The sequence below is a fragment of the Drosophila miranda genome (assembly GCF_003369915.1).
Source record: "Drosophila miranda strain MSH22 chromosome Y unlocalized genomic scaffold, D.miranda_PacBio2.1 Contig_Y2_pilon, whole genome shotgun sequence".
Taxonomy (NCBI): Eukaryota; Metazoa; Arthropoda; class Insecta; order Diptera; family Drosophilidae; genus Drosophila; species Drosophila miranda.
Genome location: NW_022881614.1, coordinates 14,608,452 through 14,709,935, shown reverse-complemented (window position 1 = coordinate 14,709,935; position 101,484 = coordinate 14,608,452). Strand labels below are relative to the sequence as shown.

At 47.3% G+C, this 101,484-nt stretch overlaps 5 protein-coding genes across 35 annotated transcripts; 3 read left to right on the top strand and 2 right to left on the bottom strand.

Annotated features, from left to right (window-relative positions):
* Window positions 1-342: 342 nt before the first annotated feature.
* On the bottom strand, window positions 343-5,550 carry LOC108160602 (dehydrogenase/reductase SDR family member on chromosome X). 3 transcript variants are annotated; one of them, XM_033398729.1, is made up of 5 exons: window positions 5,263-5,341; window positions 2,289-2,491; window positions 2,110-2,217; window positions 878-1,259; window positions 343-813 (listed from the first exon to the last, which is right to left on the bottom strand). In XM_033398729.1, exons 2-5 carry the CDS (start codon window positions 2,467-2,469, stop codon window positions 417-419), a joined length of 1,068 nt encoding a protein of 355 aa, XP_033254620.1. In that variant the 5' UTR covers window positions 2,470-2,491; window positions 5,263-5,341; the 3' UTR covers window positions 343-416. The 3 variants fall into 3 exon arrangements, with proteins under 3 accessions (XP_033254620.1, XP_033254621.1, XP_033254619.1); XM_033398730.1 differs by lacking the exon at window positions 5,263-5,341 and adding an exon at window positions 5,536-5,550 and having other exon boundaries at window positions 344-813; window positions 2,289-2,474; XM_033398728.1 differs by having other exon boundaries at window positions 344-813; window positions 2,289-2,474; window positions 5,191-5,352.
* Window positions 5,551-15,754: 10,204 nt separating this feature from the next.
* On the bottom strand, window positions 15,755-17,865 carry LOC117193079 (the record flags this gene model as incomplete). The annotated part of the gene is made up of 3 exons (XM_033397807.1): window positions 15,755-16,075; window positions 16,138-16,416; window positions 16,798-17,865. Coding segments are annotated over 3 exons (1,521 nt in total), but the record flags the coding sequence as incomplete, so codon positions are not given.
* Window positions 17,866-24,679: 6,814 nt separating this feature from the next.
* LOC117194159 lies at window positions 24,680-26,289 on the top strand. The gene has a single exon (XM_033398815.1). It carries the CDS (start codon window positions 24,748-24,750, stop codon window positions 26,248-26,250), a length of 1,503 nt encoding a protein of 500 aa, XP_033254706.1. The 5' UTR covers window positions 24,680-24,747; the 3' UTR covers window positions 26,251-26,289.
* A 2,727-nt stretch (window positions 26,290-29,016) lies between these two features.
* LOC117192633 (protein enabled-like) lies at window positions 29,017-85,220 on the top strand. 4 transcript variants are annotated; one of them, XM_033397360.1, is made up of 10 exons: window positions 38,325-38,398; window positions 80,143-80,464; window positions 80,529-80,761; window positions 80,923-81,064; window positions 81,103-81,207; window positions 81,395-82,105; window positions 82,196-82,354; window positions 82,414-82,626; window positions 82,695-82,812; window positions 82,878-85,220. In XM_033397360.1, exons 1-10 carry the CDS (start codon window positions 38,340-38,342, stop codon window positions 82,904-82,906), a joined length of 2,091 nt encoding a protein of 696 aa, XP_033253251.1. In that variant the 5' UTR covers window positions 38,325-38,339; the 3' UTR covers window positions 82,907-85,220. The 4 variants fall into 4 exon arrangements, with proteins under 4 accessions (XP_033253250.1, XP_033253248.1, XP_033253249.1 ...); XM_033397359.1 differs by lacking the exons at window positions 38,325-38,398; window positions 82,196-82,354; window positions 82,414-82,626; window positions 82,695-82,812; window positions 82,878-85,220 and adding exons at window positions 29,017-29,110; window positions 29,530-29,712; window positions 37,396-37,591 and having other exon boundaries at window positions 80,911-81,207; window positions 81,395-81,857; XM_033397357.1 differs by lacking the exons at window positions 38,325-38,398; window positions 82,196-82,354; window positions 82,414-82,626; window positions 82,695-82,812; window positions 82,878-85,220 and adding exons at window positions 29,017-29,110; window positions 29,530-29,712 and having other exon boundaries at window positions 80,911-81,207; window positions 81,395-81,857.
* Window positions 85,221-88,392: 3,172 nt separating this feature from the next.
* LOC117185790 lies at window positions 88,393-101,206 on the top strand. Of its 26 annotated transcripts, XR_004474473.1 has the most exons (16): window positions 94,007-94,817; window positions 94,886-95,008; window positions 95,422-95,523; window positions 95,574-95,753; window positions 95,814-96,023; window positions 96,543-96,754; window positions 96,831-97,248; window positions 97,381-97,407; window positions 97,643-97,891; window positions 98,019-98,490; window positions 99,247-99,406; window positions 99,466-99,573; window positions 99,632-99,787; window positions 99,955-99,967; window positions 100,400-100,612; window positions 100,868-101,206. XR_004474473.1 is itself a non-coding variant. In XM_033397755.1 (14 exons), exons 1-14 carry the CDS (start codon window positions 94,332-94,334, stop codon window positions 100,914-100,916), a joined length of 2,832 nt encoding a protein of 943 aa, XP_033253646.1. In that variant the 5' UTR covers window positions 94,005-94,331; the 3' UTR covers window positions 100,917-101,206. The 26 variants fall into 26 exon arrangements, 22 of the variants coding, with proteins under 22 accessions (XP_033253654.1, XP_033253655.1, XP_033253646.1 ...); XR_004474475.1 differs by lacking the exon at window positions 99,955-99,967 and having other exon boundaries at window positions 94,006-94,817; window positions 95,814-95,990; window positions 98,019-98,430; XR_004474474.1 differs by lacking the exon at window positions 99,955-99,967.
* Window positions 101,207-101,484: the final 278 nt, after the last annotated feature.

Below are 101,484 nucleotides of genomic sequence, written 5' to 3'. Positions count from 1 at the left end.
CGATTAAAATTCCTCAAAAATGTTGAATGTTAATCGCTCATTGTTTAAGGGGGCGCACAAAATTAAATTGTTTGCTTTTTCCGAATTTGACATATAGCAGATGTTGCTGTTGTCGCTGTCGCCTTTCAAGTGCCGCCGCCGCCGCCGCCAAGAACTGAGTGCATTTTGAATGTACTCGTAGTTTCTGCTGTGGTTGCTGCATTTTTTGTTGCATTCCCCGCCCGCCGATGCCGATAGCAATCAAACAAAGACAAGTTAATTAAAACCTCGCCTAGAGCGGGGGAGATATTACAGCTCCTAGGATACAGTCCCAAAGATAGAGAACACTGCCTGCTCTTCCATATAAAATTGTTTTATACAAGAACTAATTGAACCTATTGTGGAAGGAATGTTAAAGATTGAGTGGTTTGGAGGTGTCAGTATTCGCCGTTTCCATACTGTTTGATCTTGAGCAGGTCGCAGGAGAACTGGAAGAACTGCTCGCACTTGGCTGGTTTCTTGGCGTCGGGATGGAAGGGACCCTTGCCACCGTTGCTCAGATAGGTGCCCCCCTGGCCCTCGATCGAGGGATCTATGGCCGCAAACACGACCGTGCGGGAACCCCGCTCCGGCGTCTTGAAGAAGAGCTTCTTGAACATTGGCACCGATGTGGTGGCCGAGTGCTCGAACAGATCCGTGTCCACAATGCCCGGATGCACCACATTCACCTGTACGTGCGACTTCTCTGCATCGAGCAGTGTCTGCAGGTGGCGGGTGTACAGGATCTGAGCCAGTTTTGACTGGCTGTAGGCAGCTCCCGGATAGTATTGCTTGCTGTGGAGGACAAAAAAAACACCATGTGAGTGGACATCCATCAAGTTTGGGATGATTCACTCACTTTCCGTTGATGTCCTTGTAGTTGATGCTTCCAATGAGGTTTACGCAGGAGCTCACATTTACGATCCTCGCATTCTTTCCCTCCTTGCCCGCCGCCTTCAGTCGGGGCAGTAGCAGGTGACTGAGCAGGAAGTGGCCCAAGTAGTTCGTGGCAAAGTGCGACTCGTAGCCATCGGCGGTGAGCCTGAAGGGGGCGAACATAATGCCGGCATTGTTCAGCAGCAGATCGACCTTAGTGTACCGTTCCTTGATGCGCTGGGCGAAGGCCTGCACTGATTTCAGATCGCCAACGTCGAGCTGCTCGCAGATCAGCTTGCCCTTGGTCGCTTTCAGATCGACTATCGCTCCGACGGCGGCTTCAGCGCTTTTGGGATCGCGAACACCTATATATGATATAAATTAATACAATTATTGAGGATAGAGATGGAGTCCAGAGTCTTTCTAAGGCGTTATTTAAAGAAATGATTTTTCTGGTCCTTGGTGACCCTCCTTGGCCACCACCCCCTTGCATTGTAAGCAGATTGCCTGCCGATATTTTCCATTCGCAATTTTCCGCCTTTAGTTTTTCTCATTATCGGCATTAAGAGAAGAAGGCCACCTTTGAATCTGTTGCAACCAAACTCTTCTAGTCTGCCATGATAGAACTCCATCTCTTTCTTTCGAGCTAAATTCGACCAATATATTCTTCTACCCGAAGTTGGACATGTAAAAAAGATCTAAGATTCGACAAAGTAATTCTACACGGTAATTACACAGGGGAGACACCTAGCGACGAAACATGTAGTGTAGATTTCATGTATCATGTAAAAAGTAAATTTACCGACCAACACCAACGATCAGCTGTCGCGATTTATCGAAGCACTGCCATCTCAATTGGATTTGTGGGGCAGATTTCCGCCCTGCCTCAGCCCCCAGACCAATCACAAGGGGCTTGTACTTTGTATTCCATCAACGGCGATCTGGGATCCGATCGTGATCGCAGTTGGGAGTTGATAAGGTAGATAAAGAACTCATGAGCATGTGTCACGTTTTGCCGAGCGGATGGACAAGGCTGGGGACAGTCTTTCGATTCATTTTCTCCTTTGGAATTGTCGATTCCACGCACGTGCATTGTTGTCGCATTAAATGTTTTCAGAATATATAATTATCCACTCGAAACCATCTGATTAATGGTCATGTCTAGCACCAGTTCCCATCCTACTGGGCACAAAGATCGAATTGGTCAACACTTACCCATGACGACAGTCATGTCGGAGGCCAGCAGCTTCTCCACAATCCGCAGTCCGATGCCGCGGTTGCCTCCGGTGATGACAGCGATGCGGTCCGGCTGCTTATAAAGTGCTTAAATGGATAATGTTCACAATTAATTTCAGTTTGATAAGCATCTAAATATTAAGATTATCACTGCTTACCCACACGATCTCGCGCCGCATACTGAGCGTCGTGGATGAGGCCCACAATGCCCAAATACTGATACCGGAACTCCGTCTTCCACTCGAACCATGACTTGGGGAACTCCTTGGTCGTCTTCGAGAAGAGGAAGCCACACAGCAGCAGGCCCACGAATAAGAGCCAAAACAACGCGATCAGCATGTTTCCTAAGGGAAAGAATTTCCTGATAACGATTAGAAGAGCTACGTCTGCGAGCAAAGGTCGTGGTGGCGATGATAAGTAGAGCCATGTCGGCTTGACACACGGCCGATTTCCCATTAGCCAGTGCCATTACTAGGGCAATTATCAATATTGACGAGTCAATTCGACTCGAGTGCACTTTGCGAAACTCTTAACCTGAGTCAGCAACAATTTCACGAGCCATACGGTAAGGTAAGGGTATATCTATATGCTATGAGAGTGGGTTTTCTTGTGAGGCATATTTTTGTCTTTATCTTCATTCTTTGCGATCCACAAATTGTGTTTGGAACTTAATACTTAATCGATTGATGGTCCGACTCATTGCATCTTTACATCTTTACAGGTATAGGTACGAGTATATATGTTTGTGTCTTAATATTTACGATGCAAGTTGCACTTTGACTGCAGTTAGGCGACAGGCTTAATTGTTAAGCCAGGTGGGAGCGCAATTAAATTAATTAGTGATAGCTAGAGAGATACTATAGTATTTACTCGTAATGCCAGGGACTTTGCCGCAGGTAGAAGGTAGAGCATCGGTGAGAGAACCGAACTGTCTTTGTCTGTGATTGTGTGTGAATGCTCGTAAAATGCAAATTAAAAGAGGGGGAACGTTGTGATACTAAGTCAGTATGGCTCTCCTCCGGCAGTCTTAAAGATATGGTCATTCTCTACAATTCTACGTTTTTGGTTTTCTCATATCTTTAAAATTGTGGATGCCACAGATTTTCGTCCTTTGTGGGGGCGGAAGTGGGAGGGGCGAAATTTTGAAACAAACTCGTCTCGGTCCGATATATTAGGAGTGTGGATACCAAATTTGGTTGCTCTAGCTTTTGTAGTCTCTGAGATCTAGGCGCTAATGTTTTACTCTAAGCAAAGCCGGCTATGCTACGTGTGTGTTAGAGAGAGACAGGGCGAGAAAAAATTAAATTGTTTTCTTGATGCTGGCTTTTCCTGATAACGATTAGAAGAGCTACGTCTGCGAGCAAAGGTCGTGGTGGCGATGATAAGTAGAGCCATGTCGGCTTGACACACGGCCGATTTCCCATTAGCCAGTGCCATTACTAGGGCAATTATCAATATTGACGAGTCAATTCGACTCGAGTGCACTTTGCGAAACTCTTAACCTGAGTCAGCAACAATTTCACGAGCCATACGGTAAGGTAAGGGTATATCTATATGCTATGAGAGTGGGTTTTCTTGTGAGGCATATTTTTGTCTTTATCTTCATTCTTTGCGATCCACAAATTGTGTTTGGAACTTAATACTTAATCGATTGATGGTCCGACTCATTGCATCTTTACATCTTTACAGGTATAGGTACGAGTATATATGTTTGTGTCTTAATATTTACGATGCAAGTTGCACTTTGACTGCAGTTAGGCGACAGGCTTAATTGTTAAGCCAGGTGGGAGCGCAATTAAATTAATTAGTGATAGCTAGAGAGATACTATAGTATTTACTCGTAATGCCAGGGACTTTGCCGCAGGTAGAAGGTAGAGCATCGGTGAGAGAACCGAACTGTCTTTGTTTGTGATTGTGTAGATTTGTGGTAAAAGTGGATGTGTGTAACGTCCAAAAGGAATCGTTTCCGACCCCATTAAGTATATATATTCTTGATCAGCATCAATAGCCGAGTCGATTGAGCCATGTCTGTCTGTCCGTCTGTCCGTCTGTCCATTCCCTTCAGCGCCTAGTGCTCAAAGACTATAAGAGCGAGAGCAACGATGTTTTGGATCCAGACTTCTGTGATATGTCACTGCTACAAGAATATTTCAAAACTTTGCCCCGCCCACTTCCGCCACCACAAAGGGCGAAAATCTGTGGCATCCACAATTTCGACGATACGAGAAAACTAAAAACGCAGAATCGTAGAAGATGACTATATCTTCTAGAGTGCAAAATCTGAACCAGATCGTATAATTATTATAGCCAGAATCAAGAAAACAATTTCATTTTTTCTCGCCCTGTCTCTCTCTAACACACACGTAGCATAGCCGGCTTTGCTTAGAGTAAAACATTAGCGCCTAGATCTCAGAGACTATAAAAGCTAGAGCAACCAAATTTGGTATCCACACTTGTAATACATCGGACCGAGACGAGTTTGTTTCAAAATTTCGCCACACCCCCTTCCGCCCCGCAAAGGATGAAAATCTGGGGATATTCACAAATCTCAGAGACTATTAAGGCTAGAGTAACCAAATTTGGTATCCGCACTCCTGTTAGATCTCACTATAAAACGTATGTCTCAAAATTTCGCCCCACCCCCTTCCGCCCACACAAAGGACGAAAATCTGTTGCATCCACAATATTGCACATTCGCAGAATCATAGATAATGACCATATCTATCAGATTGCTGAATCTGGATCAGATCAGATTTTTATAGCCAATAGGAACAAATCAATTTGCAGTGGCTACGCAGCGCCCGACGTCACGCTCAGACTGATTTTCTGTCTCTCTCGCACGCACTCTTTGTCGTGTCGTTTAATATTAGCGGCGTCTGCCGGAGGAGAGCCATACTGACTTAGTATCGGGTATAACTGTAGAGTTGCGGTGTCCGCAGCAACTCACAACGTTCCCCCTCGTTATTTCTATTTTCTTGGTTGCTAATGCCGTGGCCGTTGCCGTTCCCTCTGCGGTTCACGTAGTGTCTTCTCTGTCGAAACTAAAGGAAGTGCACTTGCCTAGTAAATAGCGAAACGTGTCTATGCTAATATTGACACCCTTTTATTCAATTAAAGGTTGGGTTTGGCTGCCTTGAAGATTTCAATTTCTATCAACTGATTTCGAGAACCGGTTTCCGCACTGGCCCTTGGAGTCACAACCGTTCCGCGAGAAATTCAAAAGCGAACTGTGAGCTTTAAATGCGCGCCTTTTCGTATAGAACTTGATTCGTCTGTCACTTTATATTTTTGTGGTCCGCCAACAGGTGTATATGTAGGTGCCGGCTGCTGGGGCCGCAAAACAGCTGATGACAGGTCTTAATCCGGGTCCCCACTGACCCCTGGTTGAAGCCCCGATGTACTTACCCTAATAAATACTCAGCAAAACACTTTAAACAACAGTTTAATTGAAAAACGTAAAAAAACAACGAACAAAATTCCGCAAACTTCAGTTTTGATCAGTAGATTTATCGATAAGATATACGTCAGAAATATACCAAAATATACCGTCTTATTTTAAAAACAACGTAAATATACTTACGAATTCAAGTTCTGATATACATATTCCTCGTTTTTGATATTCCGCTAAATATTACAAGCTAGATAGATCTCTCAGCCCTGGCCACATAATTTTATCCGATTAGTGAATCTGTTTTCTGTTTTATTGGCTTATTTTAAATACTTGACTTTGACTGTTTTTGCCTCAATTTTTGCTCCTAAAAAACAATTTAGCGTCTCGTATGATGAAAAAACCGAACTTAGCCCACTTAAGCCCTCTATTTAAATAGTTCAACTACTTGAGGTAAATGGCGGAAAATATTAATGATTTTATATTTTTCTTGTCGATCCGTGCTATCTTTCCTCTGAATTTACAAAAAAAAACGATATCTTTCACCTGAACTGCGCTAAAATTATTACATTTTCATTATTTTCGGTGGAATATTAAAATACCCCCTTGGTCAACAATGGGTTAATCGCCCTCCGTCGGGGATTGGAAACCATAATCCTCGATTTTGATATTCGATTTGATATTACTTGCTGGATAGAACATTTAGCCATGCCCAGATAATTTTATACGATTGATGAACCTATTTTCTACTTGACTGGTTTATTTTAAATACTTGCTTTTATTGGATTTCGAATAAAAAAAGGTTTTAGCGAAAATGATCAAACAAAAAAAACGAAAGAGGATAGTCGTTCCTATTGTTAAATTTTGATTTCTGTCGAATATTAAAAGCTAGATAGAACCATTAGCCATGCCCACATAGTTTTACACGGTTGATATTGGTCCTTCAAAAAAGTCGTTTTTTTGCTAGCTGATTTGAATTTATTTATTGAACGGAAATTTTTTACGGTGCATTTAAAGTGTAACGAAAAAGATATTATTACAATTTAAGTTATACATATCGATACCAGCTATTAACTAATTTTTGTCTTTATATATGTAAGTATTTTTGTTTACGTTTAGTAAGAACGAAACGGAAGCTGAAGCTAGGCAAAAATCGAAATCTAAATGTAATTTTCATACAAGTGTTTTTTTTTTTCATTTGATTAAGTTTTGGTTAACTCATACGATTGGCGTTTTTATACCCGATACTCAAAATGAGTATTGGGGTATATTAGATTTGTGGTGCAAATGGATGTGTGTAACGTCCAGAAGGAATCGTTTCCGACCCCATAAAGTATATATATTCTTGATCAGCATCAATAGCCGAGTCGATTGAGACATGTCTGTCTGTCCGTCCGTCCGTCTGTCCGTCCCCTTCATCGCCTAGTGCTCAAAGACTATAAGAGCTAGAGCAACGATGTTTTGGATCCAGACTTCTGTGATATGTCACTGCTACCAAAATATTTCAAAACTTCGCCCCGCCCACTTCCGCCCCCACAAAAGACGAAAATCTGTGGCATCCACAATTTTAAAGATATGAGAAAACCAAAAACGCAGAATCGTAGATAATGACCATATCTTTTAGACTGCAGAATCTGAATTCGATCGTATTATTATTATAACCAGCATCAAGAAAACAATTTCATTTTTTCTCGCCCTGTCTCTCTCTAACACACACGTAGCATAGGCGGCTTTGCTTAGAGTAAAACATTAGCGCCTAGATCTCAGAGACTACAAAAGCTAGAGCAACCAAACTTGGTATCCACACTCCTAATATATCGGACCGAGACGAGTTTGTTTCAAAATTTCGCCACACCCCCTTCCGCCCCCGCAAAGGATGAAAATCTGGGGATATTCACAAATCTCAGAGACTATTAAGGCTAGAGTAACCAAATTTTGTATCCGCACTCCTGTTAGATCTCACTATAAAACGTATGTCTCAAAATTTCGCCCCACCCCCTTCCGCCCACACGAAGGACGAAAATCTGTTGCATCCACAATATTGCACATTCGAGAAAACTAAAAACGCAGAATTATAGATAATGACCATATCTATCAGATTGCTGAATCTGGACCAGATCAGATAATTTTTATAGCCAAAAGGAACAAATCAATTTGCACTGGCTTCGCAGCGCCCGACGTCACGCTCAGACTGATTTTCTGTCTCTCTCGCACGCACTCTTTGTCGTGTCGTTTAACATTAGCTGCGTCTGCCGGAGGAGAGCCATACTGACTTAGTATCGGGTATAACTGTAGAGTTGCGGTGTCCGCAGCAACTCACAACGTTCCCCCTCGTTATTTCTATTTCCTTGGTTGCTAATGCCGTGGCCGTTGCCGTTCCCTCTGCGGTTCACGTAGTGTCTTCTCTGTCGAAACTAAAGGAAGTGCACTTGCCTAGTAAATAGCGAAACGTGTCTATGCTAATATTGACACCCTTTTATTCAATTAAAGGTTGGGTTTGGCTGCTTGAAGATTTCAATTTCTATCAACTGATTTCGAGAACCGGTTTCCGCACTGGCCCTTGGAGTCACAACCGTTCCGCGAGAAATTCAAAAGCGAACTGTGAGCTTTAAATGCGCGCCTTTTCGTATAGAACTTGATTCGTCTGTCACTTTATATTTTTGTGGTCCGCCAACAGGTGTATATGTAGGTGCCGGCTGCTGGGGCCGCAAAACAGCTGATGACAGGTCCTAGTCCGGGTCCCCACTGACCCCTGGTTGAAGCCCCGATGTACTTACCCTAATAAATACTCAGCAAAACACTTTAAACAACAGTTTAATTGAAAAACGTGTTATGGGCGGTTTTGGAGAGAGCCGATAGGTATCAGGGCTGGAGAAGAAAGAGACAGCGGCATCTACAGTGGATCCTGGGAAGCAGTGGCAGAGTTGCGTGGGAGAAAAGGAAACGGGGCGAGGAAGAACAAAAAGAGAGTTTCCGGTGGAGAATAGTGGAGGCCGCACGTGCCCTAAAAGAAAAAAAGGAAACAAAATTGGTGATCGTGGAGACTACGATCCCACCAAGACATCAGCGGCAGGCATCAACATCAGCAGAAGCGGCGGACATCGGCAGCAGCATCCCGGTACTGGCTAGGCCGGAAACTGATGCGAGAACCGTCAGCGGAGCACCGGCACCAAGGGACCGTCAGCGGAGCACCGACTGGAGACACGTTTCTGTCCCCACACACCAGCCCCCCGGGGAAAGAATCCGGACTTCAAAGCAGCAATACACACACACGATTCACACACACCCACCTTCATCCACCCACATCACACACAACCCACGCATGTACATATACCCTCATTCATAACACATCACATAACATCACCACATTGCACACATCTACACCAGTCCGACCCACAATTAAACAAAATATCACGATCATACAAAAAACACCACGATTAAACGTAAACATCAGCAAGCATCAGGAAGCAACAACCTCTATCAAAGGGCGCTGCCAACTCGGCCGAAATAGTGTTTATTTTTTTTTTAGTATTTTTGTGTTAGTATTTGTTTCCTTTATATAAACCTAGATTATTAATTATTATTAATTAATAATGTACAAGATAAATAAGAAAATATAATGGATATAAAAGGAATATTTGAAAAGAGTCATGAGTGAATAGAAAACGGTAGTTGGGTGGGACGAGAGCGAGAAGAAGAGCGGGACCCCGAATATGAAAAGGGAGCGAATTCAAAAGGTGGCGCTCATGGAAGGGTGGGACCCTGCTAGGGATAACGCACCCAACTATCCCCGCTGACGAAAGTGCCAACGAGGACAAGTCTGTCCTATAAATTAGATTTGTTTTTTTTGTATGTTTTTTTGTTTTGTTCAATCCGTCCCCTGGCTTATCGGGTCGGAAACACCCCTGACTTCCCCGTGAGCTAGCTGGGAACGATAGGCCAGGGTGGCAAAGAGGCGGATCATAACAAATGGCGCCCAATGGTAATAGAAGGGATCGATTTTAAACGCGAGTCTTAAAGACCCGGTGTAAAATGGAACCCTGGTAGAACGAAACTCAGCCGGTCCGCGAGCCGGGAATAAATCCTAGCCGTCGTAGCCGCTGAGATGAGTAGAAGAGAGGAAAATGGACATGGTAGTTATGTATCGGAGGTAGAAGGGAAGGAAGTGTGTGTCCCGAGTTGTGGTCCAGGTATTACCAGGTGGTAGTAGCCTCGTTGTCCGACTCGTGGAGCTCGCTGTCTGGATCTGAAAAGAGGAAGAGGTGCCGGAGGATCTGTCGAGTCGTGGTCCGGGTTATGTCCAGAGGCATTAACGTCGTTGTCCGATTCTGGGGGATCCACGGTGATCTGAGGGAGGAAACAGCAAAGGGAGTTGGCACTTAGAAAAAGTAAGCGAAGGTAAATAGCAAGGGGAAAAGAAGGGAGTCCGCTCACCTGCAAAACAATGACGTCGTGGAATGACGATTCTCGCTAGCATTGTTTAAAAGCAATTTTAGAAGTAGGCATTAGGCAAGTCATCGGAAAAAGAGTTTTTGTTTGGGAGAGGAAGTATTTAGTTATTTAGTGTTGCATTTAATTAGGCGATTAATTGTAGATGTAGGTGTTTATTTATTTGATTGAATCAATTTAGATATTTAGATTTATCAATTTATTGATTTTAATTAACCGATTTATGTATTTAAATATATTTATTTGGTTATCTAAACATGGAATTAATTATTCGCTTATTTATTTATTGCACTATTTATTTATTTGTTTTCTCCTTACGATTGAAGGTATTGAGGATTAATTAGCCAGGAACTAGGTGTTTAGTGGAGTAGGGTAGTCAGATAATAAACAATCCAATTTATTTATCACCAAGATAGTTAAGTAAATAGGGAATAGACGAAGGAAAGGAGTACGTTAGGAAAATTGGTTGATGAGTGACCCGGAGATTTTTAAAGGGTCGGGGAAGACAAGGCGTAGCCCAGAGGCACAGCGCAGGTACCAGCCGTACAACATGCCGACGACTCGGTCCCAGGACGGTAAAGCCGGCAGTAGGCTGGAAGGGCCGTCGCAAGTGGCGGAAAACGTACATGCGGGGTTGTACCAGGAGGACCCAGAAGCCGGAGCGGTAGGAGGTCAACAGCGAACCCGTAAGGACCTGGTGTTACCGTCCGAGTTAAGCTCAGCCGTGAACGCAGCCTTAGCCCAAGCACAGGAGACCTACAGAGCGTCGCTCGGGCAGCAAATGGAAGCGCTGAGATCGTCAATGCAAGCAGACATGCTAGAGTTCATGCGAGAGATCAACGCTGTGGTGGGTTCGTTAAAAGCGGAGCGAACGGCGAGTGATGCGAATGGAAGGAATCGGGGATCAAATGCAACCAGTCTGGGAGGAGGTCAACAGGAAGCACCCGGGAACCAGCAAGCACATCCAACGCACTTGTTCGTGGACAACCGAACATTGGAGGCCGATCAGAGACCCGTGGAGGAGTGGCTGTTCAACGGGATGGGCGCAGGAGCAAACCCTAACAGGAATCGACCGAGTTTCGGAGAGGCTAGGCAGGAGCAAGTGCAGATACGAAGATGGGGACTTAGCTTCGACGGCGATCCAAAGGGTATGCCCGTGGCGGAATTCATATTCCGGGTGGAGCATCTACAGACGTCGTATCAGGTACCGTGGGCGGAGGTGTTGAAAGCCTTTCACACATTGGTCAGTGGCCACGCAAGGGATTGGTACTGGATGCATGTGCGGACGGTAGGAATGCCGGACTGGCCGAATCTGAGATATGGTCTCCAGCAGCAGTTTCAAGTTCGTCGGACAGAGTTCGAGCGAGAGCAAGAGCTCAGGGAACGCCGACAACGCCACGGGGAGTCGGCGGACCAGTACATCCAGGAGATGTTGGTGTTGAGGTCGAGATTGCTGAATCCGTTCTCGGATTATGATCTAATAAAGATCATAAAGATCAATATTAGGGATGCAATTTCGAGGGTGATTTATCCAATGCAGATACCAAATCTCCAGAAGCTGCGAGAAGAGTGTGCGGACGCCGAGAAACTGCTGGCGACGCGATGGACAAGGAGCGGTCCAGACCATGGGGGTAGTAGGCGCAGGGAAGATCACAAAGTACATGAATTGGATGCGAACACTCACGACCCGGAGGAACAGACCGAGGCATTGGATGCTGTCCATAGGACGAGGGAATCCGGAGGCGACCGCACCCAGCTGAAGTGCTGGAATTGCGCTCAGCCGGGTCACACCTATTTTGAGTGTGAGTCGGCCGTGCGTAACCTGTTCTGCTCCAGGTGGGGGCTGGCCGGGGTCATTCTCCCTAAATGCCCTAAATGTCGGCCGGGAAACGCGAAAAGGAGCACGACGCAATTGGAGGAGTCGAGTTCCACGTCGCCGCGAAGCAGCCAATAGATAGGTCCTCCAACATGAAATTAGATACCCCTGAGGAAAGAAGTTACAATAAGGATGTTTACACTACTATATATAAAGTTAACCAAGCGGTATTACCCGAAGCTAAATGGTCCGAGCGCAAGCCGATAAAGGAAAGGCAGCGTCAGTACGAGCTGGAGACGTTGCAAGGCTCACGTATTGGGGTGTTGCACGCAAAGGATCTGAAGCAGTAGCCCAGGCATCTCAGTCGATGGAGCCAGAGACTCTCAATCTCAGGGTGTGGGCGATGGCCTACGTTTGGGGCCCCTTAATTGAAAAAGCCCACCTGCTTGGCACTCTCGTTTCGGCGGAGTAATCCTGGAAACGGTAGTGTGGTGTTATGGGCGGTTTTGGAGAGAGCCGATAGGTATCAGGGCTGGAGAAGAAAGAGACAGCGGCATCTACAGTGGATCCTGGGAAGCAGTGGCAGAGTTGCGTGGGAGAAAAGGAAACGGGGCGAGGAAGAACAAAAAGAGAGTTTCCGGTGGAGAATAGTGGAGGCCGCACGTGCCCTAAAAGAAAAAAAGGAAACAAAATTGGTGATCGTGGAGACGACGATCCCACCAAGACATCAGCGGCAGGCATCAACATCAGCAGAAGCGGCGGACATCTGCAGCAGCATGCCGGTACTGGCCAGGCCGGGAAACTGATGCGAGAACCGTCAGCGGAGCACCGGCACCAAGGGACCGTCAGCGGAGCACCGACTGGAGACACGTTTCTGTCCCCACACACCAGCCCCCCCGGGGAAAGAATCCGGACTTCAAAGCAGCAATACACACACACGATTCACACACACCCACCTTCATCCACCCACATCACACACAACCCACGCATGTATACCCTCATTCATAACACATCACATAACATCACCACATTGCACACATCTACACCCGTCCGACCCACAATTAAACAAAATATCACGATCATACAAAAAACACCACGATTAAACGTAAACATCAGCAAGCATCAGGAAGCAACAACCTCTATCAAAGGGGGCTGCCAACTCGGCCGAAATAGGGTTTATTTTTTTTGTTAGTATTTTTGTGTTAGTATTTGTTTCCTTTATATAAACCTAGATTATTAATTATTATTAATTAATAATGTACAAGATAAATAAGAAAATATAATGGATATAAAAGGAATATTTGAAAAGAGTCATGAGTGAATAGAAAACGGTAGTTGGGTGGGACGAGAGCGGGAAGAAGAGCGGGACCCCGAATATGAAAAGGGAGCGAATTCAAAAGGTGGCGCTCATGGAAGGGTGGGACCCTGCTAGGGATAACGAAACCAACTATCCCCGCTGACGAAAGTGCCAACGAGGACAAGTCTGTCCTATAAATTAGATTTGTTTTTTTTTGTATGTTTTTTTGGTTTGTTCAATCCGTCCCCTGGCTTATCGGGTCGGAAACACCCCTGACTTCCCCGTGAGCTAGCTGGGAACGATAGGCCAGGGTGGCAAAGAGGCGGATCATAACAAACGTAAAAAAACAACGAACAAAATTCCGCAAACTTCAGTTTTGATCAGTAGATTTATCGATAAGATATACGTCAGAAATATACCAAAATATACCGTCTTATTTTAAAAACAACGTAAATATACTTACGAATTCAAGTTCTGATATACATATTCCTCGTTTTTGATATTCCGCTAAATATTACAAGCTAGATAGATCTCTCAGCCCTGCCCACATAATTTTATCCAATTAGTGAATCTGTTTTCTGTTTTATTGGCTTATTTTAAATACTTGACTTTGACTGTTTTTGCCTCAATTTTTGCTCCTAAAAAACAATTTAGCGTCTCGTATGATGAAAAAACCGAACTTAGCCCACTTAAGCCCCTCTATTTAAATAGTTCAACTACTTCAGGTAAATGGCGGAAAATATTAATGATTTTATATTTTTCTTGTCGATCCGTGCTATCTTTCCTCTGAATTTACAAAAAACAACGATATCTTTCACTGAACTGCGCTAAAATTATTACATTTTCATTATTTTCGGTGGAATATTAAAATACCCCCTTGGTCAACAATGGGTTAATCGCCCTCCGTCGGGGATTGGAAACCATAATCCTCGATTTTGATATTCGATTTGATATTACTTGCTGGATAGAACATTTAGCCATGCCCAGATAATTTTATACGATTGATGAACCTATTTTCTACTTGACTGGTTTATTTTAAATACTTGCTTTTATTGGATTTCGACTAAAAAAAGGTTTTAGCGAAAATGATCAAACAAAAAAAACGAAAGAGGATAGTCGTTCCTATTGTTAAATTTTGATTTCTGTCGAATATTAAAAGCTAGATAGAACCATTAGCCATGCCCACATAGTTTTACACGGTTGATATTGGTCCTTCAAAAAAGTCGTTTTTTTGCTAGCTGATTTGAATTTATTTATTGAACGGAAATTTTTTACGGTGCATTTAAAGTGTAACGAAAAAGATATTATTACAATTTAAGTTATACATATCGATACCAGCTATTAACTAATTTTTGTCTTTATATATGTAAGTATTTTTGTTTACGTTTAGTAAGAACGAAACGGAAGCTGAAGCTAGGCAAAAATCGAAATCTAAATGTAATTTTCATACAAGTGTTTTTTTTTTTCATTTGATTAAGTTTTGGTTAACTCATACGATTGGCGTTTTTATACCCGATACTCAAAATGAGTATTGGGGGATATTAGATTTGTGGTGCAAATGGATGTGTGTAACGTCCAGAAGGAATCGTTTCCGACCCCATAAAGTATATATATTCTTGATCAGCATCAATAGCCGAGTCGATTGAGACATGTCTGTCTGTCCGTCCGTCCGTCTGTCCGTCCCCTTCATCGCCTAGTGCTCAAAGACTATAAGAGCTAGAGCAACGATGTTTTGGATCCAGACTTCTGTGATATGTCACTGCTACCAAAATATTTCAAAACTTCGCCCCGCCCACTTCCGCCCCCACAAAAGACGAAAATCTGTGGCATCCACAATTTCGACGATACGAGAAAACTAAAAACGCAGAATCGTAGAAGATGACTATATCTTCTAGAGTGCAAAATCTGAACCAGATCGTATTATTATTATAACCAGCATCAAGAAAACAATTTCATTTTTTCTCGCCCTGTCTCTCTCTAACACACACGTAGCATAGGCGGCTTTGCTTAGAGTAAAACATTAGCGCCTAGATCTCAGAGACTACAAAAGCTAGAGCAACCAAACTTGGTATCCACACTCCTAATATATCGGACCGAGACGAGTTTGATTCAAAATTTCGCCACACCCCCTTCCGCCCCCGCAAAGGACGAAAATCTGGGGATATTCACAAATCTCAAAGACTATTAACGCTAGAGTAACCAAATTTACTATCCGCACTCCTGTTAGATCTCACTATAAAATGAATATCTCAAAATTTCGCCCCACCCCCTTCCGCCCCCACAAAGGACGAAAATCTGTTGCATCCACAATATTGAGGATACGAGTAAACTAAAAACGCAGAATCATAGATAATGAGCATATATATCAGATTGCTGAATCTGGATCAGATCAGATCATTTTTATAGCCAAAAGGAACAAATCAATTTGCACTGGCTACGCAGCACCCGACGTCACGCTCAGACTGATTTTCTGTCTCTCTCGCACGCACTCCTTGTCGTGTCGTTTAATATTAGCGGCGTCTGCCGGAGGGGAGCCATACTGACTTACATAGTATCGGGTATAACTGTAGAGTTGCGGTGTCCGCAGCAACTCACAACGTTCCCCCCTCGTTAGATATATGTAGTGTTTTTGTGTGTGCAAGTGGGTGTTCAGGGTGTATACATTGACATATGTGGGGTGTGTTTAGGTGCTACTAAAAGAATATTACTGTGTGGAAAGGATAAAGTATTTAGATTTGGAACTCTAAGTTGCAGCTGCTGTGTCAAGGTCTTTCTCCATCTCTTCGGGACTTGCAGCGACATCCTTAGGCTCCTTTAACCGTCAATTCTCCACGGACATGTTGCCGATGTCGTCGTTGATGGACAGCACCTGGCCGATAAAGTTCTGATCGGTGACCACCTCGGCCAGGGCTTTGCACAGCTCCGTGAGCTCCTGCAACGGCATCTTCAGCTGCGGTGCCAGCTTCCCCAAATGGTGGCTTATGGAGTCTGGTAGCTGTAGGAGGATGGCCATTAGAATGAGGGTTTCCCTAATGCATTCGGTCAGACAGTACGTACCTTACCTTTGCCCACTTTGAAGCCGCTGAACATCAGCTTCGTCCGCACCCTCTGCTCGTTGGGTCCGTCGTAGAAGATGGTCAGATACGACTCCTGCACGTTGGCCACCAGCGGGAAGTAGATACCCGCATACACCTGGCCCTTGGCATCGCGCAAGAGCAGCGACCGGAAGTTGTACACCAGATTCCGGCGCACGGTCACATCGATGGCCGTGATGTACTCCTGGGCCACGTAGACCAGCGAGGTCTGATAGATATGGTCATTATCTATGATTCTGCGTTTTTAGTTTTCTCGAATGTGAAATATTGTGGATGCCACAGATTTTCGTCGTTTGTGGGGGCGGAAGTGGGCGGGGCGAAGTTTTGAATTATTTTTGTGGCAGTGACATATCACAGAAGTCTGGATCCAAAACATCGTTGCTCTAGCTCTTATAGTCTTTGAGCACTAGGCGCTGAATGGGACGGACAGACGGACGGACGGACGGACGGACGGACGGACGGACGGACGGACGGACGGACGGACGGACAGACACACAGGGCTCAATCGACTCGGCTATTGATGCTGATCAAGCATATATATACTTTATGGGGTCGGAAACGATTCCTTCTGGACGTTACACACATCCACTTTTACCACAAATCTAATATACCCCAATACTCATTTTGAGTATCGGGTATAATAATCTGCGATACACTTCTGTAAAGCAGACTTACCAGTGTGTGGATAGCTCTTATCCTTCATTACAGTCACCTCACGACTCACGTGGTACCCTGGATCGAGAATCATGACGCCACGACGCTCTCCTATGGCTATACGCATGGCCACCATTACGTGCTCCTTCTCAACGGCCGCGTTGGCCGAGTTTAGGCCGTACTCTTCGTCCAGCTGAACGTAGTCATTGCAGTCCATCACCTGCTCCTCGCAGGAGACCACATACAAGTACTGCGCCAGCACCGGGAACATCTGCACCATCCTGGCCATGATCTCAAAGGCCAGCGAGACGCGCATGTGGTGGCGACGGTTGATGGGCACGTCGTAGAACTGGAAAAAGCTGCGCAGATCCGAGCGGCGAGTGCGCTTGAAGCTACGGTAGAAGTCCACAAACAGATTGACCGTGTTGTAGTGGGTCTCCTCCAGCATGCGCTGCAGCGTGCTCTCCACAATCCCGTTCAGCTCCTCGTACTGCCACACGTTGTCGAAGATCAGGTTTCCCTTGCCGGCCTCGCCCTCGCCGCTGGTCCAGTCAGGCAGGGGCAGCGGATGACCCAAAGGCCACACACCGTTGATCTGGTTGTAGGCGCTCAGATCGTAGCCATCGCCGACTGCCCAATCCGAGCCGCCGAGCGAGTGCTGGTCCTCCGAGAGGAACGGCTGCTGTCTGGCCAGCAGCTGCCGGATGTCGGAGTAGCGCTCCGATCCATCCACCGATGTCAGGTCGGCGGTTGGCAGCCACTGTAGCACCTCGTCATCCTCGTAATCGTCCTCACTCGAAGTGGAGGGCGTTCGCCGGATCGTGCCAGTGCTTCTTGCCTTCCCGGATTGATCATGTGCGAAGGGCGACTTCGTAGTCAGTCCCAATCCACGCACCGCATCCGCCAGATGCTGGTCTTCCTCCTGCTGGGAGTCAGAATCCGAGCCAGTGACGGCGGCGGCCCCCTCCTCGGCAGCATCGACATCCCCATCAACGGGGATCGATGCTGCTCCATCCTGGCCGTGGGCAGCGGCGAGTCAACTTGGCCACTCGGAGCACCAGCGGCCCACGGAGGGCACGTAGCCACTTTCGCAGTCATTGATTATAGCTTCTAGTTGAATGTTGGCGACTTGTTGCGTTGCGTTGGAGCTCGGATTCAAAGGATCGGTCGCCTGGAGAGACTCCAAGACTGTACAGACTAATCCGGCCCTGCGCTCGGTTGAACAGGAGGTCCGGCTCGTCTCCAAATTTCGTTGTTGGTTTAGACTGATCTGTGGGTAAAAAAAAACGTGGTCGAAACGGAATGTGAGAAAAGCTGAGCCTGAACCCTTGCCCTAGACCCCTACTTATCGATCGTCCGATCGTTCAGTGTCTCAAGGGTAACCAATTATCGGCGCCCTTTCCCTCAAATGGGTTATTGATGACTCCCGTAGGTAAAGGGATCGTAATCTCTTTGTATCCCGCTCTATGCTGTTGCCATTGACGTACAGTCCCGCCTCCCGTCTTCAGTGTGCAATAAACAATTGCCAGACACATAAATGGAGTGGAGTGTAATAATTGTGATAATTCACCAAAGTTAGTGGGAGCTAGCAAAAAAAGACGAATAAAACACTCAGAACTCATAGGGCGGTGCCGGATGGGGCACGTGCCTTGGTCACATTTGCATGCATGTGAATTTGTGAATTTCGCACCATCTTCGTCATGCGCTAGAGAACATTTTTTGCGTAGTTGATTCTGTGAATTTCTTTGTGTGTAATATGATTCAGTGCGGACACGAAGTTCTGGGTATGTTTATTATATCACGCGAAATTGTTGCTAATTTACAGGTGAATCATGGTCGGGCAAATGTGCGAAGGTCTGGGCTGCAGCTTCTCTGGCAGCCTCACGAGATCTGAGAATTATATTTATACCCGATACTCAAAATGAGTATTGGGGTATATTAGATTTGTGGTAAAAGTGGATGTGTGTAACGTCCAAAAGGAATCGTTTCCGACCCCATAAAGTATATATATTCTTGATCAGCATCAATAGCCGAGTCGATTGAGCCATGTCTGTCTGTCCGTCTGTCCGTCCGTCCGTCTGTCCGTCTGTCCGTCCCCTTCAGCGCCTAGTGCTCAAAGACTATAAGAGCCAGAGCAACGATGTTTTGGATCCAGACTTCTGTGATTTGTCACTGCTACAAGAATATTTCAAAACTTTGCCCCGCCCACTTCCGCCCCCACAAAGGGCGAAAATCTGTGGCATCCACAATTTCGACGATACGAGAAAACTAAAAACGCAGAATCGTAGAAGATGACTATATCTTCTAGAGTGCAAAATCTGAACCAGATCGTATAATTATTATAGCCAGAATCAGGAAAACAATTTCATTTTTTCTCGCCCTGTCTCTCTCTAACACACACGTAGCATAGGCGGCTTTGCTTAGAGTAAAACATTAGCGCCTAGATCTCAGAGACTATAAAAGCTAGAGCAACCAAATTTGGTATCCACACTCCTAATATATCGGACCGAGACGAGTTTGTTTCAAAATTTCGCCACACCCCCTTCCGCCCCCGCAAAGGATGAAAATCTGGGGATATTCACAAATCTCAGAGACTATTAAGGCTAGAGTAACCAAATTTGGTATCCGCACTCCTGTTAGATCTCACTATAAAACGTATATCTCAAAATTTCGCCCCGCCCCCTTCCGCCCCCACAAAGGACGAAAATCTGTTGCATCCACAATATTGAGGATATAAGAAAACTAAAAACGCAGAATCATAGATAATGATCATATATATCAGATTGCTGAATCTGGATCAGATCAGATCATTTTTATAGCCAAAAGGAACAAATCAATTTGCACTGGCTACGCAGCACCCGACGTCACGCTCAGACTGATTTTCTGTCTCTCTCGCACGCACTCCTTGTCGTGTCGTTTAATATTAGCGGCGTCTGCCGGAGGAGAGCCATACTGACTTAGTATCGGGTATAACTGTAGAGTTGCGGTCTCCGCAGCAACTCACAACGTTCCCCCTCGTTTATATTCGTGTACTGCAGAGACACTTGATAGCTGCTGATTCGAATGCCCATGCCCATGATTTAGATCAATTTACTTACCCATACAATGGCCTAAAGCCCAATAAACAAGATTGTATTGTGGTTTTCCTTTGTTAGACGTTCCCTCGAACAATCTGTGGTATCACGCGCTGCTTCAGTGGAGTGCCGTTCGCGGCTGGTACTGAGATTCCGCTTAATTTAACACAGCTCAACTGTTGCTCACTAACGGGGGTCTGGGGCAGGCCCCAAACGTTGGCAAATGTAACGAAATAAGGGGTAACGTAACGCGAACTAAAGGCAAACAACTTGTTGAGGTGCTTGGGTTGTTTGCTGTCTTTGAGTTTCTCTGCTTGTTTGTTTGCTTTTTGTTTGGGTTTGCTCTGGTTTTGATTTGATAGATTTGATTTGCTTTTGCTTTTGTCTGTTCAATGCAGGTCCGAGTTTTTTAACGATATTGGCGAATTAATCGACATCGAAGTGAATTTTTTTCAACACGTTTTATGCTTAACCTGGTCCACAGATACAGACACTATGTATAATCCCTCTGTATAGTATGCACTTGCACTTGGCTATTTTCGTAGCGTAGAGATGCCTTCTTTACGACGACTGGTGGCTGTTCCGTTGGCTATGGAAAACGAAGACCGAATGAGAGTCGAGTGCGGCCCTGCTTCTATATACATATGTATGTATACAAAAATCCGTTCGCATTTGTATTGTTTCCCCCGATTCGACTACGAACTGTGGCCGTAGCTGGCCCAGTTGTTGTTGTTGTTGTTGCTGTAGTTGCTGCCACGGTATTTGTTTGTTATACCCGATACTCAAAATGAGTATTGGGGTATATTAGATTTGTGGTGAAAATGGATGTGTGTAACGTCCAGAAGGAATCGTTTCCAACCCCATAAAGTATATATATTCTTGATCAGCATCAATAGCCGAGTCGATTGAGCCCTGTCTGTCTGTCCGTCCGTCTGTCCGTCCCTATTAGCGCCTAGTGCTCAAAGACTATAAGAGCTAGAGCAACGATGTTTTGGATCCAGACTTCTGTGATATGTCACTGCTACAAGAATATTTCAAAACTTTGCCCCGCCCACTTCCGCCCCCACAAAGGGCGAAAATCTGTGGCATCCACAATTTTAAAGATATGAGAATGACCATATCTTTTAGACTGCAGAATCTGAATTGGATCGTATTATTAATATAGCCAGCATCAAGAAAACAATTTCATTTTTTCTCGCCCTATCTCTCTCTAACACACACGTAGCATAGGTGGCTTTGCTTAGAGTAAAACATTAGCGCCTAGATATCAGAGACTATAAAAGCTAGAGCAACCAAATTTGGTATCCAGACTCCTAACATATCGGACCGAGACGAGTTTGTTTCAAAATTTCGCCACACCCCCTTCCGCCCCCGCAAAGGATGAAAATCTGGGGATATTCACAAATCTCAGAGACTATTAAGGCTAGAGTAACCAAATTTGGTATCCGCACTCCTGTTAGATCTCACTTTAAAACGTATATCTCAAAATTTCGCCCCGCCCCCTTCCGCCCCCACAAAGAACGAAAATCTGTTGCATCCACAATATTGAGGATACGAGAAAACGAAAAACGCAGAATCATAGATAATGATCATATCTATCAGATTGCTGAATCTGGATCAGATCAGATCATTTTTATAGCCAAAAGGAACAAATCAATTTGCACTGGCTACGCAGCCCCCGACGTCACGCTCAGACTGATTTTCTGTCTCTCTCGCACGCACTCTTTGTCGTGTCGTTCAATATTAGCGGCGTCTGCCGGAGGAGAGCCATACTGACTAAGCATCGGGTATAAATGTAGAGTTGCGGTGTACGCAGCAACTCACAACGTTCCCCCTCGTTTCCTTTGTACGCGCGCACCAAACCAAACGAACAAAATATTTCAATTTATGACGCATAAAAGTTTGAAAAATTCCACAAAGCCCTTGGTCCGATAACGAGGGAACGGAACGCGACTTTTGTTTTGCTCAGTAACTTCGTGTCCGAGTGGCTGTGGGGGCGATTGTTATTGTTTTTACACGATAGTTGGGGGCTAGAATCGTGTTGGGATAGGATCGGGACCACGCCTTTCTTCTGCAAAGAGAAAGGTGAAAGAAGAAGGATAATTTATGGAAAAAAACATCGTAAAATTATCGAATAATTAATCAACTGTTGAAACTGTTTACTGCGATTATAGCAGCTCTTATCTATTGTTTATCCCCAGTCAGCACTTGTTTATGCTCCAGTTTATTTATATAGTTTACGATGGGTACGGCCACCGTGCCCCTCCTCCTGTTTTATAACTAGTTGAGTGGAAAATTTGCCATTCCATGGGTTGTGTCGCGTGGGTAACCATTGGCAATGGTAAATCTGATTGGACGCCCTACTCAGGCACAGAAGATGCATTCGATTGATTATGATACGGCAGCATCAGAGGGCGGCTCTATGGGGGCTGCTGCCGATTGTAATGCGCATTAGCAACGCCCGCTGATCCCATTTTTTCGAGGCCAGGGCCCCACCAGATAGAACAATGCCACAGCCTTTACACTCTTGTTTACAGAGTGGTGGCATGCCCCTCACCCCCTCCCACTCCCATCATTTTTATATAGCTACCATATAGTTGAGATTTAAATTTTTGCGCCGTAATGAAATTGTTCTCTTCTGGTGTTTGCCGAGATGCACATTGTACAAATGTAAACAAACATTTTGTGATGGTGCAATTTGATGAGAGAATTTTGCACTACCCAAGGTCGTCCTTGGTGTGGGGTAACTATTTGCACAAACTGTACTCGAAACAGGATAGAATGCTCGCTTAGTCGGTGCGACCCCTCTCCGTTTGGAAAAAAATAACAAATAGATAAATTCAGAAAAGTGACATCCATTTAGAGGGAAGCTTATGCATAGACAAACCGATTAAATATGTTTTTATTAATTAACTACCAAATGTGACGCGTAAGCTGTGTCAGGGCTGTGGTGGGGTGACATTTATGAGCCACACAGAAGTTTCTGTTGGACAAAACGGAAGCCAAAGATGGAAAGGTCGCGCAACCAGTGGCGGGCAAATTGGCTACGACAGTTACTTCACGCTTTCTGCATTGACGTCATAGGCAAATGGAAGAAACGAAACGGAAACTTTATCCCAGTTTCCCAACGGCGACTTTTCTATCGAAACTAGTTCAATGTCGCTAAACGTTGCCTGATGTCATTGTACATATGTGGCCCACTTCGCTGCCACAGCATCAAGCCGGCCGGCATTTGGAATAGGTATCAGGTGAGGTTTCCCCTCCCCATTGACCTAGCCCATTCCAGGGGTTGCCTCAGTCCACGTGTCACAAGTAGACTGTCTCGCGTCTGTAAATTTGTAAACAAATTCGCATCCGGGGGCACCTACTGTGATGGGCCTTTTACAATCAAAACAACAGCAGACCGACCCAAGCGCAGACGCTGGAATTCTTCCAGATGGACGTGGAAAACGTATGGACTCATTGCCATAGAAACAATGTCCAAATGGGGAACCATAACTCATCAATTATAAACTTTACCTTAGAACAGATGCAAGCTTCCTACTTTTTCTATGTACAACCCGTTCAATTCATGCTTGCACACTATTCTAGAACAGCACTGTAAGCATCGCCCGCAGACAAAAAGTGCATCGCAACGGTTTTTTACACTGAAGGTCAACTAAATGGGCACGCTGCAAACTAAAGGTATACTTTTGGGGATGAAATAAGTTTTAATGAGAAATGTAATAGTTTAGTATTAGGCGCTATAGTGGGACGGCACTGTATTTGGTATCCTGCTTTTGCGCACTTATGTATATCGAATTGCATATTTCTTTGTTGTCTGTTCCTTGGCAACACCCCACTGTTATGGAAAGAAGCCCAAATTGGCCCAGTAGTAAAATCGATAGAGTAACTCCACACACAGTGGTTTGTAGGGGGTGGAAGGGATTTCTTACCCTTTCAATTGGTTCTCTAAGGGAACACAAACACTCGCACTAGAACTGGAATCACACTCGTACGAACACACGCAAAATCAGTCGCCGCCTGCCGGAGGTCGGAGGTCAGGGGGAAAGGTCGAGTCGAGTCCACAGCCTTACAGCTTTTTAGTCCAATTGTAGGAACCGTTGTAGAAAAATAAAATCAATATTATCATTTTAGTGTGCATATTGAGGACAGTCATTGCGCAACGGTTAAGGCACGATTGCACTTGTCGCAAAGGATTGGATGCAAGTCTTTCAACTAAACTGATGACGAAACTCGGGTCGATTAGTTTTTATGCCTCCTCTTGCGTTTGTGTGGCATTTAAGGTGCGACGGTCGAGAGAATGCAAACTACGCGAAAAGAAGACTCTAGAAACTCGGGGGTATCCTTCGATTATTTCAATTGAGATGGCAGTGCTTCGTTAAACCGCGACAGCTGATCGCTGTGGTGGCAGCGATAGCGATATCGATGGTATTATTGATTATAAAATTAAAATTAACATCGATGCTGATAGTGATTATAAAATTAATATCGATGCTGTTATTGATTCTAAAACTAAAATTAATATCGATGTTTTTATCGATTATAAAATTAATATCGATGTTTTGATTGATTATAAAATTAAAATTAATATCGATTCTGTTATAGATTATAAAATTAAAATTAATATCGATGCTGTTATCGATTGCGGCTTGTTACTATCGATTGGATACAAGTGTACGCGCCAACGAAAAATTGTTTGAAATGAATTTTCATTCATTCATTTCAAACAATTTTTCGAGAGATCGAAAATGAAAAACCTGTTTGATCAGCTTTACTTTGTTCAAGTTGTCATTTGAACTTGATTAAATTCTGAAATCCGAAGAGATGTGGTGCGTACAAACATGGTAATGCGGAGTCGGGGCCACATCAACGTCAGAGTTCCACTAATGGTAATGGTAATGATTGTGGCAAATCTGCGACAAGTGTCTGCCAGTTACGGACGCAATGTTGAAAATGGAGCTTCAGGGATATGGCAAAAACGACGGCCAGATAAAGACGAATGGCTTGATCCTTTGCCATTGGATTTCAAAAAACCAGTAGCGGACCCCGAGCTCTTGGAAGAATTCGATCAATTCGGTGATGCAAAAGTACTGGACAAGGGATACATCTGGGGCCTCAAGCCGAACCCAGCCCAACAGCTGCAGAAGGAACAGAAAAATAACAAGCTGAAAGACTGGCTAAACCGTTTCCACGAAAATGAAGTGTTAGATGGAGCACGAGGGAACCAGGAAATCGACGACTTGATTACGGGGCCGGTGATGAAGAATTTCAATGAGAAGGACGAGAGCTCGCAGCAGCTCGAGCAGCGTCACCGCCAAATGGAGGCTTTCCAGAATGCTGCTGCCGATCTAGCTTTTGACCGAATGATAAATATCCAGAAAGAACAGGGCAAGGGCGCTAAGACTGTGTTCCTCCCCCTATATCCCTCTGCAAAACCTTCTTTGGTAAAAATTGCTCCTGCAAAACCCTTAAATGGAAAAATCCATTTACCCTCTAAAACCAAGTGCCAGAAGCCACTGCCATCTTCCCTAGTAGCGCCTCGGCCAAGCACCTGTCCGGCAACAACTTTTCGGCCACCCACAACCCGCCACACCAAGATGTCCTCTCCCAAACCGTTGGCGCCGCCGTCCAGGCTGAAGTGCAAGCACAGGAAGGGCAAGAAGAAGCCAAAGAAGCTTAGTACTTCCTCAGCCACGAGCATCGAGAAAAGGATCCTGGCCTTGAAGCAGCATGCCCTTTCCATCCTCAAGAACTTGAACTACCTGGAAATGGAGGTGCTCAGCCAATCGCCAGACATCTGCCCCCGTCACCAGTCCCAGCGGAAAGGCAAAGGCCCCATTCCGAAGAAGAAAACAAAGACCGGCGAGCGACTGGACAGACCTACCCAGCCGTCCTTGACCCAGTCGAAGCTGCATCGTGGCTTCTTCTTTGGCATTCGACCGGCGAGCACCAAGGAGAGATTGGCAGACTTGGCTGCCTCTCGTGAGGAGGAGCTCAGACTGCAGGAAAAGGTGTGGCGTGAGCACCTCCAGCATCTGATGGCCAGAAAGCGGCCCTTTCCAAAGGCAAAGTGGTTCGAGGCAGCCCCAGCAGCAGCCGCTCGCCTAGAGCCCGTCGCCGATACGCAGCTCAATCTGAAGTCGCAGCCAACGCCATCTTCAGCAGCTCAGTCCGATGATAGTCCTACCGTTCGCATGCCAGTAGCATCTGACAAAAAGTTTGCCGTTCGAAATTATGAGCTGAATAGCAACAACCGCAATCCTGCCAGAAGGAAAAAGAAGAAGAGAAAGAAGAAGAGAAAGATGGTAGCTCTACTGGCGGGTGATAACCCAATGCGAAGTTGAAGTAGCTTTAATTGCATTTTGTTAGTTAATTATTATATATTTCTCAATATTTTATTTTAAATTGGCGCCTTTTTTTCTTGGAAAAGGGTCACGCTATGAGTACTGCGACTAGTATTTTCACAAGATTAGTGCTGGGTAAGGTTCGTTTTTCATCGGTGTATGTATAGTATATTTTGAATATAATGGGGTATATTTTGGTATATTCCTAAGGGTATATTTTATCGAAAAGTCCGCGGTCACACTGCACAACTCTTCGGGCCGCAAACCAGGGTGACTTTTTCTGGTATTTTTAATACTTTTCGGTATTTTTTTAGGTCAAAATTGAACCGACGGTATATTTTTGGTATATCGGTATACAATGGTATATTTTGTCGATTTCATCAACCCATTAAATTTCATTTTCAACGTTACATAGAAATCCAATAAAAGCATGTATTTCGAATAGGCCAATCATGTATAGAATTGATTCATCAATCGTACAAAATTGAGTGGGCATGGCTAAATGTTCCATATAGATAGTATTATTCAACGGAACAAAGAATTGGTCGTTTTTTAAATCTAATTTGATTTCTCCTCAGTTCGCCTCAGGTCGCCGCAGTTCGACGCAGTTCGCTTTAGCAACAATGAGTCCCATTCCATACACAATGTTGCGCATTCCATACACACTGTTGCGGCAACATTTACTTGAAAACCGTATTTTAGTATTTAGTATTTAAAAGAAGCAATCTTGTAGAAAATGCATTTATCTATGATAAAGCTAAGTGGGCAAATCTATATAGCTTGAAATATAGGCAATACCCGATTCGCCGCAGTTTCGCTATTGCAACAATGAGTCTCATTCCATACACAAATGTTGCTAATTCCATGCACACATACCCTTGGGGAAATGGATGTTATAGAATTGAGAATATGTTTATCTTCACAGGCAAAAACATTTATTTTCAATATATTTTAATATAATTCAATATTATTTAATTGTAAACTTTTAATAGCACGGTTTTATTATATGTTCTTCTTTCTTGATCGTCGTATTCGAATGAATGTGTGTTGGCATATCGATACTTATCGAGTACATTGGTATTTCTTATAATACTATCGATGAGTAAATCTTAAACTAATATTCAAATCTTATAAACTAATATTCATATCTTACATTCGGGCAACCTGACTACAGATCGCCCACGATCTACACACTAAGACATACAGTTGGTTAAACATTTCTTATTCGGTATTGTCTTACTTAACATACTATTTCATCGATTAACAACATGAGACCATGGTTTTATCCTTACACTCTACCCAGGGTTTAAGCCTTGCTGGTTCTAGTATACTTCGGGATGGCATTTGCGTCAACTGACAGTCCTCAATGTCGACAACCTCATAACGATCATTATCCAATACTCTATTGATCCTGTACGGTCCTCGATACTTTGGTGCGAACTTCTTATTGATCCCCGGTGTTGTGTCCACATGCCGGACTGCTACATAGTCACCAGGTTCATACTCTATGTTTATGGGCATACATCTTCTCATTTCTTTTCTGCTACAACCGTATGTTCTCACTTGCTATTTCTCTTATAGTTTCCAACTCTCTAAGTTCTGACGCTAACTTCTCCTCTAGGTATTCGGTTAATTCATCCACAACGGCTCCTTTCTGGGGTATTCCAAATAACAATGTGCTAGGTGTCTTTTTCGTACTGCTGTACGTAATTGGTGTATGTTGGCATCTTGATCAAAATATACGTTTTGCCCACGGAATATGTCGCTAAGTTCACTTTTGGTTTTCGCTCTTATGTCTGCATAGTTCATCACAGAGTTTTTTTTTGGGCAAACCCCACCCCTGATATGTAAACTTTTAATAGCACGGTTTTATTATATGTTCTTCTTTCTTGATCGTCGTATTCGAATGAATGTGTGTTGGCATATCGATACTTGTCGAGGACAAGTATCGATATATCGAGTTCATTGGTATTTCTTATAATACTATCGATGAGTAAATCTTAAACTAATATTCAAATCTTATAAACTAATATTCATATCTTACATAATATTATTTTCATTATTTCAACGATATTTTAAAGCTTATTGTCTTCTTGTAGGGACCAAGAATAGGTATCAGGTATCATTAATATGTCTAAGAAATGTCAATTTGAGAAAAGGTCTTTATTAGTTACGTTTTATCTTCATATCAATATTTATACTTTCATATAAAATTAACAAAATAGGGTATACAAATTCCTATATACTGCTTACACTCAATATATCGACTCTTTTTCTGTTTAACTTTTTCTTTTTTACCTTTTTTTTACAATAAATACATTAAAATCAATTATTAAAAACTATCCAATCTTCTAGAAAATTTATTCATCAATTGGATAAAATTATGTGGGCATTGCTGAGAGATTTAGTTAGTCAGCGTTATTCAATGGAATATCAAAATTTAGCAATTTCCTTTTTCGTTTGTTCTGATTGACCTATTTCGCTACTTGTTTTTTGTTTGACTTATTTCGCTAAAACCTCTTTTTACGCAAAATCCAATAAATGCAACTATTTCGAATAGGCCAGTTAAGTAGAAAATTGATTAATCAATCGTATAAAATTATGATGGCATGGTTAAATGTTCTATATAGCTAATAATATTCCACGGAATATCAAAAACGAGGAATATGTAAAATATAACTTTAATTTGTCAGTATATTTACGGTATATTTTTCAAATGAGACGGTATATTCCTGAGGGTATATTTCATCGAAAAGCCCGCGGTCACACCAACAATACGTCGATTTTTTCCGAATTGAAAATTGAAAAGGCCGCCTTAACTGCCATCGCGGAAAAATGTCTTTGCAACAATTGAATAGCTGTGAGTGTGGAGTGTGAGGAAAGGAGAAGAGTGTGTCGCGTGGGGGATAACATAATGTGGATGCGTTTTCAGTGAATATTAGAGTTAGATTTTAGTGCTAAACTCCGAGGCGTCGTTCCACCAAAACATCCTCCTCTCGCAAAAAGGCGCATACAACCAACGACAGTGGTGTATTAGTGTATGAGTGTTTTGTGTGTGGTGTTGGTGCCGCTCTCCAGCAGAGTTAGTATTATTAACCTGAATTAAAACTCTCCGTGCTAAAAAGATCTAAATATACCCAAAACGAAACTCCCTTTCGCTTTCTGCCCAGCGTTCGGGTAAAAGAGAGGGCAGAACAAAATTTCGTGTCTCTACTCCTTGAAAAGGAGAAAACGTAATTTAATTAAAATTAAAATTAAACATTTTCTTAATTACCGCAGAGAGTGTAAGAATCAAGTTTCCCTCTGCCAAGCAGAGACGCATTTCTCTTTCTTGTGGGTGGAGAGCGAGCGAGCCAGCGAGTTATAGAGTGAGAGGGTGAGACGAAGAGGCCGAGCAGACGCCGCCACGCACCAATACCAACGCATTTTCGCTGTGGAAACGGAATTAACCAAAATGCTGTGGTAAGTTTTCTTTTTGCAACATTTATTTATAACTCTGCAGTTCTGTTCCTGCTCTCCACTTCTCTCCTCTCCTATCAGCCAATCCAATCAAAAACTCCACTCTACTTTCTGCGCATGTTTTGTTTTACTATTTTTTCCCTTCCTCTTTGCGCCTATGACTTCCGCTTTTTGCTCCGGCGGCGACAGCGGTGGCGGCGGCTGCTGCTGCTGCTGGTTCATCTTCCCTGGCCATACCCTGCTCCCTTTTCTGCTTCTTCCTCTCCTCTTCTGCTTCTTCTTTCCATACAAACACGCCCTTTTTTGCGCACCTCGCATGCGTCTGTGTGTGTGTGTGTGGATAGAGTGCAGTTTCTAGCCTAATAATTTATGCTTTTTCTTATGCTTAGAGTTTTGCAAATTAGTGAAATGTTTGCTCTTCGGTTCGGTCCAGTTTCGGTTCCCTCTGCTGGCAGCTTGGCTTCGAACAGCTGTCGCTCTGCTGCCTGCCGCAAAACCTGTTTCCCTGCACATTTTGTTTGTGGGGGGGGGGGGGGGGGGCGACGGCAGAGGAGGCTGTGCTTTAATTGTTACTCTCATGTTACTCTTCCTTCTAGCCTGCTCTCTCTTCCTTTTTCGGTGTTGTTATTCTTCCCCTGCTTGTTGTGTCTAGCTTTACAGAGCATCTGCATTCACTCTTGCGTCTGATGGCTACTGGTTCTTCCCCTTCTTAATTCTGTGTGTGTGTGTGCCAGAGGGTGGGACGGGGGGGCAGAGAGCGAAAGATGCGCAGCATGTGCGGGTGGGGCAGCCTCATTTTCTTCCTCTTTTATGTTTGTTTGAACTTTAATTTATGCCCAGGCCCCAGACCCCAGACCCAGCTTCAGCTCCAAACTGCGGCTTCTTTTTGCCGCTGCCATAGCACAGCCACAGCCGATGGTGCATTGACATTTAAATGTTGCAACAGCAACGATTCCAGCCAAGGCCTGAGCCCATGAAATGGCAGCCAATTTCCATGACTCATTTCTTGTTTTATTTTTTGTTCGCTTTTTGCTGCCAAATGAAGCGGGCCAAAGACCCGCCACTGATATACACACACACACACACACACACAGACAATATATAGGGCCAAAACAAAAACCCGTTCAGAAATAGACGAAAAATCCGAGTTACAATTGAAACGGACAATGGCCCGAACGATGGACGCTACAAAATTTGCATTCGCCATGTCTCTTCTTCGCGTACCCTACTGTGGCTACCTACTTGCCCTCCATCCATCTTCTGGTCGGCAGCCTACGTCTGGCGTTTCCGCGGGCCAAACCAGAAGCACAGAATCTGCCACATGGTTGCATGCAACGAGCATTTCGTAATTGTTCCATTAGAACAGGGGAAAACAGAGAGAGAGAGAGACAGAGAGAGAGAACAGACCGAAAGAGAGCCAGCCGGCGAATGTCGGTAGCCATTTCTTGGGTGTGACGACACAGTTATTTGAACACCGTTAGCCCAGTTCCAGTTCTAGTTCCAGCTACAGCTCCCCCTGCCATCACCATCAGCCTCTCCCTCTCGCTCCCATCAACAGCTGCAATTGGGGACGTCTCAAGATAAGATAAAACCCAAACCAAAGCAAATCAAAACCAAAAACACACATGTCCCTCTCCCACCACCACCACCTTCTCCCCCCTTCAGTCGCTGTATGATTCGCTTTCGTTAATAGCAAACACACAAATTTGTTGCTCCATTTCCATTCCATTTCATTTTATCAGCATAGCATACGGATATGTGTGCCAGAGAGAGAGACAGACAGTAGATAGGACACCCTACGCCCTGCCTGCCCCCCTCGCTTTTGTTGTTTACATTACGCTTTTGGCAGTTTTACGATGACTACATTTCGTAGGAGGTGATGGGGTACGCAGGAATCGGTGTTTTATTCAGAAATTCCAGGTATTTCTCGTTGATGCACCACACAAAAACTACGCGTGGAAAAAGAGTCGAAAATCTGAATCATAAACCTGCTCCGTCACTCCGTCTGTGACTACCGTGAGCGGAGTGTCGCAGCAGACAGCTTTGGCGCGCATGGATGTGGATTCAGTGTGATATATGGCGATGCGGGACCATCATGAGGGGGGGGAAGGAGAATCTTGAGACATCATGCACTCTCTGTCGCTCCGTTACCGCTAGCTTCCTTCCTACTTGAGAAAGCGAGGAAATGGCTCCCCTGCTGATGGCACACTTCTGCGGCCTAATGGTTCCATTACTGGGCCCCAACTGGAGCAACTGCAACAACAACAACAACAACAACAACAACAGCATTCAGCATTGCCATTTTTCGATAAACAATTCTATTACAGCACAGAACCCCCCTCCCTCTCCACCCATTCACACAATCTCCTTCCCCCTATCCCAACTAATTAATATCTTTTCTTTCAATCTCCGCTTGTTGATTCAATAATTTGTTATTGTTTATATTTCTGTTTGGGATCTTCCTCTCTGCCTCTGCTGGGTTCTTCCTCAATTGAGAAAATGATTTGATTTGATTCTATTCGGACTGAAAATTGGCGAAAAGTGAGTCACATGGAGCGTGTGCCGACCGGCAGAGGGAGGATGGATCTACCCTGTAATAGTGGGGACTGCTCTGGGCATCGTCTGCTGCACTCAGAAATCGCAACGAGGAAAAGCCGCCACCGACTCAGATTAAACATGAACATTCAATAGTTCTTTGTGTGTGTGTTTGTGATAATACATACACACATACATATAAACAGCATAAATTGTAGATACAACTGAAACGCAAAGAACTGCACAGATAAGCAGAACTGGTGGCGGCAGAAATGAAATTTCGCTTAAGTGGGCAACATTTGAGGCGTTTCGGTGGCATTGTCTTGACGCCCCTCCACAACGGGGGAGCAGGGAAGCAGGGAACCATGTGGAAGAGGAAGCCAGAATGCAGGCCAAGAAATGTGAGAGAAGAGCAGCCCAGGGGATGCCTTTGCCTGCAGCTGCTCGATGCAACATCCTTCGGATTCAGTTGTCTCTCAAGCTTCTCTCAACCACGGTCTTCCCAAGTTGTTGGCCTGGTAATTGCTCTGGCGTTTAACCATTTTTTACGGCCTAGATATTCCCTGCCACAAACAATCACAGAAAACCGAAGCAGAAACGTTGAAAACACGAACCTAGCCCCCACCATCACCCCTGCGCCGCCTCTTCCTCCCACCTCGCCTGCTTTTACGAGTGGTGTGTGCTTCTTACCACTTCACGGTCTAACGCTTGTCTTGGCTTGGTCCCATACCCGTCCCGCCGCCTCCCGCTCTGTCCTCGAACCACCGGCAGATGCAGTGCCTCAGATATCCGGAGCCATATAATTCCCCAGAGTTGAAGATTAAAAGATTAAAACGAAATTATGATGTCTGCAGCTAATTTGGGATTATCCTAAGAGAGTCTTCGGAGAGAACGGGAAAGCTCTGCCGCCCTGCCATTTCCCCGTAAGTCATATATTTGGCCAAAAGCATTTCCATTTAAACCATAAACATATGGGTATTGTAGTATTTTTAGCCTCTATTCTGGGAACGAATAAAACATTGAAAACAAGAAGTTCTGGCTGCTCTTTTTTGGGCTTTCCAGGCAAATTGCGACGTGAAAATTGATCGTGAAAATGTGCAGAGTGGATGAACGTTGAATCGTTGGATCGAAGTGCGCAGCAATCAAAATTCGTGGAAGGGTTGTTGGGACGTGTGGCAAGATCAGACTCCGATTCGGTGCAGCATTGACACCGAAAACCCCCGAAGCGGGTCTCGCTCTATCGTCCGGGGACCTCGCTGCGAAGGCTTTCCCCCCTTGACCGAGATTAGGCCCACACTTGGCCCTGGGAATGGCGTGCGATCTACGCGACCCGACTGGCAGCTACCCTGGAGATACGAAATCCGTATCCGAATTGCGACAGCCAGCCGCAAAGCTGATTCCAAAGTCAATCCAGCGACCCTCTCTCTGTCTCGCTCTCTCTCTCTTTACAGCCTTCGCACTTTGCCCAATGGAATTGAAAGCACTTGAAGTGCTTCCTGTCTGTGGGGAGGGGGTGCTCGCCGGTCTGAAGTTTCCAGCACCAGAAACAGAAACAACTAAATGGAATGGAATTTATTTTTCTATTCAGCCAAAAGCTTCCACAAAAGAAACTTTTTGTTTCTTCCTTCAGTTTCAAGCTTCGTTTTCCTGGAAACGGAACGGTAGAGAGGGAGAGGGAGCGGGAGAGGGAGCGAGATGTGAGGTCCCCACAGGTGGCGCTCCCTCTCTCTATCTTCCCTTTTTCTCTCCTGCACTGCCTCCAAGGTGTATTACGTGGCAGGTGAGTGGCCCTCGCTCTGTTTGGCTGCTCTCCTGCACTGGCCCTACCTTCCGGTGGAATGTGCCTTGCATTGGACCTGTACTTTTTGTAACTTGAACTCTTTTTTGTGCCCCCCCGCTCTCCTCTCTCCACCTCCCTTCTATTGTTATTTCTCGCTCAATTGCTGTGACTTGCAACTGCATTTCTCCCCCTCTCTATTTCGGCCCCCACCCCCTCCCTCCCATTAGATTATCTTATGATTATGATATTTTTATGACGCTCCTCACTTGAACTTTGTGTCGCCCGCCGCATCGGATTGTGGCGGATGGAAGGCGGGAGGGAGGGGCCGTTGCATTGTCACAGGGATCCCCGCTGTCTGCCCCCCTTCCCCTGGTACAGCAGTGTAATAATTTAATAGAGCTCTTCGCCTTTTGTAGTGAGAAATGTTTCACATTCTGTTCTGCTGGTTCTGTCTGGTCTGGTCTGGCTCTATTTTTTATCAGTCCGTAGAGGAATCTACAATACAAATACAAATACAATACCATTCTCCGCCACTCCGCACTAACAATTGACACATTATTCAATAATTATCGGAGTTTCTTCCACTCCGAAAAGCCAAGAAACACGAAAGATACGATACGATGGAGGAGCAGAAAAGAAACACAGCCACGCCCACAATCAAAAGTCAGTGACCCACAAAATGTTGAAAGAGCCAAAGAGCTTTGGCAAATTATAATCTTGTAGATACATTTACTAATTTGCAGCTAAAGGCAAAGGCAAAGACAGAGAAGCCAAAACCATGAGAAGATCATCATAATGGCTTGCCGCTTGGTCAGCTCTTTTCTCCGATATGCCTGGGAGTTTCATTCGCCTCGCAGTGGCATTCAGGTCAACGGGTACAGCTTCCCATCTATGCCACACATCTCCACATCCATCCACCCAACCATTCAGTCGTTCAGTCGTTCATCCCATCGATCGATTATCGCATCTTCTCTTGCCAAATCGATCAATTAGATCTTTTTCCAGTCGCAGTCGGGAGACTTCTGACGCGCCGCGGAGTACTTGTTCGACCCAAATACGCAGCCAAATTGAGGCACATTTCGAAGGGGGCCAACAAGTGCACCCGTCCGAGTACCAGTTCCAAGCGAGAGACAAGAGCCTGGCCCCAAAACCAGTTACCAGCACCTCCATTGGGCCTCGCCTGGGGCGCCAGCAGAACAGAGCTGGCGTGCCGGGTGGAGCAGGGGAGGCACACAACAGAAATTACCGCATAAAGCGAGTGGCAAGAAGACAAATGGAAAGGGAGCCGGACTTAATGAGGATTTGTTTGGAATTTTATGAGGTGCAACTGAGGCTGGCTGTAGGTGGAGCTGTGGCTGGGACTGACTTGACTCACCGGAAAGGCCCTTCGCCATCCCGTGACTAGGAAAAAGCGGTTGTTTTTTCCCCTGACAAATCGTTGGTATCACGCAAATGAGGGGAGTGGTGTGGAGGCGGGGGATGGCCGGGTCGGGGGCTGAGTCAACTCCTAACCCCCACTGTCTGACATCATCGCGAGCCCAGGGAAATTCCAGGGAAAGACTTGCGTACCGCAAGGAATCCCGCAGTACGGATCCCATGGTCGTCCGTTCCCGGAACTGCCTGTCGCCACCCTTGCGGCGAATTCGCTGGTGCCCTTCGGTTCTGGGCTAAATGTCGAAATTTGAACTTGCATTTTGTCATTTTTGCACCACAGTAGATCCCTGATCCCGGACAGAGTGTACACACTCGTAGCCTCTTCCCCACCGCGACTTTGATAGAGAGAGAGCGAGAGCGAGTCCTTTCCAGCGGGGTAGTTGTCCCAAATCCACCCCTCTGTGCCGTGCCTCTCTCGTTGGTCTTTCCGTCCTCCCCTTTTTGGGAGAGTGCGAAATATTTCACTTGTTTTTAATTTTCTCTCTCTGCCGCTCTGCTGGTCTGTTGCTCAGTGTTTTTGTTTTTTCAAGTGTATTTTTTGGGTAATTGGCTAACCCTGTAGCTGCAGGACGACAAGGAGGAGGAGGAGGAGGAGGAAGCGGTACATGTGGGTCCCTCCCCCGCCCAGCGGGTGCATGTCCTTCAATGGCTTTTGCTTGCACAACAGACAACACAAGGAATATCCGAAATTAACTCGCCAAATGTTATCCCACTAACAGGACACCCCTCCCCCCCCCCCCACGCTAGTCCCTCGCAATGGTAGGACCATTTCCCATTTCCAATTAACGAGCAACCCTCGCAGTGCCACTCCATCCCCCTGCCGTTGCTCAAACCAAGACGTTGCAATGTTGCACCAAGACTACTTCCGGCTCCAAAAAAAATAGTTGAGCAAGTGCGTGCCACCAGCGAAGGTTCTATGAAACTGACGCAAGCAGAGTGGGGGTGGGGGCAGGGGGCAGGGAGTGGGTCAAACTAGGTCAACATTCTTAGGAGAAAAGCAGAAGCAGAAGCTGCTGCCGCGGGGCGTGGCCGCTGGGTGGGCTGCAAAGGAGGCTGCTTCGAGGCTCACCTAGATCTTCTCTAGAGAGCTCTGACCTGATTCCCGCCCTCTTCCCGTCTTCCCCACTTCTCCCATTTGGCCACCACATTTGTCATGTAAATTTTCTACCTTTTGGCGCCCCACCCCCTTCCCTCTGTTCTTCCATTCTGTGGTCTTCTATTATGGAACCATCTTTTGTCACTGTCCCGAAAGAAAGAAAAATTAAAAAGCTCCCCCTCCAGTCACCAGTCCCAGAGGGTGGTGGAACTGGGGATTCTCGTTCTGGTTCTATTCCACAGTTTGATTGTTCCGCGCCTCGGGCTTTCTGCTTTCGTTTCGCGAATGATTAATTCAGAGTCGAAGCTTTCACTGCCGCCCAGCACGTCGATGGTTAATTGATGATCCATCCTGCTGGCGGCTAGCAGTATTTTCCAAGGTTCCAATCCATCGATTTATCGATGCAGCCAGAGGCAGAGCCAGAGCCAGAACCAAAGGGGATTGAAGTTTATTAGATTCTCAGAGAATTTGTTGACCTCCATCGACCTCTCTCCACAGAAGTTGGTTTGTTCATTACGCAAAATGCCTCATCAAAAATGTATCTATGTAGATGTATGTGTGTGTGTGTGCGACGTGTGGCCAAAACGATTTGGCCAATATCAATTCATATTAATCCAAACAGAAAAAACCAGCAAAAAAAGAGTGTGGGCTTCTATGCTCCTTTGATGTCACCTCTAGCGGAAATTGGACAACATTTTGCAGACTGTGTGCGTGTGTGTGGATAAACTATCTGCTGGATACTCACACGTGCGCGCCTGCCTGCAGTTGATTTATGAGACGACACTCGACTGTGCCAGACTGCCACTGTATCCTCTCCGACACTTGCTCCTCTCTTCCGCAGATCTCAGTGTTCCAGAGTAGAAGGCAGCCGCACGAGGAACCGACACTCCAGCCCAGCCCAGCGAGAGGAACGGTACAGAGCTACGTGGAACGGGATCTGGGATCCCCTACCTTTAGAGAGAGAGAGAGAGAGCAAGGGAGAGAAGCAACTACTAAAACGATAGCCTCAGCCACAGAAGAAACCAAATTGAAATGACGTAAGTTTACATTCCCCGACTTTGGCAATCAATAGATACTTTTTCTACCCCCCGTCCATCCCACTCCCCATTCATTTAGAGATTCATTCACGTCAATCGCTCGTGAAGGACATTTCAATTATGAATCCCATTCAAATTGAATTCAATTCACAGATTCCTCCTCCTCCGTCTCCATCACTTTCCCACCTTAACGGGTCTTGGCTCCATTTTTCACGAAATTTATGGGTCAACTTTCAACCTTTTTGTGGCTCATTTGCCCCAGAATTTATGCGAAAGCCCGCACCCAGGGGAGCGTGATGGATGGTGGGCGACGGCGACTCCTTCCTTCCTTCCTTCCGTCCGATTTTTTTATATTTTATTAATCCCCATAATTTGTTTGTTTGGTCTAAAGCGGGGTGCGGCCTTCCATTTGGGGAGCTCTCCCATCCGATCCGATGTCTTTTTGCTTAGTCAGGGCTAAAACAGTGCCCCCCCAGACCACCCCAGACCACCCCATCCACCCCTCCCCACTGGTGGTAACTGAATTGTGAATAAGCAAAAACGCAGCCAGCTTTTTCTTTGTGCGTGTCATTATTTTGATGTCTCCAAGGAAATCCGGCCCGCGCTATAAACTTAATTTCAGCGTTTCAGCAGCGTCCAGGGGCTGGCTTCCTCGTATTCCGTGGTCTGTTCTATCGTATTTCGCGGCCCGTAATGTGCATGCGGTGCCCAGTGCCAGTTACAGTGCCAGTTCCAATTGCGCCGCTCGATGGGTAACATTTGTCCCACGGACCACGGATCGGAGCTGCTCGGAGAGGGACCATCAAGGTACTCGTTAGAACGGATAGGGGGCTGTGGAAAGTGCTTTGTTTGGATGGGAGAGAGATTCCCTCTCTAATTGCTTCAAACCATTAATTGGAGGCTCTTATCGAGTGCATTAATCGATTCGGTTTTGAGTGCGGCAAAGAACTTTGTCTGGGAGTCTAAGGGGGGAATCAAAAACAGAACCCAAATAGAGTGTCGGAGTATGTTATTTGTGTGTTGGACAGACTCAGAGATTAGCTGCAGCTTTAAGCTTGAGAGTGCCAGAGTGCCATGATTCAAGTCGATTCCAATTAGCTGACTGCACCACAGCACCACTCATCCATTCATCCTGCCATTCATCCACTCATCACCTGTGTGTGAGTGTGGCGAGAGGGTGACCCAAATCGCAATCTCTTGTCGTCGAAGGGATATGATGGAGCTGCCAGCGGCAGCAGGAAGCGCTCCTTCGTGCAGTGATATTAGATATTGATTCCGTTCCGTTACCCCCTTCTGGCTGTTTGCCTGGAGTAAACTGTTTCCATCTCCTGGCTGACTCCGCGCCTTGCCCCGCCCTGCCCCTCCGCCTGGCAACCTACTTTCTGTGCGGTGATTGCTCACATGTGGGGCCTTTTGTTTGCTTTGTCGCTTGTCTGCCTGCGGGTCTACACCCCGCCCTCCCAGACACACAACCAATGGAAATGGTATTACCAAAATATCAGACAAGAGATTTGCCAAATTTAGTTGCCAAATCATTTAAGCCGCGGCACACGCTTAGGCCCAGACCCTAGACCGAAGGCGGAGCGGGGCTGAGGGGCAACCATTCTGACAAAGCCATTAAAGCAATACGATAATCGGGGCAACAACAACAATGTTAATTGGAAATTACATTCAAGAACTGAGACGAGAAGTTGAGGGGCAAAAAGCCGAAAGCCTCAACGCTGGAGCTCTGAAACTCTGAAACAGATCTGAAGCTCAAGACCTCTCCAGACCGGAGCACACAGTCGCGGGATTTACAGTTTTATATGAATTTTTCATAGCATGCCACAAGCTGTGCACCGCCTCTACCCCTACACCCCTCTACCCCTCTGCGCCTCTCTGCGCTTTCCGCCGCCAAAGAACAGTTGAGAGAGGCAGCGAAGAGCAAGAGAGGGAGGAGGAAGGAATAAAAAATACTTGTAATAGTCACTCGAGGGAGAAATATAAATTATTGAGCTCGTTTCTTAAGTAATTATCGCACTGGCGGACAAACGAATGAATCCACCAGCTGACTAACTGAACGAATGACCAAGTGACTAACAGATTGACGGACTGACGGTCATGAGAAGTTGTCGCTGTCTAAACAAAAGATTGCCCGCCAGCTTCGCTCTGGGACGCTTTTCGTATACCCTTTCGAAGAGACTATGGAACTGTTCGTAGCCTGATCTGGTAGAAACCCAAGGATAAACCTCAAAGATAGTCTTTCTATCTCTCGAATGTGCTTGTACTTTGCCTCTAGATCTGTTTGGGAGATCTTCTGGGATAATACTTGCCTTGCCAGACACTGCCTCTGGTATGAAGCCCGTGAGGCATGTTGCAGCCTCTGTTGACTAAGCGATCTGCTCCACTACCTGGCCATCTCTCTGGGTCGCTCATCACTCATCCGCCATTATCTCATCATTTCTCATTATTTTATTGACTTTGAAGAGTAATTATTTGCCTTTTAGACGGATTCAAAGTGCTCAAACAGAGCGACTACCGCCTCGCTCTCCAATCATCCATCCATCCATTCTCTCTCTTCTGCTCGCATACGCTCTCGCTCTCTTGCTCTCTCTGTTGGCCATTGGCTGGGCGGGACAGTGAGCGTGAGACTCGTCGTCGGGGCCAGAGAGTTGTCTTGGCCTCCGACTGGTGCGAGTCGAATGCCAGAGCCGTTTAGTTTCGTTTCGAGCCGCAGTCTCAATCTCAATCTCAATCGCGGTTTCAGTTGGATCGGACGTGGCACGAGAGCAGAGACACCGACCGCAGACACCAACAGATCCAAGACCCGAGTGGGAAGAGGCAGCGGAGCCTAGACAAACATAAATTGGATATATCTGAGATCTTTGATAGCTGATCGTTGATCGTCGGTCGGCGGTTTCCGAGTGTTTTTCTGTGTCTGTGTGTGTGCGCGCGTGTGTGTGTGGGATCGTGGGATCCCAGCTTTGTGCGTGTCTGTCGCCTCTGCAAATATTAGCCAACAGTTAATGGCCATGAAGAAACTCTATGCCAAGACCTCGTTCAGCAGCAAGAAACCCAATGCCGTGGTGGCCTCCTCGGGCCCCATCCTGGCCTACCACCAGTCCTCCGGCCCCGCCGGCGGCATGTGTGAGTTCCAGACCCCGAAGGGTGCCCCCGTGCCGGCACCCGGGGCTGCCACACAGCCCGCCGGGGAGTTGATTCGTCGCAGCCAGAGCCTGCACCGCGTCAAGGGCCTGTCCGAGTACTACAGCATCGAGGAGCTGCAGGAGCTGGATCTGCTCGACTACCGCCACCCCATGTACCACCACTACCAGCAGCAGCAGCAGCAGCAGCAGGAGCAGGAGCAGGAGCAGGAGCTGCTCTTGCGCCAGCGGTCGGCCTACCACGAGCACGAGCAGCTCGTCCTGCAGCTGCCGAAGGCCGACAGGGGCGCCGCACCCATCTACGAAGCGCCCTACCAACAACACCAGCGATCCGTCCAGGATCAGACGTTGTATGTACAGCCACCATCAGCCACATCTGCCCCAGTTGCAGCACACACGATAGCCACTCCATCCACATCCACATCAGCATCAACATCCCATTCCAGTGCTTCGTCCTCCTCCTCGTCGTCGGTTTTATTTTCCACTCTACGCAAATGCGTTTCCCCTCCAATTCAACGAACTCTAACCCGCCGGCTGCTTCTACCTTCTGCCCCACTTCTTCCTCGAGTTGCGCCACTTCATCCGCCTCCTCCTCCACTTCCACTTCCTGCTCCTACCCTTCTAAGGCTGGCCCATCGAGACTAGCCTGTTCCATGTCGTTATCAATTAGAACAATCCCATCATCATCATCAGCAGCAGCAACATCCACATAAACAGCATCTCTACAGCAACATACATCATTACCTGCAGCAACAACAGCAACACAACAGCAACAACAACATGCAACACAACATAATACAGAAACAACAACAACAACAACAGAATCAGCAACGGTCAAAGATAAATCCATTGGGGGCATGACAACTGTGGAGATAATGTTTTTTATCCCCAATCGGCCGACTAATTATTTCGAATTAAATAAAACTCGGCGCAGAAATAAAATTAAGATATGTTCTTTAATGCGTGACATCCAAATTGCAAGTGTGGCTTGCCTGCCCTTTACATTGCCGCTCCGATCGCTAAGCGCAGCTTCGCTCGGCCGACGTCGGTAGGCAGACGCAAAGCGGAGATAGCGAAGAGCGAGCTGGCAGAGAGCGTTTAGCAGGGCAAGCAAGCGCAAAGCTTTAACAAACAAATGAGTGACATAGACATAAGTAACAAACAAAATAAGCGGCTGAGGGCCAAGAATAAGGTGCTATTTGGCAAGCAGCTAATCGGCTGGGTTCTGCTCCGAACATTCACCCCCCGTTGGAAGGCAAAGGCTTTCAACAGATCCATCCTGAAGGGGCAGAACCGCTATTTTTCCAACGGCCCTCTTGAAGATGCTTGCTTGGGCGCAGCTGGCGGCTACGCTGGGATGATCGTCGAACGCAGCAATCGGCGCTTCTTTACGAAGGCGGCTTGTCGTGATTACGTCTTGATCATCGGGAACCTCTGTAATTGCATAGAATGGTAGGAAATTTGGCAATGTAGAAATTGTTGAAAGTTGAATTTCATTTAGCGTGGATATGTAGGTTTTTAATATATGGAAAAGTTCTAGCCCTCCCCCCTCGATCCAGAAATCTCAGCCTAGCCAGAACGTGTTGCTACCTACTGCCCTCGTCCATGTAACAGATCGTTATGGAGCACTTATCCCATGTCGTGCCATTTTGGATTCTGCATCACAGGCAAACTTTGTAACATCTAGACTTGCTGATCAGTTGCAGTTGGATCATCGCTCGTCTTATGTTCACATCTCTGGAATCGGAGATTCCATTCTACCTTCGAGCAAGTCTGTACATATAGTTGTACACTCCCAGGACGCAAGCTATCTAGCTTCTTTCTCTGCAATTGTCACCAACTCAATTACGGAAATGCAGCCTAACTTCGGCGTAGACGCAAAGGATTGGCCAATGCCGAATAATCTAAAACTACCTGAACCTAATTACTCCAAGCCCCAACGTATCGATCTGTTGATAGGTTCTGGTTTGTTCTTCGATTTAATGTGCGTCGGACAGATTCGACTATCAGCACAATTGCCAACATTGCAGGAGACTAAACTTGGTTGGATAGTATCAGGAAGCATTGATAGCTCGGAGAATAAGCGTGCAGCTTTAGTTCGCGCTGCAGTTCCTGATTCTCCGATCGCAGTTTTTCCACTTGCACCTGGCACTCGAGCAGCTGCTTCCTGCATTGCTGCTCTAAGTTTTGGTACTCCAGCGTTGTGGGTCGAAAATCGTCAATAGAGATGCACGAGGAATTTTCAAAAGCGGTTAAAGCTGCACGCTTATTCTCCGAGCTATCAATGCTTCCTGATACTATCCAACCAAGTTTAGTCTCCTGCAATGTTGGCAATTGTGCTGATAGTCGAATCTGTCCGACGCACATTAAATCGAAGAACAAACCAGAACCTATCAACAGATCGATACGGTGGGGCTTGGAGAAATTAGGATCAGCTAGTTTTAGATTATTCGGCATTGGCCAATCCTTTGCGTCTACGCCGAAGTTAGGCTGCATTTCCGTAATTGAGTTGGTGACAATTGCAGCGAAGGAAGCTCGATAGCTTGCGTCCTGGGATTGTACAACTATATGTACAGACTTGCTCGAAGGTAGAATGGAATCTCCGATTCCAGAGATGTGAACATAAGACGAGCGATGATCCAACTGCAACTGATCAGCAAGTCTAGATGTTACAAAGTTTGCCTGTGATGCAGAATCCAAAATGGCACGACATGGGATAAGTGCTCCATAACGATCTGTTACATGGACGATTGCAGTAGCTAGCAGCACGTTTTGGCTAGGCAGAGATTTTTGACTCGAGGGGGGAGGGCTAATATATTTGCTTGCTACTAGGGCACTTGCAGGATCATGCTGGGTCGATTCCGTGCTCGGCGACGGCAACTCAGCGTCAGCGCCCGACTGCATGTGGAGCAGTGTGTGATGCTTGGCTTGGCAATTTCTACATGCCCCTGACTTGCAGCGTTGCAATGAATGGCCTTTGTTGAGGCAGTTTAGACATAAATGGCGCTTCTTCACCTCCTTGTATCGAGAAAAAACAGGGAGATCTATAAATGCCTGGCATCGGGATATGTAGTGATCGGAGGATTTGCAATACTTGCATGTTGAGCTATTATGATCGTTAATGGAGGTGATTAGGGTGCTAGGTTTACTTTCTCCCACCTGCTGGCTAGGAATTGTTACCATAGCCGATCCCAAATTTTCCAGCATCCGACATCTTGCTTCCAAGAATGAGGCCATGCTTGACCACCGAGGCAATCCTGACGTCGGCAAGTTCTCTTCCCATTTCTCCTTGGTCTTGTGGTCCAATTTCGTGCCTATGATGAAGATCAGCAACCCATCGGAAATCTCCTGCGGGGTCGCCAAGGTCTGAAGTGCACGCAAGTGCGAATTGATTTTATCGCTGAGCGCGCGCAAGCCGATAGCCGAGCCCTTCTGCACCCCTTGCAGCCCGAAAATAGCCTTGACGTGTGCCTGAAAATGTAACAGTTTATTATCGAATCGCAACATTAGTAAATTCAACGCCTTGTCGTAATTCTCCTCAGAAAGTTCCAAGGAACGAATCGTATCCAGCGCAGCACCATCTAGATCCACGAAGATATTGGAATTTTTCGATGATTGGTATACGATGGTGTTTGTGCACCATTGTCGAGAACATCGAGTCGAATTCTGGCCAATCCATGTAGTTCCCCCGAATCGCGGAAGCTGCAACTCGGGCATTCGAGAACGGCCTATACTATTATAGGCGAACAACGACGAATTCCCCTCGAGAGTATGCCGAGCCGTTGAATTGGCAACATTTACCGTGCGAGCAGCCATCAACTCCCGCGACAGCCTGGACCTAACCTTGACATAAACATTCGAAAAGTCCAGCCGGGCATCATGGGCTAACTGCAGGAAATCCAGCCTTTCAAGGCTCGTTTGAGCGGCATCGAAATCCGCATTCATTCGCTCGATTTGCTCTAAGCGAGCTTGAAGTTCTGCCTCATCTAACTCGGCAAGCTCTTCCTTGGTGAGAAAGCGATCCATGGCCTTTAGTTGGCGCGCGATGGACTCGGCCTTGTGCTTGTAGAAATCTACATCACTCGGCATTGCTGCGTTCGCGACATTGGTAGGCTCAGGTGCTGCCATGTTGAGGTTTTAAAAGAGTCACTCAGCACGACCGAAAAAGACACCCTGTATACGTATAAACGTGGGAACCGAAAGCAAAGGGATTACAGCTAATGCCTTTAGCTGTGCGGCTGTGCGAGCTGTCCGATTCCGCTTTGTACTCCGCTTGTGTGTATTAGTGAGTTCGCTGCACTGCCTACCGCACTGCACTGACCGAATTGTCGCGACAGAGAAATTATTAGCCAGCAATGCGTGTATGTAGGTGTATGTAAGTGTGTTTTAGCACCGAATTGTGCTTAACCGCCGAAAATTTGCTAGGGCTAACGAATGTCGATCGCGAATGATTATTAATTGACACTGCAACTCAGAGATCACGTCGGGGTCACCAAATTTTATGTGGAGATAATGTTTTTTATCCCCAATCGGCCGACTAATTATTTCGAATTAAATAAAACTCGGCGCAGAAATAAAATTACGAAATGGTCTTTAATGCGTGACATCCAAATTGCAAGTGTGGCTTGCCTGCCCTTTACATTGCCGCTCCAATCGATAGGCGCAGCTTCGCTCGGCCGACGTCGGTAGGCAGACGCAAAGCGGAGATAGCGAAGAGCGAGCTGGCAGAGAGCGTTTAGCAGGGCAAGCAAGCGCAAAGCTTTAACAAACAAATGAGTGACATAGACATAAGTAACAAACAAAATAAGCGGCTGAGGGCCAAGAATTAGGTGCTATTTGGCAAGCAGCTAATCGGCTGGGCTCTGCTCCGAACAACAACAACAAACATACGCAGTTTTGAGCCCCCCACAACACTTTCCCCACTGCCTCCCTTTCCCCCTCTTTGGCCTTTTGGCCAACGTCTTTGGGGGGGGCTTGGGTGTTGCAGGGGTGGGGTGGAGTCTCTCCGGCACGTAGCAGCATAGCTTGGCATATGGCAATGGATGAAAGAATTCGTCATCTCAGCTTCGTTCTTCATTTCAGCGAGAAATCAAAGAATTCGCTTTTACTGCTACACGTAGACGTCGCCCTGCCCCCTCACCCACCCCACTGGCCCCCACTTAATCATAATTATAATTTAACGCCAATTAAGTTGGAAACCACTTTCGTGTGTGCTGCACCACAGAAGCACACAACACAACGAATCTGCATGCAGCTTAACGCACGACTAACTAAAGTGCCCCGCCGTGCCCAATTTCACCTGCCTCCCATTACACGACACCGTGCCCAACCCCACCCCCTGCACCACCCGAAAGAGAGCAGCAGTTCAGTGCTCAGTGCTCAGCAGCGCCTTCCCCGATCTCCAGAGCTACAGAGCTCCAGAGCTGCCACATGCTCATTTGTTTGCCAATTTTCGTTTTCTAGGATTACTCACATGTGGCCAAGTGGGGGGAGGGGCGGGTGTCAGGGGAAACACAGGCTTCACTTCACTTTCGTTCGAAGCAAATCGAAGCCCCAACCACAGAGCACAGAGCCCCCTCTGGCCACCCCGCGAGTAGTTATATAAGGAGATCTACGGCACAGCTGTGGCCAGAGCTCGGGTTCGCACAGAGATTTCTGCCTGCCGTCTGTCTGCCCCGTCCGCCCCGGGTCCAGGTCTCGCGAGTCTCCGAGCTAGAGTCTGGCTAAGGCGAGAATTCTGCAGACTCGACTCGTTTTGTGGTCGGTTTCTGTTGCTGCTTTTGCTGCTGCTGTCATTATCTCTTTCCCCCACTAACACACAACTCGGGGCAAGTCAACAACTCGTCATCGCCTTTGCATTTTTCCAATGAAGGCGTTCGTTCGTTCGTTCATTTGCTGTTAGCCTGCCTGCCTGCCACATGTTTGCTCAAGTACCCGATCCAAACCGACCCCCTTTCCGCTTTAATTGTCAACGGAAGAGAAGACGCAAAAATGCTAAAGGTTGAGCATCAGAGCAGCAGCATATTAGAACTTTCATTAGAATCATTTAATCGTTCCGTGAGACTCGAGAGACGAAAGACTGTAGACTGGCTGCATGACAGGTGTGTGAGCAATTCCCTTCGCCGCAAGGCAAAGAAATGCATTGCACTTCCTGTGTTCTCCAGCTCTCCAGGTGCGGGGAGGGACTGGTGGGATAGATACATATGTAGATCAAAGCACTCTCGGGACGTGGAGTCGTGTGAAAAGTGTGTGGATCGGAGCGAAGCGGATCCACAGAAGTGTTAAGACCTTAAAAGAAAAGTCTAGACATTTGCGAGTTGAGTTGTAAATTCAAACTAAATTTTATTCTTAAAATCAGAGCCTTATATGTGATTTGACAATGAGGTAGGAGGTACAATTTGGTAGTCTATGATTATCGTTAGACCTACGCAGAAGATACACTTTACTGAGGGTGTCTATTTGAGTACATGCTTACATTAGTTTTATTTTAGGACCGCATTTGTTAAGTTTTTGCTCCACTTGTGTTTTGTTGTCGTATTAATGGGTTACAGATCTCTGTTTACACCCGTGCAGCCATAACTTGTCTACTTTATGTGATTTCTTTAGAGATCGGTGTTGTTACATGAGTGAATGTGTACAATAATCTATTTATGTTTAAACATTCTGCAAGGGGCCGAAAGTGGCATTGTATTGACGATAATATGTTCATGTTTGAACATTCTGCAAAGGGCCGAAAGTGGCATTGTTTTGTATTTTGATTCTTGTGAACCTTTTTGTGTACATTTTCTTTATAGCTATAATTACAAGTACAGATAATCATTTACAGTCAATTATAGTGGGTAGGGAAGTGCTATCGTTTGCAGTCTTCGTGCTACTTTAATTCTTCTTATGGCATAGATTATTAATATTATCATTATTATGATTCCGATAATCAAGGCCGCATGTCCAGAAACCTGATGGAACTTAAGTCCTTTTAAGTCATGATGACCTTCTTTCAACAATTTTATTTCGTTTCTTAACTTATCCATTTCTTTTGTATGGTTAATTAATGGTACTGTTAATGGGTTCCAAACAATTTTTGGTATTTTACTTATATTACTTATATAAAAGGATGAAATTGGCTCGTAGCTTTCTGTTTGAATACTGTGATGAGGTACTAGTATTTTATCATCGGTTCGCACAGTACAACCATGTATTATTGTTAAAATTTCTTGTTGCGGAAGATCAATTAGTTCTTGATTTGAGTTACTACATTGAATTCTAGCATTAGTGTTTACTGGATCTTTGAAGATCCAACTACCCTGTCTTTCTAATTCGACCCAAAATGACCTTGTCTCTGCTATCTTCCTATAAACGGAATTTGAATTACCCTTTGGTTTGAAAGGAGCTATCACAAACATTATCATTGGCATTGCTCCAAGGCCAATTACCTTCGCATACTCTTCTATTCGTTTGCCATTTTTGGCATTTGTTCAAGGTAGCTTCAGTCATCGGATGATAGGAATCAATTTCGAAATTATATACTAAATACCTGGAGCTCAAATCTACCTTGACTAATTCTTGTTCATGCTCAACCGGCATTGGAATTATCCTAAACAAATGGGATGCGTGTCTACCAAACAGGGGAACTTCACGTTCAGAATTAATTTGTTGTCAACAAAAATTCCTTTCGCTGTTAATAGGCTGTAAATTTCCTTCAATTCTGTTCCTGTTCTTTTTCCTGGAGGCACTTTTTATCATCTGAAGTTATCTTTTATTTTTGCTATTTCTCCCTTTAATTGTATAGGTTTTAAAATATTTGGATTTAGTCTACCATGATTAATATCTATCAGTAGATTAATAACTGCTGATTGATTTTTATCGCACTCTTCAATCAAGGAGCTTAGTTGCTTTGTTACCATAAAGAAATTTATAGATTCTTTGTACACATAGAAACTTTCCTTTAATGCTTCCGTTATGTTTTCTACTCTAGCGCTCATACTTCTAAAGTTCAAATTTATTTCCTCGGTAGTTCTTTTGAGAATATTTACCGTTGACTCTACCACCGATGTTTGTTTTTTAATTAAATCATCTAGGTTTTGTTGGTTTTCTAATAAATTTTTCATATTTCCTTCCAACGTTTCCCTATCTTCGGCGTCCCTTATCCCAAATAATATATGATAAAGTGAGCCCATAAACTCAAATGGTGCTCGCTTCTTTCTTTTATTATCCTGAGTCATAAAAAGTTTATTATTTTCCTCCAGATCTGCAATTTGTCTATCCGTATTATCTAAGACATTATTGCATTGATCTTCAAAAGTATAAAGTTTACCACACACAACTCTCATTTTCCCAATCAATCCTTTCCCCTTTTTTATCATTTGGAAATACGGGTCCATGCTATAATAAACAATTAAATCCCAGGATGAGGCGACTATTTCAACGTCCCCCATCGGGTCCAAATATAACGAAGTGGAACTGTTCATTTTTTTCAATTGACCACTTCGCCGTTCCTCTAGTAGCAATGTTTGCATTTGACACTTGGCAACATAACACAAGCATTAACAATGCTGCCATCAGTCCTAGCTTGGACATTCGAGGTCTACTACGCGTACTTCTGGTCTCTTTTGGAGTCATTCCTGAGTCTTGCTCTTCTGACTCAATTCCAGCTAATGGACAAATTTTAGTTATAGGTCGTTTTATCAACCCGTCTTGATGTTTTATAGTTACTTCTCTGACTCTATCGTCCCTTTATGTATTTCTTCTATTTTTCCCAAGAGCCATCTAGCTGGGTGACAGGTTTCATCTTTTATTAATACAATCTGTCCTGTTTTAATATTCTGCATTCCTATTTTCGATTTATTTCTTTTTTGCAGTGTGTGCAAATAATCTTCTTTCCATTTAATCCAAAATTCTCTTTTCATTTTCTGAATTAATCTCCATCTATCCAGATTCCCGATTTTTTCCTCTGAAATTGTCTCAATCGGGCCAAATATTGGCCTTCCAATTATAAAATGACCTGGTGTTAATACATCCAGATCGTCAATATCATTTGTAGCTGTATACAAAGGGCGTGAATTTAGTACCGCTTCAATTTGACATAATAGAGCTGCATTTTCCTCATAGGTTAAATTATTGTCCCCAATTACCCTTTTTAAGTGATATTTCACTGATTTTACCCCAGCTTCCCAAATACCTCCGAAGTGAGGTCCTGTCGGGGGAATAAAATGCCACTCGATCTGTTCTCTTTCTAATATTGGAACCACTTTTATGTTGTCTTTGAGGGCTTTTTGGTATTCCTCGTTTAATTTGCGCGAAGCTCCCACAAAGTTGGTTCCATTATCGGAAAAATTTTTTGCACATTTTCCTCTTCTTGAAAAAAATCTTCTAAGTGCAGCTAGAAATGCATCTGAAGTAAGATCGATGACTACTTCCAAATGAATAGCTTTTGCCGCCATGCATACGAATACGGCAATATATCCCTTATAGGATTTCTGCCCCCGGTTTTTAGAGCATCGGATATGGTAAGGCCCGGCGAAGTCTACACCTGTATTTGTAAACGGGTGCGACATTGTAGCTCTGTGTTTCGGCAGATTTCACATAATTTGTTCTGCAGTATTCTGTCGATACCTAGCACAGCAATTTCTTAGCCCATATATCCAAAACTTTCGCTGGATATAGTTTCGCATCCACCGTGCAATGTTTCTTTATGTGCATTCTTGATAATTAAAGACGTCAAGTGACACTTATCTAAAATCAAGGGATGTTTAACCTCAAATTCCGCGTTGGAGTTTTGCAATCTACCTCCAACTCGTAACAATCCGTCTTTATCTAAGAACGGATTTAAGCTTAATAGTAAATTTTTTTTTTCTATTTCCTTTTTATTAATTAGGCTAGCTATTTCTGAACCGAATTGGATAGCTTGTTGTTGTTTTACTATTAATACTTTGGCGCTCTTAATCCCCTTCACTGTCAAAAATGAAGGAAATTCTTTCTTTTTGGTTTTGATTTGAATAAACCTCAATACATATTGTGAGGAGCCGTGGTTCCCACAGGCCGAATTCGACCAAAGCATAGCCGGATAAAGGCGGTGGGACGGTCGGATAAAGGCTGTTGGCTGGCTGGATAAGGCGAAGGTCAGCCCAGATACCCACGGATAGCCGGATGCGGCGAAGAGGCCAAGGGCCCCGAGAGGAGAAGTGTCCCGCTCTCGGAGCAAGAGAAACGCGAGAGGCAGAGGAGACGGCGGGATCGGGCCGGCAGCGATCCGACGCATGACCAAATAGGGGCATGGGATCACGCCCCCGGCCAGGCCCCGTTACGAAGGCCGTGGAAACCAGGAGACGGCGATGGAAAACTACCAACGCCGAGCCGGGGCCCGTCAAGGGGCTATAAAAGGAGGCTGCGGCAACGAAGCGGGTCTCTTTTTCCGTGGAGAAGTGATCGCGCGCGCACGTTGAAACCCCGCCGAAACGTGAGAGTAATACCCGGTATGGTTCGAAGAAGTGCAGTGAAGTGAATAACAACAGGAAGACAGGCCCCGCCTGCCCCCAGAGTGAGTCTAAGTTAAGAGGTGATCCACAGTTGCCGGCGGAAGCTAAGAGGGGAGCGCGAGACGTAGAGTGCGGATTTGCGTGGCGGGCCAAAGCAATAGCGGAGGTCAAACTGCCCCAATCAACAGCCTCAACGCTGCCACACCCGACGAGAGCCCACGCGTGGTGGAGATCCATAGATAAGCTGAATTGTAGCATCTAGCCCTAAGTCCTAATATAAGTACGAATAAAGAGAGATTCGATTAAAGAAAAGGAAGGTCTAATCATTTGTCGTTGGGGGCAACAATAAAAATACGTTGCGACGAATCGGCCGACCGCTGAGCGAGCCCAGCAAACTCAAGCGAACCAAGAAGCAGGTCCGTTACAACTGGCGCCCAACGTGGGGCCTACAACGACAAATAGTAGGACAAAGGGAGGAGAAATATAGATGAGAGAATGGGGAAGGGACAATGGATCCACCGGTTGAGAAAGGAGGAGCTTGTCCAATGCGGCCACGCCTTCGGCGTGCGGCTGGAGGGCACAGTGGACGAAATGAGAAGAACATTTAAGGAGTGGATGAGGGAACACGAAGATGAGTCGGAGTGGGCCGATCTGATTGAGGTATGGGAGTGTCGGGCGGACAGGTCCTCGCCGACACCCCGGGCGGACGACAAACAAGCCGCGTACGAGCACCTGGCACCCCCACCCGGCGCAACCGCGGCGACGCTGTGGAGGTCCCCAGTCGACATACAGAGAGAATTGATAGCGAGTCTCTCAGTGCCAATACCGGAACGCTCGCACACGGGGACGCCTAGCAGGCCCCGCCACCAAGGAAGGGATCGAAGCCGAGAGACCGAAAGAGGGAGAACCGAACCAGCCACGATACGGCCAGCACACCTGGACTACGCTAGAGTGGCGAAACAGGTGAGAGAGTGGTCGTTCCGGTTCGACGGGACGACGAAGCCTCTCGAGTTCTTGGAGCAGGTCGAGTGGTCCGCCGAGACGTACGGTCTGGATCCGGATCTGGTCCCAAGGGCGATGCCGGAGCTGCTAAAAGGGCGGGCGCTGATGTGGTTCGTGGCGAACAATCGACAGTGGAGAACGTGGAAAGAATTCTCGTCGAGCTTCCAGGCTTACTTTCTGCCGCGGGGATACTTTGAGAAGTTGCTGCAGGAAGTGAGGATGCGGAAACAGAAATGGGGCGAGCCATTCAAAGAGTATATGGTAGAGATGCAGACACTTATGCGACCCCTGAAATGTCCCCAAGAGGAGCAGACGGAGCTGATTCGTGAGAATAGCATGCCCGATCTGAGAGCGTATATGAGGCCGCACCGGTGCAAGGACCTCGACACCATGATGGAACTGGCAGACGAGTTCGAGGCGTTGGAGAGGGACCGCCTAGAATTCCAACGGGAGAATCCAACCGTGAAATCCCGGGCAGCGAATCCCTTCCACAAGCCAGCCGAGACGACGGCCTGTCGGCGATGCAAGGACGGCCCGCTGGACGGAGCATCACTTGAGGAGAGGGGAGAGCGTGTCATTAGGCCGACACCGACCAACGGCAATATCGAGAACGGATATGTCAAGAATCCGGCCCAGGCGTGCCGAAGGTGTGGGAGCGCGGATCATTGGAGCCGGGAGTGCAATGGCCGACCTCTCACCTACTGCTGGAGATGCGGAAAAATGGGCATCTCGGCATGGCAATGCTGCAGGAAGACGGGAAACGCCCCGCGACCCACGCCGCGGAGGGCCGTGCCAGGGTCGCAAGAAACGGTCCCTCAAGCCTAGTCGGCAGGCTGACCAGCGAGGAGGAACAGTTATCCGCAGTAGTGGAGGTCGCGGGCATGGAGCTGCAAGCCACGGTGGATACAGGAGCTACCAGCAGTTTCGTGAGCCGCGAGCTGGCGGACCGACTAAAGGGTGAAGCCCGGGAGGCGGCGGCAAGGAAAAGGGTGAGGTTGGCGGATGGCCATAGCCAGGAGGTCACGTGCCAGATTGAAACGAAGGTATGCTTTGGGAACAAGGAGATCCCAATGGTGCTACTCGTATTGCCGGGTGTGATTGATGAGTTAGTGTTGGGATGGGATTTTCTCCGCGCGGTCGGGGCAGTGGTGACCTGTGCAGGGCACAGGGTGGTGATCCCTGCCCAAGATCGGGAACGAGGAGACCAGGAGGAAAGACTGTCCGTGGCGAAGGCCGAAGCTGGAGACACGGCTCCGGAGTCCGACAACGAAACGGACACGACCCTAAGAATGGCCGCCAGAGGGGTGTCAGCGGGCATGAGGCAGAATAAGGGGGCGAGGGAAGAGCCAGTGGAGGAATTCTTAGCCCGAGAGTTAGAGGCATTTTCCAGGATCAAGGGGGTGTCTAATGTCGCGGTGCACACAATCACCATGAGTGACCCGCAACCGATTAAGCAAAGATATTACCCGAAGAACCCCAAAATGCAGGCCGAGATTAACCAGAAAGTGGACGAACTAGTAGAAATGGGATGCATAGAGCCGTCAAAGAGCCCCTACAGTTCGCCTATAGTGATGGTAAAGAAGAAAAATGGCAAATGGAGATTGTGCGTGGACTTTCGTCAAGTTAACGCGAGATCAGTAAAGGACGCGTACCCAATGCCCAGGATCGATTACATCCTCGATCAACTGCGGGAAGCGAAATTCATAAGTAGCCTAGATCTGAAGGATGGATATTGGCAGATCCCCCTGGCCGAGAGCAGCCGGCCGATCACGGCGTTCACGGTGCCCGGAAAGGGGCTATACCAATGGAAGGTGATGCCGTTTGGGTTACACTCCGCGTCGGCCACCTTCCAACGGGCGTTAGACCAGGTGATTGGGCCAGAAATGATGCCGCACGCGTTCGCATACCAGGATGACATAGTGGTCATCGGGCGAACAGAGGAAGAACACCGAAGAAACCTGAAAGAGGTGTTTCGACGGCTGCGCTGGGCGAACCTGCGGCTGAACGCAGACAAGTGCGAGTTCTTTAGGAAAGAGCTGCGGTATCTAGGCCACAAGGTGACCGGTGAGGGGATATGTACAGACCCCGAGAAAGTCGCAGCCATAGCCGAATTGAAACCGCCGACAAATGTCAAGGAGCTGAGACAGTACTTGGGAGTGGCCTCATGGTACCGGAGGTTCGTGCCCGACTTCGCCACCCTCGTGCAGCCCCTGTCCGGGCTCCTCAAGAAGAAGACGGAATGGGTCTGGACACAAGAACGGCAAGAAGCGTTCGAGGAGGTGAAAAGACGACTAGTGGCGGACCCCGTGCTGGCGTGCCCCGACTTCTCGAAGAAGTTCATTCTGCAGACAGACGCCAGTGATTACGGGCTGGGTGCGATTCTCACGCAGGAGACGGAAAGGGGCGGACGGGTAATATCATATGCTAGCAGGACGCTAAATGGACCCGAAAGGAACTATTCGGCGACCGAGAAAGAATGTCTGGCCATTGTGTGGGCCATCCGCCGGTTGAGGCCATACTTGGAAGGATATCGCTTCAAGGTGGTCACGGACCACATGGCTCTGAAATGGCTAAATAGCATAGAAAGTCCGTCGGGAAGAGTGGCGAGATGGGCATTAGAGCTACAGCAGTACGACTTTGAAGTCGCGTACAGGAAAGGACAGCTCAACGTGGTAGCCGACGCACTCTCCCGACAACCGGTGGAGGAGCGAGGCCGTCGGATAAGAAGTGAGGAGGGAACACAACCAGTAGGCGAGCCGCCCTGCAAGTGGTTAGAGGGCATGGTAGAAAAGATCAGAAAAGAATCCCCGAAATACCCCGACTATGTGGAGAAGGGGGGAAACTTGTACCGGCACATTCCTCACCGGGCAGGGAGCGAAGAAGTCGCCTCGTGGAAGTTATGTGTGCCGAAATATGCCCGAGAAAGGGTCTTAAAGGAAAGCCACGATAGTCCGGAAGCAGGCCACGCCGGCGGAAGGAGAACCGCGGCACGGGTGGCGGCAAGATATTACTGGCCAGGGATGTACAGGGACGTGAGGGCCTACGTGCGGAAGTGCGAACTATGTCTTCGCTATAAGCCAAGTCAGCTACAAGCGGCAGGAGAAATGTTGACACAGGTGCCGGAAGAACCATGGGCAACGGTATGCGCGGACTTTGTGGGTCCTCTGCCGAGGTCGAAACATGGGAACTCGATGTTGTTGGTGCTGGTGGATCGATTCTCCAAGTGGACCGAGTTGGTGCCGCTGAGGAAGGCCACAGCAGAGGCACTAATAAAGGCCTGTCGGGAGCGCATAATAGCCCGTTTTGGCACGCCCAAAGTCTTCATTACGGACAATGGGGTGCAGTTTGCAAGCAGGGCATTTACAAGATTCCTGGAGCAGCTAGGAGTTCGTCACCAGTTTACGGCGCCATACACGCCGCAAGAGAATCCGACAGAGCGAACGAACAGAACGGTAAAGACCATGATAGCTCAGTTTACCGAGGGTGATCAAAGGTGTTGGGATGAAAAATGGCCGGAGCTGATGCTGGCCATGAATTCGGGAGTGTCGGATACAACGGGATATTCACCGGCGTTCGTGGTGCAAGGAAGGGAACCCCGGCTGCCAAAGGCCCTATATGACGAGGAGACGGTAGGCACGGGACAAGGCACAGAGACGCCGGATGAAAATGCGAAGAAATTAAAGGAGCTGTTTCAGTTGGTTCGACGCAACTTGGAAAGGGCAGCCCAGGATCAGGCCAGGCATTACAACCTGAGAAGAAGACCGTGGAGACCCAAAGTGGGAGAGGTCGTGTGGGCCAAACAGCACCACCTTTCCAATGCAGCGGAGGGATTCGCCGCGAAGCTGGCACCAAGGTACGATGGGCCATACCAGATAGAGGACTTTATATCCCCGGTTATCTGCAACCTAAGAAAGGAGGGCGACAGGAAGAAGAGAACGGCACACATACGAGATCTGAAACCCCAACCCGAGGAGCGAGAGACACAGGGGTGAAGGAGAATGGCTGTAATAGGTCGCCCTAAAGGGTCACGCAGGACCAGGAACGGTAGAGTGCCACGCAGGACACTGGGGAAGGGTGCCGCGCAGGACACGCACGAGACTCGTCAGCACGCAGGGTGATGGACTTGTGCACTTAGATTAAAAAAAAAAAAAAGGCGAACAGGAAGACTGTGTTTGGAGAAATCTGAAAAAAGCGAAGATTAGTAAAAAGAAAGGAAAATAAAACGAGAAGAGGAAAAGCGCAGCAAACCTGAACAGGAAACGCGTCACCCAAAGCTGGGAGGCGAATCCAGGGTCGGGGAGTGTAATCTCAGACAGCGGATGACCAGGAAAAACCCAGGGGCCAGGTTCACGCCTCAACGCGGACTCACGGGGCAACTACGAGCGTCGGGCCGGAACGACGGGTGCCGCTCATGCGTGGACTACCGGGCGAGGAGTCGGATGATCCTCGGGTCCGAGCCACTGTGTGAGGGAGACACCCGTCAAAAGAGTCCGGCCGGTGGCGCAAAGGAGTTGCCCTGGGATGTGAGCCCAAGATTCCAGCCCGGGCGGAGGGTCGGATGACCCATTGTTCACGAGCGGAATCGCGGCAAGCGGCCCGCATTGAGGGCAGAGGGCGAGCTGGAAAGGGAGAAAGGATGGAGTAAAAGTCATCCGGGTCGGGAGAACTCACCCAGGCCAAGGAGGGTCCGAGCAGCACGGGATGAAGAAGACAGGTCGGCGGTAGCATGTAAGAATAAATAGCAATTTTTTTATAACAATTAAAAGTAAATAATTAGCAATCCATCAATCCATTAAATAGCAATTAAAATAAACAAGAATAAAGGGCTGAATAAAAGTTGTGAATAAGCAAAAATAAAATGGGGGAATAAAAAGCAAAATAATCATGAACGGGAAGGGGGTGGGTCCATCAAAGATGGAAAAGTTTTATCCATGAGCCAACAGAGAAACGCGGCGAGAACACAACAGTATCCAAAAAAGAAGGGATAAGGCGAAATCGGCTAGAGAGCGGAGAGCGCGCCGGCACTCGCACAACCAGGGGAAAGATGCCGTTAGAGAGCGCGGCCGGCAGAGAGACGAGGCTGAGGGCCATGAGTACAGACGCAACAACCGTTAGAACCAGGCGGGAGAGACCGAGACACGGAGCACCGGCACCGGTAGAGGGAACGATTGGCAATGCAACGCGTGTATATAGACGGGTGGAAAACGGAACAGCGAACACTTGAAGGTAGTTATCACCAGAAAGAACGCAAGAAAGGCAGCAAAAAAAAAATGGAGATGAAACGCGGGCTCAACCACGAGGATGGCAGGAAAAAGATGGATGATATGAGGGCCTTCCTGGAGGAGCAACAGGCGATCGTGGGAGGAGGGGGCTATCGCGCCGGTACTTCTCGTCAGCGACGGGCGGCTCTGCTCTCGCGTAGCGACGAGGAGGATTGGTGCGATGGCTCCCAGTTCCTTCAACTGCTGGCCTCGCCGTTGGTGTCACCGGCGCCATCGGGGCACGACTCGGTGTCGCCGACGGTGTCATCGGATGAGGAGGAGGAGGAAGACGACGAGGTCATATGCACCGACGGCCCGCGCGCACCAACCGCTCATGAGAAGGCCAGATGGAGACGGCAGCAAAGGGCGGAGCCGGAGACGAGGAATGGAAGGCCGTTGACCCTGCGCGACAAAATTGAGGCGGTGAGGCGGAGGTTTCAGGAGGCGACGCCGGAGGAGAAGCGCCGGATGCACCAAGTGCTGGAGAGGGCGCGGGCGATCAGGCGGCGGAGGGACGAGCGGATGGAGGCGCGGCGGCGACAGGCGGAAAGAGCCGCCAGTACGGAGGAGCACGGCCAAGAGAGCGACGAGGCGCCGCCACCCCCACCATTCCGGGTGGTGCTGCCGCCGATGCAGCCCCGGACCGACGAGGCGGAGACCGAGGGAACGCCGCCCCAGGCCACGGGCAAGCGGGCTACGAACCCAGAGGCCGAGTGGCAGCGGCGGCTGCAGCAGGCCGAGGAGGAGGAAGGCGAGCTGTGGCAACCTACGCCACCGGCCGAGGATGACGAGGGCTCCGAGAGGCGGCAGCCGCAGGCCGAGGAGGAGCAGCACCAGCAGCACCAGCACCAGCAGCAGCACCAGCAGCAGCAGCACCAGCAGCACCAGCAGCAGCAGCACCAGCAGCAGCAGCAACGGCAGCACCAGCAGCAGCAGCACCAGCAGCAGCAGCACCAGCAGCAGCAACAGCAGCAGCAGCACCAGCAGCCGCATCACCAGCAGCAGGGGCAGGAGCAGTGGCAGCAGCAACCACAGTGGAGGGGACCGGAGGCGGCCGTAATGGGTCCGTATGTATCGCAGGAGGTGCGGACCGCCGTGCGCCAGGGGATGGTGTGGCACCACCAGACCCTGCACATCACGTGGGCCTCGGGGCCCGCCCCGAGCGAAGCCCAGCCAGAGGCCGGCGCCCGGGTGTGGGAGGAGAGTCCACGCGGCAGCAACAGCAGGGACCCGCGGAGGAGGGACCCCGGACCCGCCCCCACGGCCTCAGCGGCAGCAATGGCGACGGCGGAGGCAGCGATGCGGACTGCAGAAGCGGCGAAGGTGACAGCAGAGACGCAGGCCGCGGAAATGGCGACGGCGGCCCAGCCGGCGACGGCGGTCCAGACAGCGACGGCCGAGACAGCGGCAGAGGCGGCGACGGCGGCAGCAGACCGCGGAAAAGGCGACGGCCGAGGCAGCGGCAGAAGCCGAGACGCGGGCCGCGGAAACGGCGACGGCGGTCCAGACAGCGACGGCCGAGACAGCGGCAGAGGCGGCGACGGCGGCAGCAGAGACGCAGACCGCGGAAACGGCGACGGCGGCCCAGACGGCGACGGCCGAGGCAGCGGCAGAAGCAGAGACGCGGGCCGCGGAAACGGCGACGGCGGCGACAGCACCGACGGAGGTGGAACTCGAGGCGTGGGAGCGCGGACCGTGGGTGTGGCCCGCACCGGAGAGGTCGACGGCGGCCGAGCGCCCGGCTCTGAAGCGGCAGGCCTCCTGCCCGGAGCCCTGTGCAGGACCGAAGCGACCGGCCCTGCAACGGCAGAGCTCGGCACCAGCAGCCACGGTCCACTAAAGGGCGATCCCGCGGGAGGAGTGGCCGGCGGCGGTGGTCCGCGCGCAGGCCCAGATTCGCCTCGTGGGTAGGAGGGTGAAGAAGCTGGTGAGCGAGCGGGGTACCCGGTACCGCATTGCGATGTCGGCCACGCGCACGGAGGTGTTCCGCGAGCACAAGTAAGGAAAAAAAAGGGGGAAAGAAAAAAAAAGAGAAAATGAATAAAGAGAGAAGAAAAAGAGAAAAGTGGAATACGTACGGGGGAGAGATATCGAGTGGATCGCCTAAGCGCCCCCACACCTTATCGATAGGTGGGGATTCGGCCCCAGCCAGAAAATTGCAAGGGCTGGCAGCGCCGCCCGAGCAAAGGCGCCAGAGGGCGCCAGGGCGCCCGTGATCCCAGATGCCGTAAGGAGCGCGCGAAAATTGGGCCGTTTGAATGAGGAAAGAACACTCCGTCGCAAGGGGGCGGGAAACGGGAGTATTCCGCTGCGGGAAGAAAGAGGGGGGTGTGAGGAACCGTGGTTCCCACAGGCCGAATTCGACCAAAGCATAGCCGGATAAAGGCGGTGGGACGGTCGGATAAAGGCTGATGGCTGGCTGGATAAGGCGAAGGTCAGCCCAGATACCCACGGATAGCCGGATGCGGCGTAGAGGCCAAGGGCCCCGAGAGGAGAAGTGTCCCGCTCTCGGAGCAAGAGAAACGCGAGAGGCAGAGGAGACGGCGGGATCGGGCCGGCAGCGATCCGACGCATGACCAAATAGGGGCATGGGATCACGCCACCGGCCAGGCCCCGTTACGAAGGCCGTGGAAACCAGGAGACGGCGATGGAAAACTACCAACGCCGAGCCGGGGCCCGTCAAGGGGCTATAAAAGGAGGCTGCGGCAACGAAGCGGGTCTCTTTTTCCGTGGAGAAGTGATCGCGCGCGCACGTTGAAACCCCGCCGAAACGTGAGAGTAATACCCGGTACGGTTCGAAGAAGTGCAGTGAAGTGAATAACAACAGGAAGACAGGCCCCGCCTGCCCCCAGAGTGAGTCTAAGTTAAGAGGTGATCCACAGTTGCCGGCGGAAGCTAAGAGGGGAGTGCGAGACGTAGAGTGCGGATTTGCGTGGCGGGCCAAAGCAATAGCGGAGGTCAAACTGCCCCAATCAACAGCCTCAACGCTGCCACACCCGACGAGAGCCCACGCGTGGTGGAGATCCATAGATAAGCTGAATTGTAGCATCTAGCCCTAAGTCCTAATATAAGTACGAATAAAGAGAGATTCGATTAAAGAAAAGGAAGGTCTAATCATTTGTCGTTGGGGGCAACAATAAAAATACGTTGCGACGAATCGGCCGACCGCTGAGCGAGCCCAGCAAACTCAAGCGAACCAAGAAGCAGGTCCGTTACAATATGCAATGACTCTTTCTAGTTTATGCATACACGAATATTTTTGTAATAATTCACAAAAAATGTTATTTTTTGCTATTACCATTGTTGTGCCAACAACTAATTTTTCTTCAATTTCCTCTTTTGGCCAATGTTCCTTAGATTTCGCCAACCATTGAGGCCCTTTCCACCAAATCTTAAAATCTTTTAGCTTATCTGCACTAATGCACCTTGATGCTACATCTGCTGGATTGTCTTCAGTTCTAACGTGTCCCCATTTAATTTCCTTAATCTTTCTTATTCCGTCAGTTCGACTCCTGATAAACTTGTCTTTATTGTCTCCATTCTTTATCCAGGCTAGAGTAATAGTAGAATCACTCCAGGCATAACACTCTACATTACTTCCAACCGCTACTTTCACCCGTTGAATTAATTTTGCCAGAAGATGTGCTGCACAAAGTTCTAATTTTGGAATAGTTTTCCGATTCTTCTTTGGATTAACTTTGCTTTTGCTGGCTATTTTAATTGTAGAACTATCTACCTTGGCATACACTACGGCAGCATAAGACTTTTCGGATGCATCGGCAAACCCATGAATATCTTTTTGGACCCTTGGTCCAACCCACATGATATCATTTAAACTTTTATTGTTTGTGGTTTTTGCTGAAGCATCGAAAACCACCCTCAGCTTTGTCGTTAGACTGGAATCTCTTATGACTCCTTGATGGGGTAAATAATATTTCCCATCTTCTTTGGACTCTACCATATGTCCTAAGTTTTTATATTCATGCATGAACTTTACATAATTTTCTTTTAGTGTTTTATTATTGCTGAGCTTTCTTTCTAAACTATAAAATTGCGCTATAGCTTGGGGTTTTGAATCTCCTAGATCCTTTTCTTTTTTAAATGGTATTTTAACCACATACAGTGGTGCTCATACACTTAAGCCACAAGAACTACACCAAGAATTTAAGCGAATATCAAGAAAAGTTTTTATTTTACAGCTCCCATTTTTTGTCTCAAATTAGTTCTATATGTCAGTGTTTTAATACAACAACAACCAAGTTATGAAAATATATAGTCAGCGAAATAATTAAAAAATCTGAAATCATCTCCAAAATATCCTGCTCATATACTTAAGCCACCTCAAAAAAAATGGTTAAAAAAGTTAAAATTTGCCCAGTATTCCTAGTATTTTTAATAAAACTACTTTAATATTTAGTAGGATGACCTTTCTGCTTAAGAAAAGTGGACCAACGCCTTGGTATTGAATCTACAGGACGTGCGCACTGTTGAGGGGTGATTTTCCTCAATTCTTCCTGTAAAATTCGACACAAATCCTTTTAATTGCTGGTTTTTTTTGGGCAACGACTTGGTTTAGAATTCCCCACAAGTTCTCTATAGGGTTCTGGTCGGAACTCTGCGGAGGCCATTACAAAACATTGATTCCCTCTTGGTTAACCCACGACTTGACTATCCTGCAGCAATGTATCGGGTCGTTGTCCTGTTAAAATATCCAGGCAAGTGGCAAATTATCGGCATGTTCTCCAGATAATGTGTTACTCAGAATGTCTATCTACATTTCGGCATTCATAATTGGACCTAAGCCCAATGCGGTGAAACAGCCCCAGACCATGATCCAAGCGCCACAATGTTTAACGGTCTTCTTTGTGTATTCTGGAGTTAATTATTTGTTGGGAGGACGTCGTACATATAGTTTACCATCACTTCTAAAGACATTAAACTTGGATTTTTCGATCCAAACAATCATATTTCAAAAATTGTGACTTTGGTGAGTATGCACTGTGGCGAATTGAAGGCGCTTTTTAACATTCATGATGGATAGCAATGGGCTTAGGTCCCCTGGTGAAGATTCAAAGTATTATGAATGCCGAAATGTAGATAGACATTCTGAGTAACACATTATCTGGAGAACATGCTGATAATTTGCCACTTGCCTGGATATTTTAACAGGACAACGACCCGATACATTGCTGCAGGATAGTCAAGTCGTTGGTTAACCAAGAGGGAATCAATGTTTTGTAATGGCCTCCGCAGAGTTCCGACCAGAACCCTATAGAGAACTTGTGGGGAATTCTAAACCAAGTCGTTGCCCAAAAAAAACCAGCAATTAAAAGGATTTGTGTCGAATTTTACAGGAAGAATTGAGGAAAATCACCCCTCAACAGTGCGCACGTCCTGTAGACTCAATACCAAGGCGTTGGTCCACTTTTCTTAAGCAGAAAGGTCATCCTACTAAATATTAAAGTAGTTTTATTAAAAATACTAGGAATACTGGGCAAATTTTAACTTTTTTAACCATTTTTTTTGAGGTGGCTTAAGTATATGAGCAGGATATTTTGGAGATGATTTCAGATTTTTTAATTATTTCGCTGACTATATATTTTCATAACTTGGTTGTTGTTGTATTAAAACACTGACATATAGAACTAATTTGAGACAAAAAATGGGAGCTGTAAAATAAAAACTTTTCTTGATATTCGCTTAAATTCTTGGTGTAGTTCTTGTGGCTTAAGTGTATGAGCACCACTGTACCTACCATTCTCATCTCTTCTTGTTGTTTCCAAGAAATGCTCCTCGCACATATCTTCTTCTACGTCATTCTTTTCACTTTCCAATTCCCAGAACCGCTCTAAGTCCCCAACTTCAACTGTTGTCGCCACAATAAATTTATCACCTTTTGATTTGGTGCAACCGGATATAATCCATCCGAATTCTGTATTTTGTCCAAGTAGTCCGTCTATTTTTACTACTCCGTCTTTTAAAATATGGGTATACAAATCTATCCCAATTATTACATCTACCCTACCTGGTTTGTTAAAGTTAGGGTCTGCCAACTCATAATCTTGCCACTTAGTTTTATCAATATTGAAAGACTTTAATGGTAAAGCTTTCATCAGTTTCGGAAGAATAATTGCTTCAATATTTAGAGGACCTTTATTATAATCACGAGTTTTTACCGATAAAGTAATTTTGTACTTTGAAGTGCAAGAGTCTGTAGATGACACTCCACTTACCTCGGTGTTCGCTCTTTTTATACCCGATACTCAAAATGAGTATTGGGGTATATTAGATTTGTGGTGAAAATAGATGTGTGTAACGTCCAGAAGGAATCGTTTCCGACCCCATAAAGTATATATATTCTTGATCAGCATCAATAGCCGAGTCGATTGAGCCATGTCTGTCTGTCCGTCCGACCGTCCGTCCGTCTGTCCGTCCCCTTCATCGCCTAGTGCTCAAAGACTATAAGAGCTAGGGCAACGATGTTTTGGATCCAGACTTCTGTGATATGTCACTGCTACAAAAATATTTCAAAACTTCGCCCCGCCCTCTTCCGCCCCCACAAAGGACGAAAATCTGTGGCATCCACAATTTTAAAGATATAAGAAAACCCAAAACGCAGAATCGTAGAGAATGACCATATCTTTTAGACTGCAGAATCTGAATTGGATCGTATTATTATTATAGTCAGCATCAAGAAAACAATTTCATTTTTTCTCGCCCTGTCTCTCTCTAACACACACGTAGCATAGGCGGCTTTGCTTAGAGTAAAACATTAGCGCCTAGATCTCAGAGACTATAAAAGCTAGAGCAACCAAATTTGGTATCCACACTCCTTATATATCGGACCGAGACGAGTTTGTTTCAAAATTTCGCCACACCCCCTTCCGCCCCCGCAAAGGACGAAAATCTGGGGATCTCACAAATCTCAAAGACTATTAACGCTAGAGTAACCAAATTTAGTATCCGCACTCCTGTTAGATCTCACTATAAAACGTATATCTCAAAATTTCGCCCCACCCCCTTCCGCCCCCACAAAGAACGAAAATCTGTTGCATCCACAATATTGCACATTCGAGAAAACTAAAAACGCAGAATCATAGATAACGACCATATCTATCAGGTTGCTGAATGTGGATCAGATCGGATCATTTTTGTAGCCAAAAGCAAGAAATCAATTTGCAGTGGCCGCGCAGCGCCCGACGTCACGCTCAGACTGATTTTCTGTCTCTCTCGCACGCACTCTTTGTCGTGTCGTTTAATATTAGCGGCGTCTGCCGGAGGGGAGCCATACTGACCTAGTATTGGGTATAACTGTAGAGTTGCGGAGTCCGCAGCAACTCACAACGTTCCCCCTCGTTCGTACTAAGTTTAATATTTGCGCAGCTTCTTCTGAAATTATGGTACATTGCGACCCACAATCAATGAGATCTCTAAGGTTTTGATAGCCACCATTCCTTGCCCTTACTTTTATAAGTGCTGTGGCTAAGAACGCTTGTTCTTTTGTCAAGCAAGTGTTAACATTTTCCCTCTTTTCGTAGGGAATATGGAGAGCATCGTATGATGAGGTTTTTTACAAATCCCACATAAAGTTTCAGAAAAGCATTTCTTATACATATCATGCCTACAGCATTTTGTGCAAAGGCGCTGTTTTTTAATAAACTGGCCTCTATCTATCGGACTCATTCCCTTAAACTTATAGCAGTGAATTATGGTATGTCCTGCCATTTTACATAACGGACAATTTTCTTTTATTTTACCATATTGCACTACTTTTTTTCAACGGTTTCCACTCTTTATCCTGCGACGTGTAAAGAGAAGTGTACCGTTGTTCTAAAAATTTCATTACATCTGGCAATGCTGTGAGGAACCGCGGTTCCCACAGGCCGAATTCGACCAAAGCATAGCCGGATAAAGGCGGTGGGACGGTCGGATAAAGGCTGATGGCTGGCTGGATAAGGCCAGCCCAGATACCCACGGATATCCGGATGCTGCGAAGAGGCCAAGGGCCCCGAGAGGAGAAGTGTCCCGCTCTCGGAGCGAGAGAAACGTGAGAGGCAGAGGAGACGGCGGGATCGGGCCGGCAGCGATCCGACGCATGACCAAATATGGGCATGGAATCACGCCACCGGCCAGGCCCCGTTACGAAGGCCGTGGAAACCAGGAGACGGCGATGGAAAACTACCAACGCCGAGCCGGGGCCCGTCAAGGGGCTATAAAAGGAGGCTGCGGCAACGAAGCGGGGCTCTTTTTCCGTGGAGAAGTGATCGCGCGCGCACGTTGAAACCCCGCCGAAACGTAAGAGTGATACCCGGTACGGTTCGAAGAAGTGCAGTGAAGTGAATAGCAACAGGAAGACAGGCCCCGCCTGCCCCCAGAGTGAGTCTAAGTTAAGAGGTGATCCACAGTTGCCGGCGGAAGCTAAGAGGGGAGTGCGAGACGTAGAGTGCGGATTCGCGTGGCGGGCCAAAGCAATAGCGGAGGTCAAACTGCCCCAAACTGCGTGGTGGAGATCCATAGATAAGCTGAATTGTAGCATCTAGCCCTAAGTCCTAATATAAGTACGAATAAAGAGAGATTCGATTAAAGAAAAGGAAGGTCTTATCATTAGTCGTTTGGGGCAACAATAAACATACGTTGCGACGAATCGGCCGACCGCTGAGCGAGCCCAGCAAACTCAAGCGAACCAAGAAGCAGGTGCGTTACAATGCTTGGATCTCTTTTGTCCTTTTTATATGACTTTCATATAATTGTAAGGTATCTTTGTTGAATTTTTTCAACACAACGTGCGCGAAAATCACATCAACTTCTTCTGTTAAATGTGACTTTAATTTAATTAAATGTATTGACTCATTTATAGAATCAGAAAACCATTTAATATGTTTCGCTTAATCGTGATCTAGCATTGGTAAGTCTAGTAAACGATTCAGCTGACCAAAAAAAATTTTCGCTTATTTTCATACCGCTTGGTCAGCAATTCCCAAGCGGCATTATAATTCTCCAGCGGCCCAGTTAAAAGGTGAGCTACCATACTCCGTGCCTCACCCTTTATCGCGATTTTCAAATAATTAAATTTTAGAGATGTACTCAGACTATCTCTGTTATGAATTAATTCACAAAATATTTGTGAAAAGCCGTCCCACTCTTTTTCTTTGCCCGAGAATGTGGGTACTTCCACTTTTCGGAAGATCAGGCAAATCGATATCTTCTTTTTTTACCGTTGCCCCTTTAGTATCCATGCTGTTTTCTTCAGCTATGGTTTGCATCCTAACTTCTAGGTTGCTCAACATGCTTTGAATATCAAAGTCCAACTCGACGATCTGCTCGTTGAAGCTGTCGTTTGTTTCATAGCTATGATTAAACTCCTCAATTTTTGAGCTCAGTTTTTTACTGAGGAACTCAATTTTTTCCTTTCTTATTCTACACTCTCCTATTTTAGCCTGATCAAACCTCTGCATGGTTTGCTCTAAATATGTCCTTAGGTTTTCCACTATTCTGTCGATTTCCTCAGATACTTTTTCTATGCTATTGTCAATTTTGGGCTCTATGTTTTCCTTCAAAGTTCCAGTCTCCACTGGTTGTAAGTTTGTTTTTTCTACCTTCCCTTTCGTTAATGTTTCATTATTTTTTGACTCTACATACTTTTTATGTATGTCCTCTATATTTTTAATCAATTTTTCGTACTGCTGTCTCTTATAGTAGTCATGATCGACTACTCCATATGTTAACAGTGCAGAATTATTGCCTGTAACTTTGTTTTTAAGGTCTCCTAACCTTTCGATTACATCGCTGGTCAAATGACCAGCTTCAATCTTTTTAATCTCCCTTGCTATCGCTGCTTGAGCCTCTAATAGCTTAATTATTTGTTCCGACAACATCTTAGTTTAATTTTTTTTTTTTTACTTAATTAGGCTTAAAACCAATTTGAAATATGAGACTTAGCTGATGAATTCTGCTTCTACTGTTGTTGTTACTGCTGCCGCTGAAGTCGCTGCTGCTGATACCGCTGTTGCTGCTGCTGGTGTTGCCTCTGCTTACGTCGCTGCTGCTGATATCGCTGTCGCTGCTGCTGGTGTTGCCTCTGCTTACGTCGCTGCTGCTGATATCGATGTCGCTGCTGCTGGTTTTGCCTCTGCTTACGTCGCTGCTGCTAATATCGCTGTCGCTGCTGCTGGTGTTGCCTCTGCTTAAGTCGCTGTCGCTGATCTTCCTGTCGCTGCAGTTATTGTCGCTGTCGCAGTGGGCACACACAAACGCATTTATATATTTATTTTTCACAGTCACAGTTATTTGCCACTTTTTATACCCGATACTCAAAATGAGTATTGGGGTATATTAGATTTGTGGTAAAAGTGGATGTGTGTAACGTCCAAAAGGAATCGTTTCCGACCCAATAACGTATATATATTCTTGATTAGCATCAATAGCCGAGTCGATTGAGCCATGTCTGTCTGTCCGTCTGTCCGTCCCCTTCAGCGCCTAGTGCTCAAAGACTATAAGAGCGAGAGCAACGATGTTTTGGATCCAGACTTCTGTGATATGTCACTGCTACAAGAATATTTCAAAACTTTGCCCCGCCCACTTCCGCCCCCACAAAGGACGAAAATCTGTGGCATCCACAATTTCGACGATACGAGAAAACTAAAAACGCAGAATCGTAGAAGATGACTATATCTTCTAGAGTGCAAAATCTGAACCAGATCGTATAATTATTATAGCCAGAATCAAGAAAACAATTTAATTTTTTCTCGCCCTGTCTCTCTCTAACACACACGTAGCATAGCCGGCTTTGCTTAGAGTAAAACATTAGCGCCTAGATCTCAGAGACTATAAAAGCTAGAGCAACCAAATTTGGTATCCACACTCCTAATACATCGGACCGAGACGAGTTTGTTTCAAAATTTCGCCACACCCCCTTCCGCCCCCGCAAAGGATGAAAATCTGGAGATATTCACAAATCTCAGAGACTATTAAGGCTAGAGTAACCAAATTTGGTATCCGCTCTCCTGTTAGATCTCACTATAAAACGTATATCTCAAAATTTCGCCCCACCCCCTTCCGCCCCCACAAAGGACGAAAATCTGTTGCATCCACAATATTGAGGATGCGAGAAAACTAAAAACGCAGAATCATAGATAATGATCATATATATCAGATTGCTGAATCTGGATCAGATCAGATCATTTTTATAGCCAAAAGGAACAAATCAATTTGCACTGGCTACGCAGCCCCCGACGTCACGCTCAGACTGATTTTCTGTCTCTCTCGCACGAACTCCTTGTCGTGTCGTTTAATATTAGCGGCGTCTGCCGGAGGAGAGCCATACTGACTTAGTATCGGGTATAACTGTAGAGTTGCGGTCTCCGCAGCAACTCACAACGTTCCCCCTCGTTTTTTTTATACCCGATACTCAAAATGAGTATTGGGGTATATTAGATTTGTGGTAAAAGTGGATGTGTGTAACGTCCAGAAGGAATCGTTTCCGACCCCATAAAGTATATATATTCTTGATCAGCATCAATAGCCGAGTCGATTGAGCCCTGTCTGTCTGTCCGTCCGTCCGTCTGTCCGTCCCCTTCAGCGCCTAGTGCTCAAAGACTATAAGAGCTAGAGCAACGATGTTTTGGATCCAGACTTCTGTGATATGTCACTGCTACAAAAATATTTCAAAACTTCGCCCCGCCCACTCCGCCCCCACAAAGGACGAAAATCTGTGGCATCCCCAATTTTAAAGATATGAGAAAACCAAAAACGTAGAATTGTAGAGAATGACCATATCTTTAAGACTGCGGAATCTGAATTGGATCGTATCATTATTATAGCCAGCATCAAGAAAACAATTTCATTTTTTCTCGCCCTGTCTCTCTCTAACACACACGTAGCATAGGCGGCTTTGCTTAGAGTAAAACATTAGCGCCTAGATCTCAGAGACTATAAAAGCTAGAGCAACCAAATTTGGTATCCACACTCCTAATATATCGGACCGAGACGAGTTTGTTTCAAAATTTCGCCACACCCCCTTCCGCCCCCGTAAAGGACGAAAATCTGGGGATATTCAAAAATCTCAGAGACTATTAAGGCTAGAGTAACCAAATTTGGTATCCGCACTCCTGTTAGATCTTACTATAAAACGTGTATCTCAAAATTTCGCCCCACCCCCTTCCGCCCACACAAAAGACGAAAATCTGTTGCATCCATAATATTGCACATTCGAGAAAACTAAAAACGCAGAATCATAGATAATGACCATATCTATCAGATTGCTGAATCTGGATCAGATCAGATCATTTTTATAGCCAATAGGAACAAATCAATTTGCAGTGGCTACGCAGCGCCCGACGTCACGCTCAGACTGATTTTCTGTCTCTCTCGCACGAACTCCTTGTCGTGTCGTTTAATATTAGCGGCGTCTGCCGGAGGAGAGCCATACTGACTTAATATCGGGTATAACCGTAGAGTTGCGGTGTCCGCAGCAACTCACAACGTTCCCCCTCGTTTCAATTATAGCTATTAAGCATGTTGACGCCCCTAATAGAATATAGGATTAAATTACTTTATAAAGGTTAACATTTTGAATATTTGAATTAATATGTAAATATTACTAAAATTGTGAATTAATTTGAAGTTGGCGCGTTACATTATGTACATATAAAGAAGCGCAATCGATAGTATCAATAGTATCGAGCCAAAACGATCTGAATTATGATCACTAGATTTAAGAGACATACGAAATAAAACGAGCGAGCAAGGAACTACATCGAGCGGATTAAGGAAGGTCTTAATTGCGTAGACGGATTCCACTGGAAAACTTTTGGAGGGACTTAGCTTGTACATTTGGCGCCCGAGCAGGGACCTTTGGAGAAGGTTCTATTACCGGATGGAGTTCACGACTGGAACTCAATAAATATTTCACCCTGAGTCTGGCTGACGGCGAGTGCGACAGCGGCTTCGGTATCGAATTGTGAGTGTGAACTGCTTTGAGCATCTAATATTTCTTGCAGGCATGTTTATTTCCAATTCGAGTTCCAATCTTAAAACAATACAATTGTTTTAGTGTCAAGTGGTCGCGGCTTTGAGACTTCTGCGCTTTAATTGTTCTGTAAGCGGGGTCTCGCGTAGAAAGCAGATTACAATTACAGCTAGCTTGAGCGCTTAGGTATCTGCATACACACATACAGCCTATTGCGTGCACTGCTATACGTTGAAGCAAGGCACATACATACTTGCATATATATGCAGTTACAAGCCGGCACCTAAAGAACAGTAACTGCTATTTGACATTGATTTAACTTTGTAGTCGTTTCTTCTTTGCCTGCCGGTTCGTTGGGGCGCAAGTACACATTTTGGTACAGTGGCGCACAGTGGTCAATTGTTGATCAATTATTGAATTGGGCAGTGTAGTGAGAATTTAAAGTTAGCCGATTATTGAATAGAGTGGCTAAACTTGGTACCGTGTTACTTACTCATGCCAATATTGAGTATTTTTATTGTTAAATTGTCAAGGGTAACACCGGTGTAAATAGTCAGTGCAAATGGCACCTAGAAAGGGTAAAGATGCGGAGGTGCTCACTTCAAGAACGGCGTTAATGAATTCCTTTGTCCGTAACAAGGTCTATATCGAAAAAAATAGCGACCCCATGACGGCTGCGGAGCTGGAAGCCAGGTTAAGTCTAATTGAGACAAACTTTAATCAGTTCTGCAACATTCAGGCTAAAATTGAACACGATAGCGAGGACGCCAGCGAATATGAAAGCCGCTATGAAGCTGAGGAGGTTTATTGCGAATTAAAGGCCAAGTTACTAAGCTGTCTTGGAAATAGGGGACGGCGGCAGTCCAATGTAGGTGATCTTCTAAATAGCACACAGGTGTCTCGTTCATCGAGACTTCCCAAGCTAAAGCTGCCTGAGTTCGCTGGAAAGTTTACGGAATGGCCCAGCTGGTACAACACCTTTGCTACTCTAATAGAATCAGACTCTGAATTGGATGAGTTGTCTAAATTTATTCATTTGAAATCATCGTTAGGAGCTGGACCGTTAAGTGCGATTGAGGGTTTGGAATTAACAGGGCCTAATTATCGCAAGGCACTACGATTATTGAAATATCGCTATGAAAATAAGGCAATTATTCTGCAATCACATGTACAGGAGCTATTCAACTTAAGGCGGCTAAAAAGACCCGACTCAGAGGGACTGAGAGTGCTGGTAGACAATGTAAATGCCCAATTAGTAGCACTCAAGTCGTTAAGCGACGATAAGGAGATTCTGGATGCAGTAATTTTCCATCTGATTCGCACAAAGCTTGATGAAGATACAATGGATAGGTGGGAAGTTGAGTGGGATTGCCAAAAGTTACCGTCGTGGTCATTGTTATCGCAGTTTCTGATAAACAGAGGAGTCAATATGGCAAATAGGGAAGTTCGGCGAGGCAATGGAGCCCGACCCAGTGGTAAAGGTGAGATGAAAAATGCGACCTTAGCTGCAACAATAGGCAGCAATGGCTGCTACGTTTGTCCTGGGACCCATGGATTGAAAGGGTGTCAAAGGTTTAACGAACTATCACCAGTACAACGTTACCATGAGGCGAAGAAGGATTCGCTGTGCCTGATTTGTTTTAGCAAGCGACATACAACTAGAAACTGTAATGGTCCGCGATGTAGGATTTGCAGCAAGCCACTTCATGAACTTCTGCATCGAGAGATACCTATTGTTGCCCATGAGCCGGGGCTCAAAGGGCAGGAGTTGCAAGAGCCAAAGTCACTGCATAGCTCCCTATTGTCTAGATCATCCAACAACTTTCTTGCGACCGCTGTAGTTCAAATCAAAGCTATAGACGGAGCATATCGCAATTGCAGGTGCGTGTTAGATTCCGGTAGTCAATTAAATTTTCTGACGGCTAGGATAGTCTCGGCCCTGGGCCTAGAAATGCGCGACTCAGTCATACAACTCAGTGGTATTGGAAATGCAACATCTCAAGTTATGGGAGAGGTGCAAGCGACTTTTAAATCTAGAGTCACCAGATATATGACTACCGAGGACTTCTGTGTGCTGAAGGAAATAACTCAGTATAACCCAACAAGCTCAGGAATTTGTTCGGAGTGGGTTCCACCCAAGGGAGTTACGCTGGCCGACCCTACATTTCAGTCCGGGGAAGATATTGACATGCTAGTTGGAGTCACATTGTTTTTCAAGCTAATTGTAGCAGGGCAAATAAAACTAGGAGCACACCTTCCAAGGCTTCAAAAGTCTCTGTTAGGCTGGGTCGTCGTAGGTGAATTCACGAAATCTTCTGAAGTTGCACTGTTAGCAACTGACATTGAACGAAAGGTGTCGAAAAATGATCAGCTGCAAGAGCTCGTACAAAGGTTTTGGAAGTGTGAAGAAGTCCCTGAAACAGTAGATAAGTTCACTGAGGAAGAAAAACAGTGCGAAGATTGTTTTGTGACGCATGTTAAGCAGGAGGCCTCCGGATATTTAGTGGTAGCTCTGCCCTTTAAGAATCCTAAAGTTGAGTTAGGCGAAACTTATCAAATCGCGCTTACCAGGTTCTTGAATTTAGAGAAGAGGTTAAATCGTAGCCAAGCGCTGAAGGAACAATATGTTCAATTTATTGAAGAATATCGCCAGTTAGTGCATTTAAAGTCAATAGAGCCCGCCTGACAAGAAAAGGTCGAATACTTCATGCCACATCATCCGGTTATGCGCCCAGGGAGTTTTACGACCAAGTTACGAGTCGTATTTGATGCCTCATGTAGATCTAGCAACGGCAGGTCACTGAACGACGCAACCTTGGTTTGTCCAACGTCGCAGCCTGATCTGTTCGAGACTTTGACCAGGTTCCGTTTCTATAGATACGCCCTTACGGCCGACATAAAGAAAATGTACCGTCAAATATTGGTTGCGGAACCACATAGAAACTATCAATCCATTCTATTGCGATTCAGCGTTTCGGATCCTATCCAGGTGCTACGCCTAAACACGGTCACTTATGTAGCCCCCCCCCCCCCCCCCCCCCCCCCCCCCCTTAAAGGACAAAAATCTGTTGCATCCACAATATTGCACATTCGAGAAAACTAAAAACGTAGAATCATAGATAATGACCATATCTATCAGATTGCTGAATCTGGAAGAGATCGGATCATTTTTGTAGCCAAAAGCAAGAAATCAATTTGCAGTGGCCACGCAGCGGCGATGTCACGCTCAGACTGATTTTCTGTCTCTCTCGCACGCACTCTTTGTCGTGTCGTTTAATATTAGCGGCGTCTGCCGGAGGAGAGCCGTACTGACTAAGTATCGGGTATAAATGTAGAGTTGCGGTCTCCGCAGCAACTCACAACTTTCCCCCTCGTTTATTTTGCTACCTTTAGCTGTCAGTGAACTAGACACTTGTTCAGTCTCAAGAAAGCTGGTTTAACTCCGTGCTCTTACCACAGGGGGGAAACAACGGAGAGTCTCGAAGGACCAAAATGTTAAGACCTTAAAAGAAAAGTCTAGACATTTGCGAGTTGAGTTGTAGGTTAGATTAGGTTAAGGCGCCCCCAAGCTCACTTGGACCTATAAAAGGTCCGTTGTGTTGCCGCATGGGCATGTGCCCCTTCGCGTTGCCCGAACCGTGAGAGCATACTACTGCAGGTTAAGGGCAGTCCCATCCGGTGGCTTGGATGTATTTGGACAAGGTCCCTGGTTTGATTACGGACAGGTCCGAAATGTCCGTGAGGAAAGCCGCCCCGAGAATTCGAAGACGACGATTTCCAAGGGCTGGGCAGTGGCAGAAGAAGTGGGGGACCGATTCCTCCTCCTCCTCGTCGCGACAACTCCTGCAGAAGTCGTTATGAGGGATTGACAGTCTAGAGGCGTGAGTGCCGATCTGCCAGTGTCCCGTAATGGCTCTAGTAACTGCAGAGCACTGTGCTCTGCTGAGTTTATACAGCTCTGCTGAGCGCTTCTTCGATCGATATGGCCATATCAATCTTGAGACTTTACAGGAAACGGTTTGCTGCCATCTCCTATTGGCATTTTGCTCGAACAATTCGTGCGTTAGGAGCCTGCACGTAGCCAAGGGCATCGCTACTTGCTCCCTCTCCGGTAGGAGAGGAATCGTAGTACCCTGCCTGGCTAGCTCGTCGGCGGCGTCATTCCCCTCGATGTCCCTGTGGCCGGGGACCCATATAAGGAAGAGATCTAACTGCTCTGCGATCTCGTGCAGAGACCTGCGGCAGTCATTTACAGTCGCTGAGTTCGACGATATTGAGCCTAGAGCTTTGATAGCTGCTTGGCTGTCCGAGAAGACGCACACTAAGTGCGTATCTAGAAGTAATTTGGAGACGATCGAAATGGCCTCCTTGATGGCTTCAACCTCCGCTTGGAACACACTACAGTGATCCGGGAGCCTGAAGCAATGACTGATGTTCAGCTCGCTGCAGTAGACTCCGCCTCCCACGCGGCCGTCTAGCTTTGAGCCATCAGTGTAGAAGTGGACCGCATTTGCAGGTCCTGGTTCGCCCATCTCCCAGTCCTCCCTAGATGGGATTGATACCTGGAAGGGCGTCGAGAGGTGATCACTGGGGATACAGTAATCTGTCCTCTCTGGTAATTGCGGGAGTCTCATCAGGATTCCCGAGTGCCCAACCGCGGATGCTTTCCACAGTCTGGCTTCTCTCATTCTGAGGGCGGAAAGTGTTGCCACCTTCTTTCCCATGAGATCCACAGGGAGGAGGTCCAGCACAGTATCCAGGGCTTCCCCTGGAGTAGTGCGTAGCCCGCCAGTTATGCATAGCTCTGCCATGCGTTGAACTCTGCTGAGTTTATTGAGGCATGCCCTTCTGTCCAAGGCTGGCCACCATACCACCACTCCATAGAGCATGATTGGTCGTATGATGGCGGTGTAGAGCCACCGAACTATATAGGGGGTCATTCCCCATTTTAGTCCGATGGCTTTCCTGCAAGTATAGAGGGCCACTGTGGCCTTCTTTACTCTATCCTCTATGCTCAATTTCCAATCGAGCTTTCTATCGAGGATTAGGCCAAGATACTTGGCGTTGTTGCTGAAGACTAGCGTTTCCCCACATAGTCTTGGGGGAATCAGTACCGGAACTTTGTACTTCCTAGTGAAAAGCACCAGTTCCGTTTTAGACGGGTTGACGCCTAACCCGCATTTGTCTGCCCATTTCGACATTTTCGTGAGAGTACTTGTCATGCACTCACACAATGTCTGCGGAAATTTTCCGGAGAATGCTATGGCAACGTCGTCCGCGTACGCCACCACACGGCAGCCACCCCCCTCTATCTCCCGCAGCAGTGTGTTCACTGCCACGTTCCATAGGAGGGGCGAGAGGACTCCGCCCTGCGGTGTGCCTCTGCTGACAAATCTGGTACACGTTGACGTCCCCAGTGATGCCTCAACCGTCCTGCATTGTAGCATCTTATCGATCAGGCTCACCGTCCTGGAGTCAACGCCCAGATCCGTCAGTGCGCCCGTGATGGCGGTCGGAAGGATGTTGTTAAAGGCGCCTTCTATGTCGAGGAAGGCTACTAGGGTGTACTCCTTAAAATTAAGGGATGCTTCGATGATCGATGTGATCGAGTGTAGGGCCGTTTCGGTGGATCTTCCCTTCCGATAGGCATGCTGGGAGTCTGAGATCAGACTGGACGGAATGCACGCCGTTAGATGCAGCCCCAGGAGCCGCTCCATCGCCTTTAGAAGAAAAGACGATAGACTTATGGGTCTGAAATCCTTTGGGGCAGTGTGCGAGGGCTTGCCTGCCTTGGGTATGAATACGACTTTGGTCTGAAGCCAGGTGTCAGGAATGCACCCGTGGGAGAAGATTCCCTCGTAAATTATTTTGAGCCAGTTTATGGCTTTATGTCCCGCGTGAATCAGTTGGGCAGGGAAAATGCCGTCTGGCCCCGCGGACTTGTAGGGTTTAAAGCTTCTGATCGCCCAGGAAATGTTCTCCTGGCTTAGCAGTCCCAAGATGGCATTTGAGGCGACAGAAGGAGGCGCGAGGTAGTTGGGTCTGTTTTCATCGCAGCCAGGGAAGTGGGTATTTAGGAGAAGATTTAGCGACTCCTCGCTGGACGTAGTCCACGACTGGTCGGTGTTCTTCAAGTAGCCCAGGGTGGGTGTTGTCCTCGAGAGAACTCTGCGCAAGCGTGAGGCTTCTGAGTTACTCTCGATTTCGCTGCAGAACTTACGCCAGGAGGCGCGTTTGGCTTTTCTAAGTTCTTTGTTGTAGGTTGACAGACTGACCTTGTATTCGGCCCAGTTTTGCTCAACGTTTTCAGCCTTAGCTTTATTGAAGAGTCTCCGGGAGGCTTTCCGGAGTTCACCCAGTTTCGGATTCCACCATTCAGGTTTCTTCCGGCCTCTGTTCTTGCCAGAGGGGCATGCTTTGTCGAGCGCCTTATTGCAGGCGTCGGTAAAGATCTTAAGAAGACGAGTCGTGGCCTCCGTGGAGAACTCCTCCTCAGATGGGGGCTCAGGGAGAACACGACAGAGGTAATCAGAGTACCGAGTCCAGTTTGTCCGCCTGATGTTTCGGAATCGGACTGGCTTCGGTACTGAGAAGGAGAAGACAGTTTCCACGTACCTGTGGTCCGAGAAGGAGTGCTCTTCCAGGACCCTCCAGGATACAATGTTACGCTGTATCTCATGAGAGGCAAGCGTGAGGTCCAGGACCTCCTTGCGGTTTTTAATGATAAAGGTGGGATCACTACCCCGGCTTAGTAAGACCATCTGAGTGGTCAGTAAGTAACTGAAAAGGTACTCACCCCTTTCGTTTGTGTCAGTGCTTCCCCACTGACAGTGATGTGCATTGGCATCGCACCCCACAATTAGGCCGATGTCCTTGGCCGAGCAGTCTGCGATTAGAGCCCGGAGAGGCGCGTGTGGAGGGGGGTCTGGTTGTTCATGCCCCATGTATGCGGAGCAGATCCTCAGTGAGCGCTCCTGGCCTTCGAGGCTCACTGCGGTGTGGTCTTCATTGCTGAAATTTGGGAGCAAAAATAGGTGCAACTCTCTTTTTGCAAGAATGCAGGTACGAATTTTACCTGCGGTTTCAGCTACATATAGCTTGTAGTCAGAAGTCCTCAGACCGGAGACCCTGTTTCCGAGGATCCAGGGCTCCTGAATGAGGACTATGTCGGCTCCACCCTTGGCCAGGGGGAGCAGTAGAGCAGCGCATGCTGCCTTACAATGGTGGAGGTTTATCTGCAGGAGCGTCAACGACATTCCTGAGGCTCGCCTCCACCATTGTTACTTCTAGACCGCTGTCAGGGGACTCCGGCTCCTCCCCGACAACGATGTGGCTGAGACCTCTGGCTAGGTCGCTCTCGTCGAACGCGTAGTCGTCCAAGATATCGTCCGACATCATGGACGCCGCATCCGACGCCGGGTTGTCTTCCTCGCACGAGGCCCCCTCTTTTGGGATCTCCGGCAGCTCCGGGTCTGGCTCGACCTCCGCTTGCCTGCCCTTGCGATCGGACTTGTAAGTGGATATGGTGACCTTCTTGTAGCCATAATCCACTACACCGTCCGACTTTGCGAGGAGATCAATGGATTCCTCATTTAGGACGAGGATAATCTGGCGCCTCTGCCCTTGGATATCCTCCACCTTTGCCACCTTCCAATCGGCTGTAGGAAGGTGGGGGTTGCAGACCTGCAGTAACCTGAGGATCTTCTCAGGCTCTGCAGGCTTAGCCGAGACCCACGCTCTGGCTCTCGGGCGACTAGGGACATCTTCCCACTTCACGGCCTCCAGTTTCGCCCCTGGATAGACCTCTTTTAGGGTCGCCACCGCCTTCATGTAAAGAGCCGCAGAGCGAGCGTCTTGGCAGGCGATGGCTTTCACCTTGCCTTGATGCCACCCTGCGTCCTCACACTTTGGCGGTGGTCCGCCGTTCTCCTCCAGTTCCAGTAGGAACCGGTCCTGGAGCTCGTTCTCCACCAGGTGCCACTTATCGCGAGGGACATGGCCGTCCTCGGCGCCCCTGTCTGCCCCTGTCTGGACACCGATCAGGGTCCTGCCCCTCGCCACCTCAGCGAACGACCGGTTCGTGAGGTGGGTCTTCACCCGCTTGGCTTGCTGGGCTTGGCCTGGCTGATTTGCGGGGTCCTCCGCTGAGCGTTGCCGCTTGTTGGCGGCCTTGGCTGCGCCCTTTCCGGCTTTGGCTGGCTGGAACAGTGGAAGGATTGAGCAGGCCCACAGCCTCTGCTCCTTTCCTTCGGCTGACGCCTTGAAGTTCGGGTCTTCGTTGGACAGGATGAAAGCCGCTCGTCTCCTGTCCTGGTACGACGGCTTTCCACCCCGTGGTGCAGAGACGCGGCCCGCCGGGGCTCCCATGGGTTCTTCGGTCCCGGTGCGCTTACCAGCCGCGATTACGCTCTGCTTGGCAGCCGCCCCGGTATCCGCTTCGCCCTTGGAGCCACCCGACTTGGAAGGACCCGATTGGCTTTTCGGGCCCCCCCTCGCTGCGGCTGCTGCCTGAAGACGGTGGACCGACTCAGTCTCCTTCCCCGTCTTCTTTGGACCCGGTTTCCCAGGCGCTGGTGCAGAGGGATTGGCTTGTCCCTCCGGTACTTTAAGAGGAGTACCGAGCTCCTTTGCGGTATTTTTATTTGGTATTTTTGATATGTTTGGCATTTTTGTTCCCACGAGTAGGCGGGAAGGGGTTGGTCACCCGAGGCATAGCCCGCTTGCCCCGGGAAGCCTGATTTAAACTGGAGGTCGGCATGTATCCAGAGTCCGCATATTAGCGACCGGGCACCCCCCGGCCATGCATCCCTCGGCATATAACAGTGTCACCTTGGATTGGGGTAATTTCACTGAGAGTTTTCTTCTCTCCGCCCGACTACCATTCGCCAGCATCCTAGCAGAGACATGACCGTGCTAGGACCTGTTTCCAGCCGCCCTCACGGGGAGAGTATAGTCGCACTTCCACCGGTGTGCACAGTTACGGCGGGTGACGGTTCGCTCGCAACCCTCTGTGTCCTAGGGGGGGTGTGAGACGCAGACCGCACCGGGTATTACTAACCGGAGCGGCTGCGCCTCAGTTCCGAGTTCACAGTTGTGCGAGCCGACCCGTCATCCGTTTGTCCCCCTGTAGCACCCGATGGCTGAAAAACTAAATTTTATTCTTAAAATCAGAGCCTTATATGTGATTTGACAATGAGGTAGGAGGTACAATTTGGTAGTCTATAATTATCGTTAGACCTACGCAGAGGATACACTTTACTGAGGGTGTCTATTTAAGTACATGCTTACATTAGTATTATTTTAGGACCGCATTTGTTAAGTGTTTTCTCCACTTGTGTTTTGTTGTCGTATTAATGGGTTACACATCTCTGTTTACACCCGTGCAGTCATAACTTGTCTACTTTATGTGATTTCTTTAGAGATCGGTGTTGTTATATGAGTGAATGTGTACAATAATCTGTTTATGTTTAAACATTCTGCAAGGGGCCGAAAGTGGCATTGTATTGACGATAATATGTTCATGTTTGAACAGAAGAAAAAGAAGAAGAAGCTCTAATGACATTCCGTTTCTCGGAACAGACTCTGGGAAATCCATTTAGTAATTGTTATTAATCTCCTCCTTTGAACTCATTATATCATCATTCTCTTCTGTTCACTCAACACCACTCCACTGTCTAATCCTCTCTTCTGTCTCTTGCGATTCCAGTGAGCAGAGCATTATCGGGGCACGCGCCTCTGTTATGGTCTACGACGACAACCAGAAGAAGTGGGTGCCCTCGGGGAGCTCGTCGGGACTGAGCAAGGTGCAGACCTCCCCCCCCCAGCAGAACAACACGTTCCGGGTGGTGGGACGGAAGCTGCACGACCTCGAGGTGGTGATCAACTGCTCGATCCTGAAGGGGCTGAAGTACAACCAGGCCACGGCCACGTTCCACCAGTGGCGCGACTCCAAGTTCGTCTACGGGCTGAACTTCTCCAGCCAGAACGATGCGGAGAACTTCGCCCGGGCCATGATGCACGCGCTGGAGGTAAGTGCCGCTTGCTCGGGCCGCTTCCCCACCCCATCTATAGTCCGTCTCTCAATCGCTGCAGGTGCTCAGCGGCCGGGTGGCCAACAACCCGGGCGGACAGCCGACCAATGGCAACGGGTACGAGGAGGACATGGGCTACCGCACCATGACCAGCGAGGATGCGGCCATTCTCCGGCAGAATAACGGCATTGCCGGCCACATCACGCCCTCGGCCCAGACGCCCACTTCGCAGACCAACCAGAACAACATACCCCAGAGTCCGCCGACGCCCCAGGGCCACCATCGCACCAGCAGGTGGGTACCGCTACCATCACTCATCCACCGCCTCAGGGATCGGTTCCCCACTCGATCGCGCACTCATTAATCCATGCTCTCACTCTTTCATCCTCTCGCTCTTGCCTCATCCTTGCATGCGATCCTCCGCTGAAATTTGCTCACTAAAGGAATTCCCTTAGCGCACCGCCGGCCCCCCAGCCGCAGCAACAGCAGCAGCAGCAGATGGCCCCGCCGGGACCCCATTACAGACCGCCCGCCGGCAACGGACCCACGCCCAACGGCCTACCGCCGCAGGTGAACCCACAAATCCCCCGGCCCCGGGCCAGGCCCTGCAGCAGCCACAGCAGCCCCAACAACAGCCGCAGCAGCCGTACCAGCAGCAGCAGCAGCAGCAGCAACCCGTCTACGCCGCCCAGCAGCAGCAGCAGCAGATGGTCCAGGCGGGCTATCCGGGTCCCTCTCAGGTACGTCCAGAACATACATATGTCCAGATCCTGGTAGATCCCAGATTCAGATTCCTCATTTCGCTGCCCCGTGTTTGTCTTTCTGTTTCATTTCATCCGCAAATTGGCTTGATCCACCCCTCTTGATCCACCCGAACCGCCCGTACCACCTGAACCCACCACCAATGCTCCAATGAAACACCATCAGTACCAGCAGCCGCACTACGTGCTCTCCAATTCTAATCCCAATCTCAATATGCATCAATACCCGACACAGCCCCCACAGCAGTCTCTGCCGCAGCAGCAGCAGCCCCAGCCGCCGCATCAGAACGGGGGCGGACCCATTTACGTGGTCTCGCAGCCCGGCCACGGACACGGCCACATCCCGAGCTCGGCCAGCGCCAACAGCGTCGTGTACGCCAGCCAGCAACAGATGGTCCAGCAGCAACAGCAGCCGCCACAGGCGCCGGCCATGCCCGCTCCCGGCTACGGTCCGCCCCAGGCACACCCACAGCCGCCGCCGCAGCAACAGGCGGAGAATCCGTATGGCCAGGTGCCGATGCCGCCGCCCATGAATCCGTCGCAAGGCCAGATCCCTCTGAACCGCATGAGCAGCCAGGGCGGGGGCCAGCCCGCTGCTCCAGCCCCGCCCCCGCCGCCGCCCACCTTTGGCGGAGCTCCGCCAGCGCCGCCACAGATGTTCAACGGAGCCCCGCCTCCGCCAAAGCCGCCGGCTCCACCGGCGCCGCCAGCCATGGGTGGACCGCCAGCTCCGGGTGGTCCCGGGGGGCCTGGCGCCCCTCCTCCACCGCCTCCGCCCCCGGGAATGGGCGGAGCGCCCAAAAAAGATGACCCCCAAGCTGATCTCATGGGCTCGCTGGCCTCCCAACTGCAACAGTTCAAGCTCAAGAAGAACAAGGTGAGTGGGGGACCCATCCTCCGGCATTGGAAGATCCTAGTACATTATATAATCCCTTATGGCTTATCCCTTATCCGTTCGCCGTCACAGTCCACGACCTCCGCTCCGGAGAACAGTGGCAGCAGCACCTCGAGTGGAGGCAGCGGAAACTATGGCACAATCGGACGCAGCTCCAATGGCATGGCCTCCATGATGGACGAGATGGCCAAGACGCTGGCGCGGCGTCGTGCCCAGGCCGAGAAGAAAGAGGTGAGTGCACTGAAGTGGGCGTTTCCATTTAGCTAATTCCTTGCTCTTTCCGTTTTTAGCCCGATCCTGAGCCCGAGGTGAAGCAGCGTCCGTGGGAGAAGTCCAACACGCTGCCCCACAAGCTGGGCGGCGGTGCCGGAAACGGTTCTGGGACGAACGGGCCCAACGGCAGCTCTGGCGGAGCTGGCAGCAACACAACGAACAGCGGCGGGGAATCGCCACGACCCATGCGAAAGCGCTTCGGCAGTGCCAGCGAGGAGACCATTCTGAAGGTGAGAGATCTCTTGGAGTTTTCCCTTGAATTCGTCACAAGAGGCTAATTCTTTCTGTTGTCTGACAGGTGAACGGCGATGGCCTGTCCCTGGCACTGTCCAACGGAGACTTGGACACACTGAAGGCTGAGATAGTGCGCGAGATGCGCCTGGAGATCCAGAAGGTCAAGAACGAGATCATAGATGGTGGGTGGATCAATTCCTTCTCTGATCTGCCGATTGTTTCTAATAAAACTTGTGTGTTCTTGCAGCTATCAAATCGGAGTTCAATCGCAGATAGATCAACATATTATCAAGATATGCGTGGGCCCCGCACTCCCGAAGGTCCAAGTCGAAGGAGCAGCAGCAGTAGGAGCAAGCTTGAATGCACTCGGGGACCGAAGGTGTGGGGCGTGAAGGCATGGGCATAAATACGTACACAGAAAAGATACATACGAGTAAATATGTATAAAGCATATGCTCTAGGTTATATGTAGGGTTACATAAACACAAAAACAAACACAAAACACACACACAAACGCAGAATAGGCGTATGAGGTGGAACTTTAGTCAAAGTAATTATATTTTTAGTGGGAACTGCTTACCGACTTTTAAGTGACGTCTACGTATACGTCTATATATTCGGCGACCCTCAGTATGTAATTAACTCTACAATTGTACATTATTTTGCATAAGTCTACACCAATTTTAGTGTGAGAACCAGAATTCTTTCGTTTATCCTCTCCTCTCCCAATCCCTCGCTCCCACCAGGCGGATTCCTTTTAGTTTGTTCTCTGTCAACAGTCCCCTGTCCCCTCCCCCCTCTCCTACCTGCCGAATGTTTTTGAACCACTTTTGTAATACATACCATTTTGATGTATCTCTCTGGATCGGTGCACGAATACACAGACACACTCAAACACACGAATACCCCATATGTATACGTACATATAAAAGGACACCCTTTCATATATACATAACTTTATATAGTACCTATATATGGGCATGGCATACTCATTAACCAAACCTAAAAGAAATTAAGTATTACGATTGGAGGCGAGGCGAAACAAAACTATTCCACAAATGTCATCCATCAACGCTCTCTCTCTCTATCTGTCGATCTATCTATCCATCTCTCATACTCCCCCAGTCGTCTGGTCTGTGGAGGAGCAACGCGAGAAAGGTCACTTCACTGCATTTCCCCCCGGACAAGAAAACGGAAACCAATTTCCTAAGCACACGATCTCATACGAACTCAATTTAAGCAACATCGGAACAAGAACCAGCAAGTCTTCAGCAAAAACAGAAACAGAAACCGAAACATCAACAGTTCAAAGCGGAATTAAGTGCGGTGTTCAGGACTCTTACTCTCGAGCAACTTAGCGTTAGATATACAAGTAAACATGAATTACCCCTGCGATCTAAGCGATCTATACAGCGAAATTAGAAAGCTAAATTAACAATTGACTGCTGCGTATTATATATACATAAATATATATATACATACTGATATATATATAAAGGAAAGCCACTAAATATTGTACACTCCTCCCCAGATTCGGCGGTGGGCGAGCGCCTTCCCGTCCGATCTTGAACATATGAGTACCGATTTCAACTTCCATATACATACGACTAAGACTAAATAGTGAAATTATTGAATGAACGAAGAAGCGCGGAGGGTCTGGCCTGGCACTAGGGCAGAGGAGGAGGATGCGGAGTAGGAGCAGCAGGAGAGTTTAGTTCTTAAGGCATACAAAAGTGAAATTGTTTATTAAGTGGACAAGAAATTTATTTATACTGCGGATCGGATCGGATCCGATTGGATCGATCGGAGTAGTTGTGTATAATTCGAATGCATATAAATACGTTTAGTTTTCTGTAATTTAACGATCATTTGATGTAGTACATATATATTGACTGTACTGTGCAAGGTGGCGTCGATATGCAGACGTACGTACGAGTACTAGTATGAGTATATAGATTATATGGAATACCTAGTTATATGGCGGCCAGACGCGTCAGTCGGAGGCGTATATAAATGTATGCAGACGTACGTACGAGTACGAGTATGAGTATATAGATTATATGGAATACCTAGTTATATGGCCGCCAGACGCGTCAGTCAGAGGCGTATATAAATGTTATGATTTTTGTATTTTTGTATATGATCTTTGCTGCAGCGTTGCGGCAACAATGGCAGGCAACAATTTAATATTAAACACACACGTAAACTATTTTAAACAAGAGAGAATGAGATCGAGGATACCCGTGCGCGGAGCGAGCGCATACTTTTTATGTATTAAATTAAATATATATATTATACACTTATATACAACAACAAGAATATTCAATATACATACGTGGCGAGGCATATGCAGATGCAGGAAGGGACATTGAGCAAACATTGACTTGAGATCAATAAAGTAAAGTAAAGTATAAAGTAAATCAGCAACGGATTCACTTAGAACTGTAAGAGCTGCATAAGTTATAGCGGCGGAGGAGTCGAGTCGTGGCGAGGCGAGGCGAAAGGAATAGAGGCGCAAACATTATATGCATATTCAACAAAAAGAGCGTACAGTGAAATAAACAACCAACGTTTGTATGTGAAAACCAAATGAAAGTGTGTTTTTATTTCTAGTTTCTTTACGGTCTATGCCCATCTCTACTGTAGACTACATGGTATGTTGGAGAAATTACTTTTTACTCATTAAACATTTACTTAATTAACTTAACTTGTGGCAGGTGCAAGCCCTGTGGCACATGGCAGCTGTTCCGAGAATCGACAGCTCCCATATTTATAATTAAAAGTCCCAATGCCACCAATAAACACATTCCTGCTTGCGTCCACAAAACTTGCATTCATAGAGAATTTGAATTTTTAACGGAAGTAGTTTGTAAGAAAATGTACGGAGCACTAATAGATGCAATGCAAGTCTAATTCAAAGTCACTGTAAGAAGGAGGTGATCAAGACTTCTTCGTCATGATCTTTGCCTATCTTGCCTGGGCGTACGATCTGAAGAGCGTCTTCATGGGTATGCTCCTGGGTGTGGCTGGGGCGACAAGGAACAGCAAAAATTACCCTTAAGCGTTTCGTACGAATACAAAAATTTTAATTCTTTCATTTCAACATTGAACCAAGTTAAAATTCTCCCGCGCTGGAGCTGTGATCTAAAAGCTTTCTCTAACAGACCTCGTTGAGCGAGGGAGGAACTCAAAAGCTTACAGTCCATTACATTCAGGATGACCGTTTACGGCATTTTTAATACTTTTCGGTATTTTTTTGGGTAAAATTAAACCGAAACCAATCAACCATACATTAAATTAATAAATATAGGAATATTTAAGAAAATATGCCATTTGTAAGAACAAAGGGTATACAAACTTCCATATGTAGGTTTTTTTTTATTGTATTCCAATGAACTACATTTAAATCCGCTCTTTCACTTTCAAAAAATGAATATTTGGCGCGGACCACTCGTTTCCAGTCGATAGTCGATAACAGAACTTGAATCGGGTAAGGACCTCTTTCACCCGGTTCACAACAATGAGTCTCATTCCATACAAAAACATGTTGTCATGTGTGTCATTTCAGGCTCTAATTAATGCAGAAACTAGATAGTCTCTGTTTTAAACGATATTTTGCAGCTCATCGTCTGTCTACAGAGACCAAGAACTGGTACTGGGATCAGGATTTATTTACAAACACCTAATCATATGCATGATTAGACCAAAAAAATGCAATCTAAGACAAGGTCTTTACTTATTTCGTTTGAAAGCAGGTTGGAAATCAGTATCTTTATATAATATTCACGAAATAAGGTATAACGAGGGGGAACGTTGTGAGTTGCTGCGGACACCGCAACTCTACATTTATACCCGATACTATGTCAGTATGGCTCTGCTCCGGCAGACGCCGCTAAAATTGAACGACACGACAAAGAGTGCGTGCGAGAGAGACAGAAAATCAGTCTGAGCGTGACGTCGGGCGCTGCGTAGCCAGTGCAAATTGATTTGTTCCTTTTGGCTATAAAAATTATCTGATCTGATCCAGATTCAACAGTCTGATAGATATGGTCATTATCTATGATTCTGTTTTCTCGTATCTTCAAAATTGTGGATGCCACAAATTTTCGTCCTTTGGTGGGCGGAAGGGGGTGGGGCGAAATTTTGAAATATTTTTGTAGCAGTGACATATCACAGAAGTCTGGATCCAAAACATCGTTGCTCTAGCTCTTATAGTCTTTGAGCACTAGGCGCTGAAGGGGACGGACAGACGGACGGACGGACAGACGGACAGACAGACAGACAGACAGACAGACATGGCTCAATCGACTCGGCTATTGATGCTGATCAAGAATATATATACTTTATGGGGTCGGAAACGATTCCTTCTGGACGTTACACACATCCACTTTTACCACAAATCTAATATACCCCAATACTCATTTTGAGTATCGGGTATAAAAACGCCCATACCCTGGTTAACAACAAATGAGTCTGCAAATACCAGCAACATTGACGTCACAACCTGCGACTATTGAAGACTTTTGTTGAAACCGTGTTTTTGTCAAAACAAAAAACATGCAAGTACTTAAAAGTAGTTAATCCTGTTTAAAATTGATTCAGCAATCATATAAAATTATCTGGGCAAAACTGAGAGATCTATATAGCTGGGAATATTCGACGGTAGAAAGAATAACCAGGAATTAGTTGTCATAACCGGTTGACAACAATGAGTCCCATTCCATGCACACATACCCTGGGGGAAATGGATGTTATAGAATTGTGAATATGTTTGTCATCCCAGGCAAAAACAATTTATTTTCAATACATTTTAATATTATTAAAGCTTATTGTCTTCTTGTAGGGACCAAGAATAGGTATCAGGATCGAGATATACAAATATACATAACACTCATCATATACATGAATATGTCTAAAAAATGTCAATTTGAGAAAAGGTCTTTATTAGTTACGTTTTATCTTCATATCAATATTTATACTTTCATATAAAATTAACAAAATAGGGTATACAAAGGAATATACTACGGCTAACACGCAATATAGCGATTCTTTTTTTTGTTGAACTTTTTCGTTTAAACCTTTTTTTTACAATAAATACAATAAAAGCAAGGATTAAAAACTATCCAATCTTGTAGAAAGTTTATTCATCAATGAGATAAAACTATGTGGGCATTGCTGAGAGATTTAGCTAGTCAGCATTATTCAATGGAATATCAAAATTGAGCAATTTCCTTTTTCGTTTGTTTTGATTGACCTATTTCGCTACTTGATTTTTGTTTGACTTATTTCGCTAAAACCTCTTTTTACGCAAAATGCAATAAAAGCAGGTATTAAGAATGCACCAGTTAAATAGGAAATTGATTCATTAATCGGATAAAATTAGGTGGGCATGACTAAATGTTCTATCTAGCTAGTAATATTTGACGGAACATCAAAATTGAGCAATATGCTTTCCAATACTCGACTGAGAACGATTAGCCCATTGCAAGCCAAGGGGGTATTTCAATTTCCCACCGAAAATAATGAAAATTTAATAATGTTAGCGTAGTTGAGGTGAAAGTTAGCGTGGTTATTTTTAAGTTCAGAGGAAAGATGGCATGCATCCACAAAACGAGTTTACAATCAGTAATATTTTCCGCCGCTTGCCGCGGGGGGTTTAAGTGGGCTAATCTCGATTTCTTATCGCTAAGTCAAAGTTTAACGAGTAAGGTTGGTTGTTTTTTGGTCTCCGGGAAAATAAATGAAATAGCGGCGGCAAAAGTTGTACGGTACCGTTCTGAAAACACACAAAAATAAAGAAACAAAAACAACACAAAAGTCATCAAGTCAAGTGTATTCGTGTGTGAGTGTGTGTACGTGTGCCTGGGAGTGCATTGGTAGTGGAATTTTGGCAAGAACCGCAAATATTTAAAAAGCGTTGCAAAAATAAAATACAATTTACATATAAGTGTGAGCGCGTGTGTATGTGTCTTAACATAAAACAATTTGTAGAAATGTCGAACTCGAAATAAGCAAAAATCAAACGGTATTAGGGCTGCTGCAACAACAACAACCGCAGCATCTGCATTGAAGCTGCAAACAGCTGATCCGCTCTCATTGATACTTGTGTGGTTGTTGTTGCCGCTGTGGCTGAACATTCAAATGTTGGCCAAGTATTTGTTGGCCTCTGCTGGCCTGGCCTAAACTGGCTACAATATGTGGTGGCTAGTGGCCCAGTAACGAGGCAGTGAAATCTAGATAAATCTAAATAACTAAATCTATATATTCGGGTGTGTGTGTCTGTGTGTGTCAATGTAACGGCAAACAGCAGCCAGCAATACAGTGGTACTCCAAACATTACGATTTCTTATCGCAAGACATTGAGAATTTGAATAACAATATAAACGAGTTTCAACAAAGCGGAAGCAACCCTCAAATACACACAATTATTTATGTCTTATGTGAAAAGAAGATGTGACAAAAGATCCGTTTGTGTCTATCTCTCTTTTAGTTCATCGCCTCCCCGACGCCTATAACCCTCGGGCATCCAAAGGAGCAACGATATAAAGTGATAAAAGCATCCAAAGATCTGTCCCGCTTTGCCGTCACGCAAAGAGTGCCTTAAATAAGAACGAAAGATATTACAAAACGGCGTTATTAATAAACGAAAATAATCGTCAACGTTTTGGTTAATTTGTCCCATTTATGGGAAATTGGCAGTGCAAAGGTTCTGGCTAGGAATACTTACGCCACCCTCCGCCGGAGTGCTAACGTGGCCTTTGGCATTAGCTGATTGGTGGTGGCCCGTGTGAGTAGAGAGAGCGAGAGAGTGGACGATTTGCTTACCATGTGTTCCAAGCTTTTCCAACCCACTCCACTATTCCCCTATTGATTTGCATTACATTACCCCCACCCACCGTAACCTGTCCCACCACACAAGCAGAGAAATTTGTGGCCCAAAAGTTTCTTTCATTGGAATTTATCGGAATTTTTCGGAACCCCCTTCATTCAGGTGGCACGTGGATTGGGTCATTTCACACAAACACAAACACACACACACACATGCAATACATATTGTTGTCACTAATCAATCACAGAGCATTTTCCAAGCTGTTTTCCCCCACCAACCATCTCCCCACCCCGCGAACACATGAGGAAATTTGGCTAAACGAAGAAAAAGAATAACATGAACAGATGATGTTAACATTCCTCCTCCTTGTTTCTCCTTAATAATGCAATCTATTTTTACTTCCACGAAACATTACAACGCACATCCTGCGGACAAACCAACAACAACAACAACAACAACATCAAAACTTATTACACCGCGCTGCATGGTAAGTAGACCAACCAACCCCCTGGCCCCTGCCATATTCGCGCCATCCATCCCCTAATTTGCGCACATACTTAAATGGGGAGTTCTCCTGGCGGATGGGATGGGCTGGCTGGGTGGACTCTCTTTGGGTGTGTTTGGTGCGCGGTAGGAAGATGTGCCAGCGATCGCCCATGCGATAACGAGAGGGGGGATGGGGTGGGGTAGTGCGTGCGCTGCCAGTCCAACCCCCATTCATTAGGTGTAAAAGCCACCCCCAGATGTCGAAAAACCGGGCCGACGGTTTTGACGGCTGCTGCAGTTTTCCGGCCTCACTCCACAGCCTGCACCCTGCACGAGCCTGTGCCGTGCCGTGCCTCTCTTATACCGCCTGCCTGTGTGTGTGTGTGCCGGCAGCAAAAGCTCCGCTTCTGAGGCAAAGCTTTTGGAGGATACAAGTAAATAAACAATGGAAATGGACCCATGAAACTTTGATGAATTCTCCTCTGGGGCTCCGCCTGGGAGCGCGGGAACGTTGACAAATCAATTCGAAATTTCGCTCTGTTCACACGAATCCTCAATTATTGATGGTTGTCCTGGCAACCCCGGTTGGCCGCGGGTCCTGGACTGGTCAAAAGACTTGGTGGCGGGGTTAAAGTGCCTCTCACATAGGCCGAACAAATTGCTCCGCACAAAAGCGTGGCATTCATTTGCCGACCAATCGGGAGACACAAAATCAATCGAGGACATATGTTCCCTTGCAGCCATGCGTAGTCCGTTCGCTTCTCTGGTCCAATTTTCACACTCAAATCGATTGGTTCCTTGCCACTTTTGCGAGCTTTAATCGATAATTGGTGTATGGGAACGGAACGAGTTTTCACAGAGAACAGAGCACAGAGCCCAGAGTCGAAAGTCGAAAGGTTCTCCAGCTCTCGCTTGTCTGAGAGTTGTGCAAAATATTCGTAGCTGTAGCTGTAGCTGTAGATGTTGTTGTGTCTTCTGAACTTTGTCTTTTGCCTCGAACTCTGGCTGTTGTGTTGTATAAGCACGCAACTCTGCCTCCCGCCACCCCTTGGGGGTGGTCATCAGGCTGCATTGGGGAGTAGAGTACTTGCGTGTTGATGTTGGCCCCTCAGCTCAGCCGTGCCACCGTGCCCCCATGAATCCTCATTCGCATATTACGCATACGCCCTGTTTTGGCAGAGCTTCCAAAAATAGACCCAGCCTTGACACGCTCGAATGGCAAGACAGCCAAAGGTCAACCGATATCGGGGAATCGAACGAGCCAGAAATTGAAGTGCAATTTGGTTTATGCCAGGCACTGCACGGCAGCTCGATTAGATCTCGATCCCCATGCCCCCCTCAGAAGCATAGAAGTCGTAGAGAATCTAGCCCGATGCCTTATTAATTCGAATGGAATACTCGCATAGAACACTCTGAATGTTCGATGGGATGACATCATCGAGTGTCTTTTCCACGGTCTACGGTGTCGTAATTTGGCACATTTTATTGACCCATTAATAGGTGAATAGGAGACAGCCTGTTGCTGTTGCTGTTGCTGTTGCTGGTGCTGTCACTGCCATGGCCAACTCCCGAGATCCCTATCGAGCGGCACTTCACATTCATTAACAACAATTAAACGCGATAAAAGGTGGGAAGAAGAAGGCGAAAAGGCGCCTTCCCTGCGATAAGATTAGAAGGCCAGAGTCAACAAAGGTGGAACCCCGTCTGCAGTGAGTCAAGTGGCAGACAGATAAACAAAGACCCATCCCTCCCGACAATTTTGATTCATCTGCGCGGCATGACATTCGCCGGCGCTGGCCGATTGCCGTCTTCTGATCGCCGTACCCCATCATCATCTCTATTTATAGGCTTTTGCCGCTTGGCTACGCAATCAATATTCAATATTTATTCGCATTTTGAATGTGATTAGCTATTCGGAGGTGCACTCCAAGTGTTTGCATTGCGAATACTTTGAATGCCTCAGCCGCAATCCCCTTAGAATTTCCCCATTTGCGGCATTCTGTGGACACGCAGGTGAGGTAGCTGCTCACCCGAAGCGGGCATTCAACACGAACCCTTTGACCTTTCGGAACCAGCAATTAAAACGGAAGTGCCGGAAACCTGTTGCTGTTGCAAGCTCCGAGCGGTGCGGCTCTGGTGGCTTATTAAATACAAGAGTAAGAGTGGCTTCTAGGTTGCCCAACAAAGAGTGTTGTTTGCATGTATTCCCACATGAAGTGGCAGTGGCAGTGGCAGCGAAGAGGTTTGCTTTAGAGATGTGGACACTCCATACCCGTTAGAGGATGGCTGATCGTAGATCGTACACTGCTGTGGCACTGCTGGAGCTGTGGGGCGTGACAGACCGCCGCCCCTTTGGGCAACAGACGGATTTCTCTGGTGCCCCGATGCTTTTCTTGGGTTAAAAATACCCCAGAGAAGAGTACTAGTTGCTCTCGTAATCGCCCTCTCGACGCCCCATTCAGACCAGGGCGAGTGCCCCCGCCGAAAGGGGTCAATAGACGCGCCAGTGGCTGCGAGTCTCTACTTGGAAAACCCAGAGCCAAAGCAAGAGAATGCCCAAAAGTCAGCAGCGCAGAAAGCCCAAGAAGACAAGGAATATTCTTCCGAGCCACAAGAGAATGACGAAAAGATATATAAATAGAGAGAGGGAGAGAGAGAGAGAGAGAGTAAGAGACAGAGACGGAATGGTTTCTATTGATATAAAACAGATTATCGCATGCAAAGTGGCGTTTTGTTATTGTTTTTTTCGCGGTTGAGCGATGGACAAATGGGTGGTGGTGGCACAAGTATTTTCTTTTCTTTAGCCGTTTAGTTGAATGCAAATTCTCTCAAATGGTTTCTAATAAATCCGTGTATAGGGGTCGCATTCGGCAGTAAGAGAGAGAGAGAGAGAGAGAGAGAGAGAGAGAGAGAGAGAGAGAAAGAGAGGCAAACAGAGAGTATGGTGGGCGGGAGGGGTGGTGCGGTGGTACAGAAATATCTAAAAACGAGGGGGAACGTTGTGAGTTGCTGCGGACACCGCAACTCTACAGTTATACCCGATACTAAGTCAGTATGGCTCTCCTCCGGCAGACGCCGCTAATATTCAACGACACGACAAGGAGTGCGTGCGAGAGAGACAGAAAATCAGTCTGAGCGTGACGTCGGGTGCTGCGTAGCCAGTGCAAATTGATTTGTTCCTTTTGGCTATAAAAATGATCTGATCTGATCCAGATTCAGCAATCTGATATATATGCTCATTATCTATGATTCTGCGTTTTTAGTTTTCTCGTATCCTCAATATTGTGGATGCAACAGATTTTCGTTCTTTGTGGGGGCGGAAGGGGGTGGGGCGAAATTTTGAGATATACGTTTTATAGTGAGATCTAACAGGAGTGCGGATACCAAATTTGGTTACTCTAGCCTTAATAGTCTCTGAGATTTGTGAATATCCCCAGATTTTCATCCTTTGCGGGGGCGGAAGGGGGTGTGGCGAAATTTTGAAACAAACTCGTCTCGGTCCGATATATTAGGAGTGTGGATACCAAATTTGGTTGCTCTAGCTTTTATAGTCTCTGAGATCTAGGCGCTAATGTTTTACTCTAAGCAAAGCCGGCTATGCTACGTGTGTGTTAGAGAGAGACAGGGCGAGAAAAAATTAAATTGTTTTCTTGATTCTGGCTATAATAATTATACGATCTGGTTCAGATGTAGCTCTCTAGAAGATATAGTCATCTTCTACGATTCTGCGTTTTTAGTTTTCTCGTATCGTCGAAATTGTGGATGCCACAGATTTTCGCCCTTTGTGGGGGCGGAAGTGGGCGGGGCAAAGTTTTGAAATATTCTTGTAGCAGTGACATATCACAGAAGTCTGGATCCAAAACATCGTTGCTCTAGCTCTTATAGTCTTTGAGCACCAGGCGCTGAAGGGGACGGACAGACGGACGGACGGACAGACGGACAGACGGACAGACAGACAGACAGACATGGCTCAATCGACTCGGCTATTGATGCTGATCAAGAATATATATACTTTATGGGGTCGGAAACGATTCCTTCTGGACGTTACACACATCCACTTTCACCACAAATCTAATATACCCCAATACTCATTTTGAGTATCGGGTATAAAAACGCCCATACCCTGGTTAACAACAAATGAGTCTGCAAATACCAGCAACATTGACGTCACAACCTGCGACTATTGAAGACTTTTGTTGAAACCTTGTTTTTGTCAAAACAAAAAACATGCAAGTACTTAAAAGTAGTTAATCCTGCTTAAAATTGATTCAGCAATCATATAAAATTATCTGGGCAAAACTGAGAGATCTATATAGCTGGGAATATTCGACGGAAGAAAGAATAACCAGGAATTAGTTGTCATAACCGTCTGTCTGCTGCTAAACGATGGATCTGGCAGACCAAATCGATGACTATATCTGTTCGTTCGAGGGACTTGGTGACTTAACAATGGACTCCCTAGCCATCTTCATCTTTCTGTGGGCCGTGCTGGCCCTCTTCTCCGTCTGGCTGTGCAAGCTGCTCTACCGCAAGTATCTCAACAAGGAGAAGACGCCCAGTGCCGCCAACAGTCGCCAGAGCAGTGTGGCCCCCCGGGCGGCCGCCCTGGCCCTCGGCGGCTCCTCCAAGCCGGAGAAGCTACTCTCCGAGCCCAGGGACATGCTGGCCACCAAGAGCAAAGTCGAGGATCTCTCCAAGCCTCTGACTGGCGCCTCGGCTGGCCGTGGTCGCTCTTCGGCCTCGCCCCTAAGCGGTGGTGCCGCTGGCGCCGCCGGACCGCGTCGCCGCGTGGTACGCCAAAGCTCCACAGGCCCGGAGAATCGCAAGAAGCGCTATGTTCCACCGCCCTCCAATGTGGTGGGACCCGAAACGGTAAGAAAACACACACATTTCTCGAAAGGGAGCCCTCTATAATCTGTTTGCCTTTTGTGTCTCTTCAGAGCTCTGTCACGTGGACCAGCCAAGTGTTCCGCTGGCTGTACTGCGATCTAGTCATTGTCAACGAGCTGCTCATGTCCTGCGTGATAGCCATCAACGACTCGCTCCGCAAGTCTGTGGAGGAGGTGAGTGCCCATCCGCCAGACATCATTGACATCATTCACGCCACCTTCCTGGGGTCTGATGTCATGGCCGAGCTCCAGCTTGGTCTACAGCGTCCATTGACCTTTGTTCTTCAACTTGAGAACTTGAGAACTCGCTCAGCCGTAACCGATGTCGAAACGTGTTTTTCTGTTTGTTGTTTTTTGCCTCTTACATTTTTGTATCGCCTTTTACGCGCTCGCCAGCCCCGATTCGGAGCCGGCCGTAGGCCAAGGTCAGCGCGGAATCGTTAGTCACTCTCGACTGAGCCTCTGACTCGCGCCCCAAATGCGCTCACTTCTGAGCCCCAGTCCCCAATCGCGTCGGGTTACGTAATGCGCAAGCAATCCCCAAAACCAGATCTCTGATTCTCTCTCTCTCTGTCTGTCGCTTGCAGCATGGAGTGGCCGTGGAAGTGGTCCGAGTGCTGCCCGATAGCCCTGCTCCGGGCCTGAACAACATCTTCTGCAACTGCGATGCGAACAATCCTGCGGACATGGTAAGTCGTGAGGTGAGACCCCAGACTGGACTAATTTCGAGTTTCCACAGCTCATCACTTTCGACTGCGACGCCATGCCGGTGCTGCAGGTGAAGACCTTCCGCCAGAAGTCGGGCAAGGTGGAGACCTCCCACTACAAGGTGACCGTGTCGCGATTCCGCGCCCGCATGGCCATCCCCATGAACTACAACAGTCTCAAGGGCGAGATGCGTGTCGAGGGCTATCCTGATGTGAGTGTGTGCTGTGGCCCTCCGTCCATGGATAACCTTTCGTCTTTCGTCTCGCCACAGGTGCTCATTGCGATGAACAGTGTGAGGGCCATCAAGGCCATGGACCAGGACGAACTGCAGCTCCAGACGGTCATCAGCGACATCCTGACGACGGCCCTGCGCGACACCGTCTACCCCGTTGACTTCTCCATCTACTCCACCTGCCCGCGGGCCGAGGTGAAGCCCCTGGATCTGCCCGTAATCTATCCCGTTCACTATGACTCCCTGGCGGTGAGCGTTGGTAGCAGTGCGGAGTGCAGCCTCTGTTTGTTGTTGTTTCTGTTTCGTGTTCGACTGTCTTTCCAGTTCGTCGTCATTCCACACAGAACTCGAAAACAGGACTCTTTTTACTGTACAGTGATTCCACTCTGTTCCCCCTTGGCTCCACAGACAAACAGACAAACAGACACTTCTCATTGCTCCCTCGTTTATGGAATTCGCCTTCTTTCTCTCGCCTCATCCCCCTCTCGTTGCCATTTGCGTATACGTATCCTGCCAGTAAAGAACTCTCTCTCTCTCTTTTGCGCTCTCTCTTTTCAGGGGAACCAATACTTTCAATATTATTACAATTTCTAGTGAATGTCACATGCTAATTAAAGGCGAATTTTATAAGCCCTAACCCAAAACAGCCTCAGTGTCTCTCTCTATCTCTCTCCGTCTCTGAGCCCCCTCTCTACCCACCCATCTCTTTCTCTCCTGTCTGTCTCTCACGCACTGACTCATTGCATGCTCTGCCTCCTCCACACACAGCACAACATGGAGCACCATCTGGGAGGCGTGGGCCTGCGAGACTCGCAGCACATGGTGTCCGGCAGGCGGCTGCTGGTGAAGATCGTCAAGGGCGAGGGCCTGAGGGACGCCCACGACCCCTATGTGGTCATCGAGATGGACGAGCTGGCCCAGAAAAACCAGACGGGCACCCAGCGCGGCAGCAGACCCTACTGGGATGAGCACTTCCTCTTGTGAGTCTTTGAACAGCAGATCTCCTGCTGGGGATGTCCCGGACTCATCTTCCTGTTTCGTTTCGTTTCGTTCCAGTGAACTCTCCCCGCAGTCTGCAGAGATACTCTTCGAGGTGTACGACCATCCAGTGATCGCCTCGGATCCGCCCAAGTTGCTCGGTCTCGGCCTGGTCGGCATCGACGAGCTGGCCGTGGGTCCAGCGTCCACCCAGCTGCTGCAGCTCCAGCCACGCCCTTACGAAACCCAGCCCGTGGCCGGGGCCATCACCGTGGACTTCGTGTTCATCGAGGGAGCCGAGATCCCGGCGGGCGCCCGTCCACAACGCCTCAAGGAGGCCCTGCGCCTCAGCACGCCGGCCATCAATGAACACATCCGCAACGGAGCGGACCTGGCCGACGCCGCGGTCCGCGCTCTGCAGGACGGCGCCCTCTCCGCCACCGGAAACGGGGGCCAGCCCAGCAAGAGCACCCTCATCATCCACAGCGTCCAGGGGGTGAGTGGGATGCTGATGCTCCACCAAGCATTGACTCCATCTTCTCCCGGTCTCCCGGCTCCCGCTGTCTCTTTGGTTCTATAATTTCGTTCTCTCTTTGTTTCTTTCATTCCATCCCCCGATCCCGCACAGAACTCGGGCAATCCGAATGCATTTAAGGTAATTCCAGACCCGATCAGCCTCGAGCCTCGGTCATCCGTTTCGTTTTGAGTTCCATTGAGTTACTGCGTCTCTAACCACCCCACCACCCACCACCCACAGCCCCCTCATGATGAGCACCGTCATGCAGGATTAGGATCTAGTCAAGCTAATCTCAACTGTTTCTCGTTCTGTTCCATTGCTCGTTCTTGCCTAACCCGCGCGCTTCTCTAACCACGCCCACGCCCCTGTCCAGGTCGAGTTGAACAAGGATGGCCGCATCGAGGTCTTTGAATCGCCCACAGAGCTGAACCAGGCCGTGGCCCAGGCCTTCGAGCGGGCCGCCAGCGAGGCAGCGGCCGCCAAGGCCGAGCAGCTCCAGCTGGAGCTCGAGCTGGACCCCGGCACGGAGGTCCAGCCGCTGGCCAGCGGCGGCGGTGGCGGCGAGCCGCACAACGAAACAGGTAACGGTAGTGGTACCGCCAACGAGGACAGTACCGCGGAGGTGAGTTCAAGAGAGTTCCCAAAAGACTTGGAGGAGTTCCATGGCATGGCATGGCGCAGCATGAAGTTTGCAGTTTTCCCCGCACCCCCACTGAGTCCTCTGCTAATCTCTGTGAGTGTTCTTCCAGTTCGGGCAGCCCAACGCTGCCTCCTCGCCCAACGGCAGCGGCTACCACAACAACTACAACCTCAATGGGAGCAGTTGGCTAGCCGGAAACGGCAGTGGCAATGGCAACGGCAACGGCAACTCCAACATCAACGGCGGGGGCTACAGCATGAACAGCCTGCCGCAGAACGGGGCCCATCTGGGGCATCTGCAGGCGGGTGAGGGCATGGACGTGCTGGACGACCGCGGGCGCAGCAAAAAACGTAATTTCTTTGGCACCCTGAAGAAGCGGCTCAGCCGCTCCAAGACACGCACCCTCTCGGCAGATCAGCCCAATAGCAATCACAAATCACTATCAGCCACAAACTCGAACTACGCCAATACTACAACAACATCGACAGGACTACCCCGAACCGCCACAGGAACCCTCAATGGTGATTCTTCCCGTTCATTATCTGTCGATCGTGCCACTCTGTCCAAAAGCAATTCACTTGGTAATTACCCAATCGTCCACCCAGTCCCAGCCCCCATGCACCAGCATCACAGCATCCTTCCCAGTTCTAACCAGCCATGCATCTCCCAGAGCTTATCCGCACATTTCGGACTTTTCCTGCATCTAATCCGCAATAAACAATTGGATCAAGGGTTGGGATAGCCAGGACCAGGACATCCATTCCATCTGACGTTCAATCATGCACCTAAGCACCTACCATTATGTTTAAGTCTTTGATCGTTAACTTGTATCCGCATCTGTATCTGTATCGTTAACTGTTCTGTATCTATATATCTTGTTTGTCTTGTCTTCTCTCTTTATCTCCACAATCTTTATCTCCCCATCAAATGCTAACCGAACTGTATCCCAACACTAATCTGTATGTATTCCACGGTCCTCAACCTACACTACACACCTCTACCTACACACCAAACACACCCCAACACAAACACGTTTGAATATTTTGAAATATTTCGCCAACATTTGGCTTTATTTTGGATTTGGATATATTGCGTTTTTGGATCTGCTTCCCTTCGGTTCGCATTCGGCTTTAACGATCATTATTTATAATTATTTCTCACATTCTCTTTTGGTATCTTTTTTGTTCTCTCTCTCTTTTTATTTTCATATGCAAAAAAAAATATATAATTTGGTCTAAACCGGTTGCTTGGTTTGTGTGTTACTCTCCAATCTGTACTCTCCACTGTGGGAAATGCTATTCGAACACACTCTTAAAACGAAACACTAAATTACGCAGGACCCCGCATGGGCATTGGCTCCGCCATCACCGACCATTCACGACGCTCTTCAATTTCAGAATCCTCGGCCATCTCAGGTTTCTCCTCGGCCAGCAATAAGACCTACGTACACGAGGCCTCCACCTTGGTCCTGGAGACCATCGAGAACGGCTTGAAGCGGTGAGTGCTGAACCGAATCGTGATCTTCCTTTGATTCTCACGCATTGCCTTCTTTTCAGCCACTTTATTGTGCCTTTGGCCATTGCCCAGAGACTGCGCTGGCGCCGCAAGGGCACCAAGCTGCACATCTGCAACGATCACACCTTCATATCCAAGCATTTGAGCGGGTAAGTAGGACAACTGATTCCCTTTTAGCCTCTAACTTTTATGCCCTTCCTCTTACAGAAGCGGCTTGCAGTGCTCGATCTGCATGAAGTCCATACCTCGGAGGCCGGGCAAGCAGGGATACGAGTGCCGCGACTGCCAGCTGATCTGTCACAAGCAGTGTCACATACGGGCGCCCCAGGCCTGTCCCAATCCCACGGTGCTCTCCATGGAACTGTAAGTGGCCGGGCATCGCTGCCCCCGGGCTTGGTTGCGCCACCTCCTTCTCCCTTCTTTAACACTGACTTGGGGAGTGGCCCTATACTAATTTATTGATTTCGTTTTATTTTGTCTCTTTCCACACACACAAAACACACACAAACACACCCCTTTGATCCTTTTAGAAACTCCTATCCGGTACTCACAGAGAGAGATCTGAACCTAGTTATCTAAAGCATTATCTATTTGTCTACCAAAACTATCTAAATACTCGTAATTCTTCTTTTGTAAAATCCGCCAAATGCAGTTGAATATTTACCACGAGCAATGGCAATTTTTGATTTACTTTAACCGTGGAATTGGCCTCGGCAGAGCGTTAAAAGTTCTGTTTAAATTTTGCTTGATTTATATACTATTTTGGTTCGGCTTCTGCTGACTGCTAACCATCCAGAACGATCATCAGATCATCCCATATCCGATACTCATTCATCCATCAAGCTTCGCCACGCTATAAATTCAATTCAGTTCCTTCTGTTGTCTTCTGTTTCGACACTAATCCGAGCTCTTATCTCATCGCACCACTCGACCGCCACACAACCACCTACTCGCACCACCACCACACGGACACAGGATGGCCAGTGAGCAGTAGGCTTAAGTGCAGCAAAATCAACTTAAAACTTAACAATATTCAAACTAGTTTGAGGGCGGCAGCGGCCGACATTTAAGAAAACAAAAAAATGCTCCTTCTTCTGAAAACTCCTCCATCCGTCCTTCGAAACAGCCTCAGTTCTAGATTCGTTCGGCTTTAGGAGAGAGTTCGAGAGTTATCCACTCCTTAGGCGGGTAAGCCATCTGCATGGAAGTTCCTTGTTCTGCTCTTGCTCCACCACTGTGTTGTGTACTAAATAAACACCCAGCTCCGTTCCGTTTCGTTCGACTCGATTCGGTTCGCTTTCGATGGTTGAGGCTGTTGCTTGTGATTCGGCAAGATCTGTTGTTGTTTGAAGCTTTTTATACCCCTGTTTTGGGGTTGATTCTGTTGGATGTTCTTGCCTCTTCAGACTCGACTAAGCCGATCTCTTTGCATTTCCTTCACAGAACCAAACTTAACTCGGCTGCGGCGGATCGGAGTATACGGAAACTGTAAAGATGTCCCCAATCCATCGTCCATCCCAGCTCCAACGCCGGGGACACTTAATCGAATTACTATGCTTAGAAGGAGGAACACCGGGACACTTGGCTATCGAAATCTTTGATACATTATGTTATTTATTTATACACACACACACACACACCCACGTGCAATAAGTTCTTTGGTTTCGTTTTTAACCTTTCTCTGGCCCCTTCGATATTTTGTATTTTCTACAAACACGAATAATAATTGTACAAAATAAGAGCGAACTAAGAATTTTTCAATTAAAATTACTGGTAAAAGTACATTTGACATTTGAATCAGAGTTGGTTGGGCGCCAAAGCAATATCCACATCCTAAATACACTTATCGCACAAGAATATCGAATCCTGTCAATATCGATGACATATCTAAAATAAATAGCAGAAAAATAATATGAAAATGCCCTGAACTGGAAAACTATATCCAACCAATCTTTCAAATTAGTTTGGAAAACAGAAAAAAATAGGGTATAAATATGTCCATTTCACCGACTGACCAGCAACAAGTGTTCAAATGACGCTACGTTTCAAACTTACGTTTC

What these genes read in the sequence shown, in the direction of transcription:
- LOC117185790 (XM_033397744.1), top strand. Translation starts at nt 94,332, where the DNA reads ATGGATCTGGCAGACCAAATCGATGACTATATCTGTTCGTTCGAGGGA. An exon ending in ATATCCAAGCATTTGAGCGG is followed by an intron (nt 99,574 to 99,631) that starts GTAAGTAGGACA and finishes TTCCTCTTACAG; the next exon opens with AAGCGGCTTGCAGTGCTCGA. An exon ending in ACGGTGCTCTCCATGGAACT is followed by an intron (nt 99,788 to 100,867) that starts GTAAGTGGCCGG and finishes TTTCCTTCACAG; the next exon opens with AACCAAACTTAACTCGGCTG.
- LOC117194159 (XM_033398815.1), top strand. Translation starts at nt 24,748, where the DNA reads ATGGTAATGCGGAGTCGGGGCCACATCAACGTCAGAGTTCCACTAATG.
- LOC117192633 (XM_033397360.1), top strand. Translation starts at nt 38,340, where the DNA reads ATGGGTAACATTTGTCCCACGGACCACGGATCGGAGCTGCTCGGAGAG. An exon ending in CCCAGGCCGAGAAGAAAGAG is followed by an intron (nt 82,355 to 82,413) that starts GTGAGTGCACTG and finishes TTCCGTTTTTAG; the next exon opens with CCCGATCCTGAGCCCGAGGT. An exon ending in CAAGAACGAGATCATAGATG is followed by an intron (nt 82,813 to 82,877) that starts GTGGGTGGATCA and finishes GTGTTCTTGCAG; the next exon opens with CTATCAAATCGGAGTTCAAT.
- LOC108160602 (XM_033398730.1), bottom strand. Translation starts at nt 2,469, where the DNA reads ATGCTGATCGCGTTGTTTTGGCTCTTATTCGTGGGCCTGCTGCTGTGT. An exon ending in CGACATGACTGTCGTCATGG is followed by an intron (nt 1,260 to 2,109) that starts GTAAGTGTTGAC and finishes TATCATATATAG; the next exon opens with GTGTTCGCGATCCCAAAAGC. An exon ending in TACAAGGACATCAACGGAAA is followed by an intron (nt 814 to 877) that starts GTGAGTGAATCA and finishes TGTCCTCCACAG; the next exon opens with CAAGCAATACTATCCGGGAG.